General features: G+C 38.3%; 1 protein-coding gene and 5 non-coding genes across 6 annotated transcripts; 3 read left to right on the top strand and 3 right to left on the bottom strand.

Annotated features, from left to right (window-relative positions):
- The first annotated feature begins 23,983 nt into the window (after nucleotides 1-23,983).
- On the top strand, nucleotides 23,984-123,151 carry LOC126162029 (zinc metalloproteinase nas-14). Its single transcript, XM_049918257.1, has 6 exons — nucleotides 23,984-24,062; nucleotides 26,011-26,138; nucleotides 64,636-64,812; nucleotides 82,384-82,686; nucleotides 90,569-90,702; nucleotides 122,515-123,151. The coding sequence occupies exons 1-6, from the start codon at nucleotides 24,046-24,048 to the stop codon at nucleotides 122,632-122,634; spliced, it is 879 nt and encodes a 292-aa protein (XP_049774214.1). The 5' UTR covers nucleotides 23,984-24,045; the 3' UTR covers nucleotides 122,635-123,151.
- Nucleotides 41,189-41,263, bottom strand: Trnat-ugu (transfer RNA threonine (anticodon UGU)). Its single transcript has one exon. It is a non-coding gene; the product is annotated as a tRNA-Thr (tRNA).
- Trnat-ugu (transfer RNA threonine (anticodon UGU)) lies at nucleotides 41,630-41,704 on the bottom strand. Its single transcript has one exon. It is a non-coding gene; the product is annotated as a tRNA-Thr (tRNA).
- On the bottom strand, nucleotides 42,071-42,145 carry Trnat-ugu (transfer RNA threonine (anticodon UGU)). Its single transcript has one exon. It is a non-coding gene; the product is annotated as a tRNA-Thr (tRNA).
- On the top strand, nucleotides 42,493-42,567 carry Trnat-ugu (transfer RNA threonine (anticodon UGU)). The gene has a single exon. It is a non-coding gene; the product is annotated as a tRNA-Thr (tRNA).
- Trnat-ugu (transfer RNA threonine (anticodon UGU)) lies at nucleotides 42,934-43,008 on the top strand. The gene has a single exon. It is a non-coding gene; the product is annotated as a tRNA-Thr (tRNA).
- Nucleotides 123,152-144,179: the final 21,028 nt, after the last annotated feature.

Below are 144,179 nucleotides of genomic sequence, written 5' to 3'. Positions count from 1 at the left end.
CCTGCGATGTAAACAACGGGCACCATCCAATGTTGCATTCCGTTTTGGACAACAACAGTAAGTGTGGTCGAGTCTATGTTCGCGATTTACAATCAGGTGTACGTTTTCTGGTAGACACTGGTGCAGATGTTTCTTTATTGCCAGTTTGTCTAGCAACCAATAAAGTGCAACCACACAAAACAATTCTTCGTGCAGTGAACTTGTCTACCCTACAGTGTTCGGGTTCTACTCTGTATACAGTGAAACTTTCGCCCGGGTGCAAGCTGGAGTGGACTTTTTAGTGTCAACAATTGAAGAACCTATTCTCGGAATTGATTTCTTCAAGCACTATCAGTTGTCACTAGATTTTGTGCAAGATACTGTGTTTTACCTCCCACTAAACAAACATATTCCTTTCACTCTGTGAGTGACAATTCGGCTAACACCAAACATGTGTGCTGTGCTAAGAAGTGTTTCAACCAATCCTTGGAGCCGCAATCTTGGACAAACAAGTGGCTAGTGGAGTGTGCCAAGTCTTCGAAGTTGCAGATGGAACGTATGGAAATGCTGCTGCATCTCCGCAACATACACCACGAGTTGGCCTCCACACAACGCCTTGCGACACTACAAGCAGATGACTCATCAGCTACAGACGAGGTCAGTCCATGCCAATCTGGTGTTCCCATGCCCAAGCACGTTAACGACAATGTTGTGAACTCTGTAAACTGTGTCAGCACCCCCTCTTGTAATGACAGTGTATGCCCAAGTGCTCATGTTGCTTGCGTTCTGAATGGACAATTAACTTCCCAAGCTTGTGGCAATGAACTACAGCCATCTGCTGTTTGGCCATGCCCAGTTGTGCCTACAGCACTCGTAGCGGCACGGCCCACTACCAAGAACCAGTGTACCAACCTTACCCATTTTAACACGCATGCGGCCTTTACGCAGCCTACGAGCGGTTGGCACACCTGTACTTCTGTGCCCTCAGTGCCACAGCTTTGTGCGTCCGCCACCACCTACTCCGCTTCATGGACATCTGACTGTTGTGCCGCGCCACGTATTGCAGTAGTCACTAATGGCACAGCTCATCGGTTACGTCTAACCGATGGGCCACCCATATCGCAACACCCACGCCACCTCAAACCAGAATTTATGAAAATTGCAAAAGAACAATTAGATGATCTATTACAAAAGGGAATAATTGAACCTTCTTCCAGTTGCTTTGCTAGTCATATCCTGTTTGACCAAAAGAAAGACGGTACTTGGCGTATGGTCGGAGACTATAGGTGTTTAAATGCCCACACCATCACTGATAAATATCTGGTCCCACACATTGTGGACTTCAATCATGCGCTCGCAGGTGCAAAGTACTTCTCTGTTTTGGACTGTAAGCAGGCATTTCATCAGATTCCTATGGCTCCGGAGGATATTGAAAAGATTGCCATAACCACTCCCTTCGTGCTGTTTCAATACAAATTTATGCCGTTTGGGTTGAAAAACGCCCCCCAAACGTGGCAGCGTTTCATCAATCAAGCTTTATCCCATCTAGACTTTTGTTTCGTATACATGGACGACATATTGGTTTTTGCTTATACTTTGGAACAGAGTGAGGAGCATGTCCAAGTCATGACAGATATTTTAGCAGCCGCTGGTATTGAACTGAACAATAAAAAGACTCAATTACACCAGTCATTCATAACATTCCTAAGTTATGTTGTGTCGTCGGACGGTCTGACACCACTGCAGGACAAGATCAAGCCTGTTCTCGAGATACCATGCCCCCAGACCTATAGGGAATTACATAGGTTCATCGGAACAGTTAATTATTACTGTAAACATTTGCCAGCTGCTTCTGTGGTGCAGGCTCCTCTCACAGATGCTCTCGCTGGCCCACAAACTTCTGGCACCCGCCAGGTCCCATGGACACCAGACATGGACAAGGCATTTAACGAACTCAAACAGCTGTTGGCCTCCGATGCCACTACTGCTCACCCACGTGTGAACGCCACAATGTTTATCACTACTGACACTAGTGACAATGCTGTCGGTGGAGCACTGAGTCAAACATACAATGATGTTACGACCCCCCTGCAGTTTTTCTCAAAAAAGCTAAACAACGCACAGAAGAAATACTCAGCATTCGACAGAGAATTACTTGCAGTTTATGAGGCCATAAGACACTTCAGAACTGATGTTGAGGGACGAGATTTCTATGTGCTCACTGATCACAAGCCGTTGGTTCCTGCCATAAAAAATCCTGCGGCTGATCCGCCCCCACGACGCTTCTGTCACATCAATTACATCTTGCAATTTACAAATGACATTCGCTACATCCGAGGAGCGGACAATGTGGTTGCTGATTTTCTCTCATGTGTTGGTGCTGTCACAACCTTAATTGACTTAACGGACCTACCTCGGTTGCAATCGGCAGACCCCGATACCATGCAGTTAATTTCGGACCACAGCTCCTCTCTCCAACCGGTATGCTCTACTTTCCCTGGCATGTCTGACTTAGTGTGGTGTGATGAATTGACTGGTACGTTGCAGCCATTCATTCCTAAGCCCCTTCAACGCCAGGTCTTTGACAAGTTACACACATTAGCACACCCCGGTGTCAAAGCTTCCACCCGTCTGGTATCTGAACGGTTTGTCTGGAGAGACATGCGCCGTGACTGTCAGTCTTGGGCCAGGGCACACGTGTTGTGTCAACAGAACAAAGTTTCCAGGCACACTTCCCCACCCCTTGGCTGTTTTGCCCAACCGCCAGGCCGGTTTCACCATGTTCATGTGGACCTCGTAGGCCCTTTGCCCCCCTCTGAGGGTTTCCATTACTTGTTTACAGGGGACTGATGACCTTAGCTGTTTAGTCCCCCTTAAACATCCCAACAACCACCACCACCACTTGTTTACAGCTATTGACAGGATGACTCGGTGGGCTGAGGCTGTGCCTATTCTGAACATTACCTCTGAGACAGTAAGTTGAGCATTCTTAGATTCGTGGATCTCTAGATTTGGCTCACCTGTTTACCTCACCACTGACCAGGGATGACAATTCGAGTCTTCAGTTTTCTCCGACTTATGTAAAATGTGTGGTATTGTCAAAATTCATACTTGTGCATGCCACCCCCAAAGCCATGACTCACTATGGACAGAAGCACTGCCCTTCATGCTTCTTGGCCTTCGTGAGACTTTCAAAGAAGACCTCAAGGGTTCCGTAGCCGAGTTTGTGTATGGCCAACCTCTGGTTTTGCCTGGAGAATTAATCACTCCCACCTCACTTCCATGGCCCTCTGAACTCCCTTCACTTCTCGAGTGGGTGCGCTTGCACTGCAGCAAAATTCAGCCGCCACCCCCAGCTACTCATACACCTCCGAGCGTGTACATACCGCGCACGCTAGACTCTTTCTCAGAGATGACTCAGTCAAAGCCCCACTTCAGTTGCCCTACACAGGTACTTACAAGGTCATCAAATGCTCCGAGAATAACATGGATCTCCTCATAAAAGACTCTGTAACCACAGTCTCACTCAACCGAGTGAAACCAGCTTTCATTGAGCCTCAGGTGAACCTCCCTGATTCTGCCCCTATTTCTCCCACTCCTGCTTCGAGCGGCCATCCATCTTCTCATACCATACATTCAGGTATTGATTCTCCACAGCGTGCTTCTCTGCCGAGCACTGCTTCTTCTCCACGTTCATCTAATTCGAGTGGCCAATCTTTTCGAGGTTTCACTCCTCACAGCCCTCGCAGTAAAACAGCCAACCACTCGAATTCTACCATTGTGTTACCATCTTCATGTGACAGCTCTTTGTCAAGCCGTTCGATCCACTCTGGCTCATCATTACCTTCGGTCACGCTCCCTCGTCCGTCAGCTGATCACTTGAGGTTGTCGCCTGCACAGTCCAGTGCACCTGCCACCCCTCTCTTCACATTCACAGATGCTTCCCCCTGCCATGGCTTTCCACACCTCCCTGCCTCCCTACCATTGCTCGTACAGGTGCCACCCAAGAATTCATAACACATGTACACCCTGATGACATACATAAATTATCTGTTGTCGTAGATGGTGATACGGTGTGTGTGGTACTCACGTGTGACAATGTTGAGGGAGGAAGTGCAGAAACTTGTGTGGTGCACCACTTTAAATTGAGCACAAGTGCTGCATGTTGCAATTTACGTGCCTTTGTTAGGCCTTCTGGCAAGGTGATTCTCCGCCTGCCTGCTGACGAAGTGCTTCACCTCCACTCGAGGACGGGACGTTGTCTTCAGCTGCCGGCGTCGCTTGCTGACTTCGCCGTCGACATACCAAGTTCCACCCCCTGGTCTCTTACCAGTCGACCACTTCCGCCTGACACGGAAGAACTGTGCATTACCTTCCTAACTTCTCACCCACCCCCCCCCCCCCCCCTCTCCCGCCTCCCATTCACAGGGACGTACTCCATACTGTGCGGGCGTAGAGCGCTATAAATATCGATATTTGTTCAGTGTATAAGTGTGCTATCTTTGAGGAGAGGGCTTTGGGAGGATGTTGACTGCTAATGGCAGTTAACCTCCGGACTTGTATTTGTGTAGAAGCGAAGTGCTAATAAATCTGTATCTGCGAGAATTCTAGTTGTTTACCTACAACTATAGCCTATTCCCTCAATTCCTACCTCACTGATTCAATGAAGAACTTCCTCATTGTACACCTTATGAGCCCCCTAATTTGCTACATTCTTCTGCAGCACCACATCTCAAATACTTCAATTCCCTTCTTTTCTGGTTTTCTCACAGTCCAATTTGCACCACCATAAAGTGCTGTTCTCCAAGCACACATTCTAAGAAATTTCTTCACCAAATTAAGGCATATGTTTGATATTAATACACTTCTCTGCATCCTGGTGCCATTAATCATTGCTGATTTTCCCCCCATTAGGGGCAGTTTCTCACCCCAAGGTCAAAGAGTGCCCTGAATCTTTGCCCACTCCTTTGCCCATTTTGACAAGGCCATTGGTGGAATGAAGGTAACTTCTTATGCCAGAAAGTCTTCAGCCACCATTGATGATGATTTCTTATTCAAAACTGAAGCAGCGGCCACTTGCAAACCTGAGAATGAGGATGTTTCAATTACAAATCAAAGTTGCCACCCCTAGACCATGGGTTACATTAAGGTTTAATCCACCTAAAACATGACTTACTACATGCACTTTAGTGTACAGTAGTTCCAAGGCCACCACACCACCTTTAGTCCACTCTAAATAATTTATTAATGATTCATGAGTCCCTTGTTCATCGCCATATGCCCATGAGGACAAATTAACTCCTGCAGAGCTCTGGGAGGCTAACTCAAAACTGTTTCTAAATATTATTATTCTTTATGTCCTCGAATACTTCCTCCTGTAAATTATTCTTATCATTTACCACAATTAATCTTAAGGCATCTAAATCACCCAGTTCCATGGTCCATGCCCTATTCTGAAACTTCACTGTAAAACACAACATTCAACCACATATTCCATTGAATTCAATGCTAAATGAGTACGCTCTTTAACAGTCATGTAAAGGCTTCAGCAATTTTACAAACAGAGTATCAATGATCATTCACCAGCCTCACTATGATGAACATTGTGATTAATTTCACAAGCAAAATCACTCAATTTTCCACTAAGGACTTTGAATCATTAATTAATACTGTTACTATATGTTTCCAAACATTGTTTATGATTCTTGTCCACAACGACTAGGTCACTCATTCTGTCAATGTAGTAGTTAAAATGAGCCTGCAAGCCCCATACCTAATTTGGAGCATAACTGTCCTTACTTTCCAAATCGTCTAACATATCTTCAAAATGTGGCAAACATTGCAGCAACTCACAAACTTACCTCACTGCGGTCAGTAACCCATAGAACAACCAGAAAATGACTATTGTGGCATATTTGTAACACCGGCTCGTGGACAGTACCTTTAGACTCCACCTTTCTCCTGTGTATTTCATACATTGGCTCTCCTCTTCTCAGTAAAGCCAGGTCCTTTACATCACCATGGATGCTCATAGTGAAAAATATTAAACTGTTATAATATCACTGAAAATATCTTAATCCAGAAAATATCTACCCTAACTCAGTCAGTTGAGCTCACTCTGCTACCATTTGTTATGTGTCATGGGGTATTTAGAATTGCATTCAGGTTTTCAGTACAATATTTACAGATTTATTGACAACTTGAAGAAAGAGCTCTGTAGGGTTACAGATTAACTTGATCAAAACAACTTGCTAGATCAACTGAATTAGTAATTCAGCACAGCAATCAATTGTTATTAAAGACTCAACCCAATAAAAGTTAAAAAATAGTATCATAATAAAATAATCACAAGCATAAGCCAACAAGTTGGGGCAAGCAACTTTCAAGGTATACCAAGTTTAATCATCAAATGTTTAACATACATAGTACAACAAGAAAACCTTTAATACAGCAATTAATTGTTTACTGAAGACTCAAATTCATTAATATTTAAGTAAATTTTAAAATAATGTTTATAAACCACAATGATAAGAAGATAAATCACTGCAAAACAGCTTCAGGAAAGTCTGAGTTTACATGATCAAATATTTACCATTAAAACTAGAACACTAAGACAACAGTAGATTCCGTTTTGTGGTACATGGGCTCCTGCCATTTCATCCTCCCACTAACTTGCACCTTGGTACTTGAATATTGGTCTGCATCTGCACATACAAGATGCAAGGAAATACCACAGTCTAACCTGGAACAGTTCAGTATCAGAAACAAGACAACCTCAGCAACTATGTCTTATTGTATTAGTAACTTATGCTACTGCTGGAGTCCATGACCAGTCTTACAGCACCATTAATCACAATTTACAGAAAACATCTAGCCAACTGACTGTCCAACTAATTGCACACAATCAGTACAAGATCTGTGTTGTATACAGGAAATGTAGTACACTGTTAGAAGCGTCCTTGATGTCATCAATGATACCCACATTCTAGCAACACAGTGTTCACAAATAACTGGCAGATAATGCCGATATAACAAAGTTTGCATTAGAGTACCTGCTCAGAAGAGAATGTTGACTAGCACAGCTAGCCACATATACAAGGTGTAAAATATATTCTCTGTGTGTCTGGCATAGAAGGAGCATTGACGCACCATAAAAGATTCCCATGGCTCAAGTCTCCTTGACTGAGATGACCCACAATCACAGCTGTATTGACAGTGACCTCTCAGAAACAAGCTCCACTCTCAGTTTGTGGCCACACTTCAGCCTTCAAATGACCAGCACCATGAAGCTCACTCCACTAACAGCTCTCTTTCTCCTGCCATGTGGGCCAGCAGATAAACATTTACTCAGCCAGGGAGTTACACCATGGTAGGCAGCAGCAAAACCTGAGGAAGCAATGCCAACCTAGGCAAGATTTGGCACATTTGTCAATAATTGTTAGTAAAGGATTTGTCACTTTTCGGTGTTGGGGAACAATCACTGTTTTTCATGGAAAATGACCACTGACAAAGATGGTACTTATTAATGTGCACAGAGGATGTGATATTAACTCCTTTATATTTTTAATTACAGAGTTTGACAGGCCATAAATATTTTCAGACTGGGAGCAGCTCAATTTTTTCATTAGTTTAATGACATGATGTACTTCTACTTCTTTCTAGGAACAAATTGTCACTGTGTTTGCAAAGTTTTGCAGAAACTGATTAGCATAAGCAGAGTTAGAGTCAGTTTTGAACTCATGGCTTGCGGAATTTGGGGAACTGGCATTTGCAATAATAACAAAAAGAGAGATTGAATTCATCCACAAGAATATTAATACCATTTCCAGCTTTTGTGCAACATTTATTATGATAGCTTTTAATGTAGTCATTTTTCCTAAATTTGGCTGATCTCATTTCTGATCTGTATTGTCTTTTCAGTCTACTATAAGCTTCTGTATCTACATTACCAAGTTTAACCCTATCATAACAGATCACAACGAAAAAACTGCTTCTGAAAATCAGATGTGAACCACAGATTTAGGGTTTTGTACCCACATCTCCATACTTTCGTTTTATGGTGTTTTATAACCGCTGAAGAAAATTTCAGAGTGCTAACGAATTTGCTGGAGGAATTTGTTGATAATCTTCCTCTGGATCTTTAATTTGTTGTGTCGATAGGTCAAGTTGACCACACAAATTACAGTCTTTGAAATATTAACTGCTCTGACGAGCTGCCATGTTTAATCCAGTCTGCCTTTGTACTTCATGCAGTGTTCATGTGTATCAGTCTTTATGGTAAAGTATATGTGTATATAGAAAACTTGGGAACTGTTTATTACGTATATTATGATCCATATCCAGAATCCCATATTGGTGACCCCAGACAAAAAGTTCTATGTCTTCCGCGCCGGTCGTATAGAATCAACAAGTTTCACGTCCGATGCCATGGCTACATCACCAAACATTACTTACAAAGATTTGGAGGCCCAGCTCTTACAATCAGGCCAACACAACCCTCCACTGTTGGTTATTTCGCAGATAATGGACAATTATCTACGATCTTTGACGAGGATAACCTCTACTTTAGCAACTCCACAATGACCGAGTGTTACGCAGTTACCTCAAACAATGGACTCAGGCTTTGTTTTGCTGGATTACACACAACAACAAGTGAAAAGTGACGATCGATCACTAGTACAAAGTTCAAAGCGACCGAAATTCGCACACATGCTTTGATCCTCTACACACTATGACGTCAGTTACAGTAGTGCTGTGTGCGATGCCGCCATTTGTGCAATACACATACACAGTCAACTGTTACCAAGCTACACCAGCCTCGCCTTCCTCACAAATCAGTAACAGACATTTTTATGCATCCAGTTTGCCAAAACAAACCACCGCATCGGCGGTCCATTATCGCAACCACATGGGTACGAGTGCACCCAACACAGCCTCTTCACCCAGCAGCGTTGTACTACGACAGTGCGACTGCCAACAGGTTTCACCAGTGTTTTATGGTCCTACCACGAAGGGTGCGTGGCCAGTGTGCGTGGAAAACTCTCGTTGTTGACACTTTAAGCTCCAGGCCTTCTTGCAGCGGTGTACTGTAGGTCTCTAGAAGAGCGTAGCGTTCCAAAGGATTGGAAAAGGGCACAGGTCATCCCCGTTTTCAAGAAGGGGAGTCGAACAGATGTGCAGAATTATAGACCTATATCTCTAACGTCGATCAGTTGTAGAATTTTGGAACACGTATTGTGTTAGAGTATAATGACTTTTCTGGAGACTAGAAATCTACTCTGTAGGAATCAGCATGGGTTTCGAAAAAGACGGTCATGTGAAACCCAGCTCGCGCTATTTGTCCGCGAGACTCAGAGGGCCATAGACACAGGTTCCCAGGTAGATGCCGTGTTTCTTGACTTCCGCAAGGCATTCGATACAGTTCCCCACAGTCGTTTAATGAACAAAGTAAGAGCATATGGACTATCAGACCAATTGTGTGATTGGATTGAGGAGTTCCTAGATAACAGGACGCAGCACTCTTCCGAAGTAAGAGTGATTTCAGGTGTGCCGCAGGGGAGTGTCATAGGACCGTTGCTATTCACAATATACATAAATGACCTGGTGGATGACATCGGAAGTTCACTGAGGCTTTTTGAAGATGACGCTGTGGTGTATCGAGAGGTTGTAACAATGGAAAATTGTACTGAAATGCAGGAGGATCTGCAGCGAATTGACGCATGGTGCAGGGAATGGCAATTGAATCTCAATGTAGACAAGTGTAATGTGCTGCGAATACACAGAAAGATAGATCCTTTATCATTTAGCTACAAAATAGCAGGTCAGCAACTGGAAGCAGTTAATACCATAAATTATCTGGGAGTATGCATTAGGAGTGATTTAAAATGGAATGATCATATAATGTTGATCGTCGGTAAAGCAGATGCCAGACTGAGATTCATTGGAAGAATCCTAAGGAAATGCAATCCGAAAACAAAGGAAGTAGGTTACAGTACGCTTGTTCGCCCACTGCTTGAATACTGCTCAGCAGTGTGGAATCCGTACCAGATAGGGTTGATACAAGACATAAAGAAGATCCAACGGAGAGCAGCGTGCTTCGTTACAGGATCATTTAGTAATCGCGAAAGCGTTACGGAGATGATAGATAAACTCCAGTGGAAGACTCTGCAGGAGAGACGCTCAGTAGCTCGGTATGGGCTTTTGTCAAAGTTTCGAGAACATACCTTCACCGAAGAGTCAAGCAGTATATTGCTCCCTCCTACGTATATCTCGCGAAGAGACCATGAGGATAAAATCAGAGAGATGAGAGCCCACACAGAGGCATACCGACAATCCTTCTTTCCACGAACAATACGAGACTGGAATAGAAGGGAGAACCGATAGAGGTACTCAAGGTACCCTCCGCCACACACCATCAGGTGGCTTGCGGAGTATGGATGTAGATGTAGATGTAGATCACCCGTCTAACACTCAGATACTCTGCTCTGGCACCCATACTCCTCGTTCCACTTCTGCCGCAACATGGGATTTAGTTTGCAAGTGTTCCAGCCTCGTGGGCAAGATTGTGACCTGTGTCACTAACCTAGTTTCAGAATACGACTCAGCGGTGCACCTCTGCTGGGAGAACGGCGAGCTGAAACAACACATTGCTCACAATTATAACAAGCTCGCTGCGGACTGCACCTCGCTGTTGAAACTGCAGTCCACAGTTCCTTAACCGGATCGAACTCCATCACCAAGCATCAGTTTGAACACTCATCAGGTCAGTTCAAAAACAGTCATTGCGTGTGACGATGTGCATTCAGTGGCCTCCGCACCGCCCAAGCACCCACTATGTGCTATGCCTCGTATTTCAAACAGTGTCACTAATAACAGTTGCTTGCACAGCACGACCATGCCCACTGTGCAGGCAGCTGCCCCACTTGTTGATAAACATTCCCCCTCTCCAGCATGCCAGCAAAGCAACTTGGCGGCCATCGCTGTCCCTCGTGCGACGCCAACGCCTCTCTCACCCATGCTGTTTACTCAAGGCAAAGTTAACAACAGACAGTTGCTGCGCACCCAACTCCACTCCATACTGTGCGCTCAGCTGACCTCTACAAACAAGTGCACGCTGCGCTCGCGTAATAGGCATGTGACTTTCATGCTGCCTTTTCCCACTCGCGCTAACAGCTACGTCTGATCGCGCCCCACTCATCCCAAAACTCCACATCAGAACGTTACTCAGCCTTGTGTGCAGTTCTCAGTCTCTTCTGTCACTTACAGAATGACACACAAGATAATTACCACTTCCAGCCTTCCTATTAGACACAAGGTTAGACGCCTCAACCCCATTAAGTTGTGTGCAGCCCGACAGCAAATTAACGAACTTCTGGAGGCAGTCATTCTACAGCCATCAGACAGCAATTGGTCATCACCATTTCACCTTGTCACTAAACATGATGGTTCTTTTCGAATGTGTGGTGATTACAGATGTTTAAATACTCGCACTGTCATGGACAATTACCCCGTGCCAAACATAAACAAATTCACGTATATGTTATTGGGCACCACAATCTTCAGTGCGATTGATTGCAAACAAGCTTATCAGCAGATTCCCATAGCACTGTAAGACATTCCAAAGACTGCAATCATCACGCTGCTCGGTTTGTTCCAGTACAACTTCATGCCATTCATTTTAAAGAATGCGACACAAGCATGGCAAGGTTTCATTGACTCAATCTTACGACGATTTGAGTTCTGCTTTGCATATCTGGATGACATACCCATTTTCAGCAAATTGACTGGAGACCACGAAGATCATTTATCCCAGGTCCTCCAGACTTTGGCATCCAATGGCGTCGAGGTCAAAAAAGAAAAATTACAATTGCGTCAGTCTTCTGTGACATTTCTGGGTTACACTGTCTCCGCAGACGGAATACAGCCTCCCAAATCCCACATGCAGGCTATCATGTCATTGCCAACCCCTGCTATGTACAAAGAACTCAACATTTCCTAGGCACCATAAATTACTACCACCATCATCTATCTTCTGCCACCACCGTGCAGGCCCCACTGACGGACTCGCTCTTTGGCAAACAAACTTTGCTAGAGGCTTTCAGGGCTCTTAAAACAGCTTTAGCTCACACAGTCGTACTCGCCCACCCTGATCCATCTGCCGATTTGTTCATCACTACAGATACCAGCGACATCGTGGTCAGGGCAGTATTACAATAGAGCAAAGGCGACACAGTTTCGCTACTTCATTTCTTCTCCAAAAAACTGTCTACAGTACAGAAGAAATATTCTGCTTTTGATAGAGAACTTCTGGCGGTGTACGAGACCATCGAACATTTCCGCAATGACATTGAGGGCCGTCCTTTCTTCGTTCTTACTGATCACAAACCACTGGCAGATGCCTTCTCCAACCCGCCAGAGGATCCTACCCCCTGATGGTTCTGCCACTTTGACCTGGTCTCTCAATTTACTATGGATGTACGCCACATCAAAGGCACAGAGAACATCCCCACTGATTTCTTCTCACGGATCAATGCCGTTTCAAGTATCGTCAATTTATCCTACCTCGCCGCTCTACAGGCTTTGGACGAGGACACTCAGGTGCTGCTCACTGACCCGCTCTTTGCTCGTGTTTACCAAGACTAAATTCCCTGGCATTTTGGACGAAGTGTGGTGCGACTCTTCTACAGGCATTCTGCGGCCTTTGCTCCTGCCCACGCTGCGCTGACAGGTTTTTGATGCCTTGCATAATCTCGCCCACCCTGGCATCCGAGCCACCACTTGCCTCGTCACCGAGCATTTTGTGTGGAAAGATGTGAAACAGAAATGTCAAACATGGGCATTCAGCTGTATTTCCTGACAATGAAACAAAATAGGATGTCACAACCCTCCACCACTTGGCAAGTTTGACATCCCTATGGGACATTTCAGTCATGTACATATCAACCTTATCGGTCCCCTGCCTCCATTGGAGGGCCACAGGTATATCCTGTCCACAATAGACCAAATGTCTTGTTGGGTAGAAGTCGTCCCCTTACCCAACATCACAGAAGAAACTGTGGCCAAAGGATTCATTTCTTCTTGGATCACTAGGTTCGGCTGTCCATCCATCATCACAACCGACCAGGGTTGACAGTTTGAATCTGCACTTTTTACGATTCTCTGTAATCTTTGTGGTATTAAAAAGATCCATAGGACAGCCTACCACCTGCAAAGCAATGAGTTGGTGGAATGATGGCACTGCACTACACTCAGGTGCCACGACTGTCTCTGGTCCGAGGCACTTCCTTGGATGTTGCTGGGCTGACGTTCTACATTTAAACCAGATTTACACGGGACAATTATGAATTCATTTTCGGCAAAAACCCACTTTTACCTGGGAAACTAATTCTTCCCCAAGATCCCAGGGATTCCCCCTCCTTCTCAGACTTTATCGGAAGGATGCGTTCACACTTTAGAAACACATGGCTACACCCACCTGTCAGCCATTCCCCACCTGACACTTACGTGCCGACCACACTCAGCTCTTGCTCACAGGTCATGCTCAGGGATGACTCTGTCAGACAACGCTTACAACCCCTTACCTTGGCCCCTTTGAAGTACTCCGGATGGGTGAGATGATGTTTGACATTATGATAAAAGATCACCCACAAACCGTTTCTCTACACAGGCTCAAGCCTGCCTTTGTGGACTCTGACACTCCTCTGCTATCCCAGTTGGACTGCCTGAACACATGTTCTTTTTACGAAGCCGCTAACGAGTCCATTCAACCTATGGTTGGGTTTTCTCCATCCAATGATTCACCACCGCAGTTCGTGGGTTCCTCAGGCTGTCATCATCATCCCCATTCACAGGTTTTGAAGACATTTCAGGTACTAGAGATGCGGACACCCCGTCCTTCATTTTGTGCTGCAATGTACCACCTGACCGCGTCGACAATGTTTCAATTATGGTGTTAGATAATCATGTGCCTGTACTGCTCACTGACAGCACAGACCCAACCCTCACCGAGGAACTCAACATCAAGATAGTGCACAGCTTGTCCCTCCCACAAGAGTGCAACCCATCACGTGTTCGAGCTTTCATTTCTTTGGACGGCTCAGTCTGCATTTGGGGAAGGCATGCTCACACGCCACCTCCTCTCCGATACCGCTACTTCTGAGTTAGCTGACGCATCATAACACCCCCCCCTCCCCCCTCCCACCCACTGGTTTTCGGATTGTGAGTTGGACCAGTGGCCGCCCTCCGCAGCTTCGCACGATGCTGACCCGACAGAGATGGAGCTTCTGGTCGTGCGCCTGCCACCTCACACCACTCACGCCAACACTGACACCCACATGACCACCCCTCAAGTCTCATACACCATACTCCATACTGCAGGGGGGAAGGGGGGCTGTGTGGCGTCAATAGGTCACATCGACCACACAAATTACAATCTTTGGAATATTAACTGCTCTGACGGGCCACCATGTTTAATCCAGTCTGCCTTTGTACTTCATGCAGTGTTCATGTGTATCAGTCTTTATGGTAAAATATATGTGTATATAGAAAACTTGGGAACTGTTTATTACGTATATTATGATCCATATCCAGAATCCAATAAATTGTTGGCTTTATCCATACAGCTTTGTTGTCTGACAGACAGTCAATGTTACGCATCATAGTCCTAGTTTGAGGTCACTTTTATGCAGGGTGGTCAGAAACAGTCTGAAAAGCTTGTAAGGGTGTCGCAGGGGAGGTTGTGCTAGAAAATAACTGTTAAGAAAAAAGTTTGATACACTGTACCATTTCAGGGCTCTTTAATATTGAAGTTAGTATATCAGGTCATTATGTGTAAAAATTCAAGCAACCAGCAAGGGAAAGGGTCATCAAACTTGTTCTTCAGTTGTTTTCTCAAACCAAACAAACACAGCTTTTGCTCACCTAGCTTAAATTTTTCACTTTCTAAAAAGATATATTTTAACTGATAATGAGCATTTGAACAAGTGGTAGCTCACAGATAACAGATGTCTGACATTACTGCATTTTAATGCATGCAAGTGCTTGAAGTTGCACACATAATGACCTGATTAAGTAACTTTGATGCTAAATAACTCAGAAATTGTGCAACATATCAATTTTTTTCACAATTATTTCTCAGCACAGATTCCCAAGCAACACCATTACAAGCTTTTTGGTTTGTTTCTGACCACCCTGTATACACTTGTAATAAAATAACCAAGATGCCTTGTACAGTTGTAACTGATGCAGAAGATATTATGAGATTTTAACATGTTAAGCAAATTAACATTGCTGGATGTTTTATTTCTTGTATCAGACTTTAAAATCAATGTTTTGTGTTTAGCTTGAAAATTGGATTTTTTTAAGCACTCTATAAATTGTTTGGCATCACTATCACAAGAACGGTATATAGAATCAGTCCTGAGCTTTAGTGAGGTAGCATGACAGGTACTTCAAATATACTTTCAACACATGAATCTTTGACACCATGCACAATATAGTTTAAGCCAAGATCAGTACTGACATATATTGACAAACTCAGTGGTCGGGAAGGAAGTGAGTTGGAGTTGTAGCCTATCTCTGATGTTAATCAATCTGTATATTGAGCAAGCAGTAAAAGAAAGAAAAGAAAGATTTGGAGTAGGAATTAAAATCCATGGAGAAGAAATAAAAACTTTGAGGTTTGGCGATGACATTGTATTTCTGTCAGAGACAGCAAAGGACTTGGAAGAGCAGTTGAACAGAATGGACAGTGTCTTGAAAGTAGGATATAAGATGAACATCAACAAATGTAAAACAAGAATCATTTGATGCTGAGGGAATTAGATTAGGAAATGAGACACTTAAAGTAGTAAAGGAGTTTTGCTAGTTGGGGGGCAAAATAACTGATGATGGTTGAAGTAGAGAGGAAATAAAATGTAGACTGGTAATGGCAAGAAAAGCATTTCTGAAGAAGAGAAATTTGTTAACATCAAATATAGATTTAAGTATCAGGAAGTCTTTTCTGAAAGTATCTGTATGGAGTGTAACCATGTATGGAAGTGAAATATGGCCAATAAATAGTTTAGACAAGAAGAGAATAGAAATGTGATGCTACAGAAGAATGCTGAAGATTAGATGGGTAGATCACAAAATTAATGAACAGAATTGGTGAGAGGAGGAATTTGTGGCACAACTTGACTAGAAGAAAGAATCAGTTGGTAGGGCATGTTCTGAGGCATCAAGGGACCTCCAGTTTAGTATTGGAGAGTAGCATGGAGGGTAAAAGTCGTAGAGGGAGTCCAAGAGATGAATACACTAAGCAGATTCAGAAGGGAGGTAGGTTGCAGTAGTTACTTGGAGATGAAGAAGCTTGCACAGGATAGAGTAGCATGGAGAGCTGCATCAAACCAGTCTCTGGACTGAAGATCACAACAACAACAACAATTTGTTCTTATGTAGCTAAATGTAAGTTAGTAAATTAACAAGATAGCTAGAACTTTGAAAAGCACTGCTGGTTACTCAGTTTGATTAATAAATCATTTTTGCCTCTCACTGTTAGGTTAATATGTACTTGGCACACTGTTAATTTTCAGAGAAAAAAACAGCTCATCTGACACACATGAGGAAGGAAGTGCAGCGTTTTTTCTGGTGAGTGACAGAAGGAAGGTGCAACATAACTCATCTGATGTTATTGAACAGGGGCAGCCAGGTGACAATAATCAAGAATTTTGTGTGTCCACCTAGCCAGGCAACAATGAAAAAAATGTATTCTTCTAGAATATCAATATACAATCACTAAAAAATTAACTCAAAGATCTGGAATACTGATTGGACAAATTAAATTGTGATGTTTTGCTAGTAAATGAATGCTCGTTAATTCATAGTGAACTTGAATTAAGTGCACCTTATCAATACCAATTAGTAGCATGTTATTGTAGAACAAATCATGGTAGTGTTTCAGTCTTTATCAAAGAAACAAATAATTTAGAATATGAAGTGATAGATGAAAGTTTTCTATGACTAGAAGCAGGTTTTGAAGTCTCAGCTATAAGGATACCAAGTCAAGAACAAATAGCTATATCAGTGTACCACTCTCCCAGTTGTTGTTGTTGTGGTCTTCAGTCCTGAGACTGGTTTGATGCAGCTCTCCATGCTACTCTATCCTGTGCAAGCTTCTTCATCTCCCAGTACCTACTGCAACCTACATCCTTCTGAACCTGCTTAGTGTATTGATCTCTTGGTCTCCCTCTACGATTTTTACCCTCCACGCTGCCCTCCAATGCTAAATTTGTGATCCCTCGATGCCTCAGAACATGTCCTACCAACCGATCCCTTCTTCTAGTCAAGTTGTGCCACAAACTTCTCTTCTCCCCAATCCTATTCAATACCTCCTCATTAGTTACGTGATCTATCCACCTTATCTTCAGCATTCTTCTGTAGCACCACATTTCGAAAGCTTCTATTCTCTTCTTGTCCAAACTAGTTATCGTCCATGTCTCACTTCCATACATGGCTACACTCCATACAAATACTTTCAGAAACGACTTCCTGACACCTAAATCTATATTCGATGTTAACAAATTTCTCTTCTTGAGAAACGCTTTCCTTGCCATTACCAGTCTACATTTTATATCCTCTCTACTTCGACCATCATCGGTTATTTTACTCCCTAAATAGCAAAACTCCTTTACTACTTTAAGTGTCTCATTTCCTAATCTAATTCCCTCAGCATCACCCGACTTAATTTGACTACATTCCATTATCCTCGTTTTGCTTTTGTTGATGTTCATCTTATATCCTCCTTTCAAGACACTGTCCATTCCGTTCAACTGCTCTTCCAAGTCCTTTGCTGTCTCTGACAGAATTACAATGTCATCGGCGAACCTCAAAGTTTTTACTTCTTCTCCATGAATTTTAATACCTACTCCGAATTTTTCTTTTGTTTCCTTTACTGCTTGCTCAATATACAGATTGAATAACATCGGGGAGAGGCTACAACCCTGTCTCACTCCTTTCCCAACCACTGCTTCCCTTTCATGCCCCTCGACTCTTATAACTGCCATCTGGTTTCTGTACAAATTGTAAATAGCCTTTCGCTCCCTGTATTTTACCCCTGACACCTTCAGAATTTGAAAGAGAGTATTCCAGTCAACATTGTCAAAAGCTTTCTCTAAGTCTACAAATGCTAGAAACGTAGGTTTGCCTTTTCTTAATCTTTCTTCCAAGATAAGTCGTAAGGTCAGTATTGCCTCACGTGTTCCAACATTTCTACGGAATCCAAACTGATCCTCCCCGAGGTCGGCTTCTACCAGTTTTTCCATTCGTCTGTAAAGAATTCGCGTTAGTATTTTGCAGCTGTGACTTATTAAACTGATAGTTCAGTAACTTTCACATCTGTCAACACCTGCTTTCTTTGGGATTGGAATTATTATATTCTTCTTAAAGTCTGAGGGTATTTCGCCTGTCTCATACATCTTGCTCACCAGATGGTAGAGTTTTGTCATGACTGACTCTCCTGAGGCCATCAGTAGTTCTAATGGAGTGTTGTCTACTCCCGGGGCCTTGTTTTGACTCAGGTCTTTCAGTGCTCTGTCAAACTCTTCACGCAGTATCTTATCTCCCATTTCATCTTCATCTACATCCTCTTCCATTTCCATAATATTGTCCTCAAGTACATCGCCCTTGTATAAACCCTCTATATACTCCTTCCACCTTTCTGCTTTCCCTTCTTTGCTTAGAACTGGGTTGCCATCTGAGCTCTTGATATTCATACAAGTGGTTCTCTTCTCTCCAAAGGTCTCTTTAATTTTCCTGTAGGCAGTATCTATCTTACCCCTAGTGAGACAAGCCTCTACATCCTTACATTTCCTATCTGTATCTTTTAAGAAATCTACATTAAAATCACCACAAACCACTAACTGCTTCTTTTTGTCTGTAATCACAGGGATGGAGAGGTTAAATTTAAGGGATTACAGATTAGCATCTTATTCATGTAGAGTCAATGTGTGAAAAAGAAGTAGTTGCACTCATATAAAAACTGGACACAAAGTCAAAAATATTGAAACAAATAGTTTTTGTGCAGATCAGATTCTTGAAGCATGTGCTTGTGAGTTACTACTGCAATATACTTCTATAGTAATTGTAACAATCTACGGGATCCCCTCAAGGTAACTTGCAGCTATTCATGAAAAATCTAGAGGCATTATTGAGCTACCTGTCAGACAAAAAGAAGCAGTTAGTGGTTTGTGGTGATTTTAATGTAGATTTCTTAAAAGATACAGATAGGAAAAATGAGCTGGAAGCTTTGTTTGGTTGTTTCAATCTAGTATCTGTATTAAATTTTCCAACTCATGTGCAGCAGGGTAGTAGGTCACTTATCGATAGCATTTTCATAGACAGTGCTCAGGCAGAAACAATTAATGTGTACCCAGTTGTTAATGGGCTATCTGATCATGATGCACAGTTAATGGAAATAAAAACATATATCACCTTACAGGCTTGAGGCAGGTTCATACAAGGCAGGGGGACTTACTGATGTGAACAGGGTACAGAGTTTTAAGAGCAGCCTAGAAGAGGTAGAATGGGTTGAAGTATACACAGAAAATGATACTCAGTTCAACAAATAAGTGTAAAGCAGCATTGAAAGTGATCAAAACAGAGATAAGCTCTGAAAATAAATACATCATTCCAATTCAACCAAACACCTTAAATGCACACTTCAACACTTCTGGCTCAACTAAAAATCTCACTGAAGATGCAAATAAAGCTGCAGTTTTACTTCTAGCTCTCTATAGTAAGCAACTTGACAAATTCTGCTGACATGTATCCTACAGTCAGGTTAGCAAAGCAATTGCAAAACTTAGCAATTCAAAAGCTGAAGACTCCTAAGGACTTTCAAATTATCCAGTCAAAAATATAAAGAAAGAAGTTCTACTGCTACTACTAACCAAAATCATCAACCAAATGCTAAGTGAAGGAATCTTCCCGGATTGCCTAAAAATTACTATTGTAATATCTGTCCATAAGAAGGTGATAAAGCATCTCCTAATAACTATCATCCAATCTCACTCATGCCAATCACATCAAAAATTATAGAATATTGTATGCACAAATGGGTGAACCAGTACTTCAGGCAAAATAATCTGCTTAGCTTTTCACAATATGGTTTCAGACCTAATCTTTCCGCTGTCAAAGCAGTTGAGACTATCACCACAAAAATATATGTTTCTCCTGAGAATAAGAAAACAACCTGTGCAATTCTTGTAGATTTGAGGAAAGTTTTTGACACTGTCTTCCATAGTATACTTATAAAAAAACCTTCCGGGTTACAGAGTTGGAGAGCATGCTCTTCACCTTACTGAGTCATACCTAAACAACAGAAAGCGGATGATAACTATAAACAGCCAAAGATCAGACTCATTAACTGTTACAAAAGATGTTCCACAGGGCCCAGTACTGGGTCCATTCCTGTTCTTTTTATATATGTAAATGACTTACCCTCATTTTTGCCTTGTCAGGCATTACTGTACACAGATGATACAACAATAATGTCAGAAGTTGATGATGCAGAGGAGCTGCAACATAATATAAATGTGGGAATAAACTGATGCACTAATTGGTTCCAGGAAAATTATTTACAAATTAACAACAATAAAATTTCTAATGAACATAAAAAATAATCAAACTCTTAGGTTTTCATATAGATCACAAACTCAGCTGGGTGAGTAATACAAAAAAAATTGTGCTCAAAACTTTATCGTGTGGTTTATCTGTTGTACAAGCTAGGGAATAATGTAAGCAAAACCCTACTAGTACATGCATATTTTCATTAGAGACAAAAAGATATCAGATGTATAGCAGCACTGACTTCAAGAGAATCCTGTAAAAATCATTTCAAAGAGCTCAATATTTTTATGGTCCCAAGCCTCTGTATGTACAGTTGCTTTCTTACCGTTAAAGAGGATTTAAATAATTTTAACCTTAAGATGTCTGTACATGATCACAACACAAGGACTGGAAAATCAATATATATACCCCACAGTAGTCTGGCTAAGTTTCACAACAGCCACAAACATATAGGGCCAGATTTTTCAATAGATTCCTAAAAGCTGCCCATTATGTTCCCTATAATACATTTATGAATGTTCTAGCAGAGTGGTTTAAGAAGGAAGGATACTACTCCATAAAAGAGTGTGAGGAATCATATGTAAGTGACATAAAATTCTATTTACTATAATAATTAGTGGTTAAAAGTTTCTGACATATATAATTTTCACATTGTATGTAACAATGTGTCAATGATGTAGATATCATGAAATTTGTATGCACTCTATGTATCGTAGCATGATGTGTAAATAACTACACCAATAACATGTAAAATGTTTGAAGGTGAATAAATTCAAATTCAAATTCAAATTGCCCACATCTGTAACAACATAGGCCTGCTTACAACACACTATTACTAGACATTGAAATATTCTTGCATGTGGATAAGGGACATTCTCTGTCATATTTTCAATGCTTCCCTTCAGAAAGGTGTTGTTCCCAGTAGACTTAAGTATGCCATTGTGAAGCCCCTGTACAAAAAGGGTGATAAAGCTGAACTAACTAACTATCGACCTATCTCTTTGCTGACAGCTTTCTCCAAAATTCTAGAAAAGCTAATACATGTAAGAATTAATGATCATCTCATGAAGAACGAAGTTCTCAGTAAGAGCTAGTTTGGCTTTCAAAAGGGCCGTTCAACAGAAGATGCAGTCTACGCACTTGCAAATGAAGTCCTAGAAACTCTTAATGAAAAAATGCTAGCACTTGGTGATTTCTGTGATTTATCCAAAGCGTTTGACTGTGTTGATCACCAGATTCTCTTGCAAAAAGCAAAATTAGTAGGAATAAGTGGTGTTGCAGGCAATTGGCTACAGTCGTACCTCCTAGACAGAAAACAAAAAGTTGTGTTGAATAGCTCGGGTGGAGTATGTGACACTTCCTCAGATTCTGAATGGAGTTCCATTACATGTGGAGTGCCCCAGGGCTCAATTCTTGGGCCACTATTATTCCTGATTTTTATAAATGATCTACCATCATGTACAAGCCTGCCGTGTAAATTTACATTATTTGCTGATGATACCACAATTTTTATGAGCAGTAGAACAGACAACACTCTTGAGGAACTCACTAATCACATACTCTCAGATATGGTTAATTGGTTCAAGGTGAATGGTCTCTCATTAAATTCCAGTAAGACCAGCTTTATTCAATTCTGTACAAAAACAGAAAAAGAGAGAGAGATAAGTGTGACATGTGGTAATCAACCAATAGTTAGAATGGAAACAACAACATTTCTTGGAGTGCACATTGACAAGAAAATGAACTGGTCTTCACATATTATTGATCTCTGTAAGAGGCTTAGCTCTGCTACCTATGCTTTACGGGTTGTCACTACATGTGTTGAACCTAACACTGCAAAAGTGGCATATTATGGCTATTTTCATTGTCTCATTGAGTACGGAATTATTTTTTGGGGCAACCAGCCATTAGCAAGGAAAGTGTTCATTGCACAGAAGCGAGCTTTAAGAATTATATGTGGATTGCGCCCAAGAGACTCGTGTAGAAATAGTTTTCGTTATCTTAAAATACACACAACTACATGCCAATATATTTTTTCTCTCATGTGTTTTGTTTGTAAAAATATAGATATATTTCAACCAAACAGTAATTATCATGGGCATAACACATGGAGGAAGAATGACATACACAGTGAACTCAGAAATTTGAGCTTGGCACAAAAGGGTGTCCACTACACTGGAGCAAAACTCTTCAATGCTCTTCCTCCCGCAATAAAGACAAAGATTCATAACAATAGTGAGTTTGAGAAAGCTCTAAAAATATTTTTGCTAGAAAAAGCTTTTTACAGTCTAAATGAATTTTTAACTAAATAAATTGTAATATTTTAATACTATATAATACAAGTTGACAAAATGCCACTATGAATTTTATTTAACCTGAGCTCTGTAACTCTGTGTGCTCCATATCTGTTTTATGTAGTGTTTTAATGATTCTAAGAAAATATGTATTTTCTTTTTCTGTATTGCTGCCCAAAGAATTTACTGTATAAATTTTTATATAATTATGTACTCAAATTTCTGTATATGCTATAAGATTATCAGATTGTATTTGTAAAAAACTGACTCGTTCCACGTCCTTGTGTATCCAACACAGTTGGACCTATGGAACACGAAATAAATCAAATCAAATCAAATCATGTTCTTTTACAATGAAGATTACTATTCGTCATACAGCAAATAGGAATTTTTCAACCCTTGAAGCTAGATAATCAGATAACTTACTGCAAGAGCGGCTAATTAGGTATGTTTTTAATTTTCTTTTTAATTTTTATGGACTCCCAATATCTTGGTTTATGTTAAATAGGAAGGAAGAAGGAGTAATTACCTTATGTGTCATAGCACACTACATGACAAAAAGCTTTCTAAGGATGTACTATTACCAATTATAAAACTACAGAATTAGGAGGTGGCATAGGTTGATCAAAAACATAGATTGTAAATGCATCTCCTTTACGGCAAAAGTAACATTAACATTTATAATTATTTTAAATATTAATGAAGAACAAAAGTTAATAAAAATACATATCAGAGAAGTTTCATTGCATGCTGGGATAGTGACAACAGATGAAAAAACACTATGGGAACTTCTTCACACAGCAGTTCAGTGAACATTACCAACTGAAACTATTACAAAATTGATAACCTCATTTGTAACACCAGTGTATCTGCTGCTACTTGTGCATTCCAGTGTGAACCCATTGATAACATTATCTTCACTTTCTCTTTCTGCAGAAAAGTCATATTTTTAGATAAATGCATCATGAACAAAGCACACAAAAATAAAGCATAAACATCATTTAGAATTCTACCAACAGGCAGGAGGCAAGAGATAAATGCATAATTTTACAGAATGGCAAAACTATAAATACCATGAGGCTTCTATTACTATAAGTCCCAGTAGACTAAAAGCATCTGATTGTTCACAACTTATATTTGATTCCTTGATTTTTTCATTCTCAGTGACATGGATGAGATTTACAGGTATTTATTTGTGATCAGTAATGACATTTCTAATAAAGCACTATTTCTATTCTGTCAGAGAATTTCTGAATACATAACAAAATTAATTGGAATAGGTACCTATTTTTAATTTGCCTACTATTTTTCTAATACTATGTATTATTGTAACTTATCTTTGACCTGTCCAATATCAACTGTACAATTTGTGCTGTATGATAAAACTGGACCAATAAAAAATCAAATCAGACCTGGTAAATAAACTAAAGTATTTGTATTAGGAATAAAAATGACATTCTACACTGCTGGGTGCAAATAGTGGCATATCATCAAAAGATAATATGAAAGCACATTATTTCTGTCACATGTAATTTACAGAAAAAACTGAATTTTGTGACGCCAGGACAAAGTATACATAATGGCATGAAGTAGAATGAGCATTGGTTATGCTTTTGAAAGCTTACCTGTAAGCTACTCACATTCAAACAATTGTGGGTAGCTGTCAGTGGTAATTAGAGGGCCAGGTTTTGAGATGTTAATTCACACACATTTCATGTAGTAGCAATTCCTTCTATAAATTCTCTATCCATTAGTACACACAGATGTTCATGTAGCAGCAATTCCTTCTATAAATTTTCTATATATTAGTACTGAACATGACATAACAAGTAATACTGTTCATTGTATAAAGGGTCCCATTTTTGTAGCATGTAGAAAGCAGTAATCCTGGGACCATTATTACTGTGCTCTTGTAAATACCATATTAAATAAGTTGTGATAGGAACAATGATTACTTACTACAACTGGGTAAACGGCATCTTTATTCAGAGTAGTGACTTTCATACAAGTTGTATTATTTTTATTTACAGCTATTCTAAACACTGACAGAGTAGAAAAATAATAACATTTTACAGTTAACAGTGCCAAAAATAATAATCATTGACAAATATTTCCATGTGTTAATTATTTCTCCATCTCTTCCACATCTCTGAATGTTCACCATTGTTTATTTACTTTTATTTGTGGAGTTTAATGTATGGATGAAGATTTTTAATATTCTACATTGGCTACATTACTTGACACATTAGTTTTACAAACATCAGGCCATTTACATCAACACTCTGCAAACTACTGTGGCACATATGGCAGAGAATACTCCACACTCCTACCACAGTCTTAAGTCATATTTCTGTGTAGAATATTTTGTACAATAATGTCTTTATGGTCTCTGAGGACGTCTCAAGCAACGGGGGTGAAATGTTAGGCACAGAAACATGCCTTATACTGAAACCTAATTCCTGTAAAACCAATGTCACCAGTAAATGCAGTAGAAGAGATTAGTTTCACAATATTGAACATGAAGAGGTGCTCACAGATCTTAAGGTATGCATTTTAGAGCCAATGTTTACTAGACTATTTTTCTTCTTGGCAAATGACAACTCTTGAAGTGTTGCTTTCAAGTTTTGAGAGACCCTGTATGTATATCACCACTAATATCTCACAAAGGGGAAGTATGAACATTTTAGTCTTTCTTTTCAAACAGTGGAAAATCCAAAATTAAATAGTAATGTGAAAACTAGGGCAGATTTCTACTCACAACATAGATGTTCAACATTAGATAGGAATATTAACAGCATACTATTATAATTAAATGTAACTCTCTGCCATTCAGAGCCTCAGGCCTGAAGATGACAGTGGCCATTTGTGTGAGTGAATGGGCTTGTGAGTGTCTACATCTGATGAAGGACTTAATCCAATAGCTTAGTATATCCTACAGTCTACTTTTAAATGTGCCTGTCTGCTGTTCAACAAGTCCTCTATGTGGCAAGTGTCACTCTGTCCTAATTCATACTGTTGTTGTTTCTTCCTGGATTTCTTAATCTTTCTTTTGAACAATATATCTAAATGATTTCAAGATAACTTGGCGCTGAAGATCTTCAAAAAAGAATGAAAAACTTGTCTTGCTTTCCAGCAGGATGCCGTCAATAACAATCTTCTTACTAACACTGGCAGTAACATCAGTGATAGCTAATAGAGTTAAACCACCAGAACCTGCTCACAAGGGACAATTCTCTGATGCAGATGAGATGAAGAAAATCGGTATGTTATAATGTTATAAAGACACTTAAAACATTTTACTTTACACAACAACATCATTGACTGCAAAGGCAACTCAAGAAAGCTTATGATAATCAAATTACCACATGCTTTCATTACTTTCTGAGATATAGTTTTATGAACTGAAGAGTAACTGAACTGAGGGAATGTGAGAAAATTTTAAAATCCTTCTAGGCTTCTATTCTTGAAACAGATTTTCATTGCTTGGGGTGTAAGTATCCGTCTTAGTAATTTAATGGATCTGCTTTTTTTTTGTTCTTATGCATTCTACCAAATTCAAGGGAAACTAATTGAGTTTGGTAATATTATATGTCATATTTGTAGGAAAGCAGTGCCGGTATGTGTGTATGTGGAATAATGTACACTGGTACTGACTAGACAATTCCAAACATTACTAACAGAGTAGACAATACAACATCACACTCATGTCAGAGGTACGTAACAAATTGAAGCTGGAGTCAAAGACATTACTGTTGCCTGGTGCTCAGAGCAGTGACATCAATATTTACACTGAGAGATAATAAATAGTCATTTTGTTGTCACATCTTCATCTCTGCTAGAGCTGTTTCATATATAGGCCTCATATGCATTACCATTTCATTTTACTTCCGTTTAATTATAGTTCACATTGTCATTGCTTTATTTTATGAGTTTATTATGCTTTGAGCATAGAAATCATGACTGCTTTTTTCTTACAGATAGAGTTCATGATTTTACATTGTTTTTTGTAGTGTAGCTACAGTTTATTCATAACAGCTAGTTGTCTGAACTAAATAAATCTGACACACACTATTTTGAACCTCATGAATGAGTGAGCTTCCTTTAAATTTATCCATAACCATCTTCATAGGATATAATAGATTTAAAGTGCTGTGAGAATATTTTTGAGAATGAATTATCTTTCTTCTTCAAAATTCTGTTTTGTATACACCTTTCACATTATTACTATAAATTACTGGTACCAGTAAAGATTCTACATCATTTCATATGATTTTATTATATTGCTTTATTGTTGAAGATGATTTATTATCATCACAGTTCATCAGTTGTAGTAACAGTGATTACCAAAGTACAAAGGTCAATCAAACAGATAGACAAATGTGCATGGTCAATAAATTTGTTTATTTGTTATTTACTGTCCATATAACAATCAGTTTTTGGACATTGTCATAGATTTTAGTTCACATATACAAAGGCTTAGTCAACTTAGTAAGTGCACCCACTGATACAAATAGAGAAGGTCAGAAATTATCATTTTGTTGTTGCAAAAACAAACCTACGCTGTATACACTGTTTTACAGAGACAATTTCAAAAATAAATCTGATGCTATACACACTGTTTTACAAAGGGAGATTACAGCTTGAAATCTTCTACTGAATAACAGCTTTTCTCTATTAATGAATGCTTAAGTTTATTCTTTGTAGTGTTTAAATTAGCTCTCTTGAAGTCAGATGGAAGTCTGTTATAAAAAATGGTTCCTATTGTTTGTGTACTATGGTCTGCAGCCCTCTTTTACTTGCAGTTCTGTGAAAATTTTCCCATCCCCATGTATTGTACCTCCGTACATTACTGTTTGTTAATTATATTCTGGATTTGTTTCACAACCATTAACTTATTGCCTGCGGGATACACCTAGAGTAGATGGTTAGTATTTTATATTTTCTGAAGATTTCTCTACAAGTCTCCTGTTTACCTTGGCTACGACTCCTATTACCTTTTTTTGTAGTGTGAAGAACCAGTCTGTATAGACAGTTGATGCCCCACCCTATACCTTGATACCATACTGAAGATGCAGATGTATCACTTTGAAGTATATCTGTCTGGTCCAGGAAGGCTGAGATACTTTTCAGTAGATAGACATTTGTACTGATTTTCTTACAAATAAGGTCTACATGTTCTTTCCATGATAGGTGTTTGTCAACAATTATGCCCAGAAATTCGTGTTTGTTTGTGTAGCTAATGGCCAATGGAGGTGTAGGTAGAGCCGAGTTTATGTTCTGACTACAGCTAAGCATAAATTGCACTGTCACTATCTTCTCTTTATTTATGAGTAGCTTATTTGCAGTAAGCAGTGACAGAACACACACATAAAAGAAGGTTATAATAAACAATCTTTTGGAGCCAGTGGCTCCTTCTACAGGCAGAATGGTTAAAGGGGAAGGAAGAGGGGTGAGGGTAAAGGACTGGAGAGGTCTAGGAAAAGGGTTAAATTTCAGGAAAGTCACCCAGAACTGTGGGTCAGGAGAGACTTACTGGACGGGATGAGAAGGAAAGACTGATTGTTGAGGACTGCCAATTTTTTATTCATCCAACTAAATTAGTTTGTCAAAAATTGATCTAGCTTCTTTAATATTTCATGTATAAATATTGCTACTGCTGTTACAGTAGATCTTCCTTTTCTAAAAAATGTGCAGATTGTTAAATCATTATGTTTTATGAAATATGCCTCAGACTGATTTAATATTACTTTCTGTAAAATTTCCCAATCTCTGAAGTTAATCATATTGGCCTATAGTTTTTCATGTCTGTTTTTATTCTCTTCTTATACACCAATAGGATTTCAGTGGTCCTCAAAAGATCAGGGAAATCTCCATTGTAGAGGGAGATATTTATTAGATGTGTCAGAGGCTTCACTGATTCTCCTCTGCATTCCTCTAGCAGCATAAGTGAAATGTCATCACAACCACAAGACATTTTAACTTGAAGTTTTGAAATGATTGCAAGGAGATCCCTCTCAGTAATGCCATGGATGAAAAAAGATTGGCTGCTTTTTGTAACATTTAAATTGGGTGCCCAGTCTTGTGTTTCATTTGTGCCAATTGAATTAAACATCTGTATGAATTTCTTACACACTTCTTTTGGGTCATTTGTTACATTGTCATTGTCTTTTAATGTTATGCTGATGTGTTCATGAGACTGCTGTTTCTCCCTTCTTTATACATTATTTTCTAGGCTCTTTTACTAACAAAGGTTGAGTTGGTTATGTGATAGGCATTTTTATGAGCTTTAAGGTTAGTCAAGGGATCTCTGTATTTTTTTCTGGGCAGTTTGCATTTTGTTAAATAATATTGTAATTTAGTATCTCTAAAGAGTATGTAACAGTCTTTCATGTTCTCTCTCACTTCAATGATTTCTGCAGGGAAATTCTCAGATTTGTGATTAATAGCTTTATTTACTTGTTTTACTAGAGGACATGTTTCATTTAAATTTTATTGAGTAGTTAATAGAAATTTTCCTATTTATTATTTGCATTTGTTGCATTGTAAACTGGTCCACAGTTTTCATTGCTTAATGCCCTCATAAGTTTATTATCATTAAATTTTCTTTTACATGTAAATGTACCACTTTTAGTTATACCTACATTTCCTACATCAATTTCCATAATAAGGGCTCTGTGATCAGATATCTCGTTTTCTACAGGGGTTGTGATTATGTTTTCCTTCGTTATGTTTGTGAGAATGTGATCAATGCATGTCTCTGTTTCTGCAGTAATTCTTGTAGGTTCTGCGTTTATGTGGTAGCAGTTATAACATTGAAGTAAATCAACATAACAAAAATAATTATTGCTATTATTTAAACAGTCTATGTTGATGTATCCAACAAACAGCACTTTTTTATATGCTGATGTCTTCTCCAGCAGGTCCTCCAGATGAAATATTCTTCACTATTACTTCAAGATGATGTAGCAGAGCTGCTACAATCAGGCTTTTGTTCCCTAGTTTTAAATTTAGTGCTACAACCTTAAGTACCATTTCTTCACTCAGATCATCAATCCACTTGACTTTCCACATGATATCTTATTTCTGCTATAAATGCCTACACCTCAACCTTTATGTGTTACTCTACAATACAAGTTTATGAGTTCATAATTTCTTAGCCTGTATCCATGTGCTTCCACTTCCTTGCAACATAATTCATACACTATGAAGAAATGTGGTTTTCATTCATTTAGGTATATGTCCAAGTGTTCTGTTGTATTCATTATATACTGAACAAATTGGTATATAAGGGTTAAATTGCTATGTTTCACTCTAAAAATCAGAATCTCTATCACCTCTGTAACTGATAATTTTGTTTAAGTCCTTTTTCTCTGCTATAATTTTGCTTATTTTTTCACATAAAAGTTTCTTTCCTTTGAAATTTAGAAATAGTTATAGTTTGGTATGTAGGTATTTGTCCATTTTTCTCACATCCACTATTATACATTTTCCAAATGAAACACACATCTCTTTGCTTTTGATGTTCATATTTTCTATCTCCTTGTTGACACACGAATTGTATTAGGTTATGGGAACGGGATATGATTATTGGTTGAATGCAATAACTATTCCCATTAAATGCCACATAGAGATATATTTCGCAGTAAGTCATATATGTGTACACAGCTTGCGATACAGAACTCAAAACTAACATGGAGGCTTGGCAGAGCAATCAGAGTCCAAAGATGGTGGTAATCGTGGTCAATATGACCTATCGACACCACAAGGTCATGCCTGTGAGGTAGCATTGCATGTATTGTGTTTCAAGATTTGCTGGCTTCTAAGAACTTTTCCAGGCAATCTTGTGCCTTGTTTTTTGTGACATTGTTGGCACCAGCTATGCACACAACATATTCACGTTCATGTTTCATTTTTTCCTGCAGGTCGACATCAGTAACATTTTTCATACTTGCACCCAGTTTTTCTGTTCCCATTGCTTGGAAGTATTTGATATTGTCTTGTGAAATACTCATCAGATTTCTGCTGTGGTTGGCTGTCAGGAAAAAAAAACATTGTACCTTTTTTGTGACTGAGCGACTGTGTCTCATTGAGCCACTGCTGCTTTGCTTATGAACTTCATTGCAATCACACTTCACACTTTCATCTTTATCACTATCACTTGTAACAGTATTAATTGCACTACACTTATTTGAAAGAGTTTGACTATCATCCATAAATATATGTGGTTCTTGTAGCGATAACAATTTACACTTTTTAGATGTTAGTTTTTTCATATTCATATTTGGAACAGTTTAGCTATCATGTGAAAGTGTACATGATTTTCATGATGGCCCACACTTTTCAGATGTAAGATTTTTCATATCACTCATTAGAATGTTAATTGTTAGTTGAAGACTGCTTATATAAACATTTAACTTTCTTATTTGATCACTAAAATTAGTGCACATGCTGCATTTGCCAGTAAATTAGGCAGAGGGGAAGTAGTGCCATATCTCTAAGAGGAGTTGGAAACATTTAACTCAGGGCAGGAGAATTTAGAGGAACTGCAGTTCAAGTCTAAAAGATTAGTTGACAAACACTTTGTAAATTGTCATCTCTCATCACACACCACCTTTTTTATATTTTGTCTATATACCCTCTATGTATTCTGCTATGTGAGTTATGTAACACTACCATCATCTCTCATCATACACTATCTTAACATAATTTTCAAATTGACTTGTCCTATATCATGATGTGCTTTTCTGTACAAAATGTATGATCTACAGGACAAATAAAAAATAAATATTTACCTACTATAGCATTTCATTATGGGAATGGTCACTCATGGTACACATTTTCTGAATATAGTTTGTAAAGATACAGTTACTACTGCACATTGTGTGCAAAATGAAGCATAAGTCTATAGATAGAAAGATGCTAAATGAAAGGTGTTTGGCTATCAAAAGGGTAATGCATGAAGCCATCAATGCCTATCACAGAAGAATGTTATGTTGTTGAAGGGGCTATATGAAATGAAAAGAAAATCTGGTCATATTTGAAGGCTGCCAGTAGCACCAAACTTACAGTCCAGACTCCTACAGATAACACAGAAAAAAAATTGAAGGTAGAAAACAAAAAGTAGAAACCATGATTCTAATTTGAAAATACAATTATGGTTACCAGTAACATCTATTGTTCTGTTTTTGAGGATGATTGTTCCACCACCAAATCAATTTATTATAATTACAGGGCACAGATGCTTTGTATATATGATTTTGTGGTTAACATAAAGCACACTCTGCCTACAGAAAAGAAAAAGAAAACCAGTTATAGTTCAATGCCCAAATTTATTATGCTACATTGATTGTAAGGTGAACAGTAATTTTAGTACACATGCCTTTCATTGGTCTCAGGTTCCTTTTCCAGTCATACTTACATCATATATACAATCTATAATGTGATGTATGCAATGACAGCACATTAGTAGTGAACAAAATCAGAAAATAATATATAATGATGCTGCCAACAGTGGCAAAGCCCTATAATAATTTTTAAATTATTATCAAAAAATGGAAGGTCCAGGTTGGACTATCAACAATATTACGAAAAGGATAAAATGCTTATAATTGTAAAGATGACATGTTGAGTTGCAGACACAATGGAAAGACTGCTATATATAAGCTTAAGTAACAGTCTTTTCATTGTGCTTCTCTGCAACTCAACGTGTCATCTTACAGTGAGTAGCAATCTATCCTTTTCGTTATATTGTTTAAATCTATACTTTTCATTATGATGAATTGTTTAATTATTATTATTGTTGTTGTTGTTATGGTCTTCAGTCCTGAGACTGGTTTGGTGCAGCTCTCCATCCTACTCTATCCTGTGCAAGCTTCTTCATCTCCCAGTACCTACTGCAACCTACATCCTTCTGAATCTGCGTAGTGTATTCATCTCTTGGTCTCCCTCTGAGATTCTTACCCTCCCTGCTGCCCTCCAATACTAAATTGGTGATCCCTTGATGACTCAGACATGTCCTACCAACCAATCCCTTCCTCTAGTCAAGTTGTGCCACAAACTTCTCTTCTCCCCAATTCTATTCAATACCTCCTCATTAGTTATGTGATCTAGCCATCTAATCTTCAGCATTCTTCTGTAGCACCACATTTCAAAAGCTTCTATTCTCTTCTTGTCCAAACTATTTACCGTCCATGTTTCACTTCCACACATGGCTACACTCCATACAAATACTTTCAGAAATGACATCCTGACACTTAAATCTATACTCGATGTTAACAAATTTCTCTTCTTCAGAAACGCTTTCCTTGCCATTGCCAGTCTACATTTTATATCCTCTCTACTTCGACCATCATCAGTTATTTTGCTCCCCAAATAGCAAAACTCCTTTACTACTTTAAGTATCTCATTTCCTAATCTAATTCTTTCAGCATCACCCGACTTAATTCGACTACATTCCATTATCCTCATTTTGCTTTTGTTGATGTTCATCTTATATCTTCCTTTCAAGACACTGTCCATTCCATTCAACTGCTCTTCCAAGTCCTTTGCTGTCTCTGACAGAACTACTATGTCATTGGCGAACCTCAAAGTTTTTATTTATTCTCCATGGATTTTGATACCTACTCCGAATTATTCTTTTGTTTCCTTTACTGCTTGCTCAATATACAGATTGAATAACATCGGGGGTAGGCTACAACCCTGTCTAATTCCCTTCCCAACCACTGCTTCCCTTTCATGTCCCTTTACTCTTATAACTGCCATCTGGTTTCTGAACAAATTGTAAATAGCCTTTCGCTCCCTGTATTTTACCCCTGCCACCTTTAGAATTTGAAAGAGAGTATTCCAGTCAGCATTGTCAAAAGCTTTCTCTAAGTCTAGAAATGTAGGTTTGCCTTTCCTTAATCTTTCTTCTAAGATAAGTCGTAGGGTCAGTATTGCCTCACATGTTCCAACATTTCTATGGAATTCAAACTGATCTTCTCCGAGGTTGGCTTCTACCAGTTTTTCCCTTAGTCTGTAAAGATTTCCCTTTAGTATTTTGCATCCGTGACTTATTAAACTGACAGTTCAGTAATTTTCACATCTGTCAACACCTGCTTTCTTTCGGATTGGAATTATTATATTCTTCTTGAAGTCTGAGGGTATTTCGCCTGTCTCATACATCTTGCTCACCAGATAGTAGGGTTTTGTCAGGACTGGCTCTCCCAAGGCTGTCAGCAGTTCTAATGGAATGTCGTTTACTCCCAGGGCTTTGTTTCAACTCAGGTCTTTCAGTGCTCTGTCAAACTCTTCATGCAGTATCATATCTCCTGTTTCATCTTCATCTAAATCCTTTTCCATTTCCATAATATTGTCCTCAAGTACATCATCCTTGTATAGACCCTCTGTATACTCCTTCCACCTTTCTGCTTTCCCTTTTTTGCTTAGAACTGGGTTTCCATCTGAGTTCTTGATATTCATACAAGTGGTTCTTTTTTCTCCAAAAGTCTCTTTAATTTTCCTGTAGGCAGTATCTATCTTACCCCTAGTGAGATAAGCCTCTACATCCTTACATTTGTCCTCTAGCCATCCCTGCTTACCCATTTTGCACTTCCTGTCGATCTAATTTTTGAGACGTTTGTATTCCTTTTTGCCTGCTTCGTTTACTGCATTTTTATATTTTCTCCTTTCATCAATTAAATTCAATATTTCTTCTGTTACCCAAGGATTTCTACTAGCCCTCGTCTTTTTATCTACTTGATCCTCTGCTGCCTTCACTACTTCATCTCTCAAAGCTACCCATTCTTCTTCTCCTGTATTTCTTTCCCCCATTCCTGCCAATTGTTCCCTTATGCTCTCCCTGAAACTCTGTACAACCTCTGGTTTAGTCAATTTATCCAGGTCCCATCTCTTCAAATTCTAACCTTTTTGCACTTTCTTCAGTTTTAATCTAGAGTTCATAACCAATAGATTGTGGTCAGAGTCCACATCTGCCCCTGGAAATGTCTTACAATTTAAAATCTGGTTCCTAAATTTCTGTCTTACCATTATATAATCTATCTGAAACCTTCCAGTATCTCCAGGCTTCTTCCATATATACAACCTTCTTTCATGATTCTTGAACCAAGTGTTAGCTATGATTACGTTATGCTCTGTGCAAAATTCTACCAGGCAGCTTCCTCTTTCATTTCTTAGCCCCAATCCATATTCACCTACTACATTTCCTTCTCTCCCTTTTCCTACTATTGAATTTCAGTCATCTATGACTATTAAATTTTCATCTCCCTTCACTACCTGAATAATTTCTTTTATCTCATCATACATTTCATCAATTTCTTCGTCATCTATTTGATTTTGTATTTATGACCCTGAATTCACCTGACCAAAAGTCTTGTTCCTCCAGCCACCGAAATTCACTAATTCTCACTATATCTAAATTTAACCTATCCATTTCCATATATAAATTTTCTAACCTACCTGCCCGATTAAGGGATCTGAGATTCCACAATCTGATCCGCAGAACACCAGTTTTCTTTCTCCTGATAACGACATCCTCTTGAGTAGTCCCGACCCAGAGATCCGAATGGGGGACTATTTTACCTCTGGAATATTTTACCCAAGAGGATGTCATCATCATTTAACCATACAGTAAAGCTGCATACCCTTGGTAAAAATTACAGCTGTAGTTTCCCCTTGCTTTCAGCCATTGACAGTACCAGCACAGCAAGGCTGTTTTGGTTAGTGTTACAAGGCCAGATCAGTCAATCATCTAGACTGTTGCCCCTGCAACTACTGAAAAGGCTGCTGCCCCTCTTCAGGAACCACATGTTTGTCTGGCCTCTCAACAGATGCCCCTCCATTGTGGTAGCACTTACGGTACGCCTATCTGTATCGCTGAGGCATGCAAGCCTCCCCACCAACGGCAAGGTCCATGGTTCATTATTATTATTATTATTATTACATTAAGTGGATAAAGTGTGAGGGGGGGAGGTTAGGGAAGGGGGTGTGTGCATGTGGATGAGGAAGGGGGATTGTGAGATAAAGAGAGGGGCAGCACATGTTATCAATGACAGATGTGTTGGTTTTGAACATGTGACCTTTTGTGACTACTGGGCTCATGACTCACTCTACATTCACTAGTGAGCTAAAACATTGTGACCACCACACACCGTAAGACTCAATGCCACCTGGTAGAATAGTGTGATGTGTTGTGGTAAGGAAAGTATGTAAGTGAAGTGGAAATGTATGTGGAATCATTCTGGTGACAATCAAGGGCACACATGGGAAACTTCAATGATATAAGCAACTTTGAAATATGACAGTATGTTGTGACCTAGTACTTATGGATGAGCATCTTCAAAATGGTGAAGCTGTTGCATGCTACTGTAATGAGCAAGTATGGAAAGTGGTTGGATAGTGGAACTACAACTACAAGTAGTCAACAAGGTGGTGGATGTCCTCATCTCATCACAGAATGAAGAGACTGGAGTTGTGTCCAATCTGTAATGTAGTACAGGCAGCGATCTGTGGCGGATTGGACTATAGAGTGCAGTGCTGGTGCAGGTTAAACTGTTGCAGAGTACAGCGTTCAGCACACATTGTTGAACATGGAGCTTCTCCGTAGATGCCTCCTATGTGTTCCCGTGTTGACACAACAACATCTTCAATTATAATTGCAGCATGGGGTCGTTGAGACTGGACCATGGATCAAAGGGGACTTGTCACCTAAATAGACAATGGAAAATTCGGGATGGAATGTAACAATATTATGAGAAGGAAAGTTATTACTCACCATATAGCGAAGATGCTGAGTTGCAGATAGGCACAATAAAAGACTCTCACAATTAAAGCTTTCGGCCATTGGCCTTCATCAACAACAGACACACATTGTGTGTACTGTTGAGAAAGGCCAATGACTGAAAGCTTTAATTGTGAGAATCTTTTTGTTGTGTCCACCTGCTTAGCTGGATGGTAACGTGCTGGCCTCCCATACAGCAGACTTGGGTTCGATTCCCGACCAGGTTGGAGATTTTCTCCGCTTGTGGACTGGGTGTTGTGTTGTCTTCATCATCATTTCATTTTCATCGCTGACATGCGAGTTGCCCAATGTGGTGTCGACTGCAATAAGCCTCACAATCGGTGGCAAAACTTGCCTGGTTGGGGCCTCCTGGCCCGCAGTGCCAGGCAATCATTCCTTTTTTTTGTTGTGCCCACCTGTAACTCAGCATCTCCAGTATATGTTGAGTAGCAACTTTCCTTCTCATAATACTTAAATATGCCATCCGTTGTTTCAAACATACTGGTGTATGTAAAGACATAAAGCTTTTATTAGACTGATGCTTACAAACCATCAGGTAAACCAAGGTGTATGTGTGTGTGTGTGTGTGTGTGTGTGTGTGTGTGTGTGTACGAGAGAGAGAGAGAGAGAGAGAGAGAGAGAGAGAGAGAGAGAGAGAGAGAGTGGTGTGTCCAGAAAGCAAAAGTGTTTCAGTAGCATGTAATAACCAACACTGTGATGCTAACTTATTGAACTTAATATGATGGCCACAATTTGTAATTCATTAGAGAGCAAAATGCTACAACATTTTTTTTTTTTTTACCAGTGCCATAAGGCTATGTACGAGTATATGAACAGAACTAGTAGCAACCTAACAAAGTTTCTGACAACATATGATAGTGTAACTATGTAAATGTGTGTTACATTACTTACTTATCCGATATTGTAATTTATTAGAACATTCCAAAAGTGTGTAAATAGGAGCACTTTCTGGTGAGGCAGATGGCCCAGCTCCATCTGAAATGTTGTGTATGCTCAATAAACATGCATTCACTTTCAAGTGTTAGTTCTTGTTGACAATCCTCATCTGATAACTAGTATTCAGTTTAAGACCCTCTGTGACATAGTTTAATGCAGAGACCAGGTATCTCACACACTGAATCTCCATGGGTCCAACAAGGCTCCACAAAAATTGTCACCCTCAAGGGCAAGAACCTAAATACAGTTAGTATGTTCCTCCTATGGCCCATGTTGTAAGATACCAATGGATACATGGCATAACATACCTGAATATGATGGACTCTGAAAACATTTCATACCTAGTAAGGGATGTGGCAGTGGATGTCTATCAAGTGCTGCTTTTTAAGAATGTCAATGCAATTCAGAGCATCATCTAGTGGTGCAGCATATTGAGTCAGTGTATAAGAGTATGCTGAAAGATAGTTGACAGACTCTTGGGAGTCGTATTGATGGTAGTCATGGAAGACAATCAGCACCTCACATTGCTAATATGGTAATATAAGAAAGCAGTTACAAGCCTTTGTGAGGACTGCTACTGTAATACCCAGATACCTGGAAACAATAGCAATGACTGTTCAAACCAGGCAGGAGGAGATAACATTGTTAGTGCAATCATTGGCACGAATCTCTACAATGGAGACCAACACTAAGAAATAGAGCTGTACACCCTGGACATATTTTGCAACCATTTGACATCATCCAAGGTTCTTGACAACAAAGATACAACTGGCTGCCTTGCCAGTTTGATCACCATGTAGAAAAAGAAACATTTGCTAAATGGAGGACAATACGTCAGTATATTTCCATTGTGAACACCTTAGGTGCTCTGAAACGTGGGCTGCTATTTTGCAATTAGGATATGCAATGTCTTCATGGTATACAATGTATGCTGTTGTGTACAGGCTATAATTGATTGCTGGCTGGCTGTATGTGAGTAACAAGTTCAACTCTCACCTCCTTAAATTATTTATGAGTTAACATTTATATTTTGTGGAAGCTCCTGGGACATACTTATCAAATATTATAATTTTCTATATAAATACTACCAGGAGGACTGTTTACATATCTCCAGCATGCCAGAGATGAGCATGAAAATTACGCTACACGTGGTGATGTATTTTATGCTGTTACTGTTTTTAGTGAGCTTGGGTTGGCTACTACCAACATGGGTTGAAATATGTCTAAATTATCAGTACATGATTTGTGATGATGATATTGCAGTATTAGAACTGTTTAGTAGATAATAAACATTTTGTCCTATGCACACACTGCTACTAGCATTCTCTGGCACTGGCACTTAGAAGTTACTAGGGGGCTCTGGCATTAGTTCTCTTTTCACAGCTCACTGTATCTTGTCTACTGTACACTAAAGTATCTGTATTATCATTTGGATTATTTGCTATGGTTGTTCCACGCACACATACATACCTTATTCAGTCACTTATAAAGATGGTATGCAACCTTATTTGAATAGAATAGAATAGAATATTTTTATTAGCCTTTCAGTATTTTTCATAGAATTGGCTTCATCAAAGTTTACAGAGGGTTTTAGTTTCAGTACAATATTCAAATAGTTACAGAAAGGGGAGAAAAGGAACTAAAGACCTTTTCTTCAGCATTATGTAAAACAATGTTTTATACAGTAATTAAATACACACATAAGAAAAGAATTACAGTAAATAACTAGCTTATATAATATCAAAACGTTTTCTTCATAACTTAGGTAAAACATATATTTTGATGATTAGTTTCTAATAATTCTTCAGTTGTATAGAATTCATTGTTTTTAGCCAGGTTTGCAATGTATTAGTGGTACCATACGAGCTGAGCATGGTAACTTATTGAAAAATTTTATGCTTAAGTACTTGTAGTTATTATGGACTACAGCAAGTCTTATGGAAGGCAAGGTGACTGTTTCTTGTACTGTGTGCATGCTCATCACATCTCATGTTCAATTTTTTCAGATTTTCTCTGGCATATATTAAACAGTTATACATGGACATGCTTGGCACTGTCATTACGCGAAGAGATTTAAAATAATTTCTGCAGGACTCTCTGGGTGCTAACCCTTCCATGCACCTGATTGCTTTCTTCTGCCATCTGAAAATACATTCAGCCCCTGGGGAGTTACCCCAAAGCAATGTTCCATACTGCAGTTGGGAATGGAAAAAAGCATAGTACGAGTGGAGTAGCAATTGCTTGCTCACACTGTTTCTTAATTTCTACAAAAAGAAAAGTACTCGTGCTAGATAGATAATTGGTGTGTCCTTCCCATGAGAGCTTTTGGTCTATGATTAGTCCAAGTAATTTCACTGTTTTGTTTTCATTTTTAGTTACTTTGAGATTAAATATTATTTCTTCTGTTTTTGTTTCATTTATGCACAGCTGGTTAGCCTGAAACCGGTAATTAGCCATTTGCATCTTTTCTCTATTTTTGTCCAGTACACTCTGTAAGTTCTCTCCTCTACTTATTAATGTCATATCGTCATCATATAGTATGTTCTTACACGGTATGTAATTAGAGAAGTCATTAACATAGACAATGAACAGAAAAGGCCCAAGAACAGAGCCTTGGGGTATTCCTCTTTCTATAGGGAGTATTTCTGACCTCTGCTTATTTGCAAATACAAGTTGTAACCTATTGCTTGGATAAGATTTGAATAGACGGAGTGTATCATCTTCAATGCCATAGTATTTTAACTTTTTGATGAGTATGTCATGTGACATCGAGCCAAATGCTTTACTTAGGTCAATAAGTGTTCCAGACATTGATACCCTTTTTTCATACCCTTCATAAACATTGCTCACCAAAGCTTCTACTGCTTTTACAGTTGATAGGTGTGACCTGAAGCCAAACTGTTGTTCATTAAAAATTTTGTTGGTTTCAAAATACCTGTATATCTGCTTATGCACACAATTTTCTACTAATTTGGATATGATGGGTACTATTGAAATGGGTCCATAGTTATTTGGGAGATTTGTTTCACCTTTTTATACACAGGCAATGTAACTGTGAGCTTAAGACAGTTGGGGAATATTCCTTCATCAAGTACTCTGTTTGATAGTGAGAGATGTGGCATTTCAATTTCTTTTGCTATACATTTAATGATGAGATTACTGAGTCCATAATAGTCTTCTGTTTTGGAATTACTTAATTTGTTTATTGACTTATGAATATCATCTAATGTGATTCAGGTCCAAGTGAACATCTCACTTCTTGTCTGTTTTGCACAAGTGAGCAATGCTTCTGCATCAGAGGCAGAATTGATGGGTGGGGTGGTCACGCTATTTACAAAATATTCATTGAGAATATTGCAGTCAATAGGGATACTCCTTTCTTTATTGGTATTATTAATTTCCCTTTTAATGACAGACCAGGCAGGTTTACATTTATTTTCAGAATTTAAAATATATTCATCATTTGCACAGCACTTAGCATTTTTTATTTCTAATCTGTAAAGAAATGACAATTAAATGAACACCCTAGCTGCAAGCAGGCGTTGATATACTTCATTGGGGACATGTTGAAAATGTGTGCCCCGACCGGGACTCGAACCCGGGATCTCCTGCTTACATGGCAGACGCTCTATCCATCTGAGCCACCGCGGGCACAGAGGATAGTGCGTCTGCAGGGACTTATCCCTTGCACGCTCCCCATGAGATCCACATTCCCAACATGTCCACAACACTACATTCATAGTGCGCCTAATAGATGTTTGCCCATCATACTCATTACTCGTGGCAGATTAATCTACCAAGTCCCGTACGAGTTCAGGCATAGCGTGTGCGTTCGCACTAGAAGGTCAAAGGCCGGGAACCCATATTTTTAACTATATATGACGGTAGTATCTGTTCCTGAAAGAACAGTTACCGTCAATGACCATGCAGCTTTGCTAGAAATGAAATGATAATTAAATGAACACCCTAGCTGCAAGCAGGCGTTGATATACTTCATTGGGGACATGTTGAAAATGTGTGCCCCGACCGGGACTCGAACCTGGGATCTCCTGCTTACATGGCAGACGCTCTATCCATCTGAGCCACCGCGGGCACAGAGGATAGTGCGTCTGCAGGGACTTATCCCTTGCATGCTCACCGTGAGATCCACATTCCCAACATGTCCACAACACTACATTCATAGTGCGCCTAATAGATGTTTGCCCATCATACTCATTACTCGTGGCAGATTAATCTACCAAGTCCCGTACGAATTCAGGCATAGCGGGTGCGTTCGCACTAGAAGGTCAAAGGCCGGGAACCCATATTTTTAACTATATATGACGGTAGTATCTGTTCCTGAAAGAACAGTTACCGTCAATGACCATGCAGCTTTGCTAGAAATGAAATGATAATTAAATGAACACCCTAGCTGCAAGCAGGCGTTGATATACTTCATTGGGGACATGTTGAAAATGTGTGCCCCGACCGGGACTCGAACCTGGGATCTCCTGCTTACATGGCAGACGCTCTATCCATCTGAGCCACCGCGGGCACAGAGGATAGTGCGTCTGCAGGGACTTATCCCTTGCATGCTCACCGTGAGATCCACATTCCCAACATGTCCACAACACTACATTCATAGTGCGCCTAATAGATGTTTGCCCATCATACTCATTACTCATGACAGATTAATCTACCAAGTCCCGTACGAGTTCAGGCATAGCCAGGCATAGCCTAAACTCATACGGGACTTGGTAGATTAATCTGCCACGAGTAATGAGTATGATGGGCAAACATCTATTAGGCGCACTATGAATGTAGTGTTGTGGACATGTTGGGAATGTGGATCTCACGGGGAGCGTGCAAGGGATAAGTCCCTGCAGACGCACTATCCTCTGTGCCTGCGGTGGCTCAGATGGATAGAGCGTCTGCCATGTAAGCAGGAGATCCCGGGTTCGAGTCCCGGTCGGGGCACACATTTTCAACATGTCCTCAATGAAGTATATCAACGCCTGCTTGCAGCTAGGGTGTTCATTTAATTATCATTTCATTTCTAGCAAAGCTGCATGGTCATTGACGGTAACTGTTCTTTCGGGAACAGATACTACCGTCATATATAGTTAAAAATATGGGTTCCCGGCCTTTGACCTTCTAGTGCGAACGCACATGCTATGCCTGAACTCGTACGGGACTTGGTAGATTAATCTGCCACGAGTAATGAGTATGATGGGCAAACATCTATTAGGCGCACTATGAATGTAGTGTTGTGGACATGTTGGGAATGTGGATCTCACGGGGAGCGTGCAAGGGATAAGTCCCTGCAGACGCACTATCCTCTGTGCCCGCGGTGGCTCAGATGGATAGAGCGTCTGCCATGTAAGCAGGAGATCCCGGGTTCGAGTCCCGGTCAGGGCACACATTTTCAACATGTCCCCAATGAAGTATATCAACGCCTGCTTGCAGCTAGGGTGTTCATTTAATTATCATTTCATTTCTAGCAAAGCTCCATGGTCATTGATGGTAACTGTTCTTTCGGGAACAGATACTACCGTCATATATAGTTAATAATCTGTAAAGGTTTCTCATTTTAGTGTAATCTTTCTTGTCCCTATCACTGTTATGAGATTCATCTTTCATAATCATCAGTAGTAATCTGAGTTTGTTAAGTTGTGGGGTGTAGCACTTGTTAGTACTTTGTTGCTTATGAGTAATATTACTCTGGTACCTTTTGGTTACCAAGGGGCATGCCATTCTACAATATGCTTGATCTCTGTCAGGAAAGTGGAAAAACATTTATTCATCTTTTTCTTGTTATCCATTACATGAGTCCAATCCATTTCTTTTAACCAGTTTATCATTTTGTTTACGTTGAATTCACCTAGAATTCTATATGTCACTTCTCTCTCTGTAGAACTGAAGGCTGACTTTTCTATTTGAAGCCATAGCCCTGCACGATCTGATATTCGTAATTATATTACATCACATTGTATAGAGTCTCTTTGTACATTGCTAATTATATTATCAAGGCATGTGTTCACTCTAGTGGGTTTTTTATTGAGACGGTAATAGTTTAATGACTTCAGAGTGTTGATCATATGAATTACATTTTTTCTCTTTGCCCTTGTATCTATGTTAATATCACCTACAATTACAATTCTATGCTGTTTATATTTTGACAACAGCAATATTAAAGTATTAATTTTTTCTATAAATACTATCTCATCAGAGCCTGGGATTCGATAGATTGAGACAATTACAGTTTTCTGTTCATGCATTACCACACCAGCTACTTCTATTGTAGCTTCAAGGCATATTCTACTAAGGTCTATAAGTGAGTAATGCAATTCAAGGTTACTTTTGACATATATTGAGACCCCACCATGTGTAATACTTTTTCTGCAGTAGCTTGCATCTAACGAATATCCAAGAGGTACACTATCGCGTTGTGACATGAATTATTGTCCCCATGCTGTCTGGTATTACTATTATTACAACTGCTGTAATTCTGTTCCCTACAATGATTTGAGAATGGAAGCAAAGTGAAAACTGTCACCATCAATAAATAAAGAAGACTTCCTAATATAACTTATGATGGTACTCAAATCATTTCATCCATTAGGAACACTATTTGGTGAGGCAGGATGATCACCTGCACTTTTGCGTGTGCTCTGCACCCATGCTTTCAGAATGAAGTGTTAGTTCTGGCTGAAAACCCTGCTCTCATGATTCATACTTGACTCTGGATTCCATTTGACAGTATTATGAATTTGTAATTTATTGTGCAAGATGTGATGTAGACTCAATATCAAAATAATAATATTAAATATCACAAACAATGGTCAGTCAATTTTGGATTGCAATTTGGCACTCAATTAAACCCAAAATTATATGCAATGTATTCACACACCAACTGGAACATTATTTACGTACTCAGTGGGGCACCATATCTTTTCTGAAGAAGTCATAGAATATAATTAAACTACTTCATGTTAATAGATCGGAAAATGTCAGTACTGAATTATGAGATTAATGAATACATGAGGGTAAGTCAATTATTACCTGCTATTTAGTTATATTTCTGTTTATTTTGGTAGTACTGCCATTTTACATTGACTACAAATGCTTTGTTTATTTGTTGTTATATCTTTGCAGTTTTCAAGCTGCCAGGCTAGTTTCATTATCACTATCATGCTGTTAATCATAGCTGCTCCACTGTCTATTTGCACCAAAGAAGAGCAACATTCAGTGATATGTTTTTTGTTGTTGGAAGGCCTATCAGGGGCCAAAATTCATTGAAGACTTTTGCCACAACAGAGTGTCTACAAATGGATTGAAAAATTCCAAAATGGTCGCACAAGTGTGACGCATGATGAAGGATTTAGATGACCATTTACTGCCACAAATGAGAAACCATTGGGCATTCACATGAAATGATTCTCTTAGACAGACAGTTAACTACTGATGAAGTGGCACATTGTCTGCAAATTAGTCATGGTTCTGCTTACAAAATCATTCACAACAGACTTGGGTTTCATAAAGTTTGTGCAAGATGGGTCCCAAAACAACTCACACAGTTGCATAAACAAACACGCTTGGACATCTGCAAAAAACATTTGGATCACTATGGTAATGAAGGGGACAACTTCTTAGACAGGATCATTACTGGTGACAAAACATGGTCCATCATTATGAGCCAGAGAGTAAACGGCAGAGTATGGAATGGAAACATCCAAATTCGCCATGCAAGAAAAAATTCAAGACCCAACTGTCCACAGGAAAACTGATGCTTACAGTGTTTGGGACACACAAGGTCCAGTACTGGAACATTATGGCGAAAGGGGCACAACAATAAACAGTGTATGTTACAGTGAGATGCTTACTGCCAGGCTAAAGCCTGCAATTCGAAGCAAACACTGAGGATTGCTGTCAAAAGGTGTTGTGTTGTTGCATGACACTGCCCGTCTGCATACTGCTGCCCACATAGCTGAAATGCTCCAGAAATTCAAATTTGAAGTACTGGATCATCCTCCATATAGTCCCGATCTTGGCTCTTCTGACTATCACACTATCACTTGTTTGGTCAACTCAAAGAGGCATTAAGGGACCATTGATTTGCCTCAGATGAAGCAGTGAAAGAAGCGGTGCATTCCTGGCTTGCAACTCAACTGAGAACCTTCTTTTATGAGGCCATCAGGAAGCTTGTACAACAATGGACCAAATGTGTTGAAACACAAGGAGACTATGTCGAAAAATGATGTTCTTTTCTATTTGATTACTATAAAATTTTATAAGTACTTTGCGGATAATAATTGACTTACCCTCGTATAAAGGGCAAACTGATACTGCATACCATTCACCATAATGCAGCCAGTGCTCGGTCAGGACTGGTACAGTTCTGCAATGTTCATGGAGACCCAACTATATCAGGATATAGGCTATTATTGTTATAGGATTGTTACTCCCAAAGTCATTTTAAAGCTACTGCCAGCACCCTAATGTCATTATTCCATACAATGGATTCAGTCTGGGGTTGTTGCATTTCATTTTGTCCCAGAAGCAAGCACTATAAAATGCTCGATTATGTGGACATGTTTATGTGACTCCTGTTTACACTATACTGGGTGGTGAGAAACAGTCTGAAAAGCTTGCTTGTGCATTGAAAGTAGATTATGCTTCCTAAAACTGAACAAGGGAGTGACACATAAACTGGACTTGGTATGGTAGCAATGATCAAACCCAAGCCAAAGGCTGAGCAGTCTTGTGTGCTATCATCTAGACTATGAGAACAACTGACACTAATTGTGTCTGGTGGGTTTCTTGAATTTATGTACACAATGGCTTGACTGGCTAACTTGGCTTCAATATTAATTGAATTGGAAATGGCACAATATATTAAATATTTTTTTAACAAGCTTTTCAGACTATTTCTGGCCACCCTCTACATTGCGCTACTGTTAATTGCATAGTTATTGTAGCAATTCTTTGGCTGTTATTAACAGACATAATTGTAAGCTGTCACCTTTAAGAGGTGTTAGTTGCAGATGTTCCTTTTATGAAATGATAGGTTGTCAGATTTTTTTTTCAATCATTGTCTGACTTTGACAAAGTAAGACCTAAGGTGTTAGATGTAAGCATTTTTGTGAGGAAGAGGTGGACATAATAAGAATATACAGAATGCAAAAAGAAAAATATGATGATGGCATAGTTAACATTGTTGGATTGTGGTTGACATGAATAATAGGCATGAAATATAGGGTGATTATAATTAATGTTAAATTTTCAAACCACTATAGAAATAACACCACTGGTTAGAATGATGTCAAATTGCAACAGAATATTATCAGAAAAGGAGGAAAATGTATAGCAGAAGAAAAATAAATAGTTACAAAATGTAGCAATAGATAGCGCTGTAAGCATCATAATTTAATAGTGGTTGACTACAAATGACAAATGAATCATACGACAATGTCTAAGGTGTATGTTTGACATTAAACAAATTGCACTACTCAATGTGCATGGGTGAACAGGTGTGATAATGTTAGTTATGTAAGCCCTTCCACCACGGCAAGTTCATATCACATCAGATGGAAAAATCAGTTTGTAATTGTCCTGAGCCAAAAACCACATAAAAAGCATCAGTCACATTGGTTTTTAATTGTCCTGAGGCCAAAAACTGCATAAAAAGCATCAATTAAAATCAAATTGGATTAGTAATTTCCATGTGACTGGTGCAAAACATGTTCATTATGCTGTCCACTGTTTCCTGTAACAAGTTGAAACTGAGAAACAGTGTTTCCGGGGTCATATTCAGAATATGTTGCACAATGCATGCCTTCAATTCAGCTAAGTTTGCAATCGGAATACTGAACACAATATCTTTTAGATAACCTCACTTCCAGAAGTCACACGGATTAAGATCAGGTAATCAGGATGGCCCAGCTGTAGGGAAATGGCGGCTGATAATTATAGCATTTCCGAAATAGTGCTTCAGCAGCTGCTTAACTGGATTTGCAATGTGTGGAGGTGCGCCATCTTGCATAAAAATGATCCCATCCATACTGTTGGAAAGCTGAAATGTTGTGCAAAACACACTCATAGCACTTACTAGTGATGGTACAGATAACAGGACCTGAAGCACCCGTCTCTTCTAAAAAATATGGCCCTACGATAAATGATGCCGTAAACTCACACCACACAGTGACCTTTTCATCATGAAGTGGTACTGGTTGATTTGTGTGTGGATTTTCCATTGTCTATATTCGACAATTCTGTGTATTGACATATCCTGTCAGATGGAAGTTCACAAAATCTTTCATGGCGAATCATTATCCACTTCCATGTGAGCAAAAAACTTTAAAGCAAAGGTCTCTCTTGCTGGCAGGTCAAAAGGAAGCAACTCGTGCACATGGGTAATTTTGGACGAATAGCAAAGAATGGTTTTGTAGGATTTTATACACCGTTCTCATGAGTATGTCCAATTTTGAGGCAGTTCTCCATGCACAACATGTTTGCACACCACCACTCATCTCCTCCTGCATTGCTGTGACCCTCCCTCCACCAGGTTGCACACCAAAAGAACTTATCTTTTCGAATTTCCGAATCATTTTCTCCAGACCCATGGCAACCATCAAACCAATGCCTTTTTTCAAACCCTTCAAGTGTCGAACTTCTGCAGAGTGAAATAATCACAGCAATCATGTGTGCACAGTAATCATTCTTGTAATACAGCTTTACAAGCAGAGCGCAATCCTGCATACAGACAATCATGTTGAACATCGTAGACATGAAAGGAGGAAAAGCCATGTACCTAGCATGTTTATACCAACTTCAGTGGGTCTTGCGCATGACAGGTGTTTTCATTTGCATATTCTCACACATACAGCGCCATCTACTGATCACTTTTCACACTATTTTTTTCTTCTGCCATACATTTTCCCCCTTCTCAGATAATATTCCATTGAAATTTGACATCATTCTGATGAGTGGTGTTATTTCTACAGCATTTTGAAAGTTCAGCTTTAATTATAATCACTCTGTACTTGTGGATGATCCAAAATTACTTGGAGACCATTGGAAAGGAAAAGTTTGGACACACCAGGTGTAGAAGTATGAAGCTGGAATTTCCCTACCAATTGTGCTAGCCATCAGTGTAGGGCTCATGAGACCGCATCTGCAGTGCCATCTGCTTCCTGTAATGGATAACAACGAATGTCAACACACAGTAAGCCAAGTTCCATACATCGGTATCTGTTTCAAACCAGTAAACATGTCACAGTTTGTGTCTACAAACTACGATTTGTGGACAGCATTGGTTTTCTGTTATCATTTGAAGAAAACTGCTGCAGAATCACATCAAATGCTTGTCAAAGCTTTTGGTGAACATGCTCTTGGGAAAACACAGTGTTTTGAGTGTTAAAAAAATTCAGAAGTGGTGACGTTGATGTGAGAAACAATGAGCATGGGAAACCACTGAAAAAGTTCGAAGACAATGAATTGGAGGCCTTCTTGGATGAAGATGACACTCAAACTCAACAGGAACACAAGTAACAATTGAATGTGATGCAGGAAGCTGTTTCTCTTCAGTTGAAAGCTAGGGGAAAGGTGCAGAAAGTGGGAAAATGGATTCTGCATGAACTGAATGAAAGACAGCAAGCAAATCAAAAGACCACTTGTGAAATGCTGCTTGCCAGATACAAAAGAAAGTCATTTCTCCATTGAATAGTGATAGGTAAGGAAAAATGGATATGTTTTGAAAATCATAAGTCTCGTAAATCGTGTGTGAATCCAAGCAAACCATCGACATCCACCGCAAGATCAAATCACTTTGGAAAGAAGACAATGCTCTGTTTTTGGTGGGATCAGAAGGGTGTCATTTATTATGAGCTTACTAAAATCTGGTGAAATTGTTAATATTGAGTGCTACCAACAGTAAATGATCAATTTAAATCAAGCATTACATAAAAAATGACTGGAATATGGAAAAAGGGAACACAGTGTCATATTGCTCCATGATAACACCCCATCACACACAGCAAAATGGGTCACATTCATTTGGGAAATACCAGGGTATGTGGCTTATTCTCCAGGCTTGGCTCTGTCCGATTATCATCTATTTGCATCCCTGGGACACGCTCTTGCTGAACAATGCTTCAATTTGTATGAAAATGAATGAAAATGACTCATTGACCGGTTCACTTAAAAAAAAAAAAGAATTGTTTGTTTGGTGTGGCATTCATAGCTTGCCAGAGAGGTGGAAGAAAAGAATAAATAGCAATGGAGATTATTTTGAATAAAATATTGTTTTCCAGTTTCAGACAACAGACTTGCAAATTATTGCAACCAAATTCCATTTTCAAACTTCTACACCTGGTAGAGAGGATCAGTTTGCAGCAAATAAATTAAACTGGGAAGGGGTTGGGAGATGGGATTTTTTTTGTGGGGGGAGGGGGGGGGGTTCTATGATCAATTTTAGCAACATGTTATAAAATAATGCACATTGTTGAGAGCATAAGTGACCTTGAGATAGTTGCGTGCAAGCAAAAAGAAAATATGAAATAATAGTCACAGATTACCAAAATGCAAATGTGAGCTGGATGAATGCAAGCAAAGATGTTAACACTCTGGCTCAGAATGTATACAGATTATATGGAAATATGAAGCTAAGCTTGTACCACAAAAAGTAATCACTAAAACTTCAGAGTTATTTTATTACATTAGATCAACAAGGAGAATAGAAAGGGAAGTTAGAAGGCAAAAGAATAAGATTTTTTTGAATGTACAAATTCAGTAAGACAGAAAGGAGTGCAGAGGACAATTGCAAGCATTTAAATAGTAAACATATTAATATGAAGACATATAGAAAAGCAGAACTATTAACTTTAAATGTAGTAAAATATGGGGAATAAGTGGGAAAATACATGAAGAAGAAATTGAGGGAAAAGAGAAGGATGTCATTCAAATACGTGAGCTCACACATAATAACAGGCAAATGTACATTTGAATAAATGTGGTAAGTGCAAAGAAGGCAGCAGGAGTGGAAAGGATAAGCTGAGTGTTTCCAAACGTCAGGGAGTGGAGCACTGTGCCTTACCAAAAATTTCTACTTCTGTGTAAATAATGGTGTGCCCCAAGATTAATGAAAAAAGTTGTGATAATACATGTAAATAAGTGAGGATAGAATAAATCATAGACTCCTTAACTTTATCTATGTCATAATTACGCAAAAGTAGGCATATAAGACAGTGTTTGCTGAAAGTAGTGCAGTGATGTTGTATCCAGAATTAATTTAGAGTAGCTTTTACATGTGCATCATGGCTGGGTGGTTTCCAATGAGATATATAAGGCGTGATTGACAAGAAAAAGTAACTTGACTCATATATTGTAATGTAAGTAGTGTAGATCTATGACACCTTAACACCTTAAGTGCAACAGACTGTAGTTTGATCTCTGTTGCTGCAATCGATTTCTTGTTTTTTAAATAGTCTCTGGCAGCCTCCATTATCACAGTTTTCTACAATACTTTATAGTTTTAAATAGTAAAAATGGATGGGAACTAATCTTGGGACATGGTGTTGCCATTGTCCAAACACAGGTATATGTTGTTTTGGCCATGGCCAACAGGCTTTAGGTTGCTGCCCTAAGCTGCAGAGGCATTGGGGCACCTCTGCAGCCTCTGTAACCTCCCAGAAGTCCCAATGTTGCTGAGTTTTCACATGCACACAGTCCTGCTGGTTCACTCTTACTCAGAATAGAGTAACTGCTACAATGTGCTACTCAGTCTTGACAGTAAGTCTGAGCTCATTTGGGTTCAGGTTTGTCAGTGACTTTCCTATCAATTTCAGATAAGCACAGAGGATGGGTACGTTAGACATTGTGAGCTTGAACATTAGGAACGGAATGGAGTCCCAGAGAGAAACAGTAGAGAGGATAGGAAGGAAAGCCAGCATGCACTTGGTATGTTTGCCTAACATCTCATTTGAGATGTGGGAGATGCTCTTGAGTCAGCTATTGAATGGACCTTGTGAAATTGGCTGCAAATCATAGTTCATTTGAGCACAAATGGTGCCTGCTGACATTTCTTCAATGTAAAAGATTTTAACCATTTCACATTCACATCTATTCTGCTGGCTGGAGGTTATGTGGCTGGCTGATACAGGAATACAAATTTTTATTTAAACTGATCTGGTGCAAGAATTATTTATAAGAAATTAAAGAAATCTTGAAGCACTGTTGACAATATAGTTTTATTATGTATAAAACAGTATAAAACATATAAGCTCACTTAAAATAAACATCCTGTGTTGTATACTTTGAAGCAATATCCAACACAAACTTCTACACTGCAATCTCTTCTAAATTTCCAACAGTTTTGCTATGAGACACAGCTAGAAATTTATAGTGTATCTTCCTTTATTTTCTCAATGGCTTGATAAGTAATATATACACTGTGTACTGAAATGTTAAGTAGCCTTATAAATATTTTCATTTACTTTTTACATTTTATTACTTTACATATTTTTTCTTTCCACAAAGACAGTTTGTGGTTCCCAATTTCTTCTGTCTTACCCACTCCTTGAAAAGGATATTAACAGTGCATCAACAAAGAAGTCACTACACATGGGTGATAGAGCACTGTTGCCTACCATCTGCAGAGCAATAAAGATTTATTTTTCTTCTTTACAGTCAGCAGTATAATATATGTCATATAATGTCATTATTATTAAACAGGTATACCAGAATAGCTGCTTATAATAATTAGTCTTTATTAATGACAGACTGTTTTGGCATTTATCACCATTGTCAAGTACCTGCAAATACAAATTTGATGAGACCGTGTGTAAATGTGAATGTCATTTATATTAAAGCGACTATAATGTACTCACATCTAGAATGATGTGACATCAATATTATGTCATTAGTGAACTGTCTAATAACTGTCAATGTTTTGTTTAGATGCTAAATAATGTAAATATACTGAAAATAATATGTTGATTATGGTTTGATAGTAGTTTGGCAGTTCTGCTCTTATGATGTTACATGTTTACAAAGATTATGCAGATGAACAGTGGTATTATTTTATAAACTAAATTTTGTCTTGATTATCTTTGTTTGTTACATATGTCATCACATGTAGCAACTGTAATAACTTTTACATTTAAATGTTAGATGTAAAGAATACATCAGAAACAACGAGAATAAGCAGTCCAGCTTCTTTCTACAAATGAAAAAGCCAAACCACACTTCTAATATGATCAAAAATACATTCAAAATCCTGCATAAAATACCAAAACATGTTCGATGAATGTTCTTGAAGAACTGGAAATCTATATACAAAAGAGAAAACACTCACAAGAAATATTAAACGAATATACAGAATTTATACACAAACTCTGTCTCAGATAGTTTAGTGAACTTTTAGAACACGAAAAAGAATAAATTCAAAATAATATATGCAACAAAGATAAGTGTGAAAAAATTTAGTTAATAAAATAATGTTGCATTTCATCTTTATAATATTTTAAACATATAATGTAAGAGTAGAACTGTCAAACCACAGTCAAATCATAATTAATATATTATTTTCAATACATTTACATCATTTACTTCTCAAACAAAACACTGACAGTTATACGACAGTTCACAAATGATGTAAAATGGACATCACATTATTCCAGATGTGAGTACAACATAGTCATTTTAATATAAATGTCATTCATATTTATACATGGTCTCACCAAATTTTTATTCATAGGCATTTGACAGTGGTGATAAAGATCAAGAGAGTATGTCGTAATAAAGATTAATTATTATAAGCTGCTACGTGTTTAAAAATAATACAGATTTACCAAGGAAACTGCAACTGACAAGTACAAAGTCAAATTGTTATCAGTACAGACACTTGCAGTTAATACAGTATTTCCAGAAGGATGCATATTTATGACATTCATTCATTCATTCACTCACACTTAGAAAGCAAAGACCAGAAATAGGATTAGAATACTAGGTAGCTTTCGATTACTTGTATGCAGTAATCAGAAATGTATACATTTGCTTAAATGTCTAATGTAATAACTAATTACTGAATATTATCATTTATATTCTCAAATAGCCCAAACATAGTGTTTGTTCCAAGATACATATTTTTTGCTGCTATAGTGTTGTGAAAGTTGCACCATAAGCATACTTTGACATACATTGTATTAAATCAACCACAAAAATTATTATCATATAATGGAAAGTCCAGGATGGAATAACAACAGTATTATGAAAAGAATAGATTGCTACTTGCCATATAGAGGAGACACTCAGCTGCAGATATGCACAACAAAAAGACTACTATATGTTTTAGCTTTCAGCCAAAAGGCCTTCTTCTGAAGCAGAAAGCACCCAGAAATTCACACAAGCACAACTCGCACATCCTAGACCACATGGCTCAGTGGTCACATCAATCAGAGACAGTGCTCATGTTTGTAAAATTGTGCTCATGTGAATGTGTACAGGGCTTCTACTTCAGAAGAAGACCTTTTGGCCAAAAGCTAAACTGAATAGTATGCTTCTTCTTGTACCTTTCTGAGACTCAACATCTCAGACACTCTATATAGTGAGTAGCTATCTACCCTTCCCATAACACAAGTTATTATTTATCATAAAAATTACAAGGTTGGTCCTCATGTTGGTTACCAGCTAAATAAGACTTTTTAATACTAAATGTTATTTATTATTCATGACCAGGACACTTGTGACACTACAACTGTGAATTAAAAAGCCTGGTACAAAACTCAAGATATGTAGACAGACAGACCATGCAGTTCCGACTTCATATTATTTCATAAATTTTCAATGACTAATGCATTCCAACAGTTTGTTACAAAATCTGTTACAATTACTTTTTTATATGAATAATTTTCTAAAAGTTCTTATGTGGTAAATTATTTAGTGTTGCCATTCATAATCTTTTGTGAAAATAATGATCTTTTTATGCAAAACAAAATCTTCATTAGACTCATCTTACACATCTTGTATATGATTTTACTACCTATATGAGCTGCTGACAATTATTCAATTTAGAATTTTATATATTGTTAGTGTACAATCCTATTTTTATTCCCCAACAAATAAAGGTAATTTATACAGGCAGAGTAAGTATTACATCAGTTCTCATTTGTGTATGGTTTAATACCTTATTATATACAAATAAGGTAAAGTTTCAGAGCATATACATCAAATTGTTTGCTCTTGTAAGATTTTTTTCCCCAAAATTACAGCTTCTTCTTGCTTTACAGTTTTCTCTAGTGAATCCATCCTTCCAATTTATCTAATGTTGTGGCACACAATTTGTGTGTGACAAATTTGCAGGGGAAGACAACTCCCAATTACTTGTTACATGAAATGAACACTGCAGAATTACTCTACAGCTTACCATCATTGTGGTACTATCTTTTCCACTGTCCTTCAAATCAAACTGGTTCTTACCTCTGTATAAACAATAATGATTTCTTTTCGGCATCACAGTGTAGCTGTCATACAAAACAGAAACCAATATAGTAACTGTAAACAACATATCCATAGTTAATAATTAATCACCTCTAATACTCTGTCACTTTTAAAACCTAACTCTGACTGTTTATGCCTCAACATTCCTATGCCATTCTCTTAACATGTATTTTACAAAACACAGACAAATTCTTTGTTACTTTTCAAATGATAAAAACATTCTGCATTCCATAATCAACTATGTATATACATGTGTTTGTTTGATGTGATTTTACACACAGGAAATAAAAGCAATTTGCTAACATATACAATTAGTTGAGAGCAAAATTCTTTCACTTTGCCAGGAGATGATGGGCACGAAACTCATCGAAATGTTGCAACAAGACGACACCACCACTCAGCTGATAACCCGAGAAGACTTCATCAATGGAATACGCTGAGAAAGACTGCAATTGCAAAAATTATTTTACACAGCAACATTGCAATCTTCTTGGCTACTAATAAAAACTTGTTCACAGGTCTTAGCATTATTATTCCAACTTGTTTGACACAGTTTGCTGCCTGCCACAGATTCCTCTCTTTTCACTCTACAGCCTCAATTATTTGCCTGCTGGCTACCACACATTCCTCTCTTTTCACTCTACAGCCTTAATTATTTGTTGCATTTACTTGAATATTTATCTTCTTCTACAGTTTTTGCCCTCTATAGTTCCCTCTCATATGATGGAAGTTGTTCTGTAAAGTGTTACCTCATGTCCTACCATACAGTCCCTTTTCTTGTCAGCATTTTCCATACATTCCTTTCCTCGCCCATTCTGTATAAAACCTCCTTATTCCTTATCTTACTAGTACCCTAATTTTCAACATTCTTCTATAGCACCACATCCCAACACCTCACTTTCTCACCAAGGATTTGTAAAACAAGCAAATGTAATAAGCAATACACAGGACCCTTTCCATTAGCAGCAATATATTTTTCAAAATTTCAGGTAAATCTTCTAGTTTGTGACTTCAGCAAACTATAAAACCATATTTACAGATAGCAAGTTGCTGACAATGAAATCAATCAAAAGTTCACTAACAAGTGAATTAAATGTACAGGGAGTTTCAAACGTGATGGTCAATGCTCTGGGATATGACAGGAATGATAATTCAGAATAAACAAATTGTGACATTTGCCTGCTTTATTTCCTCATTGACTGCCCTCGGTGTCGGTACTGCATTGCTACACTGGCTGAAAAACTGGAAGTTCAGCACTGACTACTTTAAATAATGTAGCCGACAGGTGCACATTTGAATTTCACAGTTCTTTACTTTCAATGTTCACAACCCCCTAACAATACACAGTTATATGGCCAGCGCACTATTGTTGAACTTTCAATAAGCCTCATTAATAGTTTGCAGGCAAACATCAACATACTGCTACAATAATTTACTGTTGAACATCTATGCATAGTAAAAATATAAGCACACATTTCACAGTCTTTTGAATAAATTGAACAGACACCCTCATTGCTTTAATATGTAGCCTATTAATGTAACACTTATTCCATGGTTAAGTTGATGCATTATTGTTGTTCTAATCAACACTGGTTTCTTGTCTGAAACTCGGCCATGTACTAACTGTCTCAGGATCAAAAATCGAGCTCTTATATATCATCACAATAATAGGCACTGAAACTACACACTGTTTGATGTTTAACTTACAGAAATTACAATTCAAACTTAACTCATTAAATTAACTGAATACATAAAAAATTCTGTCTTTTCAACAGTTTCTTCTACTGCATGAGTTAGGCCGAATTATTTGTTTAAATTATGAAATTAAAAGATATAGTTATGCAAACAATACTTTTGACAAACCTGGTAATTACTTTGGAATTAATTTAGGGCTGGCTTTGCTAACATGTTTTTGAATAAAGCCAAATAAATACTTAAAGAATGTTAGTGTTTCATCTTCCAAATGTTTATAATTAGTACAGAAGTTATACTTGTTTGTAAGTCAACAACAGAATTTAAGTAATGTAACAATTACTACTAATTTTACCCTATAACAAAAAATATTAACTTCGAACAGTCAAAATAAATTAGAAAATTGATGACATACACAAAACTAAGCACAAAACTAGATCTGGTGCTATACTCTTTAAAACTGAGGGCCAACCTTTCCCTTTTATGAAACTGCAGATTTTATCCATTGTACTGTATGTTAATGGTAATTAGTTAAAAGCGAAAAAACGAATTTAAGGAGGCAGATGGCAAAACGAGAGGGGAAGTAAAAATATCCCAGCTTGCTTCGTCACAAAGTCAAGGAAACTTGGGCTCTAAAATGCATACCTTGATCTTCAATACTGTGAAACAAATCTCTTCTACTGCAAGCTCTTTGATTTCTATCTTTTGGGAAGTGTTGGTCCAAACAAGAAAAAATGTCCAGAAAACATGTGCTCTAAAACACATACCTTAAAAGTTATGAGCAATTGCTCATTAGAAGAGTTATGTTTCAAAGTAGCAGAGCTGAATAAGTGTTCATAGCTCTTAAGGTAAGCATTGTAGAGCATATGTTTACTGGATATTTTTCTGGTTTTGGTCCATACTACCACTTCCAAGCAAATGAAAAGCAAAGATATTGCAGTGGAGGAGATTTGTTTCACAGTACTGAAGATCAAGAATTGCTCATAGCTCTTAAGGTATGCATTTTACAGCCCATGTTTACTTGACTTCTTTGTTTTGAATGATCATTCCTGTCATATCCCTGAATATTAACCATCACTTCTGAAACACCCTGTATATGGAAAAGTAAAATGACATGTGTGCAAAAATCATATTAAACAAATCTGAAAAGCAACAAAGAAATAACTACAACCATAAAAAACATATGTCATGCCACAGTCAGAGCACTACATTAATCTCTAGCTCAGTTAGTTACATTTCACATAGAACAAAAACAAACTAAACTCACAGTACTTTATGGTGCATTCATGAAGTGCAACAGTCTCAGTTTAATCTTTATGACAAATATCTGCCCCATCATAAAGTGTGCAATGCAGAATACAAGCGTCATGTCCAAAAGAACAGATACCATCTTCATATAGTTAAGGCTAACCAGCCATTGACCCTCTTCTTCTGTGCTGGATACACACGCATTGTCCGAACTCTTACGGGACTCGGTAAGATTGTCTGCCACGAGTAATGAGTGTAATGGACAGGGGCACTACAAATGTAGTGTGTGGACATTAAGTTGGGAATGTGGATCTCACGGGGAGCATGCAAGGGATAAATCGCTGCAATCGCACTATCCTCTGTGTCCTCGGTGGCTCAGATAGATAGAGCACCTGCCATGTAAGCAGGAGATCCCGGGTTCGAGTCCTGGTCAGGGCATACATTTTCAACTGTCCCCATTGATGTATATCAATGCCTGTCGACAGCTTAGGGTCTTGATTTGATCATCATTTCATTCTTATCTAAAGATAAGATTTAGGTTTTTAGTAACCACGGAAATAAGGAAGGACTTCAGTGATAGAAGTTTGTGAATATGGAAAGAGGGGAAAAATAGACAGGAACCTCAAATGAGAAGTAAGAAAGGAAAGAATAGATATGGATGCTAGGATCGAAGAAGAGAAAGAAGATAGCCCCAAAGACAGGAAACCCTTCCCCCCCCCCCCCCCCCTTCCCCCCTTCCCTAGGATCCCTACCCCTCACGTACTTGTGTGAGTTGCCGGAGGAGGTCTGGTGTTAAATTGTCCCCTACAGAACGTACTTGTCCCACTTTCACCCTTTGAGGTTGCCAAAGGAAATCCTAGCAACCCTATGGAAATGCAAATGATGAAAAATCAGGCACAATTGTTTGTGAGGGTTGTTTGAAAGGTGTGATGTGTGTTTTGTGTTAGCCATGATTTAACTGTTCTTGTACATCATGCTTTTAGCTACAATACCCACCCCTTTCAAAATTTATACAAACCCTCCTATCTACATCACGTCTCATAAAAGGTACAAAATACTCTATACAAAATAAAAAAATCTATACACTATGGTACAGTTGTTCAGATAGTCACATCTTATTATATTTTCCACAAATATAATACTCTATTTAGTTTATGTCATCTAGATATTATTTTTTTCTGTGATTCTCTTAAGTTGTTCTCTATTTCATTGTCATATCTGGTTTTCTAAGCAATGAGATTACGAAATAGTTCTAGATTTTAAAGGAATTCGGTGCAGGAAACTATTTGGAAAAAACACCAAAAACAACTCTGGATCCGACGGTCGTTATTCCACCCGTTAACTTAGAATGTTAACATCCCTGGGGGATAGATGACAGAATAGTTTAAGATTTTAAAGGAATTCAGTGCAAGAAAACTATTTTCGAAGAAACACCAATAACAACTTGGAATCCTACAGTCGTTACTCTGCCTCGTTAACTCAGAATGTTAACGTTCCTGGGGGATATACAATTTTACATCCTTTACATTGTACTCCTCCCCCCCCCCCCCCTCCACTTTTTATTTATTTTTTGCTTGTGTTAAATGCCAATCAAAATATTATTATAATATTTTGGTTCCCACAGATCTGATATTAACTTTTCTTGAGCACTGGCAAACCAGTACTTCTCTTTAAATTTCATTTGAAAGTCTTCTCAAGAGGAAAAATTTTCATTATTTACTGTTCCCCTAGAAGGTACCCCACAGCAAATTCGATCTCCTTGGATTCTTCTCAATTTTTTGGCAAAACTTGGTTAGATCTTTTTAAGAAATAGGTCGGATGTACATCTCCATCTGACTTAAATTTAGGGATTTATCCAGATAACCCTGAATTAGTTCCTGACTGAAAATCACTCACCGCTTCACTAGTGAACACAACATTAGGTGAAGTTACCCTTTTTTTCTACTTTGTCTTGGATAAGCTTAATTTCTCTCCACAGGTCATCCATACCCTTCCTGGTTATCATTAAGTTCAGAAGAAGGAATAGTCGACACATTCTTAGATGTTATTCTCTCAGTAACCTATTGATCTATAATTTCTCCTAATTGTTCCTCGAAACTAATCACATTTACAATATCGCAGTTAGCTATTTTCTCTTTGAAATTCCTTTCTACATTATCTACATTATCTACACCTGTAATTTGTGATTGAATGATTGGCATTATTTCATTATGCTTATCTACACTCTCTTTCAAAGGATTTATTCCCTGTCATACATCATTATATTTAATATTGTACACATTTTCAAAAGATCCTAACTTTTCAATAAGTTCTGATTCTACATTATTTCATTTGTTCTCAATGTCAAGTTCTAACATCTTCGATAAACCTTGAAAAGTATCATTCTGTTTCTGACTAAGGTCAGTAAACATACGATTTATATGAGTGGTTAAAGAATTTGCCAACTTGTTCTTTAAATCTACTTTTAAATTCTTTACTTTATTACTTATAGCATCGAACTCAGTCTTCAAAGCACCCATGCCTTCACATAGTTTACTAAATTCTTTGCTTTGATAGTTGACTTTGGCATTTAACAAACCTAAATTTGTCGTTTGAACATTTAGAGTTTCACTCTGAGCATTTAACTGAGAATTTACTAAGTCTAGTTCTTTACTTAGAGTCGCACTCCGAGCATTTAAAGCTTCACTCTGGGTATTTAATTGAGAACTTAATGAGTTTAACTTAAGACTCTCAGCTTTAATTAAATTTATCAACTCAGCCCAGTCAGGCACTTATTTGCTAATTTTCATGGCCATAGGGGCCTTGAGTTTCCCCAACCTGTTGTATATTTTCTATACTTTTATATGACTTATCTCTTGCAAGCATTTAAAACTAACTTTAAATATGGTAATTACACAATAAAAGTTCAGTCAACAGTATCTTGTACCACTTCGTACTAAAGTAATCAAGTTTTGTTTCATGCTCCCCCGACGTAGAATTTGTGTTGTGCAGGTGAGTGGATGTGGAGAAACATCAGCACCGGTTAACAGCAACTGGTGTTGGCGGCATTGGGTGTATGTTGGTTTCTGCATCTGCGTCCCCATGATGTATGTGAGAGTTGTATATTCGCCGCACTGGATTTTCCTGGTTGAAGCGTTCTATGCATACTTCTTCTTAGACAAATATATCGAAATCTTCTTTACTATTTTCATCATTGTGAATTTTTCATTTCTTCTCCATTTTTCCATTTAAATTTTGCTCCATTGGATACATGAACATATTCCAATTTATCAGAGTAATTTCCTTGTCGTTTTATGTTTGCTTGCTATTGCAAAATGTAACAGCTTCTTCTCTCATTTTTGACTTAAAATTACTTTTTTGTTGGTCCTTTCAGACAGGTCACCATGTTCTAATGTTCTGACAACTTAAAGTGTGAATGTGGATCTGGATTATATCAGCTTATTCCCCCAAACCCCCTTCCACTTCTTTACGAGGTGACTTACTTGGAATTTTCAGCCACTCTTCTTTACTGAATATCTGGCTGCTGGAAATCCTCTTCACTTCTTCTCCATAAAATAATGCTATGTACAGGAATTTTTAGACTCTTTCTACTTATGAAATAAGTAGACATACAAACTTTACTTTTCGTCAACTAATGATGTATTTGACCTCCATACACAATAAAAGTTTCACTTTCCACATGAATATGTAACTTCCTGCAAATCTCTCATACAGCCGGACATTAGAAACAAGTTGAGTTACAGTCAAAAGAAAGTTGGCTTGGATACCATGACCTTTCTTAACATGAATCATAAGACTGGTTTTGCCTCTAACAAGGTTGTGTCAAGAGTCCACAAGAGCACTTTTTTCAGTTATTCTTATTTTAATAACAATAGTCAATGACATAATATGCACAGAGCTGTATATAAACTGCATGGTTCTTCCTTACACACTCACTAAAACATTGGATTGCCTGGCAGGTACTAGTCGGTGTCGTTCGACCGCCACTCTCCTTTCTTCCTGTGACTGATTTTAAACCTACACACACAAATATGTGATGCGCAGTAGTAGGATTCTACCATCCCACACTCATATCCAGAATATTGTGTGTTCAAGACGGTAGAAGGCTGAGTGGTTCTAGAATTTACACGGAAATTCTCGAATCACTACACAGTCTAGTTCAAAACGGTGTATTCAATTTAGGAGTTCGCTATGCAATAGGAAAAAGGCTCAAAATATTAATATGTTTAGGTTACAAGTAACAGGTTTTCAATTTTTAATTAAGGCGGTATGATTTTCAAAATCTGAGAAAAGTTTTGCTTGTTTTCTGAAAAGTTATAATTTAAAAAATCAGAAATTCTATAAAACACATATCTTAATTTTCAATGAATGTTCTTTATTCTTTCTTAAATTTCTACAACTTGAATATTTATCACATTCCTGTTTTTATTTTCTATAATTTTCTTCCTGTAAATTTTTCTTAAAACTAGGATCACTGTATTTACCTACACCAATTGCAACATTCTACTCTTGATTTTTTACTAATTTTTCTCCCAGTAACTCCTCTTATCTTCACTCTAATTATTGGCATTTCCACAAAGTCTTTCCCATTCCTGATTTTATCCTCAAATTTCTCTGAAATCCCACAAATATGTCTTCTTGTATCTATTAAACTTTCATGTTCCCACTGATCTATTTTGACTTTAATGTTACGACAACCTAATTCTCCTTCATCTTCCCTCCATTCAGAAACTTCATATAACAAATCATTTTCATCATCTCTAAAATCTCCTTCAATACCATCCCTTTCAGTTTTCATTAAATTATCAAGAGTGGCAGAATCTGCATTACTGGTATCAATTTTAGGCATTGGCTGAACACAAAACAAAACACTATTAGCTGTACATTCTTCACCCAGTCACATTTTCACTTTCTTCCACCAGCTTGGGTATAAGGCTCTACTAATCTTTGCTAATTGGTTCCAAAATAATTCTCTGTCATCATAATTTCCAAACTGATCCCATAAAAACATTATAAAAATCTCCCCTTCACCTTCAAAACTAACACATTTCAAAGGGCGCAACGTGTCTATTTCTATGACAACATTCTTCAGTGACTATTCCATGAACAGCATGGCTTGCCAACAACTGATTTTCAGATACAACTTAAAATACTCTCTTTATTTTCATGTAATTCACTAATAAAAACATTATCACTTAGCTTCACTGTCATTTAAATCCAATAAATTAATACAAAAAGATGACGATTTTGCAAGAAAACCAATTGCCATGCAACCAGTTTCGACCAAGGAAATGAAAAAATGGGAAAACAATTTCAAAATCACACACAGTCGCAGCCACAGTGCCAGCTCAAACAGGAACATCATGTCCAGAAGATGAGACAGTGCCAGAATCAGCCTCAGAAGATACAGCAGAGATTGAAATTATTGTCAAGAAAACTGTACCTACTCATCATCCAAATGCTCACACACAGGGAAACTGATGAAAGGGGCCAATTCTTTCCGGATTTGGCCCAATACAATGAATCCAGAACAAGCAATCAACACACAGGTGGACGTTCCATTTCTTTATAGTCAAATTAGTTTTAAAGACCTTCTACCTAATAATATATGCAGTAGTAATTTCATTATGCACTTAAACATCAGAGGTCTGTCTGAAGGAATGATCAGGAAGCTTTATGATAGAAATTTTGCTAGAAAGTGTGAAACAATCTGTGAAAGTAATATGCCTTAATGAACATTGGCTAAAATCTGAAAATATCAGTATCCTGAATAAACTTACAGGTTATAAACTGGCTGCCAGGACCAATGGGTATGGAGGCTCTTGCATACTAGTTCATTCCATGGTAGACTATGTCAGACAGAATTTTAGCCATCTGAATGAAGAAGGTACATTTGAAAGTTGTTGTATAGAACTTAAAGAGTATAACATATTAATTATCAGCATATATCGCACTCCTGGGTACCATATAAGCTCTGTATTTTTAGATAAGTTTGATACATTGCTACATAAATTAAAAAGTGAGAAACTGTACAAGAAAATGGTTATATGTGCTGACTGTCCCTTTTTCCCCCCAAGTTAAGTCTTTCCACTCCCGGGATTGGAATGACTCCTTACCCTCTCCCTTAAAACCGACATCTTTTCGTCTTTCCCTCTCCTTCCCTCTTTCCTGATGAAGCAACCATGGGTTACGAAAGCTTGAAATTTGTGTGTGTGATTTTTTAACTCTGAAATTTCTGTTTTCAGACAGTCATTGATGGCTGTTATTTCATTTTTCACATTTGTTTCTAAATGTTCACTGTTGGATTTTGTAGCTGATTGGAGAAGTTAGATTCCCTATTTGTCCTACTACTGTTTGGCTGTATGTTAGCATAAATATTAAATGTGCTTTCAGTCCTAAGCATTGTACTTCATTCATGACCCTGATCTCAGATTTACTCGAGTCTGGTTACAACAAATTAGAAATTTTTATTATAACCTATGTTCATAACAACACTGCACAAGTCACTTTGAACTTCAGTAACACTTCTTTGAGAATGTATTTGCTTGAGCAAACTGAATAATGCTTTATTAATGTGATGAGACATTAAACATCAGCTTTCCTTTCCAGCGACAAAAGTTTCATCATGGTCACCAAATGATGAAGTAAATGTCTGGGAGATGAGTGGCCTATTTGAAGGTGACATAATGATGTCTGAAGATAATAACATAAAAAATATTATTCTGGATGAAGATAAATACTGGCCCGGTGGAGTTCTTCCCTATTATATAGTTGAAGAAGACTTCTGTAAGCAAAAAAAGTTTCCAATTCTTCTAAGCTATATAAGTAAATATGAAAGCTCCGATTTGGAATAAAATGGCTAACATTTTTCATATGCTCTAAACCAGTATTTCAATTACAGAACTGACTTTTCTAAGTTTGATAATGGTCTTTCTTCAATGTATCTGTCTGCTGCTCAATGCCTCCTCTATGTGATGAGTAGCAATCTATCCTATTTTAAATTGTTACTGTACAATCCAAGATTTTCCATTGCTTGTTTTAAGGTTTATTAAACTTAGTGTTTCAATATAAAATTCTAAAACATGTAACAAAAATAATTTTCTGGGTGGGATGGAGTTACCATTCAGTAAGCCTTTGCTTGGAAAGGTCAATCTTTCTTCAAATTTTTAAGTTAAACTTCTCATTTGCTATGCTACCTAGATAATGAAATACTTCTACAATTGTTGTGCAGATAAGGAAAACAGTGAATGCCACATGTAATCACTTCAGAAACTAGAATAATTTGTTTTGTGTATATAAAAAATGATTTCAATTTGATAATCTGAGAACAGAGTAAAGGCCATACAGTCAACCTGCACAGTCTACAGTGTCTACAGTCTATGGCTAGTGAGGGCAAGTATTCACTTATTGGAAGGCAACACCTCTACTATTTCTCACATTCAAATTCCCATAGATCAGTGGTTGTCAGAGTTTTTGGTCAAGAACCAATACAGTTATTGTGTGGCAGCATCTTGGGCTACTATGTACATATGTCTTGTTATTAATTGATAACCTACATATATTAGTATGTTATAAGCCCCTGATACATTAGGTATAGTGAAGGCATGTTAAGTTGGCTGCCAGCCCCAAGTACTGATCATTAAAAGTCAACGCCATTCAGTGCACTTCATGTCAACTGTTCTGAGTTTCAGGTTGCTGGCACCCTCAGCAAAACCATAATTGTGACACCACAACTGCCTGATGAAGTATTGTTGTGTTGTCTGTGTGAGCAGATGGTTAAATGATTAACTATTGACATTTTTCCTCTACTCATCATGTCGTATTATAACAGCCTTAATTAATTTAATGTTCCTTGCTACAAATACATACTACGTTTGAAGATAACCTTCTCTGTAGTGTGCATTAATGAATCCATGTTGCTCCCACGTCAAAATTTATGCCGTAGCAAATGATCGGTTCACGTCATTTATGCCTGTGAGACAGTGGTGGATACAGAAAAACCTCAAGGAGGGGGCGCTTAAGATATCTTGAGCTACCTATACTTTTACTGTAATAAAAAATAATCAAGTCACATGCAAAGTTTAAGAAAGTTTCGAGATCACTAGAATGGCTGTGACTTTTCTCATAGATATGTGTTAGCTATCTATATGCCAGACAGAAACATATAAAATATGCTTCCATGGATGCACGTGCTACATAGGAAAGTAAAACTACTCGATAACTCAATTCAGTTGAATCGACTAACGAAAGAAACAAATGAACAGGGGCTGACTTGTGTGGGTGGCGCAGGTGGCAATGCAGGTATCCCCACAAGGGAGGGGGGGGAGGGGGTGCCCACCCACAATATGTATCTGCCATTGCTGTGAGATGACAGAATAGGAAGACAAACAATAAAACATTTCCCCTTTCACACATCCTCTAACCCCACAGTGGCTGCACTACTTATTCCTACACTCCAATGGTAAGTGGCCAACTTTACTTGGTTCATGGTCCAGTACACCAACATCAATTAAAATTAAGCATTTCTTAAAATATTACTGTCTCTGTAAGTATTTTTATTTTTTACTGGGCAGTAAAACAACACCTTCAAGAAGGTCTTAACTATAGTTCACTGTTTTGTAGTTAGCTGTTAGCTGCTAGGTGCGTATTATTATAAAAAACAGCTGAGAACCACAGGTCACATGTATACTTGTTTTGGCCACATGATGACCACTGTCATAGATCATGCTGTCACATAACTCCACCTGAATCATCAAATAGATTATTGATGTGGCTATGATTGTGAAATGTCAATAAAGTGAATAGAGAGGGTAATAGAGTCAGGATATACCTTGACTTCATATAGTAGAAGTCTACCATATGCTTGAAAATAAATCCATCAAGTACGAAAATGTGCTTCAACTGCATCTACATTTTCAGAACACATTTAATTGTAGGACAACTGAGATTCTAAATGGGCCCAGAAGAAAAAGTCTGTGGCTTTTGGTTTGAAGGATTAAGTGGCTAGACATACACATCACACCCACCTACCAGACTGCACAGCAGTTAAAAATGAGTACGCCTTCCCACATTATGGAAGCGTAATGATCTGTTGATAACTCATGTTCATTCAGAGGTTGAGAACACCTTCCCACATTATGGGAGCATAATTATCAGCTGATAACTCATGTTCATTCAGAGGTTTAGACATGTTTCCCAATGGTTCTGAAAGCATAGGTTCCAAAAGACAAACACAAACACAGCATCCAGAGATGGGCAATACAGGCTCTAGAAATGCCAAGTAATTAACATTGATCAGTCATTTTCCTAAATGAAAGATCACATATATGCACAAAGGTGTGCTTCATTGCAGTGATAGTTCCTCTTATTCGCCTTGATTTCCAGAGAAAGATATCTTTGTCTGCCCACGACACTCAGCACATAACATTTTGATGATTTTGTGTCAATAACAATTTACGAGCCTGCATTTTGTGATTTCTATCATTATAACTTAATTCTTGTACAATTATTTTGTGAAAAGAGTGGAGATTATATCCTGGAGTATTCAGTGTACCAATAAAATGCACATTTTCTGTTATTGTAACATGTGGCACATTGATTATGTTAATGGATTAACTGTGTCACAGACAATGTAATCTTTTTTTTTTGTTTGGAGTGATAAAACTCTAAGTTCAAGCACAAAGCAAAAATATGATAAAACTGGACACAGCAACAACACATTCCTGTAGCTATCAAGAGTGTTCTCGGATGCTACACCAGACAAAGTGCAGCATTCTCTTTTACAGAAAATATAGATACATTGTAATCATTCGATAGTTCACAATTCCAGTCTGGACCAGGTTGTAGAATGCACCACGAGAATAATGATGATAGACCAGGAATAATCAGCTCACGAATAATATATACAGCAGCTTTTCCAAATGTAATTGAAGTCCAGCAAACAGCCAGGTCATGAAAGTACAGGGCAGGTGAGGTAAAAACTTTAGCACAGCTTGATGCAAAGTGTCTTGCACCCACCCAGCAGACAGAACTTGTCTTCAGCTTGACATCAGTGGCCAAACCCATTTGATGGCCTGCTGATGCTCTTTCCAGCCAAATGAAGAATCATTAATAGCAGACATTACAAGATACTGAATTCACTATTGGGTGACAGCTTCCCCTTCACTCAGTGTGTAGGATCAAAAGTGTCCATTTCAGTATCATGATTATCATAGCAGTAGGGGAATATGGAGGAGAGTAAGCCAAACTAAAGGTTAACTGTCTGTGTTGATGTCTGCCATGATCTCAGAGATGAGATGCTGGGAATGGAGGCTACAGCAACTCAGCAGGAATCCCAGCAATTGTGTTGAACTCTTATAGTCAAAATGGGACATGATATTCATAATGTTGCCAGTGGCAAATAGATGCCCACTGTCTGTGAGTGTAATTGGAAGCAACAGTACAGCAACTGGATGTGGCCCAAGTTACTATACTAGGCTGATGGCATCTTATGCAGCTCTGCATCAGGCACAACTTGTAGCGGAAGTGGCATTCTCACTGTCAGAGCCACTGCTCAAGGCCACACAGCATTATAGCTACCACACTACAGAGCATGAGTAGAGGCAGCACAAGTGGCACCAATCCTTGGACTCGTATGTCTCATGGCCCTTGACATATTAGAGGTGGTCAATGAGTGGCTGCCCAGTGGATACCAAACAATTATTTTGTGGTTGGCTGGGTACATATGACCAGTCCATTTGTGATGGGTTGTTCTGCTGTTGTTAGCAGTGGTGTTACATAGTGCTGGTTACTGCAATTCTGATTCAGCAAACTGGACAGCCAACACCTGACGGCTACAGTGAAACAAGCATAATGTTGGTAGCAGCTAGAATGCTGGTGACGATGTCAGCTGTGTGGCATCTTCTGCAACAGGTACAGAATGTGTGCCATGTTTTGTGCCACAACAGCATGGAATATACTGTAGAATTAATGCATCTTAACTGATGCTGTTTAAAATATTGGGTAGAGAATTATGTTCAGATATGGGAAAGTACACAAGCAACAAAATTTACTCATTTTTGGTAACTGTCTTATCCAGCTGACCCTGCTATTGACATTGGGGAAGGGAAGGGGGGAGGAAATTAAAAAAAAAAAACATTTGTTTAGTACTTCTACAATCTACTTTAAAGAAAAGATTTTCTCAATTTGTAATGTTTACTTACAACGATTTGCATTACTGCAATGAAGCTGACCAATCAGGTATTACACAGCATTCCTGTTATGTGGTGTTGGCTAGTTCATAGTAACATCATGCAGGAGTTAATAAGAGTGTAAATCTAGATGCACTGTATGTGGTAGAAGAGGGGGTCAGGGTAAATTTGACAGGTCAGAAAATAAAAGATATAGAAAACTAATAGGCAGTAGAGAAAGGAATAATTATTGACATGAAATGTTTGTGGTGTCACTGCCAGACACCACACTTGCTAGGTGGTAGCCTTTAAATCGGCCGCGGTCCGCTAGTATACGTCGAACCCGCGTGTCGCCACTGTCAGTGATTGCAGACCGAGCGCCGCCACACGGCAGGTCTAGAGAGACATCCTAGCACTCGCCCCAGTTGTACAGACGACTTTGCTAGCGATGCTACACTGACAACTACGCTCTCATTTGCCGAGATGATAGTTAGCATAGCCTTCAGCTACGTCATTTGCTATGACCTAGCAAGGCGCTATGACCAGTTTATATTGAGATTATATAATGTATCAACAAGAGCGATGTTCACCAATTGTGGATTAAAGTTAAGTATTCTACCAGTTACTCTTGTTTGGCTAGTCTTATTTCTCTGACCTGTTCCAGATCTCACGCCAGCCTGCGTGAGCTTATAGCGTGCATTTCGGCATCCTCGCATAGTGACTTGGCTGTCTTGCTAAGTCACAACAATGTTGAGACTGTAAAAATGAATGTACATTAAAGCCAGGTGGGTGATAAGAAATGTTGTAACAATACTTCCCAACTGCGAAGTTCTGAGAAACTGGTGTGTGGAGGAAGAATCCATATGGCATATGTGGTGAAACAGGCTCTGCCACTATCATGTTATAGAGCACACTTTGCAATAGGATATGATGTGTTGCAAATATACAGCCCCTGTCTATGCCCATTCATTCTAACTGATAACTTAGTGGTAGCCATGCCAATGTAAAATGCCAAACAATATTTATGTAACAGCTGGTACATGATGTGTTGTTTCACAGATGGATCTTCCTTGATAGTATGTATAAGTTTTTCCAGTTACAGTGATGGTACTGGTGATGGTAGAAGGATGCATAGGGCAACAGTCACAGGAGTAGGAGCCAATGGGTAGGGAAATGGGTGTGGTAGCAGCACAGGGTCTGACAAGAATATAGCTGAATCAGAAGGCCAATAAAAAGCTATTCTATGTGTGGTGCGTAAAATGTCAGACAGAATGGACCTTATTTCATAGCATGATTTTAGGAAGCCATAGCCTTGTCAAAATAGCTGCCTAATACATTCAAGAACAGGATAATACTAGGTAACAAGAGGTGTACACCCAGGCTGTTATTTTTCTTTCTTTTTTTTGGGGGGGGGGGGGAGGGGGGAATCTGCAGTATCAGGATTGGATGTGATGGCCCAGGAGATCTGAGCTACATAGTGGGGTAATTACATCCAGTGAAGGCTGAGATGAGACTGATGGTGTATGCCAGTAAAGAGTCCACATATGAACAAATACATTTGCCTTGTATGCCAAGGGTGTGTGGGAGGGAACATTTGATATGGAAAGCATGGCAACTGTTAACAATTAAACACTATTGTTTGTTAGTAGCTTTTGTGTGAACAGGAGTATATAGATGATCCTCACTGAGGATGAGGTCAACATCAAGGAAAGTGGCACAGGATTCATAATGGGACAAATTACATTTAATTGGAAGAATGTATTTAGAGATTACAAGAATTTTAACAGGTCAGCCTCACCATGAATCCATGTGGCAAAAGTGTCATCTATGCATCTAAACAAAACAAGGGGCGAAAGGCTTGTGGATCCCAGGAAAAAAAAGAGCAGGAAAGATGACATAGGTCAGGAATCAGGGGGACACTTATTGAGGAAATGTTCAGCAGTAGATGAACCATGTACATAGTGATGTAGGTATAGAGGAAGGTGTCATCAACAGTGACAAGCAAGGTGTGCAGTGGGAGTGGGATGGGCACAGACTTAAGTCAGTCTATAAAATGGTTGGTGTCTTTAATATAGGAGGGATGTCTTTGTAATGTAGGTTACAGGTGTTGCTCAACTAAGGCTAATATTCATTTGATGGTTGCTTTGAAGCCAGCTGTTATGGGACAGACATGATGATTGGGTTTGTGGATCTTAGTTGCTGGCTTCAGAGCACCCACTGAATAAATATCTGCCTTAGTTGATCAACACCTTCAATCTGTAGTACAATTACTTCCTTTCTATATTAAAGATACCAGCCATTTTGTAGATTGTTTGAAATCTGTGTCTGTTTCACTCCCACCTTGTACTTTGCTTGTCACCATTGATGCCACTTCCCTCTGTACCAACAGCCTCTATGTGCAGGGTCTGTCTGCTGCTGAATATTTCCTCAACCCGCATCCACCTGATTCCAAACATATGATGTCCATCCTGCTCACCTTAAGTAACTTCATTCTTACCAACAACAACCATACCTTTGAGGGCAGACATACAATGAGGCCATAGGCACAGCCTTGGGGACCAGGATGTTGACCTCATCCTCACCACGGGTCAGCTACACATGTCTGTTTACATGATAACTACTAACAAACAACAGTACTTACATTGTGCCATTTGCCATCCTTTCCATGTCAAATGTTCCCTTCCATACAGCCTTGGTATTCAAGCAAATGTATTTGTTCACATGTGGACTCCTTATAGCAATATACCACCAGTCTCACATCAGCATTCATTAGATGACTTACCCCACCAGCCTAGTTCAAAAGCAGATTTCCCATGCCACCCCATTCAATACTGGTACTACTGATCCCTCCAAAAGACAACTTAGAAGTACACCTCTTGTCACTCAGTATTATCCTGGTCCTGAATGTATTAACCAGCTACTTCAACATGGCTATGACTTCCTAAGATCGTGCCATTAAATGAGGTCTGTTCTGTCTGATATTTTGCCCACCACACCTAGAATAGCCCTTTGTCACCCTCCCAGTCTCTGCAATATCCTTGTCAGACAATTGTGCTCCCTTTTCCCCATCAAATGGCTTCTATCCCTGTGACTGTCCCCACTCTGAGACTTGCACTACGCACCCTCCTACCAGCACCTATACCATCACTGCAACTGGCAAAACAGTGCACCAAGGTGCCTGTTTCACCACACTTACCATCTGGATTCTTTTCTCACACACCAGTTTCTCAGAACTCTGAAGATGGGAAGTAGTGTTACTACACATCCTTGGTTCTTACCACCTGCCTGGTCTGAATTTGCATTAATTTTTATGGTCTCAACATTTCTTCTCAGTAACTTCTACACTCCCTTTTAATATTCTATATCTTTTATTTTCTGACCAGTCTCTTTTTCCCTGCCCCCCCTCCCCCCACCTTAACAAATACAATGCACTTAGCTTCCCATTCTTGTTAACTCATGCGTGATATTTTGTCCGTAATCTATCTTGCATACTACCCTATCTTCCACCTTTAAGCTCTCAGGTTTTCAAATCTCATTCAGTCAAGGCCCCAACAATCAGTCTTTCCTTCGCAGCCCATCCAGGAAGTCTCTTCTTACATGAGGTTCTAGGTGGCTTTTCTGAACTCTCCATACTTCCTAAACCTCACCAGACATTTTCCTTCATCACTCTTCTTTCCCCTTCAATGATTCTCCCAGAAGGCAGAGCCATGAGCTCTGAAATGTTGCAAATTCCAGTACATTTACATGTGTATTCTCCTGTTGCTGCTCAGTGAGTAGATTTTTTTAAATCCATTACTTTCAATAATTTGTATTACACGCTTTTGGGTCAAAAACTTTAGCCTTGTTTCATGAACTATCCTGAAATATGATACAGTATGACATTATGAAAAGAAAGTAAGTCAAGCGTATCAACTTTTTTCTTTCTACATCAGTTATGTCTGTCAATATTTGCTTTGCAAACAAAGATTTGTTCAGAAATCTCAGCATTTCTATTGTAAGATTCTCCCAAATGAATTTACAAATACATCAATTCAAATAATGTAACAGTTTCAATCTCTTCTATCTGCTTCTCTTCATATTCTTATGTTGATTAGAAACCTCTGTCAGCTTTCAAATTGTTTATAGTAAGTTTTTGCAAAGTTTAGTGACAGTTAAGTGGCTTGAAACCCTTTATTAATGTCCATAAAAATTTCATCAATTGCTATTTCTAAAACTGCATTTGATAAGCTATTTATCAAAATATTTGTGTCATCTACAAACAAAACAATCTTATCATTCATTAATGCTACTGTTGAAAGGTCATTGATACACTCAAGAAAAGGAATCTAAGATAGAATATCATGGCACATCAGACATAATTAATTCCAGTTCAGATGAAGATTCATAGCTTAAGATCTCTTTCCTATTCACACCATTTATTTCCTGATGAGAATCATTTCACAAAATTTCCTGCAACTTTGTAATATTTTAATTTACTTATAAGGGTGTTGTGAATGACATAGTCAAATGCCTTTCTCAGATCACATAAATAACTGGTAGCTCATAACTTATAGTAATTTCATGCACTCTCACTAAATGTGTAAATAGCCTTCTCAATATCAACACTCTTTGGAAAGCCCAAACTGTCCTTTCAACAATATATAATTTGTACCCAGATGATTAATGATATATTATTTTTTGTAAAATTTTTGGGAATGCTTGTAAAAGTGAAAAAAAAGTGAAACTGACCAGAAACTGACTAAAAACTGTATCTAATCACTTATCTGACTACAAACAAATAAAATGTGGTGTACCCCAAGGATCCGTATTGGGACCCCTTCTGTTTCTTCTGTACATAAATGATCTAAGCTTAAATATTGGTGCACACAAATCAATCATATTTGCAGATGACACCACGATTCTACTAAAAGGAGACGACGATGAACAGTTACAGCAGACAGTAAACACGGTCACGAAACAACTTAGCAGCTGGGCACAGAGTAATCAGCTTGTAATAAACAGTAAGAAAACCGTTGCTCTAAAATTCCACAATGTTCCTAACAAGGACATGTTTATCCCATCAGTCTCTATCAATGACGAACCAGTTGGTAACAGTACTGAAACCAAATTCTTAGGACTTTGGCTGCAGAGTAACATCAGATGGAATAAGCATATTGAATGTCTCAATGCAGAACTGAGCAAAACATGTTATCTTCTTTGTTCATTAAAATCATGCTGTAGTGAGAAAACAGTATTGAATGCATATCATGCGTACTTTCATTCTCGTCTTAGATATGGGGTCACCTTCTGGGGAAACTCTAAAATAGCTAATAGCACTTTTAAACTACAAAAAAGGGCCATTAGAATCTTGTTTGGGTGCAAGCCTAGAGACTCTTGTAAACCCCTGTTTAAGAAATCTGGTATTCCCCCATTACCGTGTGTATACATTATGGAAACCCTTTTGTTCTTTAAATTAAATGTAATAGGCAAGGACCAGAGACTACAAAAAAACTGTGATATACATGAGCACTTTACCAGACAAAACAGGAACTTACATATGACTCAAATCAGCACAGCACTGTGCCAAAAAGGTACTTTTCACATGGGAGTTAAGCTTTATAACAAACTTCCTGAAAACATAAAAGCAATCACTGAGGTCAATACATTTGGAAAATCTCTAAAGTCATATTTACAGCATCACTGCTTTTATTCCATTGAAGAATATTTAAATTTATGAAATGTGTTATATAAATACTTGTGTGTAAAGTGTATTATTGTAAGCTTAAATATGTATGCCTTGAAATTACTTTCAGCCTGTATATTTATAACTTGACTTGTCCAATGTCTTAAGCATAAGCTGCTATGTAGACAACAGGACCAATAAAATACAATCTACAAAAACAATCTACAAAGTTTGATGGTATTTCTCTTTCCCCTCTTGTATACAAATACTGCCCCAGTTCTAGGCCCACGCCATTGTCAATATAAGTGATGCAGATATTATCAGTGGCCTTAGGAAACAGATGAAATTGGTAAAATTTAGCAAAGTCTCAGGGGCCAGTGGAGTCCTTATCAGATTCTATGCAGAATTTGAGGCTGCATTAGCTGGTCTTTTAACCATAATATACCATAGCCCCCTTTAACAAGAAACTGTATCCAGCAGTAGGAAGAAAGAACAGGTTGCATCAAGAAGTGTAGCAGAAGTGGTCCACAAAATGTCTATCCAATATTGTTGACATTGAACTGCTGTAAAATCATAGAACATATTCTGAGATCAAATATAATGAGATATCTCCAACAGAATGATCTCATCCATATTAATCAGCATGGGTTCCAAAATATCAGTCTTGTGAAAATGAATTTGCACTTTTCTCACATGTTAATCAGCATGGGCTCCGAAGCATCAGTCAAGTGAAAACCAACTTGCACTTTTCTCATGTGACATTTGAAAGTTAGGAAATCAGACAGATGAAGTACCTCTCAACTTCTAAAAAGAATTCAGTTCAGAACTACACCAATGTTTATTAATGAAAATACAATCACATGGAGTATGGTATAAAACAAAATTTGTGAAAGGACTGAGGATTTCTTGGTAGACAGGATGCAGCATGTTATCTTGGATGGAGGATCATCAACAGTTGTAGAAGTAGCTTCAGGCATACTCGAGAGATGTTTGTTGGGATCCTTGCTGCTCACATTATTAATTAATGACCTGGTAGATAATAATAGTAGTAATACTAGACTTTTGCAAATGATGCAGTTATCTACCATGAAGCACTGTCTGAGAAGACTTCAGAAATATTCAGTAAGATCTTGATAAGGTTTCGAAGTGGTAAAACGACAGGCAACTTGCACATTCATACAAGTAAAATTGTGAACATTACAAAATGTAAAGAAATTAATATCCTATGACTATAGTATCAGTGAAAGACAATTGAATAACTCAGTTGCAAACATTGGTGAGGGGCAGTTGATGAGAAACAGAGGTACTGTATGTAAAATAAGTGTGGGAATGAGATGGGTTACTACCCTGAAATCGAACACTTCCACTTTATATTTCGATACAGATGTATATTTAAGCACAAGCATCTACAGGTATATACAACAAGTCACATAAATAGGCTGAATCATGAATAAACTTGTTGTAGCTGGGATTCACAATCATAAAGAATTTTTTGAAGGACATCATCTTTCCACCAGTGACTGTTGTAAGTTTTTATTACACTGTTGCAATTTCGGCATTAGGCCATTATCAAGTGATATTATGGCTTTAAGCCATGTCAACGTAATGTAAGCTGACACATTTGTATGTCATCATCAGTACTGTTAAATACATTCATGATGTTACACAGTACAAGCACACACATTCAAATATTGTAAAACAACATAATCTGTAAGTGCACATGTTTGTTAAACCACCACTAGTCACAAATTCATTAGACCACAGCTGCAGACTGTTTTACATCCTCTCTACTTCAGCCATCATTACTTATTTTGCTCCTCAAATAGCACAATTCATCTATTACTTTCAGTGTTTCATTTTCTAATCTAATTTGTTCAGCATTGCCTGATTTAATTCGACTGCATTCCATTACTCTTGTTTTGCTCTTGTTGATGTTCATCTTATATACTCCTTTCAAGAGACTGTCCATTTCATTTAGCTGCTCTTCCAAGTTCTTTGACATCTCTGACAGAATTGCAATGTCATCAGCAAAGCTCAAAGTTTTTATTTTTTCTCCCTGAACCTTAATTCCTACTTCACATTTTTCTTTGCTTTCCTTTATTGCTTCTCAATGTACAGATTGAATATCAGGGATAGGCTATAATTGTGTCTCATTCCCTTCTCAACCGCTGCCTCCCTTTCATGTTCGTTGATTCTTACAACAGCTGTCTGGATTCTGTACAAGTTGTAAATAGCCTTTTGCTCCCTGTATTTTACCCCTGCTAACTTCACAATTTCAAATAGAGTATTCCAGTCAACATTGTCAAAAGCTTTCTCTAAGTCTGCAAATGCTATAAACAAAGATTTGCCTTTCCTTAACACATGTTCTAAGATAAGTTATATTTTCAGTATTGCCTCATGTGTTTCTACATTTCTCCAGAATCCAAACTGTTCTTCCCCAAGGTCAGCTTCTACAAGTTTTTCTATTCCTCTGCAAAGAATTTGTGTTATTAAATTCATAGTTCAGTAATTTTCACACCTGTCAGCAGCTGCTTTTTTGGGAGTTGGAATTCTTACATTCTTCTTGAACTCTGAGGGTATTTTGCCTCTCCCATATACCTTTTTACCTGTCTCATATAGCTTTGAAGTGGTTATACTTCATTATTTTAAAAATTGGTAATGCCAATCTTAGCTTTATAAACTGACAATTCAATTTGTATTTTTGAGAGGTTTCACAGCACTGTATCATTAACTGGCCCTGGAAGCAGACAGTGGTAAGTCAATGGCAACTCATGTTAAGTGCACTGAGTTTGCAAGAAGTACTCATTCACATACTTTTAAGAATAAAATTTTGGATAGAATGTATGGTTTTATACAGATGATGATACCCTAGAAATATTTGAAAGCAATGACTTGTCTGAATTGGAATCAGTGTATGTGAAACAACTTACTTATCAGATGTTATTGAAATTTTACTTTGAAGTTTCTTACAACAAGAAGTTCGTACCTTATCACTGATTACAGCCAAGATCTGTCCATCAAGTTGTACAGATACTAGAGTGTAACAATTTATGGAGACATGAAGTCAAATGATCACATATATGAAAAGCAGGTGGCAGACTTTAGTTCATTGGTAGGATATTGGGAAAGTCCAATGAGTCTACAGAACAGGTTGCTTACAGAACATTGTGTGACCCAGGCTATAATACTGGTTAAGTGTGTGGGGCCCACAACACATAGGACAAGCAGGTGACAGTGAATGTATACAAAGAAAGGCAGTTTGCTGGACCCATAGAAGAATGTCATGGAAATATTAAAAATACTGAGCAGGCAGATCCTTGTAGAAACACACAACTGGTCCATGAAAGCCCACTTACAAATTTCCAAGAACTTATATGACATTATGAATCTATGAACACACTGCTGTCCCCTACATATAGTTCCAATATGAACTAAGAAAATGAGATTAGACTAGTTACAGCAAGAAGAGGCATTTAAGCACCCACTCTTACCATATTCCATATGTGAACGGAATAAGAAGTCCCATTAGATGGTGAAAGGGAAAGAATTCTCTGACATGCAGTTTACAGTGGTTTGTTGAGTATGGTGTAGATGTACATTTAGATGTATTTCAATCAATTGGAAAATGTTCCAATGACAAATGATAGGTTACACAAATAATCTAAAATGTTCATCAACTTAGCAGACAACCCTTTAATTAACATTTTATCATAATCCGCATAACTTCTTCATTTTAAATATTTTATGATAGTTGCTATTTCTTCTGTTGTAGTGAGGGTCATATTCATATTACTGAAATTATTTGTAATACCTGGTCTCATATAATCTATAGCTGTACTGTATTAACTGAGCCTGATAACCCCATATAATCAGTTACTGCTATAAACTGATTGTTAAGGATCCTTTTTAAAACTGCACTCAATTTCCAAAGAACCATCCATGCATAAAGATATCTCATCCATTATGTCTCTAGTTCTACCAATCTGCTCAATCATTATACACCATTTCATCTCTATTTTGTTGCTGATGTGGCTATCCTCTTCTCATAATGTATTTGCTTTATGTCTGGGTTACTTTGTTCAGTATTCTGCAGTATACAGTGGAACCTTGCATAGTGAGCATAATTTGTTCCAGAATCTTACTTGTAACACGAGACACTCATTAAGCGAAACCATTTATCCCATATAAATTAATGAAAGATTTGATAATGCATCCCATGCAGGATAAGTACTGAAAGTTTTATGTTATACATTATTGTGTACTTTATTATCCATGATACATAACTAATTCTTTTTTCCTAGGAAGCTATCTATCATCATTTGTTTCTGCTGATGCTTCAACACTCGGCAAAAATGCGACACAGCATTATAGTGAAATAAATTTGTAGTGCGTGTAGCCACTGCTTTATTGGGATGATGATTTTCAGTGTACAATGCAACCATTCCCATGCTTTCAGCATTTCTCATATTGTGCCAGAAGAGTGCTGCTTTGCTGTCAATGGGATGTACCCTTTGCCATATACTTCACAATGGTTTGAAGAGTATACATGTAGATGCAGGTGTAGAATGTCATAATGCAGTCATAGCTAATGTTCTTTTCAACCTCAATTGCCCTGCTTGCTTTCTATGTCACTTCTCATTTCCTTCATTAATTTTTACTCATTTTCCAGTTTATTCAGTCTGAGGTGCTATTTATTGTATTTTATTGTTTTGCTCTTTTCTACCACTACTTTTCCAAGCATTTCACAATTTCCAATCATCTGGGTATTCTCCTTCCCACACTTCTCTCTCAATTCTTAACCGTCTTGCCTGCATTCTGAATTCTTCAGTTTCAGGGAATACTTGATTAGTTATCATCTCAGTGCCAAAATCTTCATTCATTCATTCATTATTGTCCATAAATCTCATCAAGAAGAATAACCTTCAGGTATGTGGAATGAGTCACGGTAAATCTTAAAAAAAGGCAAGAAACTTAAAAAATGTAATTTGTTAGCTGTATAAAACAATTCTGAGGCAGAAATGTTGGTCATTAGGACAGACCTACCTTCAGGAGGCCAAATATTAGTACTACTGATAGACACATATGAAATCATACACATTATCCTTGCTTTTGGTACCAATGCAGGTAGTTCCTCTTTAGAAACACATAAATGATAGGTTGGGGAGGCCAATTTTGCCTCAAAATTGCTTTGATTTTCTTGAGTGAAATTTTCTTCTGATGACCCCATTAACAATAAATTATCACTGTGCTGCTTACTTGCAATACTAATTGTGTTTATGTCAATTAAAAGTAACCTAGTAAAAGTTTTGCTTTGTTAATCATATTAAATAGCTACTGTTTATCTCCTACTGGCACCTTAGTATTTCCTTGATTAACTTACTGTTTTTCAAAGAAAGTGGTTGTCTACATCTTTAACAACAGAAGCTTGTTTATAATCTGCTACAACTTGCCACACGGCTTTACAGCAATTTTCAATTCTTAATTCTAATTTTCAGTTCTCAATTCTGTATGAAACACATCAATTAAATTTTTATAGGCATCAACATAAAACAACATGTTTTGAAGAAATTGTTTATATTAAACATAAATCAAGCAACTGAGAAGTTTGTTAGTAAGAGAGAGAGAGAGAGAGAGAGAGAGAGAGAGAGAGAGCGAGAGAGAGAAATTTTGACACATAACACAGCAGCCACTTATTGTTTGGTAGCAAATTAAAAAAAAAGTTCTCGAAATACAGACACCCACATTAATAAGCAAAATAGATCAACTGAACAGATTTATGTCTTCTATGCACAGTATTCCAATTACAAATTTGTACTAAAAGTATATTAAGCATGCACTTTCAATATTTTTTCTGGATTGCAGTGCAATACAAGTTTTTCTAGTTATTATTTGTGGCATATTACTTTCATAAATCGGATTTAATTTGTAGACAATAAGAAATATGCTACACTAGGAGTATCTGTGACAAAGCATCAGTTGAATTTTTAGGAATTAGTACACACATCAAAAAAAGTTTTGCATCACCCCGGTTCCCAGAACTCCTGAAGATAGACGTTGACTGTGGATATTGTATCACAGACACAATCCCTTTGAATGTTCAGAGATGTCCCTAAACCTGCCCAAAGATGTAAACAACCATGCATGAGTAGCACCTATTAGATGGAGGGGGTCCAACAGCCGATCAGTTCCAGGCATTCCACCAGGAAGGAGGTACACAGCTTGTGTTGTCTGCAGTTCAACGATGCCTAGACAGTCAATACCATGGTTCAATCATGTGTGCATTGTTACTTTGTGCCAGGAAGGGCTCTCAACAAGGGAAGTGTCCAGGCATTTCGGAGTGAACCAAAGCGATGTTGTTCGGACATGGAGGAGATGCAGAGAGACAGGACTGTCAATGACATGCCTCACTCAGGCCGCCCAAGGGCTACTACTGTAGTGGATGAGCGCTACCTTCGGATAATGGCTCGGAGGAACACTAACAGCAACACCATCAGTTGACTAATGCTTTTCGTGCACCCGTAGGACGTCGTGCTACAACTCAAACTGTGTGCAATAGGCTACCTGATGCGCAACTTCACTCCTGACATCCATGGCAAGGTCCTTCTTTGCAGTCACGACACCCTGCACCACAGTACAGATGGGCTCAACAGCATGCTGAATGGACAGCTCAGGATTGGCATCATGTTCTCTTCACTGATGAGTGTCGCATATGCCTTCAACCAGACAATCATCAAAGACATGTTTGGAGGCAACCAGGTCAGGCTGAATGCCTTAGACATACTGTCCAACGAGTGCAGCAAGGCGGAGGTTCCCTGATGTTTTGGGGTGACATTATTTGGGGTCGACGTACGCCTCTAGTGGTCATTGAAGGCACCGTAATGGCTGTACGATATGTGAATGCCTTCCTCCGACTGATAGTGCTACCATATTGGCAGCATATTGGTGAGGCATTTGTCTTTATGGATGACAATTTGTGTCCCCCATCATGCACTTCTTGTGAATGACTTCCTTCAGGATAACAACATCGCTCGACTAGAGTGGCCAGCATGTTCTCCAGACATGAACCCTATCAAACATGCCTGGGATAGATTGAAAAGGGCTGTTTATGGACGACGTGACCCACCAACTGCTCTGATGGATCTATGCTGAATCGCTGTTGAGGAGTGGGACAATCTGGACCAACAGTGCCTTGATGAACTTGTGGATAGTATGCCACAACGAATATAGGCATGCATCAACGCAAGAGGATGTGCTACTGGGTATTAGAGGACCAGTGTGTACAGCAATCTGGACCACCACCTCTGAAGTTCTTGCTGTATGGTGGTACAACATGCAATGTGTGGTTTTCATGAGCAATAAGGAGGTCGGAAATGATGTTTATGTTGGACTTCTGTTCCAATTTTCTGTACTGGTTCTGGAACTCTTGGGACTGAGGTGATGCAAAAGTTTTTTTTTTTTTATGTGTATGTTAAATTATGAAACAAATTATTAACTGAATGAAAACTGTTAATTAACTTTTTGACTCAGCTGAAGAAGAAGTTGAAATCATTCAGAAAGCCATCAAAGATTATAAGAAAAAGACCTGTGTATCAATTCGACCATACAGAAAGGGTGATGAAGACTTTGTCATGGTACAAGGGAACAACACCGGCTGCTGGTCATATGTGGGAAGAAAAAATGGTGGTCAGGTACTTAATCTACAGACTCCTGGATGTGTACATCATGGGATTGTTATTCATGAGTTTTTGCATGCTCTAGGATTCTACCACCAACAGAGTGCTCATAACCGTGATGATTATGTCAAGATACTTTGGGAAAATATCAAAGAAGGTGAGCAATTTTTTCATGGACATATATTTAAGGTATAACAAAGAAACTAATTCAAAATAAAATATAATGCTTCATTACATTATCTCACACATGAATTTTAAAAATAATGTGTATGAACTGCTTTAAACAGGTTTCCAGGTAAAACATTATATGGAAATTAATATAATGAATTTTCAGCAGATATTTCAGTAAAATTATAAAACACAGATAAAATTTCTGCTAACAAGATCATTGTTTAATGACAATAAGAACTGAAGGAGTAGTTGTAATCTCATGTTTCACAAAATTATCCTGCTGGACTGTACTCACTGCCACAGGAAGTGGGCCTGGAAGGACAGTGATGTATTTGGGAATTACTTCAAGTGACATACATATCTCAAATTTAGTATTCTATTTTTCATAAGTGCTCAGTAGAGTAAAATATCTTTGTAAGACCTTTTAAAGATCATTTTGCATGATATGAGACTGTTTATCAGTTTCCTTCCAAAGCAGAACGGATCAGGATGTGCCTCATCACCAGACACATGCTTTTCTTGTTCAAGCTATAGAATACAGTGACAGCACAATATGCCCACGGGGGAAAGAGCTACTGTTGCAACTAAGTTTGTACCACTGCTAAAAATCACAATCAGTATTTTGTATTGACCTGTATCTCTCAATTCAAGAATAGCATAGTCAGAGAGTTTGAAGTAGTTGACCTATTACATTGCAAATATCAGAGATTGTACAGTGGGGGCAATGACCCTATGTATAATACTATCAGAATAATGGATACTCCAGAATGGAAATAATATACCTCTCTCTCTCTCTCTCTCTCTCTCTCTCTCTCTCTCTCTCTCTCACACACACACACACACACACACACACACACACACACACACACACACACACACGCGCGAATGTGTACATAAACTAGAAAAAGGAATTTCACTTCAAAAGCTAATAGCATCTTTGTGCTGTTACACATTTCTTTGTGTCCCACTTGGATCAGTGATAGGTGAGAGACAGGCTTCAATTTATATTTAAAAAACACCATTAATCAGTTCCAAACCAATCAATAGTTCATACAGATATCAAACAAACTACAAAATTTTAAAGGCATTAAAGTGAAATGAATTTCTGACTTAAAATGTAAAACAGTGTGTAATAACACTATTCCCAGTAATGAAGCAGAGTGAATCAATGAAATGAAATTAATTAACAATAAGTCTTATGAATGTTTGGAATAAGTAACTTCATACAGTGAAAAAAATATGACATAATACAGGAGGAGGATTATCAGACTGAAAATTGATTTCTTTTAGGGAAATAAAACAAGAAGAGGAGACAGAATAAATGATGATACGTGAAGATGTCTGGCTGTACAGATCAGATTTGCAGTTTCAGATATTATTTCAGAATTTAAAGGGGGTCAATATTCTACCCAAATTTTACCTCACATAAATGCTACAATTTATTTGATAACAGTTGAATTTTTCAAATAATGACTTTTGATATAATTGTTTATTGTTCAATTTTGATCCATTACATACAATGGATGTAGGACAAGTCAAGGAATCATAATTTATGAATAAATGGTTCAAGTGTATTGCACAAGTCTAAAGTATTAGATAGTTATTTCTGAAAATAGTGCCTTGTAAGTCCACTTATATACAAGGTAACTTAAAAGAAATTTGAAACTATTTTCTAAAATAGAAGCAAAATAAAGTATTTCCAGCATTTTTCATCAAAGTAGTTGAACTACACATATGAAAATGCCAGTTTTGAAATAGAGTGAGTAAATAGCAACAGTAAATAAAATTAGGTGTGGTGTCAATAGATTAGCTGTAGATTTCTAATAAAGATAAGCTCACAGACACTGACTTCAGTATATCTTCTCTAACTTTCATGAAAATGAAGTTTCTGTTTTAAAGTGTGAAGTGCATGCCAGAATATCTTATAACTTTGCATTAGGGTCACTGTAGTAACACTGTTCACGTTTACGTCGCACTTCACTTAGCGTAGACCGGGACTGTGTCCTAGGCATGCCCGATGTTAACTGACTGGGGCCAGCCCGTGCTGCTGGAGTTGTTGTTGTTGTTGTTGTTGTTATGCCGGCAGAGGTCGTGTCCGAATTCTCGCGTGCCCTCTGGTGGACGGGACTACTTGCGGCAACTACCGTCCGTGACGCGCCGTGCCAATGTGCGCCTCCCGCGATCTTTCTGGTGGCTACTGCAGTCACAGTCATATGAAGCTTTACCTTGGATAGTTGAAATCACGGTTTATTTGGAGATACTTCAAGTGCTTCATGTTTTCTGCGTAACTCGCTGTGAGGGTTTTTTATTTTGTTTATTTTTTATTGTACGAATGGAGAGAGAAATCCTAAAAAAATTGCATGTCAACATGCTAAGTAAAAGAAAGCAAATACATAAAGAAAATGTCAGTAGTTGAATGCATCAGTCACAAATCAAGATAAAGAGAGATAGCTTCAGAAGATAGGGACACATGGAAGATTATATAAACTGGGCTACAAATAGGAAGAAAATTAATTAGTGCATTGGATTAGTGACTGTACCTAAAATGCAAATGCAATGAAATAAAAGAAACTGCTCAGTAGAAATAAAAAAATGTCAAAGTTTAAAATGGAGACATGAAAAAGAATACATTTGCAGCAAAGGAATGAGTAAGTCAATGTGCAGATATGACGAACATTAAATCAAAAGTATTGGCTGAAATCTAATAATAATGTTGTGAAAAGAATAGACTGTCATTCACCGTACAGTGGAGACACTGAGTAGGAGGCAGGTCCAACAAAAACATTGATATATACTTGAGATTTTAGCCAAAACTCTCTCTTTCTTGTAAAGTAGAAAACACGTTTTCACTATTTTCGCACAAGCACAGATCACACACACACATGATCACCATCTCTAACCACTCAGGCTGGACTGCATACAGTAATGGCATATGATGGAAGAAACAATTTGTGGGTGGTGGAGGTAAGGAGGAGGCTGGGGTGGGGAAGGGGAGAGATGGCAGGCTAGGGGTGGGGAAAGATGTAGTGGTGCCTGTGAGAACCTGTTGGGATGTGGTGGAGCAGGATAGGGCTGCTAGGTGTTGTTTGCAGGGAGGCTTGAATAGATGGGTGAAAAACAGGGGTGATCCATTATGAACAGTTACTGCACCCCCTCTGAGAGAATCTCTGTGCCCCACTGAGAGAATCTCTGCTCTAATGAACCAACACCTTCAGCCTTTTGTGTGTAGCCTGCTCTTCTATATGTAGGACACACCAACTATTTCCTCCACTGACTCTCCACGGTTCCCGTTCCTTTACCACAGTGGCATATGCTCATCACAGTTAATACCATCTCCCTCTACAATAACATCACTAATGCCCTTGGCTTTGCTGTGCTATTGAACACTATCTTCCCCAATGCTCAACTGACTCCAAACCTACAACCTCATTCCTTGTCACCATGACTAACTATATCCTCCCTCCCAATTACTTCTCCTTTGAAGCCATCACCTACAAATAAATTCATGATACAGTAACGGGCACCCACATACCACCATCCTAAGCCACTCTATTCATGGGCCATCTAGAGGAATGCTTCCTAATGATCCAGAGTACCAGACCATTCATCTGGATCTGATTAATTGATCTGCACCTCCATAAGCTCAACATCTTCTCCTACATTTTCTTCACCTGGTCCTCCTCAACCTGAAAGCCACATCCTTGATGTTGAGACTGAGACCTTCACAGTCTGAAATTACCCTCCCTACAGGGTAAGGAAACAGATCTTCCATGCCTTGTCTCTCCAGTCAGCTACCACATCTCACATTCCCACCATCCAACTACAAAGGAGCACTCCCATCATGACCCAGTACCACCCAGGACTGGGGTAATGGAATCATATTGGTTGCCAGGGTTTTGACTACCTCTTGTTGTGCCCTGAAAAGAAGAATTCCTACCTATTATCCTTCCCACCCTCCCCACAATAGTTTTCTGCCACTCATCAAACCTACACAATCCTTGTCCATCCCTACTCCACCATTGCTCCCAATCCCTTGCCTCATGGCTCATATCCCTGCAGAAGATATAAATTCAAGACCTGTCCCATACAACCTCCTACCACCACCTACTCCACTGCAGTCACAGGCATCACCTATTGCATCAAACGCAAGGTTGGTTGGTTGGTTGGTTTGGGGAAGGAGACCAGACAGCGTGGTCATAGGTCTCATCGGATTAGGGAAGGATTGGGAAGGAAGTCGGCCGTGCCCTTTCAGAGGAACCATCCCGGCATTAGCCTGGAGTGATTTTAGGGAAATCACGGAAAATCTAAATCAGGATGGCCGGACGCGAGATTGAACTGTCGTCCTCCCGAATGCGAGTCCAGTGTCTAACCACTGCGCCACCCCGCTCGGTCAAACGCAAGGCTGCCTCTGAAAGCAGTCATCTTATTTACAAGCTAAGCTGCAACCACTGTGCTGCTTCCTACATGGGCATGCCAACCAGTAAGTTGTCTGTCCACATGAATGGCCAAGAAACAGCTGGACTACTCAGTTGCTGACATGCTGCCCAACACAACATGTTTCAATTCAATTACTGCTTCACAGCTTGCATCATCTTTATCCTTCCTACCAGTACCAGGTTTTCTGAATTTTGCAGGTGTAAATACCCCATGCAATATATCCTATGTTCCCATAACCCCCTGGTCTCAGCATTCACTAGTCCTTACCCTATCACCCACCTATCTCCTACTCTGTTCCCACTCCAGCACTATACTGCGTTCTATTTCACCAACACACCCAATAGTCTTTTTCCCACTCCTCTACTTCTTTCCTTTTCCACTTCCCTTCAACTCCCCCCCCCCCCCCCCCCTTCACCCTCCACAAACCTCCTGACTGCACCTAGCAGGCTTGCCCTGTTCTCACCATGTCCCTACATCCCCACCCAAGCAGCGCTATATCTTCCACTACCCCTACCCTGCTATCCATCCTTCTCCCTGACCCAGCCCTGTCCCAACCCCTATCACCCACAGATTGCTTCTCACAAGAGGTACAGTGGCTGTATGCAACCAATCCTCAGCAACCAGGGACAGTGGTAATTTGGGAGTTGTCCCCTTGTGTGAATGTGTGTGTGTTTTCTTCTTTAAAAGAAGGCCTTTTAGCCAAAAGGCCACGTGATTGCAGTAATTTTGTTGTGCCTGTCTGCAACGCATCACTTCCTCTATATGGTCAGTAGCAGTCTATCCTTTTCATAACATTGTCATTATTCCGTCCTTGATTTTCCATCGTTTAATCAACTATGTCAGGGATTAGTGTCCATAAACATGAGACAGAAGATGGGTATCTAATTGCCAGGTAAATATTATATCATGACAGAATATGCTAAACTACACAAAACTATTCAGAAATGTTTTCATGAAGATGTAGAAGGTTCAATGAAAATGTAATATGAGAAACAACTGAATAAAGTGAGTATGAAGAAAATAAAACAGAAAAACTTTTTAGGCAGACACCAAATTTCATACAGTAAGATGACAAAAAGCACAGTAATTAACAACAGAGATAATATTCATATTGGAATTTGCGCAGCTGAATAAGTATTAAGGAGAAAAAGGGACATCTTACTAATCACTATATTTGCACATTCAAGAACAAAACAAGATTCCAGCGAACACAACACAATAATCAGCATTCAGCACACACAAAGTGTGTTAGGCAATGCCAAAGAGGTCTATTTTACACAGTGCACTTTGCTCCGTCACACACGAAATATATTGTTCACACAATTCCAACAATTCAAATAGCTCAATAGATTAATCATAAATACAGACATTAATAACGAGGGCATTTACATTACATAAGTAATAATGGATTAAGGCCCGTCCACATGCAACGATCTGTCTGCGCAAATGTCTGCGCACATCACATCTGCGCAGACAGATCGTTGCGTGTGGACAGAAGATTTGCACCAACCTGAGGTGTGTGCAAACCTGAAAGTTGGAGTTGGAGGTTTGAGCGAAACCTCTCAAATCTGTGGGTTCAAGCCACATCTGCGCAGACAAGTTGGAGCATGTGGACAGGAGATCGCCGCAAATCTGGCGCGAAACAGCTGTTTGCTCAGTCTAGTGTTTGTATTTGTGCGCACAGGGCATTAAAATGACTGATACTCGTCAGTGTTCTCGAGAGTTTGTAAGTGAATTCCTTGAAATATATAGAAACCACCCATGTTTGTGGAAGATTAAAAGTAAAAAATATAGTGACCGAGACAAAAAGACAGCACCATTCAATGCTCTAATTGAAAAATTGCGGGCAGTTGACCCCTCGGCAAACAGAGAAATGGTAATAAAAAAAAAAAAAAATTCGTTTCCAACTGGCGAAATTATTTGCAGATGAATGTCGTAACTTATAATTATCTGTTAAAGCTTGTAACCCCTCATATTATGAGAAAAAAAATACTTGTATGAGAAGGGCAATTTCTCCTCATATACGGCTGGCGTAACATTAAGATTCCTAGCAACAGGAAGGAGCTACAAGGATTTGGAATTTTCAACTGCAATATCGAAACGCGTTGAGTAAAATAATACCCAACACATGTGAAGCTATTTACGCTGTCCTGAAGGATGAGTGCATGAAGGCAAGTCATTTAAATTAAGTCTCTCAGCGAACTGTTTACATATACAAAGTTAAGACATCTAGAAGATCTGGTGTAAGAGTAGATCAAGTATACCAGCCAACGTTATGGTATTTTGATGTGCTTGGCTTTCGTAGTGATCAAGAAACGCCAAGACCAAGCAGGACTACAATTGAAGATGAAATTGGAGTCTCAATGTGCCAGGAAACGGAACACGAGGCAATGTAAAACAAAACAGGTTCGCCCTGCAACTCTCACAGTAAATATACGTGAGAAAACTGCTTTCGCTTTAGCAGCCACTTTCTACACCATTTTGACCGCCTTCTCTGTTTCCTGCGGTTGGTCTGAATGTTTTTGCAACACAAGTTGCGAACACATACCACAACAGAACTTCCTCCGTTTCTATATTTCAAAATAACTGAATTAAGTTTTTGACGTTTACGGGGAGCGTAGTCGCTTGCCACTGATATTTCTTTTCTACACCGACAGATGGCGGGCGAGTAGTAGATTGGGGTTTGTGTCGTGTGAACACACCACATTTGCAGCGATCTTTTGCATGTACAGACATCTGCGCCAATGTCTGCGCAGACAGATCGTTGCGTGTGGACCGGGCTTTAGATCCATAAAAGTATTCAGACTATGAAGAAAGGAAATATGCTTGAAGAATACAGTGTTTTAATAGAGAGGGTTAAGAGTAATATAATATACAAGACATTTTCAAAATTGTTAACAGAAAGTCTGCAAGGACAGCATCATTTTAATTTCAGTTTGATCAAGTACCATACATTGTCATGATGTCCATGATTCTTCACCCCCCCCACCCCTCTCTCTCTCTCTTTTTCTCATTCTCTCTATTCCCAATAGAAGAGAGATATTACGATTTTAGGTTTAAGTACACACACACACGCCACAGAGAGGGGGGAGGGGAGAGAGAGAGAGAGAGAGAGAGAGAGAGAGAGAGAGAGAGAGAGAGAGAGAGAGGGGGGGGGGGGATTCCTGTCAGCACAGAACTTCCAGGCTGCAACGTCTCTGCATATATGTGTTATACCTGGAACATTGGTACTAACATAAGTAATCAGAAAATATTATTGTTATTAAACTAATACTTATTGTAATCAAAATATCAATAAGTATTTTTATTATTGCAGATATGTACACTACTGGGTAAGACTTTCAATACATAAGTAAAAATGAAGTATTAATGTTAATTCCAGTATGCATTGCATATTATAATGTAAAATCTGCACTGGCTTATTTCAACAGGCAAAGAAGGCAACTTTCGGAAATATAACAAGACACTTGTAACAGATTATGGAATTGGTTATGACTATGGAAGCATTATGCACTACAGCAAAAAAGCATTTTCAAAAAATGGAGAACCTACAATAGTACCATTAGTAAGTATACCAAATTAACATTCATGTAATACTTTGCACATATTCATCATATTTTATTTAATTTAAATGTCACACACACTGGTATCTGAATAACTACAAAAGTGGAAACATTAATTTGCTAAAAACGTAGTCTGATTTAGCATAAAATGAAACAAAGCCATCTGAAACATATTTCTAAGGCCATAAGTGGCCCCTATTCCATATTCTTTGTGACTGCATCTACATCTATACTACACAAACCATCCCTCTTTCCTGTTCCATTTGCAAATGCTATGTGGCAAGTACAACATATGATAAACATCCATATCAGCTCTAATTTCACTAGTTTGTCTCACCACTTTTATTTTTTGAGACGTGCACTGTAAGAAAAAAGATGTACCATGAAGAAATTATCCAAATGGGAAAGGAATGAATGATGTGATGTACAAATGATTACAGTTTCAGAAAAATGGGGTGATTTATTCAAGAGAAAGAGCTTCAGAAATTGAGCACATCAATAACAAGTTGGCCTACTTCTGGCCCCAATGCAAGCAGGTATTCAGCTTGACATTGATTGTTGGAGTTGTTGGATAACCTTGTGATGGATATGGTGCCAAATACTGTCCAATTGACCTGTTAGATTGCCAAAATCCCAAGCTGATTTGGGGATCCTGCCAATAACATTCGAAACATTCTCAACTATGAAGAGGTCTGGCTACTGTACTGGACAATCAGGGCTTGGTGAACTTGAAGATAAGCAGCAGAAACACGTGCCATGTGTGGGCAGGCATTATCTTGCTGAAATGTAAGCCCAAGAAACAAAACAAGGCTTAGAATAATGTCAACTTACCAGTGTGCAGTAAAATGCCATGGATAACAACCAAAGGGGTCCTGCTATGAAATGAAATGACAGCCCAAACTATAACTCCTGGTTGTTAGTCTTATGGCAGGCAATAGTCAGATTGGTGTCCCACTGCTGTCTTGAGCATCTCCAGGCACATCTGTTCTGGTCATTGAGGCCCAATTTGAATTTGGACTCATCACTGAAGACTGTTCTACTCCAGCAAATGAGATTCCAGGCCAAATACAAGTCTGGAGATGCCCCAGCTAGTGGTGGGTTACCAACCTGACTGTCGCCCACCATATGACCCAGCAACCTGGAGTAATGGTCGAGGGTCCATTTCATTTTACAGAAGAGACCCTTTGGTTGCCATCTGCAGCACCTTAACAGCACAATGATATGCCAATGGGTGCCCTGTTTTGTCGCTGTAGATGACAAGCTATTCTGGGCTTACATCAAGATGGCGCCGATAGAGAAAGTCAAGATGGCGCCGATAGAGAAAGTACGTGTAGGTTCAGCTCCCAGTTATGAAGATAAAAGGAATAGTAATTGTAAATTGTGAATCAGAAAAGTTCGTAAAGGAATTCAGTGTAGAACCTGCAAGTACTGGTTTCACGAAAATTGCTGCAAGATCAACTTAAAACTCCTAACTGATGACTATTTGTGGACCTGTGAGCCGTGCATAGCAGCCGCGTGTAAATTTTCAAACATTATCAAAAATATGGACGAAACAATCAGAATGCTACAAATCGATATTGAAGTGCTAGAAGTGAAATACGCTGTCCTCCAAGACCGATATACAGCTCTACAAAACAGTAGTGCTTCGACAGTGTGTGTAGATCAGTGTTATGTACGTCGTGAAAATGTAACCGTCGACGACGCCTCATTTATATACAAGAAAGGAAACCCACAAGTGAATAAAGAAGCCTCAACAGTGGACAAAGTTCAGTGCTTGATAAACAGTGATAATTCAAATAACAAAAACAGTGCATCTAAAATTGTAGTAGACGGCAACACGTGTACACAAAACACGCGTGGTTGCGTAAGAAAAAGTTCCGATCGCGTACGTAAACAAACACAACGGAAAAATAACGTAAAAATATTTGGAGACAGTCATGCTCGCAATATTTCGACATGCATGTCGAACTCTGCTCAAGATGGTTCGTGTATATCAGCAATTGTTAAACCAGGTGCAAAATTCGTGAATGTGGTAGAAGACATACACACAGAATGTGCTAAATTCACGGAAAAAGACTGTGTTGCGATAATCGCAGGAGCAAATGATGTTTGTTGCAACGAGGCCAGCACTTTCATTAAAAAGCTACTCGTATTTCTGCAGTTATTACAGCATACAAACATAATACTAACAACTGTGCCCACGAGATATGACCTGGCAGACTGGTCTTGTGTGAACAGAGAAATTCGCGTAACGAATAGTAAACTGAAACACTTTTGCACTAAGTTTACGAATGTGACACTACTGGATACAGACAGGTATGAGAGACACTGCTTCACAAAGCATGGACTACATCTAAATCAGTTTGGCAAAAATAAACTAGCAGCAGACATTGGAAAAGCTTTTCATGAAATAATAGGCCTAAACAATAACGATCATGAAAGCAGACCAGTCATAGCCCTAACTAACGAGGGAAACTAGTGAGCTGGGCCAACTCTAGCAGGATTTGGTCCAGTAACAAAAATCTGCAACAAGTAATTAATACACAAACGAAAGTTCACTCAAACAGCAATATAATTAAAGACAAACAAAAGTTAACAGTGTTTCATCAGAACATAAGAGGCCTATACTGCAAGCTGGATCAGTTCACAGCAAATATAGAAGACACAAAAGGTATAAACAGTGCCCACATTCTGTGTCTAACAGAACACCACATCACTGCTGGTATTGAAGTGGTCCCTATTCCCAACTATGTTTTGGCAACGTCTTATTGCAGGAACTATATGGACAAAGGAGGAGTAGCTGTATATGTAAAAAACAATGTCTTGTTCACGGCAATAGATGTACAAAGATTCTCCTTTGAGCTACATTTTGAAGTACGTGCTATAGAGGTGCCAGACACTGTCTCCAGATTAACAGTTGTGGCAGTTTACAGGGCACCATCTGGAAATTTTAAAGTGTTTGTTAAACAATTAGATACTCTTTTGTTGTACTTATGTAGAAAAAATAGGGGCTTGGTAGTTGTTGGGGATTTTAACATAGATTTCTTGGTTAATTCTCCCTGCAGGGTGCAGTTTGAAAATCTCATGTGCACGTACAACCTTGTTCCCATGGTTAGCTCGCCCACCAGAACCACAACCTCTTCCAGTACTCTCACTGATAACGGTTTTGTTGATCAGAGTAAAGTCAACCATATTAATATTGAAATGGTTATAAATGGTCTGTCTGACCATGACGGGCAACAAGTTACTTTCAACAGCTTGGGAATTCCTCTGAGTGACACCTCACTTAGATGGAAAACAGTAAGGAAATAAGTGAGGAAGCTATTCAAACGTTCAGATCATGTCTTCAGCATACTGACTGGACACCTGTTTATCTAGCAGAAACTGCTAATTCAAAATACAATTTATTCACAAATGAGATAGCAGGTATCTTTGAAAGTGTATTTCCAAAAAAGTCATACAGGGTCCAACCTGCTAGGTCTGAAAAAAACCATGGCTCACTAAGGGCATCATAGCTTCCTGTCAGAGAAAAAGACAACTCTACATAGCATCAAAGACTTCTAACAACCCTGCTCAGCTAAAACATTATAAACTCTACTCTAAAATTCTTGCCAAAGTAATTAAAAACTCTAAAAGTATCTGTATAGCATCTGAAATTACTAATTCTGAAAATAAAATTAAAACAATCTGGAATGTGATAAAGAGAGAAACAGGGACTGTAAACTACACCAAAGACAAAAATATTGTTTTAACTGTTGACAACTCAGAGATAACTAATAGTGAGGAAATTGCTGAAATCTTTAACCAACATTTTTTAACTGTCCCAACACAGATAGGTTGCCATGGTTCTGTAGATAAAGCTGCCTGTATAATGAAAAATAATTTTCCAGAACCTTTCAGTCAAATAAGTGTGCTTCCAATTACTGCCAATGAAATCAAAAAAATCATACAGTCTTTGAAAAATAAACATTCTGCTGGTATCGACGATATTTCAAGCAAGCTGTTGAAGGCTTGCTGTAGTGAAGTGACCGAAGTTTTGTCTCACATCTGCAACACATCCATGCAACAAGGAGTGTTTCCCCTGTACAAAGCAGGGAATGCTACAAATGTGTCAAACTATCGCCCTATCTCTCTATTAACAACATTTTCAAAAGTCCTAGAAAAAGCTCTGTACAACAGGATTGTGGCACACCTTGGTGACCTGAACATCATTAACAGTCAGCAGTTTGGTTTTCAAAAGGGCGTTTCAATAGATAACGCGATTTTCTCATTCACAAATGATGTTCTACAGTCTATAAACAGCAAGAGGCTGCCAATTGGTGTCTTATGCGACCTATCAAAGGCGTTCGACTGTGTAGATCACCAGATACTCTTCAAGAAGGCCTGTCATTATGGAATTACAGGACCTGTAGGGAACTGGTTAACATCGTACCTCGAAAATAGGAAGCAGAAGATTATTCTAGATGTTTCAGATAGTGTATCACAATATATAATGGACTCTGAGTGGGGAATTGTGCAGCATGGAGTGCCACAGGGATCAGTGCTTGGGCCCTTGCTGTTCCTCATATATGTTAATGACCTGCCTTTATCCATCAATAAGAAGTGTAAATTTACAATGTTCGCTGATGATACGATCATTGTGGTGGATAATGTGTCAACTACTGACTTAGAATCCGAGGTCAATGATATCCTTAAAGAAGTTCTGGGTTGGTTTAGTATTAACTCCCTTTCAATAAACCTGAAAAAAACCAATTTTATCCAGTTCCAGACAACCCACAAAAACCCAAAAGAAATAGTTATCACACAGAATGATCAGATGATAAAGCAAGTGTACTAATCAAAATTCCTAGGCGTATACGTAGACAGTAGGCTGAATTGGGATCATCACATTCTACAAACACTAAAACGGCTGATGTCGGCAACATTTGCTTTACGAATTTTGTCACGCTTCAATGACATTACCATCTCAAAGTCAGCTTACTTTGGCTATTTTCATTCAGTCTTGTGTTATGGCATCATTTTCAGGGGCAATACACCTGCCGCAAAGAAAATCCTCACAGCACAAAAAAGAGCAATAAGAATCATTTGTGGTGTACCCCCACGAACCTCATGTCGAAATCTTTTTAAATGACTTGAAATACTGACAGCAACATCTCAGTACATATATTCACTGATGTGCTTCATAATAAATAACCCCACTCTGTATGAAACGAATTGCATACATCATGAACATAACACCAGAAGAAAAGAGGATTTCCACTGTGAGTTAAAGAACTTGACACTTATTCAGAAAGGGGTAAAGTATGCTGGAACGAAAATTTTCAACTCCCTACCCAACAGCATCAAAAGTATAAGGAGTAGTACATCAGTATTTAAACATAGCTTAAAAAATTATTTACTTGAGACCTCACTTTATTCACTAGAGGAATTCTTTCAGAGAAATAAGTGAAACCCAGATTGGAAAGATGTTTTTAAATTTTTTGACACTGTTCACTGTTAAACTAATGTAATAATGCCCTAATGTAAAAATTCCTGTTTTTCTCATTTCCATTTTTGGGTCGCTTTTAAACCCAAAGTGGGGAGTTTTGATTACTGTTCAAGGTTAAAATAGATGCAGTAATGCCCTAAATATGAAACTGCTATCTTCACATTTATGTTGACTAGTTTTTAAGCTAATAAGTATGACTTTTGTGCACTGTTATTAATACTATAACAATGTCTTTATTCTATGTATTTTATTATATACATTGACACGTTCCACATCTGAGTGACTTGCTCACATGTACAGATCTATGGAACAAGTATATAAATAAATAAATAAATTTAAGCAAGATGATGCCCACCTTCAAATGGCAAGAGTTTCAACTGCTTGTCTTCATGCTTGTCAAATCCTACTTCCGTCACCAAGGTCACCGGATCTCTCCCCAACTGAAACATTTGGAACATTATGGGCAGGGCCCTCCAACCAGCTTAGGATTCTGATGATATAAAGTGCCAATAGTACAAAATTATATATCTCTCAGGAGGACATTCAATAATTCTCTCAATCAATGCCATGCCAAATAATGGCTTGTATAAGGACCAGAGATGGACTAATAGATTATTGACTTACTCAGTTTGTGAAACTCTTTCTCTTGAATAAATTGCCCAATTGTTATTTGTCTGTACATGTACATCACATCTATCAATTTCCATCACATTTGGATAATCCCTCCTTAGTGTGTCCTTTTTTTTATTTACTCAAATCAAACAATGGAGATTCCAGGTAGGTATGTCAACAATGTACAAAGAGACAGATTGCTACTTACCACAAAAAAGACCTATTCAGTTTCAGACAGGCATAATTAAAAGAGACTTCCATAAAGCTTTAAGGCCAAGGCCTTCACCAGCAAAAGAGAAACACACACCACTCATACACACAAGCAAGCACACCTCATGCAGACTTGACCGCAAACTCCAGCATCTCAGGCCAGAATGCACTATCACATAGGATGCAAGCAGCAATCTGGAAGGTGTGGGGAAGGGAAAGGAATAGTAATGTATGGGCGGGGAGAGAGACGAATGCTGTCTGGTAGAATGAGCAGGGACTAGAATACCAACAAGCACATCATTAGGAAGTTGTGAGGCAGGGAGGAAGGAGTGGAAAAGGAGAGCAGTGGAGAAAGACTGTGGGTGCATTGACAGAGGGCTGCAAATAAACAGGGCGGGAGATGAGAATGAGGAAAGAGAGTGTGGGAACTGTCAGGTAGAGGGTGTAGGGACAGTATTTTACCATTGTCGAGGCTAGGACAATTACAGAAGCAGAGAATGCATTGTAAGGATAACTTCCATGTGTGCAGTTCAGAAAAACAGATGGTGGAGGGAAGGGTCCAGATAGCCCGGGTAGGGAAGCAGCCATTGAAATCGAGTGTGTTATTGTTCAGCTGCATGTTGTGCCACAGGGTAGTCTACTTTGCTCTTTGTCACAATTTGGCAGTGGCCATTCATCCTGGTAGGCAGCTGGTTGGTAGTCATATCAATATATAAATAACTGTGCAATGATTGCAGCAGGGCTGGTAAATGACGTGGTTGGTTTCACAAGCAGCCTAGCCCCTGAGGGGGTGGGATAAACCTGTGGCAGGACTGGAACAAGAAGTGCTGCATAGGTGGCTCGGGCAGGTTTTCCAACTGGGTCTTCCAGAGGGATATGATCCTTGTGGCAAGGGGTTGGGGTTGGGAGTGGCATAGGGATGGACTAGGATGGTGTGGAAGTTGGGTGGGTGACAGAACACCACTTTAGGAGGGAAGTGTCTGAGCTAGAATGTTCCTCATTTCAGGACATGATGATGGATAATCAAAACCCTGTAGAAGGATGTGAAGCAAATGTTCCATTTGTAATCTTACCCTCCCACACATCACTATTAGAATTCTCTGTCTTTGCACAAATTTTGAAATTTTTGGGAGGTGTAAGATATACAAATGAATAACTTTTTACATATCTTTATTATGTCATTGTTGTTGTTGATGGCTCAAAGTCTCGTTGTGTCTAGGAGTACATTCTTGCTGCTGAAAATTTGGATTTAACGTTGTGGGTTCTTGTTGCACTAAATAACAGATGAAGATTGCCTGTTGCAACAAATATCTTTTTATTTTATCCCATTCTTCCAAATCACACCAACTTTATAATTTCAAAATTAAAAAAACCAATAATTTCATCGTTGGTGACAAACTTCTAAAATGTCTACGTCCATCTGAGGCATGTCAACTACTACTTACATCCTTTGGTACTCATCATTTTCCAAAGACTTTACAAAGAAAAAGATTTTACAAACTTTCTCAACAGGGGAAGAATCATTACTAAATTATATCACTATTTCATAAATAAATCCAGAAATAAATTGAATAATTAGCATTATTTTGCACAATTAATAATATGAATTTTAAGTATGCCAGAAATTTTGTGATTTCTGTTATTCTTAAAAGAACAGTAATTTTCACTGTTAGTACATATCTATTGTAACACATTAATTTCTTTTTTGTACACTTAAGCCTGAAATATAATACATCATATACAAAGTCATATTAATTCCTTTCGTGAAACAGCTGAGATAATTTTAACCTATGCAACAATTGATAGTATACATGGCATCAGTTATTTCTATATAAGAAAAGGTAATGTTAGAGGATGATGATTCATTATACAGCCCAGGGTGGTGCAGGGTGATGAAGCAGACAATCCTTTGTGGCTGGTTCTTGGCGGTGGTGGGAGTATTGGGGGTGTGGGGAGAAATGGCACGAGAGATATGTTTGCTGACTAGGTCTGGGAGATAGTGCCTGTCTGTGTAGGCCTTGATGAGACCCTCAGCATACTGAGTAAGGCAATTCTTGTAACTGCACATACATCATGGATGGGCGGCTATGCTGTATGTGAGGGATTTTTTGATGAAAAAAGGATGACAGCTGCTGAAATGCAGAAAAGGGATGACAGCTGTTGAAATGCAGGTGCTCTTAGTGGTTGTTGGGTTTAATGTGGACAGAGGTGCGGGTAGAGTCATCAGAGAGGAGGAGTCAATGTCGAGGCAGTTGGCACACTGGGTTGAGGAGGACTACCTGAAGCAGATGGCAGAGCAAGTGTTGAGGTCGTGAAGAAATGAAGGTAGGTTGTCTTGGTCCCAAGTGCAGATCATGAAGATATCACCTGTGAACCTGAATCAGACTAGAGTTTTGGCATTTTAGGAGGCTCAAAGGTCTTCTCTTCATGACCCATAAACAGACTGGCATAGGAGGGTGCCATGTGAGTGCCCATGGCTGTCCTGTGGATTTGTTTGTATACCTTCCCTTCAGAGGAAAAGTATTTGTGAATTAGGATAAAGTTAGTAAGGTGTATTGGGAACAGGTAGTGGGTTTGGAATCTGAAGGACATCAGGAAAGGTGGTGTTCAACAACAGTAAGACCATGGGCATGAGGGATGTTGATGTATAGGGTAGTGGAGTCAACAGTGTCAAATAGGGATTCAGAGGAGATAAAGGGGAGGGGATGGTGAAGAGTTGGTGTAGAAAGTGGTTGGTGTATTTGATGTGGGAGGCTAGATTACGGGCAGTTGGTTGGAGATGTTGGTCAATAATGGCTGAAATTCTTTCAGTCGGAGCACAGTAACCAGCCACAATGGAGCATCCAAGACTGTTGGGTTTGTGGATTTTGGGGAGTGTGTAGAAGGTGGGTGTGCACGGTGTCATAGGGATGAGGGAAGAAATGGATTTAGGGGAGAGGTTCTGGGAAGAGCCTATGGCTTTAAGCAGGGATTGGAGGTTGTGTTGAACTTCTGGGATGGGATCACTCTGACAGAGTTTATACCTAGAGGAGTCAGATAATTGGTGGAGGCCTTCTGCCAAGTAGTCACTGCGATTCATAATAACAGTGGTGGAACCTTTGTCTGCAGGTAGGATGATTAGGTCGGGATTTGTTTTGAGGCTGTGTAGAGCTCTTCTTTCTTCTATTGAAAGGTTGGTGTTCTGTGGAAGGGACCTGGAGTAGGATGGTGAGGCTAAGATGAAGTTAAGGAATTTGTGGAAGGTGACCAGTGGGTGGTTAGGTGGGAGGGAGGAAAGATCATGATTGAATGGTGGTATGAACTGGAAGAGATGGTTCAATGTTTGAATTAGGGTGGTTTTTCGTTGGAGGGATTGACAGCAAAGAAGTGCTTACATTGTAGGGATCAGAAGGGGAGTGGGTCTTTCACAAGCCCAGCATGATTAAATTTGGGCATAAGGGTAAAGGTGGAGCCTTTGGATACACTGAAACTTTACAGTAACATTCTGGCTGTGGATTTGGTGGAGAGTTGGTTGGGAGTTTTGGGGCATGTGGCAAGTTGGAAAGGTCAACTAGGCAGGGTTTAGCTACTACAAGAGGTCGACGAGGAGGAACACTGTGGGTGCAATAGAAGATTAGTGGTGCCCTTAGGCGGCAGTAGGATGTCAGCAGGTTGGATAACTTATGGAGGTACTGTCTGAAATGCCCCTCCAGTTGCTGGAGAGCAAGGTATTAGATTTCAGAGAAGTGCGTTTGGAGTGGGGATTGCACAGTAGTAGTATTTTGCAGAGAAAGCAGAGAATGTTCTGGGATGCCTCAGCCATGGAGATGTGTTTTTTTCAGTACCTGGTTTGTGAGGGCCAGGGATTGGCAGAATCTGAAAAGGTGTAGGTCATTGTGAAAGGAAAGTAGGGATCCAGAGGAAGGAATCTATGGCATTCCATGGTTTAGGCATCATTTGAAAAACAGGGTGTGGGACTAGGTTTTAGCCAGGGAAAGCAATACTTTCCTGAACTGATGCAGAAAGATGGAGCTGGGGTTCATTGTGGCAAGATGGTGAACAGAATCAGGAATCATGCAAAAATGTGCAAAATAGATGTTTATGGTTGGGAGAGGAGCTGGATAAGGAAAAAGTCACGTAAAAATGCATAAAATATCCATAGAGACACACAGAAACATGTGCAGATACACAAAAGTATGCACAGATATGTAAAAATATGCACAAATATGTAAACATAAGCAAAAATACGCGAAACTGCGTACAAATTTGCACAAATATGTTAAAAACATAGAAGAAAAGGTACAATGAGGGATAGGAGTGTGTGTGTGTGTGTGTGTGTGTGTGTGTGTGTGTGTGTGTGTGTGTACATGAGTATGTGTGTTTTGCAATAAGCGAAGAGAGAGAGGGTGGGGCGACTGCTTAGGTCCAGGAGGGAAAGTTCATGTGGCATGGACAGGTGTGGAAAATAAAATGATAAAACACATCAGGATGAGGAAGGAAGTGGGATCAATAGGAATAAATATAATTATAACTATTGGAGGAAAGAATCTGGAGGGTCAGATGATGCATCTACAATCTGCACAGTCATGAAGTCTGTCTTGTGTGTGGACAATCGTTGATACAATGTGACTTGGAAGTAGATGCGGTTTGGTAGGCAGTGAATAAACACAGGAAAGTAGGGAAAGAACAGACACTGAGAAGAGTAATGCTCCACCAGACAGCATTTATCTTTCTCCCCATCCTTACACTAGTATCCCTCTCCCTTCCCGCCCTCTCCAGATTGCTGCTTGCATCCCACATGATAGTTCTGGCTCGAGATGCTGAAGTAGGTGGTCATGTGCACATGAGCTGTGCGTGATTGTATGTATGAATGGTGTGTGTTTCTCTTTTGCTGATGAAGGCTGTGCCTGAAAGCTTTATGTAAGTATTTTAATTGTGCCTGTCTGCAACTGAATGTATGTGTTTTCATTTATTTATTTTTGTCTTAGAGTGTATGTGGGAGGAAGCACTGTTTCCTGACTCTGCTTTCAATGTATACTCTCACAATTTCAATAGTACACTGTTGTGGAAATTCCTGAATGGAATAATATGCAAAATAAAGGAGAGGCAACAACTCCCCTATAGCTGACTGATGTGTGGGACATAGAAATATGCATTAGAAAACTATTTATACTAGCTTTTGAGTTCTTGCTCTAGTAGCCGGCCGCGGTGGCCGTGCGGTTCTGGCGCTGCAGTCCGGAACCGCGGGACTGCTACGTTCGCAGGTTCGAATCTTGCCTCGGGCATGAGTGTGTGTGATGTCCTTAGGTTAGTTAGGTTTAAGTAGTTCTAAGTTCTAGAGGACTTATGACCTAAGATGTTGAGTCCCATAGTGCTCAGAGCCATTTGAACCATTTTTCTCTAGTAGAAGTATATACATTCACACATACAACCACACAGACACCCAAACATACACACCCATGGCTACAGCAAGACTGACTGTTGATTATCGCTTGTGTCAGTGTCACGGGAGGGCATAAAATTGTAACTGGATCCTTCTATCAACCGCTAGACTCACCTCTTGGTGTAACTGAAAACCTTAGAGAGAACCTCAGTTCCCTAGTGCGTAAGTTCCCCAGTCGTACTGTAATCATCGGTCGATACTTTGGAACTCAGAGGTATTGCCCCAGTTTAATTCTTGTACCACTAAAAAGACAAGTGAAGTAGATATTAGTGTCACTGGCATTGAGAATCAGGGGAAATCATTGAAACTGAAAAAAAATCTCCAGGGTCCAGAGGAACTGGTGTCAGATTCCACACTTTTAACTATCATGTATTGTAGATTCCTCAAGCAAAAAACAGCAACAAGTAGTTGGAAGAAAGCACAGATCACACCTGTGTGCAAAAAGGATTGCACAAGTGATCCACAAACCTACCATGCAATATCCTAGACCTCAGAACATCGTACAATCTTAGAACCTATTCTGAGCTCAAACATTATGTGATATCTTGAACAGAATGACCTCCTCCATTCCAACATGGATTCTGAAAATGTAGATCATGTGGAACAGAAGCTCACACTTTTCTTACATTACATACTGAAAGCTTTTGATCAAGACAGTGAGGTACATGCAGTTCTTGTCAATTTCTGAAAAGCATTTGAATCAATACTATATCTGCATTTAGTAGTAGAAGTACAATTGTATGGAGAATCAAGCTATTTTTCTGACTGGATTGAGGATTTTCTGGTAAGGAGTACATAGCAAGTTATCCCAGATGGGAAACACCAACAGTGTAGAAGTAACTCCACCTGTTCCCCGGTGAAGTGTGTTGGAATCCTAGCTGTTCATGCTTTGTGTTAATGACCATGTGGGCAATTTTAATAATAAACTCAGATATTTGCACAAATTATGGAGTTTCTATAATGAAAGAAGCTGCATAAATATTCAGCCAGATCTTGATAACATTTCAAAGTGGTGCAGACAATGACAACATACTTTAAATGTTCAGAGATGTAAAACTGTGCACTTCACAAACTGAAAAAAATTTGGTATCTTATGACTGTGTTATCAGTCTGTCCAGTTAGAATCAGCCAACTCATGCAAATACCTGAGTGTAACAACATGTAAATATATGAAATGAAATGATTGCACAGACATGCAACTTTACCTGATGGATATTTTGTTGAGTAGTATTTTCTCTAAGCAACATTCCATACAAGCAATCCAACTGTAGCTTTACCTTATGTGATCACACATTAGGTAACTGGACTGTGCACTGCTCTGTTTAAAGTGAATCAATCAGTAATGTCATAAGGCCAAGCTGCACATGTCTGCTTTTATCCCAGCAGCTAACTCATTACAAATAATAATATGTAGCTATGGTCCTGCAGTCAAACAGTCTATGCATTGGCTAGAATTGTGAATTAACAAAACAAACAGAAATACTAAATAAAAGACAAATCAAGAATTAATAAAAAGGGTTCTATTCTAACATCAATAACTGATGTAGATGACATCAGAGAATTCTGTTGAATAATGTTTATGCAAGAAACTAATTTTGTAAAAGTGAAAAGTGGTCCTATGCTAACCCTTTATAACACAGACAGGAAGGTATCCTTGTAAAATGCAATAAAATTGCATTCCGTGTGTTATGAGAATGGTAGCAAAATCCCAAAGCTAGTCATCCAAGATGCATGAAAACTAAGTCCATTTCATGATCACAATACATGTAATTTTCAAAAGGTCAAAACAGTTGAGAGTTCAGAATGATGATTTGCATATTAATATGCTAGAGATAATGTGGAGGACCTCATATGCTGTTTATTCTCAATAACATAATGCAAGTGGAAATCTTCAAATTCTGCTATGGAACACATTCAGACCTTGCAAAAGTTAGAGTGCCTTCAAAAGCTAAAGTATTGTAGCAGCCATACACTGCCCAGAGTAGTCTATCACCTACCTGACCAAGTTGTACATGTTACCACAGGTGGGAATGCCTTCTTCAAGAACTTGCCATAAGTATCCAGAATCACTTCTCAGAATGCACCTCTCAAAAAGCATGTCTCTTCACTTGATGCCAGTAGTTTTCTGCCACTGCCTACTTCTTCATTGGCAGAAAGCCATCCGCATTAAAAATATGTCATTCTATGTTCTACAGATATGATTTTGATTCAACTTGACCACTTTCTGCATTAAACTAAATTATTAAAGCAATATTTAAATAAAATAAATGTTATAAACTTTCTATCACACATAGAAAGAAGCATCTCTTGGCGCTCTTTTCAGCAGCAGTGTCTGCTAACACATATTATTGACCACTTCTTAAATTACCATTGTTTTACGATACTGATTATAATCCTGTCTAAATATAGTTATCAGTAAAACTAGTAACATATTCCTTAAATAACTACAATAGTATGACAAGATATGAGATAAGCACTTGCTCGATGAAAAAAGAGACTAAAAATTTAAGAAATCAGTAAATAAAATAGATACAGATAGGTGGCTTTCAGGAAAGATAGCTTAAAATTGCGTAATGTTGCAGACCCAGTTGTGGATAAAGCATGTGATAGACTTCAATTAATTGGTAGAATGCAGGAGAAATGCAATCTGTCTACAAAGGAAACTGCTCACAAATTACTAGTGTGATCCATCCTGGACTATTGCGCAGGTGTATGGAAGCTGTATCAAATAGAACTAACAGGGGATATTGAATGCATATAAATGATGGCAGCATGAATGGTCACAGGTTTGTCTGACCCATGGGAGAGTGTCATAGAGATGATGAAGAAACTGAAGTGGCAGACACTTGAATACAGACATAAAGTTTTCCAAGAAAGCCTACTTACCATGTTTCAACAACAAACTTTAAATTTGACTGTAGAAATATACTACAACCTGTATGTATTGCTCCCATACGCCGTATGTGAATGGAACAAGTTAAAATAATAATAACTGGTACAACAGAATGCAACTGCTGCCTTTTACTTCACAGTGCTTTACAGACTATAAACTAGGTGTAGATAATAGATAGAAATAGCTGTTACCTGTGCAGATGGAGGTGGGGGGGGGGGGGGGGTTGGAGGATAGGATGCATGAGGAAGGAGGGGGTAGTGGGACAGTGTGAGGCAGGTCTTTCCATGACTCAGTGGCTGTTACAAGGCAAAAGGAGCTTAGAGGGTACTGCATATGAGATATAGGGAGAGGCAGAAAGAGAGGAGGTACTGATGGGAGGAAAGGAGAGGAAGGTGATGATTACGGAACTGGGAAAGAAGAAAAAAGGGAGATGAGTGGAAAAGGGGGGAGAGAGGGGAAGGATGGTGAAAAGGAGAGAGAGAGAGAGAGAGAGAGAGAGAGAGAGAGAGAGGAGGGAGTCCCTCATGGGTGAGAAGGCAGTACATGATCTGAATGGGGGAGGAGTGATGTGGACAGGAGAGGGAAGGAAAAGGCCAGCTGAGGCAGTGGGAAACAGGTTAGTGGATGCTTATGCCAGGGCAACTGCAGGAGTGCAGGATATGGCAGAGAGACATTTTCCATCTGTGTAGTTCAGAGGAATTAGTGCTGGAAAGGATGATCCAAATGACTGTCATGATGAACCAGCTATTGAAGTGATTTGTCTCGTGGCGCACAGCATGTTTGGCTACTGGATGGCCGGCTGGTGTGACCGTGCAGTTCTAGGCACTTCAGTCTGGAACCGCGTGACCGCTACGGTCGCAGGTTCGAATCCTGCCTCGGGCATGGATGTGTGTGATGTCCTTAGGTTAGTTAGGTTTACGTAGTTCTATGTTCTAGGGGACTGATGACCACAGAAGTTAAGTCCCATAGTGCTCAGAGCCATTTGAACCTTTTTTTTATTTTATTTTTTGCTACTGGATGGTCAAGTTTGTAGTCTGCCACAATTTTTGGTGGCCATTAATGTGAGCAGAAAGTTGGTTACTGGTCATGCCCACTTAGAATGCTGTACAGTAATTGCAGCATACCTGATACATAATGTGGCAGCTTTCACATATGGCCCTACCTTTTATAGGGTATGAAATATCTGTGATTAGACTGTAGTAGGAGGTGGTGTGTAGGTGTGTGGCACAGGTCTTGCACCTGGATTAATCACAAGGGAATGACCCATGGGATGCTGGATTAGGAGCAAGATCAAAATTGGGGTGGACAAGGATATACTCATAGCTATTGGTGATGTGATTTTGGATAGGATATCCCTCATCTCAGGGCAGGACTAGTGGTAATCAAAGCTTAGGTGAATGATGTAGCTGAGCTTGTCAAAACCGTATGTGTGTGTGTGTGTGTGTGTGTGTGTGTGTGTGTGTGTGTGTGTGTGTGTGTGTTTGGTGTTTATAGACACTCAACGGTGAGATTAAATTATAAAAATGGGATCATACATGCTAGGACAATGGGAAAGAATAACAGATACTATACAGAATATTAAAACACAAGTAAAATCACATAGGAGCTAAAAGGAAGGCACAGAAAAATATTATTGACTGACCACTTACATAAAATATGGGCAAGCCAGTCACCCTGTGAATATGTTAAAACTACTGCCCTAAAATATTGATAAAAGCATTGGACAGTTCACAAAACTTTAAAATTCTACACAGATTCATTTGATCAGTACCTCAAATAAACTGCAGATCCATTGGCAAATAAGCCACAGCCCGCTGGTTGGAAAATAAAATGCAGTCCAATAAAATGTGGTGCACAGTGGTCTGTACGCCACAAGCTTCACACATTAGAGGGTCCTCTTGCTGGCGCAAGAAACCATGAATCATAGGGCTGTGGCCTGTGCGAAGATGAGTGAGGAGGACCTTGTCCCATTGACATAGCTGGAAGGATGTACACCACGGCCAAGTTGTGGGCTTTACTACATGGAGCTTATTGTTGGTCACATCCAGCCATCCATCCTCCCAGTGAAATCATAGCATGCAGGAGGATGGTATGCTGAAATACCTGAGGATAAATACATGCCTCCTTGGCTGCTAGATCTGCCCTTTCATTCCCCATGTGCCCTGGTACCCAGCAGAAAGAACCTCAATTCCCAGTCATTGTAGTTGGAGGAGGGCATCCTGGATAGTCTGGACTACTTTATCTGCTGGGCAGAAACATTTCAGCAAGAGAAGAGCACTCAGAGAATTGGAACAGACAAGAAATTTAGTACTGGAACAACGCCTCATCTGCTTCAGTGCCCAAAAGATCACATATAATTCTGCATCAAAGATGGCAAAGGCTTGAGGCAATTAGACCTTGAGGACACAAACCAGGAAAACAACAGAGCAACCAACAGAGTCCCTCTGGTTCAACCCATCTGTAAAAACAGCTGTATAGTTGTGGTGATGAGATAAAATGTCAGAAAATATCACATTAAAAACAGAAGCAGGAGTGCAATTTCTTCTGTACCACATCAAATCTAAAATCACTCTGGGCCACTCCAGTAACCGGGCGGCAGATGGTTAAAACCCTGGCTTTGGGATTGTACTTGGTCAACATTGAGTGACTCCATCACATGCTGCATGTGATCCCAACTGACACTGTGGCTCATGGATGGTTGGGGAAAAGGTGTTCCAGAGTATGGTGTGCGAGTGAAGTCGTAGCTGTGAGGAACTTAAAAGCCTGATACACCATGAGGATCTGCGCTGGATGGAGAGTGGTAGTTCCCTGGCCTCAGCACAGAGGCTGGGTATGGGACTGGTCTATAAGCGCACATAGCCATCTGAGTCCCCTCATGGTAGACAGCATCAGTGATCTTCAAATAAAAAGGCCTCAGAAATCCATAGACCATCACCCCTAGTCCAGCGATGAATGCACAGAAACTCTATAAAGCTCATTGAGTTGAGAAGCTAACTAACTAATGCATTACCCCATCCTCATCTCGTGTGTCCTTCTCTACCCCTCCCATTTCGATCTGCCTAGACAACTGCTATCGATAATCAACAGTAAGTCTCACTGCAGCCACAGGTGTGTGTGTTTGGGTGTCTATGTGGTTGTGTGTGTGACTGTATGTAGTTCCACTAAAGGAAAACCAAGACCTTCAAAGCTATTATAAACTGTTTTCTGTTGCATGTTGCTATGTGTCACACATAAGTCAGCTATAAGTGAGTGGTCATCTTTGTTTTATTTTTCATAATAATAAACTTCTTTGTGATACACAATACCTCTCTTGTAGTGACTACCACTGTGTGTTGCTATGTGTCACACATGAGTCAGCTATAAGTGAGTGGTCATCTTTGTTTTATTTTTCATAATAATAAACTTCTTTGTGATACACAATACCTCTCTTGTAGTGACTACCACTGGAGTTTTGTTGACCAACTCTGTAACACTCCTACGCTTACTAGACAATCCTGTGACAAAATGTGCCACTCTTCATTGGGTCTCCCTCTCTCTCTTTCCCTTCTGTTACTCCTACTTGATAATAAGCCAGACAAGTGTTTTGTAAACCAGGTACTTTGTGGATAAATTACATTTCCTTCAGATTCTTCCAGTAAATCTTTGTCTGGCATCTGCTTGCCCTACAATTAGTTTTATGTGATTATTCCACTTTAAGTTGCTGGAGACTGTTACTCCTAAGTATTTTATGGTTTTTACTCTTTCTAATAATTTTTCACGAACAGAGTAATCAAACAGTAATGGTTTCTTTTTCCATTAAAGCATAATATGTTATATTTATTTACACTGAGAGTCAACTACTTGTCCACAGAGAAATCGTCAATTTCAGCAAGTCTTGCTGCATTTCACTACAGTCTTCTGGCATAGCGGCCTTCCTATCTGCCTATAGGCAACAGCATAATATCCAAAAAGCTTCATGGGGCTTTTGATGTTAACCACCAGATCATTAATATATATTGTAAACAGTAATGACCCTATAAAACTTCCTTGGGGTAATCCCTAAATTACCTTTACATCTGTCAATTTCATCTCATGAAGGATAACATGTTAAGAACTGTTTCCTAAAAAGTCCTCAGTCCAATCATAAATCTGATCCAATAATCAGTTAGTTCTTAGTTTGTCCACTAAAGAGTACAAAACTATATCAAATGCCTTGGACAAGTCAAGGTACATGGCATCAACCTGGGTACCTTTGTCTCTGGCACTCTGGATATCATGGACAAGCATTGAAATTCAAGTTGGTATCTGTAGATGAATTATTTCTCCAGAGATGACATGATGCATAAGTCTAGAACATGTTCCACAATTCTACAAAACAAATGTGGTTAAAATGTTATAAAAAATGTAACAGTCAATCTTTGGAAACAAAGGCCACACTGGTCAAAAAGAATATGATAACTTATTATAATTTATGTTATTTTTCATAGAGCCACTTTTTCTGACACAGTTTTTATGACACAATTATTGTCCACAGCAGCCTCTTAAGGCACTACTAAGGAAAAATAAAATACTTAAGTTAAGGTCTTAAAACAACTAGAAATTTTTTCAACAGGTCTACTCGGGAGTTAACTAAATTACTATTAAAATACATGTAGATCATACCTATGGTCAGCATTTGGGCAACACACTGTCATGTGCTGTCAAACTAAATGCAGTATTGAAATATTGCGAATTATATAGATAAAACTAAGCATATTTCCCTTTTCGTACTTTTTATGCTATATGCATGTTTCCTCTATAAGACAATATTTACTTGTACAATCCATAAAATATGACAAAATTATGATCATATTTCAGTCAGTTATTCATAAAATACAAAAAAATATGAAAATGAGAGTACAGGTACTTAAATCAGTAAAACCACATTTAAAACAGAGTTAAGGTCTTTACAATAACAGAGAAAAATAAGTGCATATTTCTGATGGCTGCTGGTGCTGAACTTTGGGCTGCTTGATGTTTATGTCACTGCCCATAATCTTAGAAGAGGTGACACATAATGGGTGAAAAGGGAAGCACCTCTTTCTTTGAGAACTCTTGGATGTCGTAAAGGTATGTGAAGCAGCTTGTTAAATCTCACAAGATACTATACAGGAAATGCTGCCAAGTTTGGGCAGCATTCCTAAGGCCAAACATCATAAACCTGCTCTCAAAGATTCCAAAAGTGTTGGTGATTGTTGTTTTTTCTACCCTCAGGTGCCATGGGGATCTGCATGTATGTCTTCACGTAGTCAGTTTTGCTAAATATAGTCACACCTGTCTGGCACTGTCCTTGAGTTTAGCACCTGGTAACCTCACATGGATGCCATGAATTGTCCTTTTTAGGTACCAAATGCAAGATGGAAGACCATGGGCTGCTCAATGGTCGGATGACTCCTTATCACAACATTACCTCAAACTCTTACCTTTTCTTTCGCAAGTCTCTGGGGTGCAACGTTGACATGGGCAGCATGAGATGGGAGGACCAGGGGAGGTAACAATATGGTGGAGCGTCGAGTGCTTGATGTCCTGCAGCGCCCCAGTTGGGCAAGTTAGCTTTGGAAAGTTGTTCAGAACATATGTGCGTGGTCTGGGTCATGCCACAGATTTAATGATGTGGAAGGTGGCCTGCTGTTGCTGCCCTCCTATCTTCAGACTTGTCGTAGAGTCAATCAACTGGGCATTTGTAACATACACCAGCAACTTGTAGTGTTCAAGGAAATCTGCACCCAGGATCAGCTCATTGGCATTGGCCAAGGTCAACCTACACATGAATGTGTGGCACAGTACAACATCCACATTTCAATGTTGGGTGCCATACATTTTTATGGAAGAATCATTTGTCACCATGATACAGTTTTTCAGCCTTCCTGCAATCTCTTAGCATGGATCCACAAAAAACTGATAAATCAGACCCAGTGTCTACAAGGTACCTCATGTCCCCACCCCCTTCAGCCACAGATTCTTTGTATAGTACTGAAGTTGGATGCATCTAGGTCTGATAGCAGCTGGTGTTCAGGTGGGAGCAAGGGGCATAGCACTTGGCTGCATCATTTCTGAAGCGGGCATGATACCAGCAGATGCCACTTGGAGCCTGCTCTGTCATCAGTGGGGTACTGTGAGAGCAGCAGCTGCCGCTGCTGGTGCTTTGCTAGCAGTGTCAGCTGCGCCACCTGTCGCTTTGCCTGCTGCCACTGCAATGCCTGCAGCTCTCTTGCTGTGAGAATGCCAACCGGTCAATCTGTGTATTGCGTGCTGCCACCTGTGTGGCCAAATTCTGCATAAGGTGCTGCAGCTAGGGCTGTGGGAGGCATGTGTTGCGACAGAGCAAAGGTGTTTGGTGGGACTAAGGGGTTGTTAACAGCTGCAGATGCCGTGCTTGGAGCCATTGCCAGCATGTCATGCACTCTGCCCACCATGTCCCCTCAGGCATCCAGCTGCATGTCAGTCTGCACAACTGTGACTGCTTGCACCTGAGTGGGGAGGCTGTATGCTCAGACAGCACACAATGGCAAATCCAGAACCATATCTGACTCTATGAGGCTCCACAGGTGATGCTAGATCCACAAAGGCCTCCAGTCACCACATTCTTCTTGGTGTGGTAGTTGCTGTACTTGCTGCTCCCTGGATGCCAAAATCCACTGTATCATTCCTTAAGCCACTTGCAGGAGGAATGCATCATTGGGGTGCTTCCTATGTCCCATACTTGCGATGCGTAATTCTGGTCCAGATGGCTCAGGACGTGTTCAAATTTTGTGAGAGTGCATGTCATATTATTATTCAGGAAAACTGCCTCCACTTGGCTGAGCCGCATGAATGGGTTGGGGGGCTGAAAGGAGCGCAGCCTGATCGCCACACATCTGGGCAGGTTGCTGCTCCAGCAGCAGTGGAGGATGGCAGTGTGACACTGTTTTGGGAGCATGAATTTTCATGGGCTGGCCCTGGGTGGGCGGAGTCTGTGTGCATGGGCCATGCCTCCTGCACCTTGCTTTCCAGAAAACAATTACATGCCAGCTGCTCCTCTAGTTGCCTTTGGAGATAATCCATAGTTACCACTGTCCTTTTGCACTAAGTTCTCATGCAAAAGAGGACACACAAAAAGTACGAAGACACACACAAGAAAAATACATACAAAAGGAATAAATGTGCAAGGCCCAAATGTTGCCTGTGTGAGGCTACTGAGCACAGAAACATTCAAAAGTTAGTCCAGTTGTGATTCACGGTCACTAACACTGATCAAGTCCATCACCATGAGTCTTTTCCTACCAATGATCATGTTGAGGTCACCAATGAAGCATACAATGAGTGGTTCTAGCTGCTTTCAAAACTGTCATACTGTTAGCTGACTTACTGCACATGAAGTCCAAGCTGTAGACACCGGTGACGGTAGTTAATGCAGCAATTCATTTGTTTAACAGCAATGTATACACACTGAAGAACTCCTAATATTCACACTCAAAATGTCTGCGAGGGTGATCGAATTACTGCAGTGGACAGACTCTAGAGGGTACACACTCCTCGGTGATTGAGCATGCAGTGCAGTCTTGTGGCCACAGGACAATGGACATGTGACTGGCCAGGCATGCAAATTTTCTCTTGTCTTGCGGATACTATTTAATTCGCAGGCACGAGAAATGTAGTGAACAAGTGGGAACTGCCCTGTTTGTGGACGCCATGGCGGGGAATGTGCATTGAGCTTGACCCATGTGGACCGCAGCTCATTACATTGAAGAATGATGTAGACATCTGTGGAGTATCAGCTCTAGCTGGCACTGCTCTCTCTCTCCGAGGCATGTGCCCATGCGCACAGCACCATTGTCAAGCTTTGGCCTAATGGTTCTTCTACATGGAGGCAGACACAGGCAAATGTTGGCCTGTTGGCTGTGCCGTCCACAATTGCTATGCTGCAGTCGTGGCTGTGGTAACAGCTGCCACAGCATCTAGCTGCCAGAGGTACAGTGCCATCGGCCACTGGAAATCTGTGCTATACGGATTGTTCCTTTCTTTCTTTTATAGTTAAGTCTTTACTGTATTTTAGATATGGTTTTCCTGATTTAATGACCTGTATTCTGTTTTTATATTTTAGAATAAGTGACTGAAACATGATTGTAATATTTGTTGTATTTTATGTTTTCTACAAGTAAATATTGTCTTACAGAGGACACGTGCATGTAGCACTAAGAGTAGAAAAAGGGAAGTGCCCTTGGTTTTATTTATATAGTTCTCTATATTTTGACATTACATTTAGTTTGACATCACATGACCATGTGTTCACCAAATGCTGCCCACAGGTATGATCAATATTTATTTTAATGGTACTTCAATTATCTCTCAAGTAGACCTGGTGAAAATATTTTTAATTGTTTTAAGATCTTAATGTAAGCATTTTATTTTTCCTATTGTAGCACCTAAAGATGGCCACTGTAGGCTGAAAACATTTATAATTTTTTCATAAAAAGTACTGTGTTAAAAATAAACATATCTTTATAAGAGTCTTGATAGGGATGGGGAGTACGATGTATGTGGTGACCTGGTAAAGATAGCTACTCAAACTGGTGGCACTAATATGCACTTCATGCAACTGTTTCACTACCATGATCAACCTCATCCTAATGCTGCTGTTAGGTATGTTAACGTGGGGCTGGAGAAGGCACTGATGGCGGAAGGCATGGCTCACATTGCAGTGGTGCCAGTTGAGTCTATCAATAGATGGGGTTTCATTAAGCATGGCCTGCACCTTAGTATGGGAAGGGGAGGCTGGCAAAGCTTAGGTGACAGTGTAGTGGGTGGTGGTGGGATCATCATATAAAAATTCCTTGGTGTTAGAGCTGCACATTTTTTAAATTGAAGTCAGCTGATAGGAACCCCTGCTTAAAGGAAGTCTCTCTAACAAAGGAATCACATTCAAAGGTGGTCAGGTTTCCAAGTAGTGAGTATTAGAGATAAAGTTAGTGAACTGCTTGCAGATGCTGACTCTGACATTATTGGTGTATCAGAGCACCACTTAAATAATTTGACAATTCAGAAGCTTCCTTTACCAGGATACAGATTAGCTGGCTTTCTTTCAAGGAGTTCTTTGGGGAGTGGCCACATACCTAAACAACAGTATCCCATTTGAGTATGTAAATGTATCACACTACTGCACTGTTGAATGTTGAGCACGGGTAGTTGAAATTAGGGTAAATGAACTTCTAATTGTTGTTGTTTATAAGTCCCCTAACTCTGACTTCAGAGCATTTCTGCTCAAGCTAGAGAGGGCTCTTGGTTCACTTTCTAGGAAGTAGCATAAATCAGTTATATGTGGTGACGTCAATATTAATTTTGTGTGTGATTGTGCAAGAAAGAGGATGTTGGAAGATCTCCTAAATTCATATGATCTGATGCAGACTGTGTTTCTTCCAACCAGGGTGCAGGAGAACAGTAGCATAGTCATAGACAATATTTTTATTCATTCTGTTAGTAATAGGTTGAATGGCCTTTCAGACCATGAGGCACAAAATTTAACACTAAAAGCTTTTTGTACTCAAACAAATGTTTATATAATCACAAACTATGTAGAAAAGCTAATAAAATGGCAATAGAGAGTTTTTTTTAAACCTCATTAAGGAACAAGAATGGCAGGATGTTTATAGTGCTGATAACATAGATGACAAATGTAATGCTTTCCATAACACATTTCTCATGCTCTTTGAAAGTTGCTTTCCACTACAATGTTCTAAACAGGGTACTAGCAGTAAAAGACAGTCTGGGTGGCTGACTAGGATATCATGTAGAAGAAAGTGGGAATTATATCAAAATGTTAGAAGTAGCCACAATCAAGCTACAGTAGCCCATTATAAACAGCATTTTAAGGTGCTCTAAAATGTTATTAGGAAGGAAAAGAGTATGTGGTACACAAACAGAATAGCTAATTGACAGGATAAAAATAAATCATGTGAACAGTCATGAAAAAGTAAGGTTGATGATATAAAATCAGTGAATAGTAAAAATATTTCTGTTACTGATAAGTCAGATGCATGTTCAGTATTTAATAATCACCTTCTGGGCATTGCTGGTGAATTACATAAAAACTTACTTCCTACAGGGAACTGTATAGCTTTATTGGAAAATGCCTTTTCAAGATTGATGTCTGAAATACTCCTTTGCGATACTGAAAAGGGGGAGATTGAGTCAATAATTAAACCACTGAAGACTATGGAGTCTCATGGATATGATGGAGTGCCTAGCAGAATGTTAAAGTACTGTGCTGGACATGTTAGCCTTGTTTTACCCATATTTGAAATTTTTTCCTTCAAGAATGATCAGTTTCCTGAATGATTAAAGTAATCAGTAGTAAAGCCACTTTATAAAAGGGAGAAAGGGATAATGTAGCCAATTTTAGACCTATTTCTATGCCATTGCCATTTGCTAAAGTTATTGAAAAGGCTTTGTATGTACGGACAATTGATCATTTTATTTCACATAATTTGCTGTTAAATGTACAGTTCGGTTGTAGAAGTGGTTTAACAACTGATAATGCTATATTCTCTTTTCTCTTTTCTCTTTGAGGTACTGGATGGATCAAACAAAAGGTTTCAAACACTAGGTGCCTTTTTTTATTTAACTAAGGTGTTTCATTGTGTTGATCACAAAATATTGGTCCAGAAGTTGGACCATTATGGAAAGTGGGGAGTAGTTCACAACTGGTACAACTCTTACTTTAACAACAGACAGCAAAAGGTCATTATGCACAGTGATGAGAATGGCTATGATGTGGGGTCTGAGTGGGGCACAGTCAAATGGAGAGTGCCTCAGGGATCAGTTCTGGGGCCACTCCTGTTCCTTATTTATATAAATTATATGCCCTCTAGTATTACAGGTGATTATAAAATATTTCTGTTTGTTGATGACACTAGCTTGGTAAAAGAATGTTGTGTGCAACATTGGCACTGTTTCAAATAGTGCAGTTCATGACATAAGTTCATGGCTTGTAGAAAATAAACTAAGACCAAATCACAGTAAGACTCAGTTTTTACAGATTCTGACGCACAATTCAACAAAAACTGACGTTTTAATTTTACAGAATTGGAATATTATTAGTGAAGCTGAACAGTTCACATTTCTAGGCGTTCAAATAGATAGTAAACAGCTGTGGAAAGCTCATGTTCAGGATCTTGTTCAAAGACTTAATGCTGCCATTTTTACTATTCAAACAGTATCTGAAGTAAGTGGTTGTTCAACACGAAAAGTAGACTACTTTGCTTACTTTAATTCACTTATGATGTATGGTATTATATTTTGGGGTAACTCTTCGCAGTCTCAAAGGATAATTTTGGCTCAGGAACTGGCAGTTAGGGCAATAAGTGATGTAAGTTCGCGAACCTCTTGTTGACCCCTGTTCATTAGTCTGGGTATTCTGACATTAGCCTCTCAATATATGTATTCTTTACTGTCATTTATTGTTAACAATATCAGTTTGTTACCAAGAATTAGCAGCTTTCACTCAGTTAATACTAGACAGAAATCCAATCTGCATTTGGATTGCACGTATTTGACACTTGTGCAGAAAGATGTGTGGTATGCTGCTGCATCCATTTCCAAAAAGCTACCACAAGAATTCCAAAATCTTAGCACTAATCTATGTGCTTTCAAATGAAAACTGAAGAGTTTCCTCATGGGCCACTCCCTCTATTCGGTAGAGGAGTTCCTTGAAATATTAAGCTGATTCCTGTGTCGCATTGTTGATTGCTTTTTATTTAAACTTATGGCTTGTCTTGTTTTTTGTTCATATACATTTTATTTTATCTGTTATTACTTTTATGCTGTAATTTTATATACTTACATGTTCCGTGACATTAGTAAGTTATACATATAAGCAGCTTACCAGAAAGCTCTCTGCTGGCACATTAACACAGTAATTTACTTAATTCAGGTATGAAGTGCACATTTTGATAGCTAGATAGTGATTGTGTACAAGATATTTAACTTAATGACTGCTGAACACAAACTGCTAATTATATGACATTTATGAAATTAGTGATAGCCTCCATCTGACTTATAACGTAATGTTTACATTTTGGCAGCTAAACAGCCCTGTCTAGTTTGCTAACATATTTTAAAAACTGATATTTTGTATCTTCTGGATCACATAGAAGTTTTTATGGTAATCTGTCAGGCAATCTTCTTTTTAAAGTGTCAACTTTGGCAAGTTCAAGAGAAAGCTAATTCAAGTGTATTAAAAATTTTAACCGATATTTAAAAAATTCCTTTGTACTCCCCGCCCTTATCTCTGGCTTGGTCTATTTGGAAACTCACTGTTTATTCTGGCTTGTTCTGACTCAGACCAAAATTTACTTGGAAAACTTCATCAAATTCAAAAAAATTCATCACTTGACTTGAATTTTGATTTATCCAAGACAACACTTCCTCTTAAAGAATCTTCTTCATAAGATTTGAAGACTGTGTTATGTTTGCTACAAAGTCGTCTTTGTAATGTTGGATAAAGCATAGAGGTTTCAAGTACTCAAATAACACCACTGTTAGTTAATAAGTTTCTTGCTACTATAAATTCATGAATTTGTACTAAATTCTTTTCTACATTAGCTAATTCACCTTATAATACTGAAATATTATTTTTGCAAGTAAACATCACTAGTCACATTATTTTAATCATCATTAAATTTTGAGTCCAAATGGATTTTCTCTCTGTATCATTAGTAAATGTGCACATTTTGATATGCATGGCTACTTTCACATTACACAATTCTACCTCATCTTATCATGTTCATATCTGATCATATTTCGAAGTTCACCAAAGTTCTTCTCATTCTTATTTGTTTCCTTCACAAACTCATCTTATAAACCAGCTGTTCTGCTCTCAGTTACACACATTCTGGAACCCATGTCCTTTAGGTCAGTCTCAACATAAGCCTTATGTATCTGTAACTGTTTACTGGATGAACAAGAACCAAGTGCTTGGATAAAAAAGACAGTAAGACAGGGATGTAGTGATTCACCTCCTACTGTTCAACCTATACATCAAAGAAGCGGTGACGGAAATGAAAAAAAAAAGTTGAAGAGTGGGATTGAAGTCCAGGGTGAAAGGATATCAATGATAAGATTTGCTGATGACATTGCTATCCTCAGTGAAAATGAAGAAGAATTACAGGGTCTTGTTGAGTGGAATGAACAGTCTAATGAGTACAGAATATGGATTGAGAGTTCATACAAGAAAGACAAAAGTAATAAGAACGAGCAGAAATGAGAACAGCGAGAAATTTAACGTCAGAATAGGGGATCACAAACCAGGTGAAGTTACAGAATTCTGCTACCTAGGCAGCAAAATAACCCAAGATGGATGGAGTAAGAAAGACATAAAAAGCAGAGTAGCACCATCAAAAAGGGTATTCCTGGCCAAGAGAAGGATACTAGTATCAAATAGAAGGATACTAGTATCAAATATATGCCTTAATTTCAGGAAGAAATTTCTTAAAATGTAAAATGTATGTCTGAAGCACAGCATTGTACGGTAGTGTAACATGAACTATGGGAAATTCATAACGGGAGAGAATTGAAACATTTTAGATGTGGTGTTACAGAATAATGTTGGAAATTAGGTGGACTGTCAAAGTAAGAAATGAGGAGAATCTCTTTAGAATGAGTGACAAAAGGAAATGAATATTTGGAAAACACTGACAAGAAGAAAGGATGGGATTATAGGTCATCTGTTAAGACATTAGGGTATAGCTTCCATGGAATTAGAAGGAGCTGTAGAGGATAAAAACTGTACAGGAAGACACCGATTGGAATACATCCACCAAATAATTAAGGATGTAGGTTGCAATTGCTACTCTGAGATGAAATGGTTGGCACAGGAGAGAAATTCGTGGTGAGCTGCACTAAACCAATCAGAAGACTAATGTCTCAAAAAAAGAGCTGTTTACTATCAACCTGCAGACTGAATTCAAGCTTTGATAGTATATAAGTTTTTTTTTGCTGTGATACTCTGTAACTGTTCAATGTTTTCTGCTCTGAAATTTTACAACTGTTCACCTTTCTTTTCCTACATTAACCACAGTTTGGTCCACCTCTGTTGATCCCCCTACTGCCTCATTATCCTTGTGCTGTACTTTTCATCTGTGATTGTCATTTTAGAACCCTTTTTAACAGTTTTTATCAAGAAAAACAAAGTGAAGACAAACAAGTTCTTTTTTTGTATACTTATCTTTCTTCTTCCCCTTCCAACCCTCCCTCCCCCCCCCCACCCTATTTTTTTACATTTACATTTTATTTAGGTTTTTAGTCATATCTTCAAAATTTACTACACATAACTTCCTTCTCAAATAAGCAGTGATATTAAAATATTGCATTTCAAACACGCAACATGTTTGTAATGAACTCACACAATTCCAATGTTCATTTCACTTACCTTGATCACTGTAAGTGTACTTCTAGTACTATAAACACAATACTAATTTGTTAATTTATAAATTCAATTATGAAGGAAGATTTGTATTATTAAATGTGTTTACTTTGCTGTTCATGCAATCTGGAGCCAATTAATGGCATCATCTCCCAACAGGGTGAGTCTGTTGCACATTCGATTGAAACACAATATCTCCTGTTTGGTGTTTTTTATTTATTTATTTTTTCTGAAAAACATTTCATACAAAATGCACTTCAATTTTCTTATCACAGAGTGCAGTCTTTTACAAAGTTTATTTTTACAAAGGTTCATATGAAACAACTGCAGTTCTGAATGCATCAAATGGCCTAATGTTTGAAATGACTACTGATCATACAGTTTTCATGTATATGTACTTTTGCTAACCATGCCAGAAACTTCTAGAAGCCTGGAACTTTTAATTACAGTAACTTTCAATTAAGATCTCAGTTACAAACACATATTACATCTTTGGAGTAAATAATTTTAAAATTTCATAACAAATGTTATTAATTAATTACAAAATTATTGATTAATTACAAAACTGAGGTCAAATTTCTGGATATCATAGATTTGTTAACATTATAACTTTTCAATAATTTTGCTTCATCATATACCACATAGCTATGCTTTGAGTAACAAATCTCAAAAAAATTTTTGGAACTTCATATATCTGCTGACTGATTATTATGTATTTAATAGACTGTACGAAAGAAAACCCAGCTGTTAACAGAATGAATATCTCCTACTTTTGTTTTGAATTATTTTTCTTTTTTCAAAATAAATGAGAAACCTTTTCTGGGAAATATTTTAGTTGCGCAAAACAATATTCCCAAAAGAAATGCTTCTACACAGTCTCAATCACACATCACATCACATCACAGCACATCAGTGCTCAAAACTTAACTATTCAATATCTTCACACTACTAATTAAAAAATGGTGAAACTAATCTCTAAATTTGGGATAAGCAGGCCTACCGTATTTACTCGAATCTAAGCCGCACTCGAATCTAAGCCGCACCTGAGAAATGAAACTCGAAATCAAGGAAAAAAATTTTCCCGAATCTAAGCCGCATCTGAAATTTGAGACTCGAAATTCAAGGGAAGAGAAAAGTTTTAGGCCACACCTCCAAATCGAAACAAAGTTGGTCCATTAATATGAAACACAATTTAGGTCGAATGAATGACGATACAGCTACAGTAGTTTGGTTCGAGTCGTAAGCTTAGCAGTTAGCTTTACCAGGTAGCCATTGCTATGCGTCAGGCGCTCCGTCTGTATTTATACGGGTACCCTTCCTTTTTCGCGTGCTTCGTCTGGTTTGAAGTGATTGCTTATTTTTCTTTGCTCTGATAAGCGCCGTTCTCTTTGTTATAGGTGTTAACGTCGCTCTAAGCTGAAAATACATTACTGTACTGTGTCATGCATTTTTTGTCGCATTCTGATAATGAGTGTTTACGACCTGTCGCCACTCGCGGCATGGCTTGCTCTTGTGCACGCTACCACCGCTTTCTTTTTCTTTTTTAAAGGAATCGTCTTATTGGCGAAACAATGGCAAGAGACTACTATTTGCTGTTACTTACAATGCTGCTTTCTTTGATAATGATCAACAAGAACCAAATAATAGACTGCATATGATAGATGTTCTGAACGAGAGTTTAGCGGATATTTTTCTCCGTTTGAAAATCTTTGCAGATGCCTCTTTAGTACATTAAATTCTGCACATAACTTAGTCATCTTAGATTTAAAAATCTAGTCAATTGCCGTGCTTCATTTCTGACTGTATCACTATTAGGCATAAGAATTATACGAATATAAACATGACATGATATGTATATTCTGCCGCCTTTGCTGTTGTCTCACTCTAGTTTCGTAGTTTATTAGGCAGACAGGATTTTAATGAGATAGCAGCAAACATGAAAGAATACATGGCAAAATGTTTACATTCGTATTATTCTTATGGTAAAGAGAATACTGCATGTGAATCACAATTCATAATAGTTCCTATTAGCAACCATCTCTTCTCACAGGTAGGAAAAAAATTCAAAAATCAGAATGTAGAGTTGGCCATGTTGACAAACATCCCAAACAGTCTTGCAAGTCAGATTTTCATAGTACATTGAAATGCTGCTGCATTCGAAGATGAACAAAACGGAATTTGTATTTACTTCGTTGGATAATGTATGAAAATGCAGTGGTCGAAACTCGTGGCAGAGAAAAAAAGCTCGTCTTCCAACTTTTTTTTAAAATTTATTTACTGACGCAGAGGTTTTGGCGCCAGTATTTATTTATCTTTGTGCCTGCAAAGCATGCCTGCGTAGCGCTACTTATATTCAATGGCAGAAGTTAGTTGTGGCGGCACCTATCAACATTTTTCAGAACTTCCGCTTACTTTGCACTCGATTCTAAGCCGCAGGCGGTTTTTTGGATTACAAAAACCGGAAAAAAAGTGCGGCTTAGATTCGAGTAAATACGGTACTCTTGATCCAGTGATATCTCTACAAACATTTGAACCACAATCATTTGTTAGAGCTGCTCTTATACAACTGAAGCTAAAGACTGTTGTCATATTTCCTGCACAAAAAACATGAGACAAAAATGACTTGCAAATTTAACTACTGCTTTCATAAGTAAATATTATTACCACTTATAAAGTATTATATTAAAATTTATATGATCATTTTTCACCTACTATGTACTGTATTTATTTTCATGTAACTGAAAATATGTAAAGCTCTTTTACTTGTTAACAGGAGGAAGACGCTGTAATTGGTCAACGGGATGGACTCAGTGAAAAGGATATTAAAAAGATTAAAAAGACATACAAATGCAATGAAAAAGATTCTCTCTTCAGTATTTTTTCATTTGAATAGATCTAATCGCTATGAATAAAATTCTGTCATTTAAAAGAAGTTGTATTCATTTGAGAACACACTAAAATATTTGATGAATCTAAAGTGACAATTGAAAATTTGTGCCAGATTGAGACTCAAATGATGATTTTCTGTATCTTATGAGCAATGACCTAAACAATTAGGCTATATTAGTATATCTCCACATCCAAGTAAAACTTTCATTGTCACTGTCAGAGATAAGCAGAAAATCAAATTTCAAATCCTGATCCAGACCAAATTTTCACTTGTCATTATAGGTTTACTATGATGAAGGTTGTATACATGGAAGAATCCCGGAGACACTAAAAGGTATCAGATATATTATATAATGGTAAGACAGAGATTTAGGAACCAAGTATTAAATTGTAAGACATTTCCAGGGGCAGATGTGGACTCTTACCACAATCTATTGGTTATGAACTGTAGATTAAAACTGAAGAAATTGCAAAAAGGTGGGAATTTAAGGGGATGGGACCTGGATAAACTGACTAAACCAGAGGTTGTACAGAGTTTCAGGGAGAGCATAAAGGAACAATTGACAGCAATGGGGGAAAGTAGTACAGTAGAAGAAGAATAGGTAGCTCTGAGGGATGAAGTAGTGAAGGCAGCAGAGGATCAAGTAGGTAAAAAGACGAGGGCTAGTAGAACTCCTTGGGTAACAGAAGAAATATTGAATTTAATTGATGAAAGGAGAAAATATAAAAATGCAGTAAATGAAGCAGGCAAAAAGGAATACAAACATCTCAAAAATGAGATCGACAGGAAGTGCAAAATGGCTAAGCAGGGATGTCTAGAGGATAAATGTAAGGATGTAGAGGCTTATATCACTAGGGGTAAGATAGATACTGCCTACAGGAAAATTAAAGAGACTTTTGGAGAAAAGAGAACCACTTGTATGAATATCAAGAGCTCAGATGGAAGCCCAGTTCTAACCAAAGAAGGAAAAGCAGAAAGGTGGAAGGAGTATATAGAGGGTCTATACAAGGGCGATGTACTTGAGGACAATATTATGGAAATGGAAAAGAATGTAGATGACGATGAAATGGGAGATACGATACTGCGTGAAGAGTTTGACAGAGCACTGAAAGACCTAAGTTGAAACAAGGCCCCGGGAGTAGACAACATTCCATTAGAACTACTGACAGCCTTGGGAGAGCCAGTCCTGACAAAACTCAACCATCTGGTGAGCAAGATGTATGAGACAGGCGAAATACCCTCAGACTTCAAGAAGAATATAATAATTCCAATCCGAAAGAAAGCAGGTGTTGACAGATGTGAAAATTACCGAACTATCAGTTTATAAGTCACAGCTGCAAAATACTAACACGAATTCTTTACAGACGAATGGAAAAACTGGTAGAAATATTGTAACACGTGAGGCAATACTGACCTTAGGACTTACCTTACAAGAAAGATTAAGGAAAGGCAAACCTATGTTTCTAGCATTTGTAGACTTAGAGAAAGCTTCTGACAATGTTGACTGGAATACTCTCTTTCAAATTCTAAAGGTGGCAAGGGTAAAATACAGGGAGCGAAAGGCTATTTACAATTTGTACAGAAACCAGATGGCAGTTATAAGAGTCGAGGGACATGAAAGGGAAGCAGTGGTTGGGAAGGGAGTGAGACAGGGTTGTAGCCTTTCCCCAATGTTATTCAATCTGTATATTGAGCAAGCAGTAAAGGAAACAAAAGAAAAATTCAGAGTAGGTATTAAAATCCATGGAGAAGAAATAAAAACTTTGAGGTTCGCCGATGATATTGTAATTCTGTCAGAGACAGCAAAGGACTTGGAAGAGCAGTTGAACGGAATGGACAGTGTCTTGAAAAGAGGATATAAGATGAACATCAACAAAAGCAAAATGAGGATCAGGGAATGTAGTCAAATTAAGTCGGACGATGCTGAGGGAATTAGATTAGGAAATGAGACACATAAAGTAGTAAAGGAGTTTTGCTATTTGGGGAGCAAAATAACTGATGATGGTGAAAGTAGAGAAGATATAAAATGTAGACTGGCAATGGCAAGGAAAGCGTTTCTGAAGAAGAGGAATTTTTTAATATCGAGTATAGATTTAAGTGTCAGGAAGTCGTTTCTGAAAGTATTTGTATGGAGTGTAGCCATGTATGGAAGTGAAACATGGACAATAAATGGTTTGGACAGGAAGAGAATAGAAGCTTTCAAAATGTGGTGCTACAGAAGAATGCTGAAGATTAGATGAGTAGATCACATAACTAATGAGGAGGTATTGAATAGAATTGGGGAGAAGAGGTGTTTGTGGCACAACTTGACTAGAAGAAGGGCCGGTTGGTAGAACATGCTCTGAGTCATCAAGGGATCACAAATTTAGCATTGGAGGGCAGCGTGGAGGGTAAAAATCGTAGAGGGAGACCAAGAGATGAATACACTAAGCAGATTCAGAAGGATGTAGGTTGCAGTAGGTACTGGGAGATGAAGGAACTTGAACAGGACAGGGTAGCATGGAGAGCTGCAGCAAACCAGTCTCAGGACTGAAGACCACAACAACAACAACATGATGAATTTACAGCACATTGATGTGTTTGAGCTTTGGTGCTGGCATAGGATGCTACGCATAAAATTGACTGAAAGAGGAACAAATGAATCCATTATTGAACAACTCAGTATCTCCAGACGCCTTTCTACTTGAGTCACCAAAAAATTTCTCCAGTTCTTTGCCATATTGTAAGAAGAGATGGAGAAAATCTAGAGAAAATAATCTTGCAAGGAAAGATCGAGGGCACAAGACCAAGAGGAACAGCAATGAGCAGATGTATAGATCAAATCAAGATCTCCAATCTACCTCCTCAGCAAGCACTAAGAGAAGCAGGCAACCATCCAGGATGGAAATGCTTGGTTCATGGGGTCACAATGCTTATCAATGAGCACAACTTATGAAGATGATGAATGTTGTTCATATCTAAATGATTTCCACTGATATCATTTCATGTCACTGGATATGTATTTATTTTCTGAGTTCATCCCCACCATTGCATATTTATTTATTTTCTGAATTCATCTCCATCAATCCAGCCATTTCACAAAAATAGTTTAGCATGACAAAATGGCAGCATAGGTTTTTATGCGCCTGTGGGGGGCACCATATTTATGATTGCCTGCACCTTCTCCAGGAGTGACACAGATCTGTTCAGGGTGATCAAATGCCTAAGAAACAAAATTGTAGTTACCCTGAATATGCATTTCAAAGGGTTAGTGATGATACTCACTTCACTCCTATGCCGATAGATGTCAGTTTGTGGGATAGAGTTCGATGCCTGTTGTACTTGGTTGGTTAATACAGGGACGGTTAATGCTGGTTGCCGATGATGCTGATGTTGCCATCCAATGATGTCACATACGTGCTTGATTGGAGATAGATCTGTTGATCGAGCAGATCAAGGCAACATGTCGACACACTGCACACCATGTCAGGTTACAACAGCAGTATGTGAGCTTGTGTTATCCTTTTGGAAAACACCCCCTGGAATGCTGTTCCTGAATGGCAGCACAATGGGTCGATTCACCAGACCGATGTACAGTTTTGCAGTCAGGTTGCATGGGATAATGATGAGAGTAATCTTGCAGTCATATGAAATTTCACATCAGAACATAACTCCAGCTGTAGGTCCAGTATGCTTAGTATGCAAATTGATTGTAGGCCCTCAACTGGACTACTTCTAACCAACAAACAGCCATCATGGGCATTGAGACAGAATGGGCTCTCATGAGAAAACACAACAAATCTCCACCCTGTCTTCCAGTAGGCTCCTGCTTGACACTATGGAAGTTGCAAATGGTGGTGGTTTGGGGTCGGTGGAATGAATGCTACAGGGTGTCTGACTCAGAGCTGTTCTTGAAGTAATCGATTTGCAGCAGTATGTTAAATCAAACATCTTTCTAACTGTCTAATTTCCCAACTGTTATTTTATTTAGGAATCAGTTTTGGCTATTTACTATGCCAGAATTTTCAACTGTCAGCAGATATTTTAACTCCACCCAATTTTAACTCAGTCAATGTGAAATGTCAGCTACCTTTATTGCATCAAAATATTTGAGGACTGAGAAATAAAATTAATGAATTAACTATCTGCATAGATGAATTAGAGTTTTCAAACCCAGCTGACATAATCTGCCTCTCTGAACATCATGTGACCACTGGTAAAGAACTTTTAAGTGTTACAGGGTTTAGGTTAGCATCTCACTTTTGTAGATCAGAAATGGAGAAAAGAGGAGTTGCCACATTCATCAGGAACTGTCATAAATTTAAGGACATAGACATTCATAAATTTTACCTAGAACAGCATATGGAAGCATGTGCAACAGAATTAGATTTTCACAACAAAACTATCATACTATTAAGTGTATATCGAGCACCTGCAGGTAACTTTAATCTGTTTGTAAACCACCTTGAAGCTGTACTGGCCCATTTAACAACCAAAAACAAAGAAATAGTGGTTGCTGGTGATTTCAATGTAGATTTCCTTAAAGACTCTCCCAATAAGAACTTATTTGAGTTAGTAACACTACCATTCAACTTAATTCCCACAGTAAAGTTCCCCACTAGGATAGCCACTTGCTCACAAACAGCCATTGATAATATCTTTATAGAAAAGTCCAATGAACAAAATTATATTACAAAACCAATAGTCAATGGCCTCTCAGACCATGACATGCAGTTCCTTCTGTTAAATGTTAATACTGAACAGGATATAAAATCTGTTAAATCTGAGCTCAAGAGGGTAATCAGTCAGCCAAAAATTGATTATTTCAGGACACTCTTCAGAGACATTCACTGGACTGATGTTTACAGTGCTCATGGCATGAATGAAAAATATAACATTTTTGCTAATAAAGTGCTTACCTTATTCGAACACTGCTTTCCCCCAAAACGTATCAAGGTTAGAGCAAAGTCTACAAAGAAGCCATGGATTACTCGAGGAATAGGGGTATCTTGTAAAAACAAAAAGAAAACTGTATCTGTCAATCCGAAACATTTCCAATGTTGATGCTATAGCACATTATAAGAAATACTGCAAAATATTAAAGACTGTAATACGGATGTCAAAGCAAATATATTGCAAGGAAAAGATAGTCATATCAGATAACAAAATAAAGACAATATGGGATATAGTGAAGGAGGAGACCGGTAGAACCAGACATGAAGAGGAACAAATAGCATTAAGAGTAAATGATACATTGGTGACAGATGTGTATAGTGTTGCAGAACTTTTTAACAAACATTTTATAACTGTTACTGAACAGATGGGGTTGTCAGGTTCGGTAGATGCTGCTATGGATTACCTTAGACCAGACATTTCAAGTAACTTCCATAATATGAATTTGACCCTCACTACCCCAACAGAAATAATGTCCATCATAAAATATTTAAAATCAAAAACATCTAGTGGGTATGATGAAATATCAACAAAGTTAATTAAAGAATGTGATTCTGAGCTAAGTAACATATTAAGCTATCTGTGTAACCAGTCGTTTATCAGTGGAATATTTCGTGAATGGCTGAAATATGCGGAAGTTAAGCCACTGTTTAAGAAGGGAGATAAAGAAATAGCATCAAATTTCCGTCCAATTTCACTGTTGCCAGCATTCTCAAAAATTTTCGAAAAAGTAATGTACAGTCGTCTTTATAACCGTCTTATCTCAAATAACATACTGTCAAAGTCACAGTTTGGATTTCTAAAAGGTTCTGATATTGAGAAGGCTATCTACACTTACAGTGAAAATGTGCTTAATTCATTAGACAAAAAATTGCAGGCAACTGGTATATTTTGTGATCTGTCAAAGGCATTTGACTGTGTAAATCACAATATCCTTTTAAGTAAACTAGAATATTATAGCGTAACAGGAAATGCTGCAAAATGGTTCAAATCTTATATCTCTGGCAGGAAACAAAGGGTGTTATTAGGAAAGAGACATGTATCAAGCTATCAGGCATCATCCAACTGGGAACTAATTACATGTGGGGTCCCACAAGGTTCCATTTTGGGGCCCTTACTTTTTCTTGTGTATATCAATGACCTTTCATTAGTAACTTTACCAGATGCCAAGTTTGTTTTGTTTGCTGATGATACAAACATTGCAATAAATAGCAAATCAAGTGTAGTCTTAGAAAGATCAGCCAATAAAATATTTGTGGACATTGATCACTGGTTCCTAGCCAATTCTTTGTCACTAAACTTTGAAAAAACACATTACATGCAGTTCAGAACTTGTAAGGGGTGTCCCAAGAGTATATGTCTAACATACGATGACAAGAAGATAGAAGAAGTGGACAGTGTTAAATTCTTGGGATTACAGCTTGATAATAAATTCAACTGGGAGGAGCACACCACAGAATTGCTGAAGCATCTTAACAAATCTCTGTTTGCAATGCGAATTTTGTCAGACATAGGGGATATAAAAATGAAAAAGCTGGCATACTATGCTTACTTTCATTCCATAATGTCATATGGGATTATTTTTTGGGGTAATTCATCAAGCCAAGCTAAAGTTTTCCGGGCACAAAACGTGCAGTAAGAATTATATGTGGTGTGAACTCAAGAACATTCTGCAGAAGCCTGTTTAGGGAACTAGGGATACTAACTACAGCTTCCCAATATATTTATTCCTTAATGAAATTTGTCATTAAAAATATAACACTTTTTCAAACCAACAGCTCAATTCATGGAATCAATACTAGAAATAAGAATAATCTTCACAAGGATTTAAAGTCACTTAGTCTTGTACAAAAAGGTGTGCATTATTCAGGAACACACATTTTCAATAACTTGCCAGCAGCCATAAAAAGCTTAACAACCAATGAAATTCAGTTTAAGAGAAGCCTAAAGGATTTATTGGTGGCCAACTCCTTCTACTCCACTGATGAATTTCTTAGTAAAACAAACTGATTTGTATAAAAGTACAACATAACTTCTGCACAATTTCAGTGCAGTAATGTGTTCACTGAAAATTTGTGTGTCTGTGTGTGTGTGTGTGTGTGTGTGTGTAAGTATAATCTAACTTCTGCACCATTTCAGTGCAGTAATGTGTTTATTGTAAATAAGTATTACAGTAGTTGTATTACATGTTTATTACCTTATAAATAAATAAAAAACTTTTTTATTTTAAATTCAGTGCATTAGTATTTGTAAAATGGCTCTTAGTGTTCATTAAAAAATGACGATCATTCCACTTGGGACCTGTGGAATGGTACATTAGCTTATTTGTTCTAGTTATAAATATTTGTCATGTATTGTTGTTTTTCTGACATGTTCCACATCCTGGAGGACCTCCTCACTACGGATCAATTGGAATGAAAGTAAATCTAATCTAAAAATCTAATCAGGCCCCTGAACAGACAACAATGGTAACAGTATGAAATAGATAACAAAAAGGAGGTGGTGGAAGTCTTATTGACAGTGGTAATATTTAATAACATAACAATACCAAACTGTACAGGAAGTTACATTAAAGTTACAGATAAATTAAGGATTAAATTAAACTAGGGAGCAATGTATATACATCAAATAATCGTAAAAAAGAACCTACTAAACGGAGGTCAATATTGCATGTTATGCATAGATAATCAGAAGAGTCTCTCCTTCTCTCCTCGTGTGGTGAGTCTTCCCTGAGCCGCGGTTCCGGGTAACGTTCCCGAAATCTTCCCCTTTTCCTAGACCTCACCAATACTTTTTTCTTACCTGTTTTCCTTCCCCTTCAAACCTTCTGCCTGAAGAGGGTGCCACTGGCTATGAAAGTTTGCCTAATTACAACTTCTTTTATGTGTGTCGTCTACCGCCACTTGGTGAATAGATTTTTTAGCTATCCAATTAAATTATTCTGTCTAATATTGATTGTTTTCATTGTTAACAAATAAACAGATATCTATGATTTTTTTCAATGAAGGAAAGCAAGGAAAATCATCTAGAGGAAATCTAACCTTGATAAACTGGAATACTATCTGGAGGAATTTGCACACCAATGTTCTATCATCCAGTGTTAAAGCTATGGGGGACATTACCCCCAGCAAGAAAACAGCAACCAACAAAAAAATTATACAACATTCAACATAACTTCCACATGTGATGGTTGGTTGGTTTTGGGGAAGGAGACCAGACAGCGAGGTCATCAGTCTCATCGGGCTAGGGAAGGACGGGGAAGGAATTCGGCCGTGCCCTTTGAAAGGAATCATCCCGGCATTTGCCTGAAGCGATTTAGGGAAATCACGGAAAACCTAAATCAGGATGGCCGGACGCGGGATTGAACCGTCGTCCTCCCGAATGCGAGTCCAGTGTCTAACCACTGCGCCACCTCGCTCGGTTTCCACATGTGACATACATGACCTCATTGATACACTAACTCACATGTTCAGCTGTGCAACAAAATCTGAGATCTGGTCTTATATCCAAAGAAAACTTGCCACACAACTCAAAATTTCATTGACATAATGTAAATGATAAGGGTACAAAAGCTGTGATACTTACAATCCAAAAACAATTTGGATGATAGGAGACATGTCTGCTTAGATAATTCAGAACCGATTTACATCTGCTCTGCATACATAACCAGCAAGTTACTATATGGTGGTACCTTCCACTTGCAAATAGAGAGAAAAATGACTGTCCACATGTCGCTTACATGCCCTAATTTCTCTTATCTTTGTCATCTTTATGCAAAATAGGCATTGACAGTAGTAGAATCGTTCCGCAGACAACTTCAAATGCCAGTTCTTTACATTTTCTCAATAGTGTTTTGTAAAAGAACATTGTCTTTGCTCCAGCAATTCCCATTTGAATTCATGAAGCATCTCCATAATACCTGTGTGTTGATTGACCCTTCTGGTGAATATATGGTAGCCTGCCGCTGAAATGTTGTGATGTCTTCCTTTAGTCCAAGCATTACTCGAGAATGGATCACTCTAGTGTTCCATATGGAGCCAACTTTACATACGAACCACACTTTCCAAAAATTTTCCCAAGAAGCAGAAGTCAACTGTACATGTTCTTTATTATTATTATTATTATTAGTAGTAGTAGTAGTAGTTTATTCATCCAGTGACAATGTATTACCATCCTTAAGTGTTTGTTCCATTTTGTATCACTTTCCAGTGTTGTACATAGATATTTAACTGATGTGACTGTATCAAGCAGAACACTGCTAATGCTGATTTTCGAAATTAGGGCTTGTTTTTCGTACTCATACACATCAACTTACATTTTTCTACAGTTAGAGCAAGCTGCCATTCATCAAACAAACTAGAGAATTCATGTAAGTCATCTTGTATCCTCCTACAGTCTCTCAACAATGACACCTCATGCACCACACCATCACCAGCAAAGAGCCTCAAGTTGATACTTTTAACAACCTCCTTTGTTAAGCACATTGGATGACTTAATTGTAATATTTGTTCATGGAGTTAAAGTATTGTTGGCCAGGTGTAGTTGACAGATTTAAAGAAAAAATACTCATCTTGCTTCATGAGGATTTCCTTAAATCTGTTGCTTGAATTTCTTGTCTGGAAGCCAGGTTCTCTTGTAGGTCCAGAAGCTCTATAGGTTGATGTGTTTGTAGAATAACATAGACAACAAAACTGATTCTTACGTAATTTTCATATTTAATAGTCTTAGATGCCTTGCTGCCATAAACTTACAATGTTCACTCAGTGAAATACATTCCATTTATATGCAACTCCGGACACTTTACATTTCTCCTTCTTTCCTTCCTTCCTGCCACACATACAACATACAAGCAAAATCACACCCAGTTAACACTGTTCCAAAGTACATCTTACTGAGATCAAAACATAGAACTTAGAACATTAAATCAAAAATAATTTACAGAAAATGAAATCCATTCACACGCACAATAGAACAAATTGTGATAACATATATTCACATAAAAAATATATCTTTTTGTGGTACAGTAATTGTATGAAATTTCTTTTTTAATCACAGGGGTTAATTGTGTTAGCTCAACATACACTATGATATAGTTGAAGTTCAAAAAATTTCAAATAAGATTGAAAAAAGGGTAAGATCGTAAATTTGAGAATATACATGGCCCAGATGGCTTATTGCACGTTACATACTCACCCTGTGCGCCACATCACTTGTGTAGAGCAGTCCTGTGACACTTGACTGGGGCACTTGTGATGGTTCCCTTGTCCCTGATGAACACCTGCTGATGAAGGCACTCACATATTTGGGAATTTCTTCTGTATGCTTGTTCCTCTGTTAATAGATTCTCTCAGTAGGTGGGATTATACTAGGCATGGCCTTCACCTCAACAGGAAGGGGAAGGGTAAACTGGCTGGGGAAATAGCAGGAAAGTTAAAGGGGGGAGGCACTGTCATGAGTGGCAAAAATACCAGTGGTTATAGGATTCAGAAAAGACCCTTTTTTAGAGTAGGGAGGACAGAAAGAAAGCAAATTTTAAGAGAGGTTAGAACTGAGACAAACCTTCAGTTTGAGAAAGAAATCAAAAAACATAATTCCACCTTATTACAACAGCATAAACAGCCATTGGCTAAGAATTTTCAACTGTCAGCAGATATTTTAACTCCATCCAATTTTAACTCAGTCAATGTGAAATGTCAGCTACCTTTATTGCATCAAAATATTCGAGGACTGAGAAATAAAATTAATGAATTAACTATCTACATAGATGAATTAGAGTCTTCAAACCCAGCTGACATAATCTGCCTCTCTGAACATCATGTGACCACTGGTATAGAACTTTTAAGTGTTACAGGGTTTAGGTTAGCATCTCACTTTTGTAGATCAGAAATGGAGAGAAGAGGAGTTGCCACATTCATCAGGAACTGTCATAAATTTAATAACATAGACATTCATAAATTTTGCCTAGAACAGCATATGAAAGCATGTGCAACAGAATTAGAATTTCACAAAAAATCCTTCATAATATTAAGTGTATATCGAGCACCTGCAGGTAACTTTAATCTGTTTGTAAACCACCTTGAAGCTGTACTGGCCCATTTAACAACCAAAAACAAAGAAATAGTGGTTGCTGGTGATTTCAATGTAGATTTCCTTAAAGACTCTCCCAATAAGAACTTATTTGAGTTAGTAACACTACCATTCAACTTAATTCCCACAGTAAAGTTCCCCACTAGGATAGCCACTTGCTCACAAACAGCCATTGATAATATCTTTATAGAAAAGTCCAATGAACAAAATTATATTACAAAACCAATAGTCAATGGCCTCTCAGACCATGACATGCAGTTCCTTCTGTTAAATGTTAATACTGAACAGGATATAAAATCTGTTAAATCTGAGCTCAAGAGGGTAATCAGTCAGCCAAAAATTGATTATTTCAGGACACTCTTCAGAGACATTCACTGGACTGATGTTTACAGTGCTCATGGCATGAATGAAAAATATAACATTTTTGCTAATAAAGTGCTTACCTTATTCGAACACTGCTTTCCCCCAAAACGTATCAAGGTTAGAGCAAAGTCTACAAAGAAGCCATGGATTACTCGAGGAATAGGGGTATCTTGTAAAAACAAAAAGAAAACTGTATCTGTCAATCCGAAACATTTCCAATGTTGATGCTATAGCACATTATAAGAAATACTGCAAAATATTAAAGACTGTAATACGGATGTCAAAGCAAATATATTGCAAGGAAAAGATAGTCATATCAGATAACAAAATAAAGACAATATGGGATATAGTGAAGGAGGAGACCGGTAGAACCAGACATGAAGAGGAACAAATAGCATTAAGAGTAAATGATACATTGGTGACAGATGTGTATAGTGTTGCAGAACTTTTTAACAAACATTTTATAACTGTTACTGAACAGATGGGGTTGTCAGGTTCGGTAGATGCTGCTATGGATTACCTTAGACCAGACATTTCAAGTAACTTCCATAATATGAATTTGACCCTCACTACCCCAACAGAAATAATGTCCATCATAAAATATTTAAAATCAAAAACATCTAGTGGGTATGATGAAATATCAACAAAGTTAATTAAAGAATGTGATTCTGAGCTAAGTAACATATTAAGCTATCTGTGTAACCAGTCGTTTATCAGTGGAATATTTCGTGAATGGCTGAAATATGCGGAAGTTAAGCCACTGTTTAAGAAGGGAGATAAAGAAATAGCATCAAATTTCCGTCCAATTTCACTGTTGCCAGCATTCTCAAAAATTTTCGAAAAAGTAATGTACAGTCGTCTTTATAACCGTCTTATCTCAAATAACATACTGTCAAAGTCACAGTTTGGATTTCTAAAAGGTTCTGATATTGAGAAGGCTATCTACACTTACAGTGAAAATGTGCTTAATTCATTAGACAAAAAATTGCAGGCAACTGGTATATTTTGTGATCTGTCAAAGGCATTTGACTGTGTAAATCACAATATCCTTTTAAGTAAACTAGAATATTATAGCGTAACAGGAAATGCTGCAAAATGGTTCAAATCTTATATCTCTGGCAGGAAACAAAGGGTGTTATTAGGAAAGAGACATGTATCAAGCTATCAGGCATCATCCAACTGGGAACTAATTACATGTGGGGTCCCACAAGGTTCCATTTTGGGGCCCTTACTTTTTCTTGTGTATATCAATGACCTTTCATTAGTAACTTTACCAGATGCCAAGTTTGTTTTGTTTGCTGATGATACAAACATTGCAATAAATAGCAAATCAAGTGTAGTCTTAGAAAGATCAGCCAATAAAATATTTGTGGACATTGATCACTGGTTCCTAGCCAATTCTTTGTCACTAAACTTTGAAAAAACACATTACATGCAGTTCAGAACTTGTAAGGGGTGTCCCAAGAGTATATGTCTAACATACGATGACAAGAAGATAGAAGAAGTGGACAGTGTTAAATTCTTGGGATTACAGCTTGATAATAAATTCAACTGGGAGGAGCACACCACAGAATTGCTGAAGCATCTTAACAAATCTCTGTTTGCAATGCGAATTTTGTCAGACATAGGGGATATAAAAATGAAAAAGCTGGCATACTATGCTTACTTTCATTCCATAATGTCATATGGGATTATTTTTTGGGGTAATTCATCAAGCCAAGCTAAAGTTTTCCGGGCACAAAAACGTGCAGTAAGAATTATATGTGGTGTGAACTCAAGAACATCCTGCAGAAGCCTGTTTAGGGAACTAGGGATACTAACTACAGCTCCCAATATATTTATTCCTTAATGAAATTTGTCATTAAAAATATAACACTTTTTCAAACCAACAGCTCAATTCATGGAATCAATACTAGAAATAAGAATAATCTTCACAAGGATTTAAAGTCACTTAGTCTTGTACAAAAAGGTGTGCATTATTCAGGAACACACATTTTCAATAACTTGCCAGCAGCCATAAAAAGCTTAACAACCAATGAAATTCAGTTTAAGAGAAGCCTAAAGGATTTATTGGTGGCCAACTCCTTCTACTCCACTGATGAATTTCTTAGTAAAACAAACTGATTTGTATAAAAGTACAACATAACTTCTGCACAATTTCAGTGCAGTAATGTGTTCACTGAAAATTTGTGTGTCTGTGTGTGTGTGTGTGTGTGTGTGTGTGTGTGTGTGTGTGTGTAAGTATAATCTAACTTCTGCACCATTTCAGTGCAGTAATGTGTTTATTGTAAATAAGTATTACAGTAGTTGTATTACATGTTTATTACCTTATAAATAAATAAAAAACTTTTTTATTTTTAATTCAGTGCATTAGTATTTGTAAAATGACTCTTAATGTTCATTAAAAAATGACGATCATTCCACTTGGGACCTGTGGAATGGTACATTGGCTTATTTGTTTTAATTGTAAATATTTGTCATGTATTGTTGTTCTTCTGAGGAGGACCTCCTCACTACGGATCAATTGGAATGAAAGTAAATCTAATCTAATCTAACCCTCTGAGCTCACAGCCTACTTTCTGACATGGAAACCAACTATGTGTTCATTGTGGTCCTATCAGTAGCAATCTGTAGTGACTGTTCAAGCACATGATCTACAATATTTATGGCTCAATTACATCTAATGGTCAACAGAGTACTGCTGCCTTTTGGCCCAAATAATTAAGAATGAAGCATTGATTTTGCTTAGCATATTAGTTAGCGAAATTTTTAGAATTAAACATATGTTTTCACACATATTAAATCAGAATTGCTAACAAACGAAATGAGGTATATTACCATGAAGGATAATGAGATAGCCTAATGCACTGGTCTAAATTAAGCTTGTAAATTTACTTGCAAGCAAAGAATCAAAGATCGACATGTGTGAAAAGGTGACTATATATTATTAATGGACTGTCAGCAGATACTTAACTGAATAAGTCTATAGAGCACAGCAAAGTGAGCAGAGCATCAAACAAAAAGTTCTGAACACTAACAAATCTGAGTTCTTAGCACATTAAACACAATTTCAACTCTTTCCATTGTCCTCAAAGTTAAATTAAAAAATGTTAAAGATCAGATTAACTCCAACAATGATATTAGTGCTGTTGCTCAATATGTATTTTAATGTCCCAGTATGGTCAACTCTAACTGCATAAAAATCACTTGTGGCTCACTGAACACCCCGTCTTTCTGACAAAAGCCTACACTCTTCCAATGATGAAAGGACCATCTTCACTTCACAAACAACTGTAACAAAAATCTATGGGGTTCCTCTGCTTGACTATTCCATAGCTTGGTCACATGACCAAGTACTGCAGTCAAGTCTGTTACTTTCCCTGGCTCATCTTATCAAAAATACACTTTCCATTGTTTTGTATTTGTTATGAAAATTCAATAAATGTATTCTTAAGTCTACATGTATTTACACCTTCAAACAATGGTAACTCCAGATAGGATATTTCTGCCCAAAATGCTTGAGATGGTGGTCATGTGTGCATGAGGTGTGCTTGTGCTTGTGTGTGTGTGTTTTTACTGACAAAGGCTGTGGCTGAAAGCTATATGTGAATGTCCTTTAATTTTTCCTGTCTACAATTTGACATGTCTTCTTTACAGTAAGTAGCAATCTGTCTTTTCCTACATTGTTGTATTTACACATTATCGCATAACTAAATGTATGCCTTATTGGATAACTAGATGTATATGCTTTATACTTTTAATTTATTGTTTAACTTTTGTTCAGAGAGGAAATCACAGAAGCCAGTCAAAAACATGTCTGTATTCTAACTGCAGTTGTGGCAATACATGACTCAAGGTATATTTTGTAAATCTTATCTACATAACAAATCACATTTACATAAATTATTGTATCATAGTTTAAACAGAAATGTTAACATGCTGAAGCTAAATAACAGTGTTCATGTGCAGAACTCTCCATTTTATTGTAGCTTAATTAAAATTACAAATAATTTCTTTTAGGGTTTACTTTCATGGATATCACACAACAAGCTCGCTCATCATGAACTGAGGTCAGAGCCAATTCATTGGTGTGTCTTAGATATTAATATAATAAACAAACATTTAAACAAGATGTTGTATAAATATGACAATAATTCTGTTGTGTTCTTGGACTTCCACTGATCCCAGAAACATGTATGCTGTTTTGGCTATTTTAGTAAATATAGAGTACTTTTAATGTAGCACACTCAGTTGCCAGGCCACCTTGGGGTTCACCTCCTTTGTTGCCAGGCACATTAGACTTGGCTTTTCCCCAGTGCCATACTCTGTTCGCAAACAAGCCAGTCCTCAGCCATTTCACTCAAGCTGCATCTCAGTCCATCATTTACATTTCAGCTAGCCCAGCCATACACAACAACAAACCAGCTTTCCATCACTCACCACCATACAGCACCCAACAGATAGGCCAAACTACTCATTTTGTCACATACCTCTACTCTGTGTCAATTTTGCCTGTTACATTTTCACAAAAAAGCACCAAGAGCACACTTCACTGTTAAAATTACAAATGATCACTTATTAATTGGCCCAAAAAGGTGTGCACGAGTCAACATGACGCATATGATTCATCAGAGTCCATCAGCACACTGGCAGTCATGTGCACCAATCGCCAGCCGAGCCATCTATCAAAACATAAACAAATTACTACAAAATTTTGCCTATAAAATTGCAGATCTATGACTCCCAGTGATTATGGTGTCTAAACATTACCTGGAACATCCTCTGTCAACTGTGATTATCTCACATGATGCTTATGGTATGCTCTAGGTGAAAACGATAACCATCTATTGAGCTACAAAGAGGCATGGCCATAGAGACATTTACAAAATTTGTTGTAGACACAAGAAACAGCTGCGTCCAGTGTACAGAAACTGAACAAGACTGTGTGTCTTAGTCTGGATATTGTACTTATACATTTGTACATTATGCATATTTCTTTGTATGACTGTTCCATAATTTCAAAGGTGTTTTCAGGAATATATGTGAATAATATTTTTCAATACATCCCTACAAACATGATTCATTTTTTGTTTTCATTTCTAACACAAAATTGGCAAAATGAATAACCAAGAAATGGCAGGTTTTCCGTATAAATTATTTCAGTTGTTTTCTATTTGTTGGCACTTTGCAGTCTCCAAAAGCCTTGAATTTCTCTTTACGGGGTAAAATAACCTCAGGGGTCAGCTGATGACCTCAAAATAATAACGCTGAACAAATTCACATTTACTCAATTTAACCCTTGAGTGGATGCGCCATTTTTCATAGCATGAGTGGGCGCGCAGCACACTTTGTACACATGAATAGAATAGCTTTCCTTATGTTACCGAGGTAAGTCATGTATGATCAAATTCACAGTTTAATCTTACTTTATTTAAACAAGAAGAAAATAAACATACATAATATGAGCTAAAATACTGTTTTATTAAACAATAATGAAATAAATTTTCACTATTACACTCTGTTGCCAAGAACAGGTGTTAACAAGACAGTAACAACCCACTTGAAGCATTAAGCAGTGCAGTTGCATCAGATCCCAGTCAGCTGCTTATTTGATCACTAATCATCTCATAGACAACTGCCTCAATGTGGAATTATGTTGCTAGTTTGTAATAGGGGCAATTTTTTTTAATGGATCGTAAATTTTTTCTCGCCTTAGCTCACTTCGTATTTTATATTACTGCTGCTCACTTGGACATATGACACCACCATTTATCGCTGTGTTACCTGAAGCAGTAATGAAGGAATAGGTATGGGTTTGCAGTTGTGAAACAACAATGAAACCATGCAAAATCATTTTATTTTTGGTTGGCGTACTTCATACACAGGCGTGCCCGATTGAGGGTTGAGTGACATTTCCCCTTTATATACAGCCTTGAATACATCCTCCAGCAACTGATTGGGCTCTTTCCAAGTGCTAATAGTGATCAAACTGTCATCTATGTACACTGTCAACCTCCTCATAGTTCCATTACCAAGTACATGACTTAAGGCTTTCACAAAAAATGCTTCAGATATTGATAACACAAATGACACAACTTTAAATGTGTAAGTCCTCCCTTCAATTATGAAAGCCATGTACTTTCTGCTCTCCTCAGCCAACTGCACCTGCCAAAACCTGGGATACAATGTTAACATTAGGTACAAAAGTTCAGCAACAGCTTAATCATATTCTCTTGGTGATCATTTTCTTAAACTGTTATTTTATTTAGCTTTCTTGCACCCAATAGTATTCTTATAGAACCATCTCTCTTTTTCACCACTGCTACTGGAATGCAATACTCACTTCTCCCCACCTCTGCTATTCCGCAATTCCACATCTACTGTATTCAGGCCCTCACTGTTTCCCTATCAGCTATTACATATGGTAAGGTCGAACTCTTATGACTACCCTCAAAACATAATTAAAGTCCATAACTTCTACTGGTTTGTCAGAGAATACATGCTTGTATTTACATGACAAATCTTTTAGCTGCACCCTCTGTTCCTCATTTAAATGACCCATTCCATTTACTCTATCACAAATTTGATGTCCAGTTCTCATTTCATTGCTAATCTCATCTATCCTTTGCAAATGAGTCATTGTCTGTTCCCCTTTCAACTCTCCTTTAACTTTTATCTTCTTCCTGTTTCCCACCAGAATAAATTCTACCATTCTGTTCGCTACAAAAATTCTGCAATCACATTTGTACAAGTAATAAATGTCCAAAAATGTACTCATGGCAAAACCCTGTATCACAAAGCAACTTATACTAAAATAATAATCAAAAGCCTTAATTCCAATGTTACTTCTTTCCTAATGGGCTTACTACACATCCCAGTTGCCACCTTAATTTTAACCCCTGTGACTGGTAGTCCTCCAACTCATAAACATCTGATTTATTGCCAGAAAGATTCATAAATTGCAGACAAACTTGAGCCATAATCTAATAATGCCACACCTGTAATTCCAATGACATTGATAACACCTATTGGCTGCACATCACCACAACTTCAGCTCTGTTCAATTCCGATTCCTCTAATAAATCACCCTGTATTTCTTTTCTGCTGTCTTCCAGCATAACACATATATTTTTAAGCTTCTCTCCAAAATCTACACCAGTATCCCCTTCAAACAGATACTAAATAGCATTTATAACATTCTCTTTTCTGCTTAACTCCTCCAGTTTCTTGTCAATTTTTAATTTTAATTCATCCCTCCTTCAGGCAACACAGTTTTGTGTAATTTTGCATAGATCATAGTCAGCCTCCTCGTTTTGTAACCAACTATAAATGGCATCATTCAGACCTGCATGCTCACCATTTCAGGAAATGTATATTTCAATTTTATCCCCAGGACAACCTTTTATACCAACATTCTCTACATCATTAAACATTTCCATAATTTCCATATTCACATTTAATGCATTACAGGTACAACATTCATCATAACCTGAAGTCACAGACACATCAATATTATCAATAATTGACATACCGGCATATGCCACATTACTACAGACGTCACTCACATAACTCTCTACATCACACTGAACAAGTCTCTCCTCCCTTTCTACAAAATTGTCCACACTATTTGCTAGTGCCATTACCTCTCACCTTCTACCTTATCTCATCCACTGCTACAGTCAACCTGCCCCTGGGTTCCATTTCCACTTCTGTTTCTACCCTTAATGAAACTATAACATATGTTTCTGATATTCAACAAACTTTACTGCTCACAATCCAATATTACCCTCATCATCATTTGCTTCTGACGTCTCTTCTCTGTTAACCATTTTGTCAATGTTAAAATCATACTGCTCATAGTTAATGTTAATTTTGTTCCACTTTCTACTGTTATTTCCATTCCTGTAACTGTTAAATCCTCACCACAAGGTTTCATTATCTATGAAAGTATCCATATGATTATTTCCAATTTCTCTACTTTTCTCACTATTTTTATTCTCCAACCTACCATTTCCTTGTCTGGCCCTGTTCAGCCAAACCTAAGTGAGGCATCAAACAGTTATTTCTGCCTATTCTGTCAATATGCATTTGTCACTTCTATTCGGACACCCTGCCTATCACTCCTTCTCTGATCAAAATTGTTTCTTTTTCCCCAAAATTTATGTTGCCTCCTTGTAGCCTGCTTCTCCAAACTCTATCCTGATTACTCGGAGCACTTCTCTCCTCTCTCCATCTGTTGTTATTGCCATATTCTGCATAATTATTACTGTTTACTCTTTCCTGATGCCTTCTGCACTCCCTCTGTTCCATATACTCAGGTCTACAACACAAGGGCTAATACATGTGTTCTGTAAAATTTAACAATTCCTCCACAGAATGTGTTGCACAATGAATCAAATCCAATTGCAAATGCTCTGGTAACCTCCTCTTTAGTATTGAAATTTCTATCAACACTGCTAATGATCTATCAAGGTGATTCAATTTATTTAATTCTCTAACACAAAACTCTCTCATGCTTTGCTTTCCACTCTTTTAACTAGGTCCACTCAAAAAATCATTTTGCAATCTTAGTTGTTTTGTCTGACCTAAGTATTTACTCAAGCACAAAGTTTCAGCGGTTTTAAAATCTTAAAATTTGTCATCATTTTGGTTTGCCCATGTTCGAGTTCCCCAGCCAGCTGTCTCTTAACAAATTTTATTTTAACCACATCTGCCAGAAAGTTACTGTTGCTTGCAGCCAAAAATTCAACTGCATGATCATTATTTTCCCCACTAAATAGTTTTGACTGATATCCATATCCCATAGGATACCCCATCAGCAAATTTTCATTCACTGCTGCTACACTGTTGTTTCCCTCTGTACATTCATTTCCCCTTCTAGTTTCCTTTTATCATTGCTGATACCCTTCTAATAATCAGATATGCCTACTTTGATTGATTTGATTTCTGCCTCTGTATGTCTTTCTTGTGCTGTGAATTTTAATTCTTGTTCCTGAATTTGCAAAACAAGATTATTTTGCACAGCTTCCATTTTCTCTTATAATGTCTTTTCTGACTTCTTTAACACTTTTAACAAAATTTTCAAGCTTATTTTATACTTTTGAAAATTTATTTTCCAGCTGATCAACCTTATTACACATAGAAGACCTACTGATTTTATTCTCCAGCTCCTCACCATTCTTGCCAGTTTCAGATTTTATCTCTTCAAATTCATCATTGAAACAGATTTTATTTCTCCAATAAATTTCTACCTTAATGTCTTTAAGAATGAATTGGATTCACTTCCTGGAACCAATCCTACTTCTTTGTTTTGTGTGCTAGAATTGTTTACATGACTTACACCATCAGACCCACACTCACTCACAGATTTCTCAATTTCATTGGCCATTTTAATGACCTCCTTTGTTATGCACAATTGGAAGACTGTAAATTATAATCATTGTTCATGGAGTAATTAAATATTGTTGGCTGGGTCTAGTGGTAGTTTTAATGAAAAAATTCTTATCTTGTTTTTTTTAAGGATCTCCTTCAATCCATTGCTTGAAATTCTTCTGTCTGGAAGCCAGGTTCTCTTGTGGGTCTGTATACCTCACAGGTTGACATGTTTATTGAATAATATAGATGATAAAACTGATTCATATGTAACTTTAATTTTTTATAGTCCTAGACGCCTTGCTGCCATCAATTTACAATGTTCACTCAGTGAAATACATTCCCTTTGTACGCAACTCCGGAAAACTTTATATTTCTCCTTCCTTACTTCCTGCCAGACAACATAAAACCCACTGGTGCCCAGTTAACTTCGTTCCAAAGTACTTCAGTAACAATGTAGTCATACAAAGATTGAAACACAGAACATTAAATCGAAAGTAACTTACAGAACGTGAAATTTACTCAACATCGCAATAGAACAATTATGATAACATATATTCACATAAATAAAAATTTATCATTCTGTAGTACAGTAATTTTATGGAATTTGTTTTTTTAATCACAGTGGTTAATTTTGTAAGCACATCATATACTATTTTACAGTTGGAGTTTAAAACATTTCACATAAGATCAAAAAAAGGTTAAGATCATAAATTTGAGAATATACATGGTCCAGATGGCTTACTGCATGTTACACCCCCCCCCCACCCCCCACCCCCCCCCCCCCCCCCCCT

This window comes from Schistocerca cancellata, chromosome 1 (assembly GCF_023864275.1).
Source record: "Schistocerca cancellata isolate TAMUIC-IGC-003103 chromosome 1, iqSchCanc2.1, whole genome shotgun sequence".
NCBI classification, from domain to species: domain Eukaryota; kingdom Metazoa; phylum Arthropoda; class Insecta; order Orthoptera; family Acrididae; genus Schistocerca; species Schistocerca cancellata.
The sequence above is the reverse complement of the archived record's forward strand: the minus strand, read 5'-3'. Positions and strand labels throughout refer to the sequence as shown.

Excerpts from the sequence above, each read along its gene's own strand:
- LOC126162029 (XM_049918257.1), top strand. Across the intron at positions 26,139-64,635 it reads AGATGAGATGAAGAAAATCG|CGACAAAAGTTTCATCATGG; the intron begins GTATGTTATAAT and ends TTTCCTTTCCAG. Across the intron at positions 90,703-122,514 it reads AACCTACAATAGTACCATTA|GAGGAAGACGCTGTAATTGG; the intron begins GTAAGTATACCA and ends ACTTGTTAACAG.